Raw genomic sequence first — 121,896 nt, forward strand, 5'->3', positions numbered from 1 at the left:
AAGGTTCATTCCTTTTCTTAGATATCATGAATTGTGTCTCATTAAACATTGGTGTACAGGTATCTCTGCATTGAGTTAGAATCATTTTGTTATATACCCATGTGTGGTACAGCTAGATAGATCATAAGGCAGTTCTACTTTTATTTTTTGAAAGGATATTGAGAATGGCAATAGAGAAAGAAGAAATCACACTTAAAGGTAGTCCCTGACATTTCATGGAAATTTTGGAAGCTGAAGGACCTTGGTCTATATTTTATAAGTTCTGAAAGACCACAGATGTCAGCCTAACTACTATGCCCAATAGAACTATGTCATAAAGATGAAAGCAAAATCATTCATAATCTAAACAGATTTAAGGGATTTATATCCAAAAAAGCCAGCTTCACAGAGAATATTAGAAAGAATATTTAGGTCTAAAGAAAAGATTAAATATGACCAAGAGGACACAGAAATGTATAATACCAGAAAAACAAAAGGAGATCTAAAAACCACTACCACCACAACAAAGAAAATAGCAGGAACAAACAATATTCAATAATAACTCTCAATATTAATAATCTCAGCTCCCCCAATACAAAGATAAAGACTATCAGACTGGTTTGTAAAACAGAATTCATTTCATTGCTGCTTCCAAGATGCACACCTCACCATAAATAATAAACATTTCCTTAGAGTACAAGAATGGACAAAGGTGTTTCAAGATATGGTGGTTTAAATGAAAATAATGCTCATATGCTCATATATTTGGATGCTTAGTGTTTTAGTTAGGTTTCCATTGCTGTAAAGAGACACCATGACCAAGGCAACTCTTATAAAGGATAATATTTAGTTGGAGCTGGCTCATAAGTTCAGAGGTTCAGTCCATTATCATCAAGAAGAGAGCATGACAGCTTCCATGCAGGCATGGTATGGGAGAAGCTGAGAGTTCTCTATCTTGATCTGAAGGTAGACAAGAGAAAACTGGTATCCTCAGACAGCTAGAAGGAAGCTCTCTCCTACAATGGATGGAGACAGAGTATAGGAAGAGACCTGCAAGGCCCACCCAACAGTGACACACTTCCTCCAACAAGGCCACAACTCCTAACAGCACCACTCCCTGGGCACTAAGCATATTCAAAGCAACATACTTAGCCTCAAGTTGATGATTTGTTTAGGAAGGATTAATAGGTATGGCCTGCTTAGAGGAGGTGTGTTAGCAAGAGTGTGCTTTTAGATGTGAAAAACTTAACACCAATCCAGCAAAATTCTCTGTGCCTGATATCTGTGGGTCAGAAGGTAAGGCTTTCTCAGTTTCTTCTCCAGCATGCCTGCCTGCATGATACCATGCTTCCCGCCATGATAATCATGGACTAACCCTCTAAAACTGTAAGCAAGTCCACAATTAAATGCTTTCTTGTAGAAGAGTTGCTTTGGTCATGGTATTTGATCACAACATTAGTAACAGTAAGACACAAGGAAATGAGGAACAAGCAAACAAACAACCGTTGTAGCTATTCTAATATCTGACAAAATACACCAAACCAAAACTAGTCAAAAGAGACAGAGAAGGACACACTCCATTCATTAAAGGGAAAAATATATTGCAACTAACATTTACATACTAACACGAGGGTGGGGTGGGGGGTGGAGGGACACCTGTTTTCATAAAATAAACATTATTGGCTCTATGTCATAGATGGAACCATGATTGGGCATACCTTTAATCCCAGCACTTGGCAGGCAGAAGCAGGTGGATCTCTGTGAGTTCAAAGTCACACCAGTCTATATAGTGAGTTCTAGCTATCCAGGCACACAAAATTTGACCCTGTCTCAAACTAAACAAACATAAAATCATATATTTTCTCCCAATACAGTGAATGTGTGGCTTCAGTACTCAACTCGCACCAATAGACAAGTCATCCATTCAAAAACCAAAGAAATGTTAGAGTTAACTAACATAAACCGAATGGACATAATAGCTATCATAACAGGAACAAGACAAGGATGGTCACACTTTCCATTCCTGGTCAGTACAGTAACTATGTGAAGTCTTAACTAAAGCAATAAGATAAGCAGAGGGAAATAAAGGTAAAGCAAAAAGAAAAAGAAGTCTAATTATTTATATTTGCAGATGTATATTTCCATACATAAAAAGATTCTAAAGACACCACCAGAAAATTCCTACAACTGATAGTGTTGGCAAAGTTCCAGAATTAACACACAAAAAATTAACAACCTTTTCTCAGTAAACATCTTGAAAAAAAATTAAGAAAACAATCCCAATTCATAATAGCCTATAAAAAATAGATAATAAATAAATAAGACTTAATATACTAAAAATGTTAAGACATTGACAGAACAAATTGAAGTAGATACCAGGAGATGGAAAGACTGTAAATGTTCAAGAATTGATAGGATCAATATAACCATAGGGCTGGAGGGAGGGCTCAACAGTTAAGAGCACTGACTGCTCTTCTGAAGGTCCTGAGTTCAAATCCTAGCAACCACATGGTGGCTCACAAGCATCTGTAATGGGATCTGATGCCCTCTTCCGGGTACAGAAGTACTTACATATAATGAATAAAGACAGCTACAGTGTACTTACATATAATAAATAAAATAAATCTTAAAAAAATACATTGTAACAATAGTCATCTAACCAAAAGCAGATATAACACAATCCCTATCAAAATTGTAATTCTTCAAAAAATTTTTAAAAATTGATTTTATTTGGAAACTCAAACTATCTGTAACAGCCCAAACCATCCCAAACTATAAAAGAACTACTAGAGATATCACCAAACCCGATTTTAAGTAACACTACAGAGCTATAGTAATAAAATCAGCATACTATTGGCTTATAAACAGACTTATTGATCAGTGGAATAGAACAGATACAGGGCCACACACCTATAAGCACTTGAGGTTTTCTTTTTCTTTTTTATTTATTTATTGAAAAGGGGGAATAAAAACACTTTATGATAAAATTAAAGACTTACATGGAAAATATTTCAGATAAACACATTAAAATTGATAATTTTCATGGAAAATTAAAGAGTAAAGTGGTAGACATGTAAAACATTGCTAAATTAATTGAAATATGGAATAGAAACATTTTATGATAGAATTGAAGATTTACATGGAAAATATTTCTGATAAAATTGTAGAAAAATTTTAGGTGTTAAAAATTTTAAACATCTTAGAATTGAAGATTATCATGGAAAATTTTATATAGACATAATAATGGTAGGCATAAACGTATTCCCAAGTTGATTGAAAGTGGAATTATAAACATTCTCTCATAAACTTGAAGGTTTACATGGAAAATATTTCTGATAGAATTGAAGAAATACATAGAAAAACATGTTAAAATTAAAGGTTATCATGGAAATTATAGAGCTAAAATGATATGCATAAAGATAATTCTAAGTTGATTGAAGGTGGAATTATAAACATTTTCAGATAAAATTGAAGATTTACATGGAGAATATTTCTGGTAAAATTCAAGAAATATATAGACAAACAAGTTAAAATTGACTATTTCATGGAAATGTTTACATATAAAATGGTAGATATAAAAACTCTAAATTAATTGAAGGTGGAATTAGAAACTTTTGTGATAAAATCAAAGATTTACATTGAAAACACACCTATAAGCACTTGAGGTTTGTTTTTTTCAAAGAAGCCAAAATACAGCTAAGATGAAAAGATGGCATCTTCAATAAATAATTTGTCAAACTGGATGGTGACATGTGGAAGAATGAAAATAGATCCTTATCTATCACATTGCCCAAACTCAACTCCAAATGGATCAAGGACTTTAACAAAAGACCAAATACCCCAAATCTGACTGGAGAGGAAGTAAAGAATAGTCTTGAACTCATTGTTACAGGAAAGGATTTTCTGAAGAGGACATTGATACCACAGACACTAAGACCAACAATTAATAAATAGGACTTCATGAAGCTAAAAAGCTTATGTACAGCAAAGAATACCATCATTTGAGTAAAGAGGATTCTGACAGAATGGGGAGCAGAATTTTTCCAGCCATACATCTAACAGATGAATACATCTAGAATATACAAATAATAATAAAAAAACTCAAAAGAAAATGGGGCTAAATGGGGATTTATCAAAAAATGAAATACAAATAACTGAGAAACATTTTTTAAGATGCTCAGCATCTTTAGTCATAAGGGAAATGCAAATTAAAACCACTTTGAGATTTCATCGTACCTAGTCAGAACGGTCAAGATAACATTAAAAAAATGATAGAAGAAGATGCTGTGAGGTTACAAAAAGGGGATCAATTAACTTATTCACTGCTGGTGGGAGTGCAAATTGGTACAACCACTAGGGAAAGCTGTGCAGGAGTTTCTCAAAAGCATGGAAAAATAGATCTATCACATGTTCCAGCTATACCACTATTGGACATACATCCAAAGGACTCTATGTCCTACTACAGAGCTACCTGATCACCCATGTTCATTGCTACTGCATGCAAAATAGCCAGGAAATGGAAACACCCTAGATTTCCATCAGTTGGTGGATACATAATAAAAAACATGGTAAATTTATACACTGGAATATAACACAGCCAGTTGGAAAAATAAAATGATAAAATACACAGGCAAATGGATGAAACTTTTAAAACAGTCAGGCACATAAAGACGTTGCATGTTTTCTCTCATTTCTAGATGTTAGCTTTGAATCTTCAGATTCAGGTATTTCATTTGGAATGCCCACGCAAGTCAGCGATTTAGTATGAGCCCAACAGAAATGGTGCTTCCCAAGGGAGGGGAAATCAAAGACAGTTGTTTGAAAGGCTAAAGGGGAATAATAGAATAGAAGAAATTAAGTGCAGTGGGTATGAAAGAGTAGGGTGGAGGGTGCGAGTCAGGAGAAGGAAAACACTCTAAAAACTTCTTGACACAACTGTTGGAACTCTACTACAATAGAAGCTCCCTAATTCTGGGGTGAGTGTGCCTGAAATTTTGATGGAAATTGCATTAATATTTCAGATAGGTTTTGGCAAGACAATGATTTTTACAATATTAATCTTGTCAATTCTTAAGCATGGGAGGTCTTCCCATATTCTAGTATCTTTTCAATATCTTAAAGGGATTTTTTTTTTATTGTAGAGGATATTTACCTATTTGGTTATACTTATTCTCATAAATTAAAAACAAGCTATTATGGGTGAGTTTCTTTTTCTTTATTTCTCTCTCAGAAATTTCATTGACTGGCATACCAATCTAGTTTACTAAAAGGACTTATCGAACTCTGATCTGAACCAAGAGTTTTCTGCTGGGGTCTTTACGGTCTTTCAACCACAGGATCATGTTGCATGCAAACCTCTTTTCCTGTTTGTGTCCCTTTTGATCATTTCACATCTCTAGATAAAAGTTCATACACAATATTGAGAAACAGTGGTGAGAGGGTGGGTACTCTGGTCTCGTTCCTTATCTTGGGGGAAATTATTTCATTTACTCCATTTTATATTATGTTGCTTATGCTTTATTAAAAAGTATATATAGCCTTTATTATGTTGAGATATGCTTAAATTGAAACAACCTCATATATCTGAAAAGAAACCAACTGTGTCACACTACATGATCTTCTTGAGCTGTTCTTGAACATGGCTTGTAAGAATTTTATTGAGAATCTTTGCATGTATGGTCAATGTCTTAGGATTTGCTGCTGTGAACAGACACCATGACCAAGGCAACTCTTATAAGGACAACATTTAATTGGGGCTGGCTTACAGGTTCAGAGGTTCAGTCTATTATCACCAAGTGGGAGCATGGCAGGGTGCAGGCAGGCATGGTGCAAGAGGAGCTGAGAGTTCTAAGTCTACATCTGAAGGCTATTAGTAGAATACTGACTTCCAGGCAGCTAGGGTGAGGGTCTTAAAGTTCACACCCACAGTGACACACCTATTCCAACAAAGCTACACCTCCAGATAATGCCACTCCCTGAGCCAAGCATATTGAAGTCATGACACTCTACTCCCTGGCCCCCATAGACTTGTTCAAACACGTGAGTCTATGGGGACTATATCTAGCCATAGCATAATTTAAAAAGCAACTTTAGTCTAACTTCCAAAGTCCCCATAGCCTATAGTATCAACATCTATACATCAACAATGTTAAAAGTCCAAAGTTCAAAATCTCTTCTGAGATTCATCCAGTCACTTAACTGTAATCCCCAAAGCAAGGCAGGAAACCAGCTGAGAAAACTCCAAATTCTGCATCTCTAAGTCTGATGTCAAAGAGGTCTTCAGGTCTCCAACTCCAACTCCTTTGTTGACTGCAACAAAGTTCTTTCCACTCACTATTAGCAGCTTTCCTCAGCAGATATTCCACAATTCTAGCATTTTGAACATCTTGGGGTCTCCAAGGCAATTTCAATGTTACAGCTTCTTGTTCCAATGTCTGGGATCCACACATGATCTTCTGGGCTCCTCCAAAGGACTGTCATCACTTTTCCAGCTCTGCCTTCCATAGCACTCTAAGCTCAGGTTGATCCACTCCACTGCTGCTGCTGTTTTTGGTGATCATCCCATGGTACTGCCATCTCCAAAGTGCTGGGGTCTCCTGCTGCAACTAGGCTTCACCAATAGCCTCTCATAGACTACTCTTCATGGTGCTGAGCCTCAAATCCTTTGTGTGACTCCTTCAGTCCTAGGACATCAACTGAAACTGAGGATGTACCTTTACCAATGGCCTTCCATGGCCTTTCACATTGCCAAGCCTCAGCTGTTCTTCATGACTCCTTCATGCCTTCAAAAACCAGTACCACCTGGGTGACTCTTACATATTACCAAGTATTGCTGCAGCATGAGGTACAACCTTGGCTATCTTTGGAACCCAGCTTCTTTGAACTCCCAGAAAACACTTCCCAGAAGACTTTACCGCACTGATACCGGTCTTTCCTTAATCACCACTAATTTCTTAGATCCAGCTAACCAGAACCAATTGTCCCAGTAGTCTTCTATTATGGACTCTAAAATCAGAGCCATGTGGCCAAAAAGCTGTCAAGTTCTGCTGATTGCTGGGGCTGGAACATGACTCCCTTGTTCTATTATATTATCATCAGCTTTCTGTTTCCTAGTTCCTTCACTTGTCCTGGAGCATTCTCCATAGACTGACTCTGAGCTCAGAGATCTGCACGCCTGGTTCCTAAACACTGGGATGAAAGGTGTGATCCACCAAGCCTGGATTTTAGTTTTTCTTCATCTAGAACTTGTTCTGTTCTTGGCTGGGATGAATTCAGAAATCTCCTTGTCTTTGCCTCTTGGTATTAAAGGCTTGTTCTACCATGGCGGACCTAAATAAAACTGGGTGGGATCCTGCCCCAAGGTCACTCCTCCCTTAATTCAATTTAATATCCTTTAATACAGGATTCAGCTCCATTTCACTTCCTGGTGCCCCTTTAATATTCAAATCATATATTTTATATTTTTTCCCACACCCCCAAACCATATATTTTATATTTTCCTTTCCCAGCTTGCTATGCTTGTTTAAAATGCTCTTCATGTCCTAGGATTCCCCCCCCCCTTTAAAGATTTATTTTAGTAATGTGTATGTGTGTGGTGGTTATGTGCACATGAGTACATAATCTAGGTTCCTATAGGAGCCAGAAGTATCAGATCTGTGCCCTGCCCCCAATTAGGAAATAACCTTGGGCTTTCTGTAAGAGCAGTATGAGTTCTTAACTGCTGGGCCATCAATCCAGCTGCCTGTGCTCTTAATACAGAGCAATTGTATTACTTTTCCAATCTTAGTTCATGTGATGGATCTGATTATTTTATATATATGGCTTAACTTTGGTCAGTCACATATTTCTTTTGTTGTAAAAAGCTTTTTAGCTTCCAGAGATCCAACTTTTCAGGCATTGGTCTTATTTCCTATGCTATCAGAGTCCTATTCAGAAAATCTTTGCTTAACAAAAGCAATCTACAAATGTAATTCAATCTCATTCAAAATTCCAGGGTCAGTCTTTATAGACATAACAAACAATCCAAAAAGTGTATATGAAAGCCCAAAACTAAGGTTGGCCAAAATGATCCTGTACAAAAGAACACTGCAGCAGGTATCATCTCACCATACTTTAGTCCAAATTATACTACAGGGCTATAGGGCTATAATAAGAAAAACAGTAAGGAATACACACACACACACACACACACACACACACATACACACACACCAAGTACCACCACCACCAACAAAACAGACACACAGATCAACTACACAGAAGAGAGGACCCAGATATAAATAGATTGTACTGGCTAGTTTCGTGTGTCAACTTGACACAGGCTGGAGTTATCACAGAGAAAGGAATTTCAGTTGGGGAAGTGCCTCCATGAGATCCAGCTGTGGGGCATTTTCTCAATTAGTGATTAGGTGGGGAGGGCCCCTTGTGGGCAGTACCATCCCTGGGCTGGTATTCTTGGGTTCTATAAGACAGCAGGCTGAGCAAGCCAGGGGAAGCAATCCAGTAAGAAACATCCCTCCATGGCCTCTGCATCAGCTCCTGCTTCCTGACCTGCTTGAGTTCCAGTCCTGACTTCTTTAGTGATGAACTGCAACGTGGAAGTGTAAGCTCAATAAACCCTTCCCTCCCCAACTTGCTTCTTGGTCATGATGTTTGTGCAGGAATAGAAACCCTGACTAAGACATAGATACAACTAAGCCTAAGTTAGTGACGCATGCCTGTAATCTCAATACTGAGGTTAAGTGGGTAGGGAGCAGTGACAGGCATATCATATCTCTGTAAGTTCAAAGTTAGCATGATTTATATATGGAGTTTTAGGACATATAGAACTACCTAAAGAAATCAAAAATTCACACTGCACTAAAGTACCCTCAACACTTGGTGCTTCAAAAACTGGATATCACTGTGTAAATGAAACTAGACCCTTACTCTGCATGAAATTCTGAACACATCAAGGATCTATTGAGCTCTTCTGCTCATTCAGATAGAGCCTCACATAGCTCAGTCTCTGTATTCCCTAAGAGTCTGAAGTTGGTATTGCATTCCTGAGCCTGTCTCTTATATCCTGAATGCTGAGTAACCAGGGTATGTATCATGCCTCACCCCGTCTGCTTTATTTTTATAGGGATAAAAGTATACAAGAATACACCTGTTGCTAGGAATATTTAAAAGCTAGAATGTAGGCTTAGATTTTTTAAGAATCTACTTTGAATAAGGATTTCCAAATGCTTCAATCCTGCTTCTAGTCCACCATTAAAGGTAGGGGAGAAAAGATGGTAAATAGGACAAGGGAAGGTGGACTGGTTTAGAACTAGCTCCTTGGGGCAATTCCAATCTCCATAGCCATGATACCAACAGTCCAGTTCAGTAGTGTTGGGATACCAAACTGAATCAGCAGCAGTGACATGGCCTGGCAGAAACAGCCAGGCCTCCACCAAATTGGCATGAGTCAGCAAGAATGACCAGAACCACAGGAATGCCAGGAGAAGTTCTCTGTTGTGCCTCTCTCAACAAAGTAAAGATCAGGGAAGACTTGAGACCAATGAAGCTTTGCAAGGCTATCTACGCAAGCACCCCATCACTGTCCATTGAGTCCAACTTAAACTCTCTCCAGATTGTCACATGTCCTCCCACAGGGCTTGCCTCAGCAAAACACCACTTGAGTCTGCCTCAACCAGTTAATATGTCCATTAATTTTTGAAAATCATTAAGTGTTTGCAATTGGTCCCTATAGATCTGTACCTTTTGTGGTTGAAATTTTTGTTGATTGATTTTATAACCCAAAAAGCTAACTGAATCACCTCTTGTATGTTTTTTGTTGTTGTTGTTGTTGTTATTTTTTTGAGACAGCATTATTCTGTGTAGCCCTGGATGTCCTGGAACTCACTCTGTAGACCAGGTTGGCCTTGAACTCAGAAATCCGCCTGCCTCTGCCTCCCAAGTGCTAGGAATAAAGACGTGTGCCACCACGGTCAAGCTCCTCTTGTATTTTTTTCTGGAGCAATATATAACCCCCAGCATGGCAGAATTCTTTGTGTTACCTTAAACATATTCTTCAAAACATCTTTGTCAGAATCAGCCAACAGAATGACATCCATAAAATGATAAATGATAGATTGAAGTGATTGCTTATGAATTATTTCTAATGGTTGTTGCACAAAATATTGACATAAAGTTGGATTATTTAACATTCCCTATGGAAGTACTTTCCAGTGGTATCTCTTTAGTGGATGACTATTATTCAAAGTAGGTGTTGAGAAAACAAAACTTTTTCCTATCCTGCTCATGCCATGTAAGAGTATTGTGAAAAATGAAACAGTCTTTCAAGTCAATTGTTATTATAGATCATGATCTCGGTAATAAAGATGATAAACAAAGTCCAGTCTGTAAAGAACTCATTGGTTGAATTACTTTGTTAGCTGCTCTTAAATCCATTACCATCCTCCATTTTCCAGATTTCTTTTTTTACAACAAACACAGAGGAATCCCATGAGCTGATGACTCGGATATGTTGAGCCTCCAGCTTCTCTTCTACCAGTTGTTCAAGTGCCTGCAATTTTTCTTTTGTTATGGCTCCTGCTCTTGCCATGCAGTCTGTTTGGTAACCATTTTAGGGGCAAGGCTGTTGGTACATCAGCCCTTTGGAAAGTCAGTTCCTGTGATGTCCTGTTTTGGGACCAGGGGCAAAGCCTGTGAGTTTTCTCAGTCACCTGTATTAATACCTTCTCCAGGAGCATCTACCATATCACCCTTAAACTCCTCACTAGAGATTAGATACATCTGGGAAAATGTAAAAGTAATCTAATAACAGGTATTGAATTTTGATCACCCATTTCAAGTAATAGACCTACCAATCTACTGCAGTTAGAGGGGATCTTTCTCTGATCTTGCTATCTGCTTAAGAACGATAATGTTCAGTTCCTTAACAATTTCACAATATAACAATATATTTGATCATGTTTACCTCCAATTCTCCCTCCCTCTCCCTCAGAGAGGGAGCCCCAGCTTATACTCCTTATACCATCATCTTTAGAAAAGAAAAAAAAAAGAAAAAGAAAAGAAATTAAGAGAGCAATACACAAAATGAAGAAAGAGGGCCGGAGAAGAAGCTGTAGAGAGAGCAGAAACAGCGGCAGGCTTCAGAAAGGCAGGCTCAGTCTTACTAAAGAGGACAAAGCCTTTTCACTCATAGACTTGGGTTTAATTCATTTAGCTATAGAAGGGTAGAAGCTTTTTCTGATCTATGCATTAAAATTGGAGGTCATTTTTCATCCAAAAATAAATAAATAAATAAATAATAAATAAATAAATAAGAGTTTCCCAATAGCTACTGAGTCCAATCAGTGTTCCTGCACGAGTGTGAACAACATAGCAGTGGCTATGTCACTGACGAAAATGACTTCCCTCTCTCAGCGATCATTTGCCAGTAGCTTTCAATGAGGGGTGGGGACTTAGGGGCAAGTCCCCCATCCATGCTGGAATTATTGATTGGCTTGATTGCGCAGGTCTTATGCAGGACACCCTAACTGGAGCAGCCCATTTTGAATGAGAGTCTCCTACCACCAACTGCTCCAGCACAGCACTGAGTGGTTACTTTCCATTCTCATCTTGACATGCTTTCTTCACAAAAAGATAGAATGAAGGGGGCATATGGTAAAGTGAACTCTTTGATTTGGATTTTGGTTTGGTTTGGTTTTACAAAACATGGTTTCTCTGTATAGCCCTGGCTGTCCTGGAACTCACACTGTAGACCAGGTTGGCCTCAAACTCAGAAATCCACCTGCTTTTGCTTCCCAAGTGCTTGGATTAAAGGCGTGTGCCACCACTGCCCGGCCAAATAAACTCTTTGAAAGAGAGAAAAGGGCTGAGGAGATGGCTCAGTGGGCTGGAGAGCTAGCTCAGTGGTTAAGAGCATGGACTGTTCTTCCAAAGGTCCTGAGTTCAAATCCAAGCAACCACATGGTGGCTCACAACCATCCCTAACAAGATCTGACTCTCTCTTCTGGAGTATCTGAAGACAGCTATGGTGTACTTAAATATAATAAATAAATAATAAATAAATAAATAAATAAATAAATAAATTCTAAAAAGGAAAGTAAATTAGAAATATCAACACATTTAAAAAAAAGAGAGAAAAATAGTTTTTAAGTTATATATTCACGCTACTGCTCCCTCATCCTTCACACATGGAGACACTATATGTGAGACCAGGAAAGTGCTAACAGACCAAAGAGTATGAGTTAAGACATGTTCAAAATTTCCCAGATATCTACTAATTTAAATTCTCAGTAACCAAAATGCCTATGCCATAGGTTTTATTTAGGACATTTATAGGATCCAAGGCATTTTATTAATTTTTTCAATTGTTTACACAGGGACCCAGCTGGTCTTACGAACACAACTCTCACTGGTGGTTTTTGACACCTCTCTGCCACCATCTGCTGCCATCCTTTCCTGTCCACTCTTCCCTTCCCAGGGAAGACAATGATCAAGTCTGCTTACCGCATGCAAAGGAAATGAAGATTTCACATCCTCACTTCTTTTTCTCAGGGCATCTTCAGACACAGACAACTGTGCAGCTTTTGCGGGACATGGTTTTCTTAAAGGGATGGGGAGCACTGATTCAATTTAGCACACAACACAGATGTGTTTTGCCCTTGCTGGCCAGCATGGGAAAGGGAATGTAAGGGTCCTCAGGCTCCAGGAAAGTGAGGAGGAAAAGCACAATTATGCCCTGAAGATGGCTCACCAGGCCAGTAATTGGCCATTAGTCACAATGATGGAGGGCCAACAGTGAACTTACAGGACGTGTCCCAGAGTTAAGGACCTGGGTGACTTTGGAATTGATTTTCCATCATGTACTCAATAGGATGCTTCATATGACCCAGCAAACCGCACAGACATTACCAGGAGGCATGAGTGATGCCTTGCAGTAATCTCATTCCCAAAAAACAAAGAACACAATTGCATGATTCTACTGCCTACTATAAACCCAGAGAAAAGGATAAAGATGGAAACAAACAAAACAAACAAAAGTAACTCCTCATGTCAGTTACCACATCGTCTTTAGAAGCATTTGATTTCTCCTATTTCTTTTTTCTTTCTTTTCTTTTCTTTTTTCTTTTTGGTTTTTCGAGACAGGGTTTCTCTGTGTAGACCAGGCTGGCTTCAAACTCAGAAATCTGCCTGTCTCTGTCTCCCAAGTGCTGGGATTATAGGCATGTGCCACCACTACCCGGTGATTTCTCCTATTTCTAAACCTGGCTTTTATTTACTGGATCATTCTCTACTATACACACCTCCTTTAAAATTTGTTTTAAGTTTGGATCAAGTGGAAGAATTAACAGCAAATAGAAAATCACAATATTTTGCTATTTCATTTATACCGCAAGAGGAGGAAACCTAAACATTTCTAGTGCTTTTAATAGATACTTCCTGATTAAATCTCAAATATTAGACATATATTTCTTATTTGTTCACTAAGAGATTATGAATGCCATGCCAAAGGACAACAAAAATGCATAAGACAGAAAGTAAAGTTTATCATTCAAAACCACAAACATTGAGAAGTGAAATGTGGTTACAGACCAAGGTTCATGGACCTGCATTGACACAGCAAACCATGGTCTCCTACTGAGTAAAGGGATAAAGTCAGATCAGTCATGACTCCTGCCACAGTTAGTCAACTAACAAAAAACTAGAATGGCACATGGTGAACTAGATTCTCAAGAATAGGTGGTGGTGCAAAATGAATCATGGAGATGCCTTGCATGAATAACAAGGAGATGGGCTGTGCAGAGCTGGACTCCATAGTGCCATTAAAAACTGATGAAGACATTTAAGTTCAGGAAGCCATTGAAGGGACAATTCTTAACTTTGCATGGAAAAACAAAAATCCCAGGCCACCTAAAACACTCCTGAAAAATAAAAGAACTACTGGAGTTTGGGACATAAAACCATGTGAGTAAGTTTGGTAAGGTAGAGCAGGTTGAGACCTGGAGAAGACTCAGGGTGCACACACCCAAGGCTTAGGCAACTCCCAGCTTCCTGCCAGACTCCTGATTTGGAACATGTGCCATGCTTCTCACATGAAAGAAACATGTTGTATGGTCAAATAGGCTCAAAACAGAGCCCTCCATGCTAGAGGCCCTGAGGACTTAGCCAATAAGCTTTCCTTCCCCGACATTCCTCCTTGCACAAGATATTTAATCTCAAGCACATCCTGAAAAGATGGGTGTGACTTCACACATCCGTTTTCCACCTGCATGTAGAAGTATGCAACGGGATCCATATTTATCACCCTGCAAAGAATTAAACTCCAAGGGGATCAAAATTATCAGCATAAAACCAGATACACTAAACCTGATAGAAGGGAAAATTAGGAAATAGCCTTGAACTCATCAGCACAGGAGATGACTTTCTAAATAGAACATGATACCACAGGTACTGAGAAATTAATACCATGCAGTTTTTATTACTATTGCTCAGTAGTACTGCTTGAGGTCCAGGATGCTAATTACCTCAGAAGTTCTTTTATTGTTGAGAATAGTTTTCGCTATCCTTGGTTTTTTTGTTATTCCAGATGAATTTGAGAATTGCTCTTTCTAACCCTATGAAGAATTGAGTTGGAATTTTGATGGGGATTTCATTGAATCTGTATACACTTTTGGCAAGATGGCCATTTTTACTATATTAATCCTACCAATCCACGAGCATAGGAATTTCCATTTTCTGAGATCTTTGATTTCCTTCTTCAGAGACTTAAAGTTCTTGTCATACAGATCTTTCACTTGTTTGGTTAGAATCACACCAAGATATTGTTATATTATATTGTTTGTGACTGTTGTGAAGGGTGTCATTTCCATATTTTCTTTCTCAGCCTGTTTATCCTTTGAGTATATAGGAAGGCTACTGATTTGTTTGAGTTAATTTTATATCCAGACACTTACAATTCCCAGACATAACACAGCTCAAGAAGGAATACCAAAGTGTGGATGCTCTGGTCCTTCTTAGAAAGGGGAACAAAACACCCATGGGAGGAGATACAGAGACAAAGTGTGGAGCAAAGTCTGAGGAAAAGCCATCCAGAGACTGCCCCACCTGGGGATCTATCCCATATACAGTCACCAAACCCAGACACTATTGTGGATGCCAGCAAGCACTTGCTGACAGGAGCCTGATATAGTTGTCTCCTGAGAGGCTCTGCCAGTACCTGACAAATACAGAGGTGGATGCTCTCAGCCAACCATTGGACTGAGCACAAGGTCCCCAATGGAGGAGCTAGAGAAAGGACCCAGGGAGCTGAAGGGGTTTACAGCCCCATAGGAGGAACAACAATTTGAACCAACCAGTACCCTCAGAGCTCCCAGGGACTTAACCACCAACCAAAGAGTACACATGGAGGAACCCATGGCTTCAGGTGCACATGTAGCAGAGGATGGCCTTATTGGACATCAAAGGGAGGGAGGCCCTTGGTCCTGAGAAGGCTCGATGCCCCAGTATAGGGGAATGCCAGGACAGGGAAGTGGGAGTGGGTGGGTTGGTAAGCATGGGGAGGGGGAATGGGATAGGGTGTTTTCAGAGGGGAAACCAGGAAAGAGGATAGCATTTGAAATGTAAATGAAGAAAATATCTAATAAGAAAAGAAATTAATAAGTGGGGCCTCATGAAACTAAAAAGCTTCTGTGAGAAAAAAAGACACCTTCAATCACACAAAGTGGCAGCCTACAGAATAGGAAATGATTTCTACCAACTCCACGTCAGATAGAGGACTAATATTAAAAATATATAAATAACTCAAGAAGCTATATATATAAAGAAACCCATTAAAATGGGGTACAGGTTTAAACAGAGAATTATCAATAGAGGAATCTCAAATAGCTGAGAAACACTTCAAAAGTGTTCAACATCCTTAGCCATCAGGGAAATGCAAACCAAAAGTACTTTGAGATTCTATCTTAAAGATAGAATGTCAGAGTGACCAAGATAAAAAAAAAAAAAAAAAAAAAAAAAAGAAAAAAACCCACAGCTCATGCCGTCGAGCATGTGAACAAGGGAACGTCCTTCATTGCTGATGGGAGTGAAAATTTGTATTGCCACGATGGAAATCAACATGGCTTTCAGTGGTGACTTGAGGTTGTTTCTAATTGAATTGTTGGTCAAGAGGGTCCTTTGGAAATTCCCATAACACCTAGGCTGATTTTAAGACCAAAAAAAAAAAAAAACAAAAAAACAAAAAAACAAAAAAACAAAAAACGTTGCTCTCCTCAAACTGGCAGTTAGGCTCTACTCTGAGGACCACATCCACACAACTCATTGAACATGGAGAAGTTGAGCTTGTGCCTGCCTGGAGCCGTCACCCCTATGTTCTGGTCTCAATGGTGTGGGAAGGTATTATGTAGGCTACTGAAAGAGAAATTTGAATACCAACCCAGTCACAGAACCTTTTGACCTATGATCTGTCCTGCTTGCAAATATACAAGAGCAATGTAGCTCAGAATTTGTGGGAGTAGCCAACCAATGCTTGGTTTGATGTAAGGCCCAATCTATGAGAAGAAACCCACACCCAGACCTTGCTTGTGTAGCCAAAAACCAGAGACTAGATATATAACCCAAAGACCTAGGGAAACACCAAACACAGCTGGTCTAAAACAGTATTAATAAAATGATTCCTAATGATATTCTGTTATACTTATAGATCAGTGCCTTGTCCAGTTATCACCACAGAGGCTTCTGCTGACAGAAGATGGAAAGAGGCCAACAGTCAGACATTATACAGAAAGAAAGTCTGAATCAGAGGTTTCCCCCAAACCCCTTGCTCAGAGCTAAAACCCCACAGAAGAGAAGGCAGAAAGATCATAAGAGCAGAAAGATTGTATGAAGGAGGACATCAGGGAAACAACGCGCTCTGAATCAACCAAGCCAGAGGCATATGAGCTCGCAAAGACAGAAGTAGCAAGCAGGCAGTCTGTGTGGGTCTGCACCAGGTCCTCTGCATATGTAATAGAGCTATTAGCTTAGAATTGTTTTGAACCCCTGACTGTGAGAATTAGGTCTCTGTCCGTTGGCCTGCTCTCGTGGCTCTTTTTCCTCCTGTTGGGTTGCCATGTCCAACTCTGATATGAAAGGTTTTGCTTCATCTAATTCAATTTTTGTCATGTTTTTCTCTTAGAAGTTCTTTTCTAATGGGAGTAGCTCCAGAGAGGAGGAGAAGAGGGGAAGAATTAGGAAGGATAGAGGGAGGAGAAACTGTAATCATGACAGAGTATATGAGAAAAGAATCTATTTTCAATAATAATAATAATAATAATAATAATAATAATAAAAGCTGGGTTGAAAAGGCCACACCAATTTAAACAACAGAGGAAGTGCTTCCCTTCGCGAAGGCTCAACTCTAATTTCTATGTGACATTGCTTTGCTTTGTTATCTATTTGTCAATGACTGCCTTTCACTTTAGCTTACAGAAATTTTTATTCATTGTATATGTTACTTACTCCTTTAAAGACATAGGTTATACGTCACCCAAGTCATCAATGCATACGAAAAGGCGCGGATGTACTCTGACGAATGACCAAAGATCTAGAGAACTAACAGTCACATGTAACCATGGTGGGTGTTTCTCTATTTAAACATGCAAGAGAAGAAGTCATCTCCATCAATTTTTTTTTTTTTGGTACTAGTACTGGGGAGTTCGGGCTTTACACATTCTACCCCTGAGCTGTAACCTTAGTCCCATTTTCTCTCAGCCACCCCTCAAACCGTTGTGGCAACATAACTTCCAGACAACAGAAATCACATGTTGTGTCTGCAGCTGCAGCTCCTGGATTAACCCCACCATACTTCATTTTGCTATTTTATGCTAGTCAGCCAACACCAGTGGCTCCAATAGATCTTCTGAGTAAAACAAGATTTTTCTTTTTCTATCATTCACTTCATCTTCTCAAACCTTGGGACTCCTAAATACTCTTTGTTCCCCCTTTACTTATCAATGCCTACTGACACAGTACAGCAAGTGACATCAGAAGGCACAATGTAGGTGAAACATTATCAGGCTTGGGAAAGAGTGATATTCTATTTCTAGTCCTCACCTGTGAACAAACACATCCATGTTCATTCCCTCTGCGACTCAACTTGACATGCTGACAAACAATGATTCTATTACTTCTTCCTTCCATGTGTATATACCTCTGACTACCCCACCCCTGCCGTCTCTGCAGCACACCTCACCTGTGTCTTCAGCTTTATCAGCATCCTTCATAACCAGTGATGCGCAGGAACCAGACTGAGATGGAAGGCCTGAGAATAATGCCCAGCTCTGCTACATCAGGATGAAAACTTACCCCCCCCTTTTGTTTGTTTGTTTGTTTGATTTAGTTTGGTCTCTTGTTTTTGTTTTGTTACTGTTGTTATTTTTTTAAATTTGGATACAGATGAAGAATTCAAATAGATGACTTCCAAGAACCTCCCAATTCTTTAACTTTGTAGTATTTCTCCCAAATGGAAAAGTCTTTCAAGAGTTCATGTCCCATTCCTACATCTTATATTTGAGTTGTTATTACAATAATAGGTACACAGCAGGCAATTTAATAAATTAGGACTACTACTGCCTCCTGCACAAATATCTGTAATGTTACATTGTTTCCCATGTAGTGAAATGAAGACTGTATTATTCTCCATGATGCAGGGTAGCCGGGGACAGGTAACACTGAAAGAACATTCCTTATAGAAGGGTCTAATTAACAGGACAACACTATTTTTGGGGATCTGAGGATCATAAGACAGTCTTGTGTCAGAGGTCTGGGTCCTTAGAAAGTGGGAGAGCCTGAAGGAGATGGAGGAGGTTGGGACTGGATTTCTTTCTATGAATCTTCACATCATCAAGAACATTTCTAACAGAACTTTACATGGAAATAATTGAACTAAGGAAGATGTGAGCAACATAACTTGCTTGCTAAGACTGATGAATACAGGTGATGATAAGAAAACAATTTTTGGAAGTCTTTGTTATTCTGTAGAGCATCTGAAGGCACACCAACTGGCAAATAGAATTTGAATAAAATTCACCAAAACCTTCAAAAGCACAGGAGCACTTTTACTGGTAACATCTATTTCTCTGTTGGTAACTGGGACTCAGTAACATTCCTGATCTACTATATAAGATAAACATGATGAGCTATAAAGAGTTAATGTGTTAATGCTGAGATAAAAGTTTTTTTAAATATTTTCCATGTTTTTGTTTGTCACTAAGCCAACACCCAGTAAACTGGAAGTATTTCCTTTACAACAGATGGTGACATAGGTCTTGAGACAGCTTCTCTCTACATGAAGGTAATTTGCCTTAATGAGTTCAGTGGGGAAAGTGTTTGCCTTTATACCTACACAAAGTATTAACTATAGTAAAAGATAAAATTAAATATAAAAAGGTACCTTCAGATCTCTAATTTATAAAAATTCAACGCCTCAATAGCATCTAAATTAAATATGTCAATAAAAGAAAACTTTAAAAAATAGCATTATGTTGAGTCAGAGATAGAATGGGTTAAGGCAATTCAGCCCACCTCATAAAAGAGCAGTTTCGAACATACTTAGCTCATTCACTAAGATGGAACAACCCCTGTAGGAATAGCATAGTCTCTTAAGCAATGAGCTCTTGTCCCAGGAACCACTTTCCACAACATCTAAGCCTGTCATCTCAGAATGTGCTTGACTTACGAGTAACATCGTGAAGTGAGAGCCAACCTACCCACACGGTATAGGAAGTGGCAAGCCAGAAAGTTAAACAGAAATGAAGCTGCACTCAGGCTAGCTTTGAAGGGTACTTCTTGCCTCCAGATAAAAACTTTACTGGGTTTCCCACTGAATATAAACAAAGAATATTTTTGCTCTAGAAGATAAAGAAATATAGAAAAGATATGCTGATGTTCCTTCTTATAAGAACACAAAGTCCTACACAGAGGCTCTTATGACATCATGCAATGCCATCAACAAAAAGACTCTTTGGCCAAACAGTTCAGTTAGTGGAATTATAAGTTAACCCTTCAAGAACAAGTCCACAACACTTTCCTATTAAAGTCTAGTAGATATTTAAGTTCATTTTTTATCCATATGAGATTAGTTCCAGAATCTCAGTGACATTAAAATAGTCACACGCTCAAGTCCCTTATTTAATTGGATCTGTATACAGCCTATGCACACCTGTCCATATGCTTTATATCCCTGGAGTGCTTGAAACAGCTAATAGAGTGTCATTAGCAATAGGAACAGATGTGTCACACCCCCACCTTGTTACTGTTACACCATAGGGGGGGATCCAGCAGCTGCTACAGCTGGCCCAGTCACAGTCACCACATGTAGAGGAACAAGACAGAGGCACAGCAGCTGTCTGATGCTCCCGTACCACCTCAGGGGTATAGCCACTGAGGCTGGCACCATCTACAGCCAGCGGTACACAGGGTAGCCTTCTGTTCGTAACGCATGCCCAGTAGGTCATCCTTCCAAAGAAATTTTGCTGAAGAGTAAAATGGCCCAATGAAATAAATGGATAGAGTCTCACCAACAGGTATGGCATCAATAAAAATGTGTTCGTACATCAGATGGCCCAGAGAATGACCCCAAAGAAGTACCTTCACAGTATAGGAGCTTGAAAAGGCTGCAGCTGGATGTTAGTAAAGGAGAAAGGGTGTGGCATCAGCCCATATTACAGGCCCTAAAGATTCCAATTCTCAGTGGTAGCTATGCAGTCAACTGTAGGCACTGGGAGTGCCTCTTGCTATTGAGGTCCATTTACCAGGAGCCAACCAGAATAGCACAGGGGAGGAGAGGGTACAACAAAGCCAGCCCTATTGCAAGTCAAGGTTCCCATCCAATGACATAGGGAGCCCTCCCAGGGTTTTCAAACCTCCCTGTGCAGGGAGAAGTGATGTCAGGAAGCAAAAGTAAGGCAGAATTTGTGGGGCTACAAAATCACGATGCCATGAATTCTCCTCACCAAAGAAGTCTAGAGAGAGTGGCCACGAAAAGACAAGGAAAGTCAAGATGACACACAAAGGTCAGCAGCCACCTCCAGGCCAGTACCCACCATGGCAACCTCATTTTCACACACAGTTACCTAGGGAAACATGACCAGAAGTGGTGAAGAGAAATGCAGATCCATCAGGTCCATCAGCTGAGAAAGCCACCATCCCTAGGAGATGAGCAGGCCGGGTCCCGGTAAAGGAAGCCACAGACTCTATCATCATCCACCTTAGTGACTGAGCAAGGAGGTATAAATACACAGTTCCAGCAACAAGAAACGAACAATGAGCCAGGGAATTGGCTCAATGGGCTGCCAAGTCTGACAATTTCAATCCTCTGGACCTGTGAGGTGGAAAGAGAGAGCCATTAGCTGCTCTCGGGCCTCCACAAGCACCCAATGCCTTACTCCAATCTTTCAATCTCTCTCTCTCTCTCTCTCTCTCTCTCTCTCTCTCTCTCTCTCACACACACACACACACACACACACACACACACACACACATACACGTTGAAATCTGAATTTAGCATGGGTCTATACATGTTTTCAAGAATCCTTCCACACCTCTCATGGTTTCCCCTTATTACAACATGCATTTCTGAGCAACCTTCATCTTCATATTTTATTTGTATCTGGCTCATTGTATTTTATAATGAGCTTCAGTCAATAACTATAAAAGAATAGAGCATTAGGTATTTTTTTCTGCTTTCTGCAAAATTTCTTCATTCAAATTCAAGTTCCTATGTAATGTTCTATATGATTAGCAATATAGCATATATAAAGCAATTATGTATTCCTCACATTCATGCCATCTATAAACCACTCTTTTAATTAAAGTTTTTCATACTTTTGATTGCTTTTTTTTTCTGCACTCCAGTTTCTTGGGCTCTCTGCACCACTCAACACACTCAACTCTATGTTCCCTTTCCTTTTCTCTTTAAAAACAAACAAAACCCCAAAAAACACATAGAGATTATACTTTGCAGTCATTCAATTACCTTAATTTTTGCTGAGCCTTTTTGCCTTCTCAGTTGATTAGTTACAAACAATAGCCATCATTGTGGGATAAGTCGACCATGCTCCCAGACAGAAGAACTGGTAGGGATGAGTGAGCCCAAACCCCGTAAATCTCAGAACTGAGAATGGTGGGAGTAGGGCCATCCCCTTGCCAACTCTATTGGTTATAGAACACATAACCATGACACCTCAATGAGAGGACCATGCCAATCAGTCACAAGGGAAAATACCTGAAGTCCTTCCCCATGCAAATAGAGCATCACTAGCATCTCAAAGTGAACCAATGGGAAGGATCTACCCCTGGATCCCAGCCTAGTCCTCAATGTTTATAAGGTCCTTATCCACATGGAATAAAGAGTGTGAGTTAGTTCCCCAAGAATTGTCTGAGTGTCTGCTTTACTAACTGTAAACACTTGGGGAAGAGTTTTCTCTCCTGAAGCCTTCATCACTGGACCTCAGACCCACCTGGCTGGTCAGTCTTACCACTTCACTGGCACAGCCATGGTGACAGGTGAGACCTGGGACCCTGGCTACCTAGCTGTTTGGGATGCCCAAACCTCCTGGCTTCCCTTCTTTTAAAACTTGGTCTATTTCTGGCTGGACCAGAGACCCTCAGAACATATTCTTCCAGGTTCCTCAAAGAATGACAATCTTTTTAATTTTTTAATTTTTTGAAATGTATGCCTCACTATGTACACCTGATTCACCTTGAATTCATAGAGCTCCACCTGTTTCTGCCTCCAACTGCTGATACTAAAGGGGAGTGCCTCTATACCTGTCTCTATCTTGGCTTTTATTTAGTTGCATTTAGGATAGGCAAACATGAGAACTGAAAATTATGTGTTCAAGTAACTGGATACTATTTTAATATAGTTTATTTGCAATATTTAAAATATATCAACACTGAAATTATTTCTTCTTTATCTAACATCTAAATTGCATCTTAATTGGCTATATGTGTCTACTTTGGTTTGGCATCTCTGACTTTGTAAATATCGCGCCAAATAATGACCATGGTGATGCTACAGTAGCTCAGATTTTACTCAATTGCTTTATGGCATATCATTCTGTAAATTAAGTCAAACCAGAAATTATTGGAAAGGCAGTCCTAGAAATGTATCTGGCTTGCAGTATGAGCTCAATGGGTGTCAACTGAATAGTCCCATAAGCCCTCTTCCCTCCCCCTATTCCCCTATCTACCCTTTCCCACTTCCCTGTTCTGGTATTGCCCTACATTGCTGCACTGAGCTTTTCCAGAACCAGGGGCCACTCCTCCATTCTTCTTGAACATCATTTGATATGTGGATTATGTCTTGGGTATTCCAGGTTTCTAGGCTGATATCTGCTCATCACTGAGTGTATACCATGATTGATCTTTTGAGACTGGGTTACCTCACTTAGTATGATGTTCTCCAGCTTCATCCATTTGTCTAAGAATTTCATGAATTTATTGTTTCTAATGGCTGAGTAGTACTCCATTGTGTATATATACCACATTTTCTGTATCTATTCCTGCATTGAGGGACATCTGGGTTCTTTCCAGCTTCTGGCTATTATAAATAGGGCTGCTATGGACATAGTGGAGCACGTATCCTTATTACATTTGGGGAATCCTCTGGGTATATGCCCAGGAGTGGTATAGCAGGATCCTCCGGAAGTGATGTGCCAAGTTTTCTGAGGAACTGCCAGACTGATTTCCAGAGTGGTTGTATCAATTTGCATTTCCCTAATGACTAATGATGTTGAACATTTCTTAAGGTGCTTCTCAGCCCTCTGAAGTTCTTCAGGTGAAAATTCTTTGTTTAGCTCTATACCCCTGGGTAACTCAGTAAAATCTGTCTCAATGTATCAGTTGTAGAATCAGTCCATTTAAGTTCACATCTAGCCTCTACCTTTCTATTTTAATGACTTACAAAAGTCCTAATCAGGCAATGATTTTCAAATTGTATGCCAAGCATATCAGTATTCCCAGGTGTGTGGGTTATCTGTTACTGTTCTAGAGAGTTACCTGAAACACAATGACTTCGATGCCACGAAGGGATTACCTCCCATTTTCTCAGGAGTCTTGTGGGTCTCTGCCTGAGGTCTGCAGGCTCAGTCCAGTCCTGTGTGGGGCAGCTCTCTTCTTCAGATCCATTGTAGGTGGATGCACAGGCAAGTTCATCCAGGCCTCAGAGCTCTGTTGCTCAGAGGACTAAGGTCCGTTTCCCTGAGTCCTAAGGGAGTTGCTCTTTATACTTAAGGGTCAAGTGTATCTCTTGGTTTCTCAGCTTCTCCTCCATCTTCTAAAGCAACAAGAACAAAATAGGCCCTCCTCCTCCAACCAGTCACTCAGGTCTCTTCCCCCTCTCACCAGTCCAGCCTACCTCTCCTGTTTTGGAAGGCGTGGTGATTTCATTGGGCACACCTGCACAGTCAGGGCAAGCTCTTGATTCTACAGCCACCGGAAAAACAACTGAATGCCATGTGCAAAATAACATCATAGCATCACTTTAACTGGTGTTTAATTGTAGGTATTCTTTTTTGGATTTTGGTTTTTTGGAGACAGGGTTTCTTTGTATAGCCCTGGCTGTCCTGGAACTCATTTTGTAGACCAGGCTGGCCTCGAACTCAGAAATTTGCCTGTCTCTGCTTCCCAAAGTGCTGGGATTATAGGCGTGCACCACCACCGCCCAGCCAATTGTAGGTATTCTTGATAGGCTGGCTTTGGAATTCTCCATATATATTGATATAGCTATCGATTGTTACTAATTTTAATGTTAGCAGTGATGAGACTCAGATGGATTTTTAATTGGTACTAGTGAAAAAAATCTACTTATTTATATTTTAAAAATTATTTTTATTTTATATGTGTTTAGCTTGCATGTATGTCTCTGTACCACCTGTGTACCTGGTGACCACAAAGGATAGAAGAGGGTTTCAGATCATCTGGGACTAGAGGTATAGACAGTTTTGAGCTGCCTTAAGAGTCCTGGGAATCAGACCCTAGTCCTCTGGAAGAGCCAGTGCTCTTAACCATTTCTCCCATTCTCAATTTTGTTTCTTAAGCCAAAATTAAAGCTGAAATATGTACCTTCTGAAAAAGGAGTCTAAGGAGAAGTACTTAATCATGAACAATAACAAAAAGTATGCTTAAGAAGGCATGAACAGGGCTCAGGTGTTTAATACCCGTAACTGTTAAGTGCTGTCTGTGCAAGTCTGGGGACCTGAGTTCTGATTCCCAGTACCCAAAGAATAGCCAGGCACTTAGAGGGACAGAGGCAAGCAATCCCCAGCATTCAGATGCTAGCCAGGTTAGCTGATCCCTGCGTGAGCTTCACATTCAATAAGAGAACTGGTCTCCAAACATCCAATGAAAAAAAGATAGCCTTTTCAACAAATGGTGCTGGTTCAACTGGAGGTCAGCATGCAGAAAAATGCGAATTGATCCATCTTTGTCTCCTTGTACTAAGCTCAAATCCAAATAGATCAAGGACCTCCACATAAAGCCAGACACTCTGAAGCTAATAGAAAAGAAACTGGGGAAGACCCTTGAGGACATCGGTACAGGGAGAAAGTTTCTGAACAGAACACCAATAGCGTATGCTCTAAGAGCAAGAATTGACAAATGGGACCTCATAAAATTACAAAGTTTCTGTAAGGCAAAGGACACCATCAAGAGGACAAATCAGCAACCAACAAATTGGGAAAAGATCTTCACCAATCCTACATCAGATAGAGGGCTAATATCCAATATATATAAAGAACTCAAGAAGTTAGACTCCAGAAAACCAAACAACCCTATTAAAAATGGGGTACAGAGTTAAACAAAGAATTCTCACCTGAAGAACTTTGGATGGCGGGGAAGCATCTTAAAAAATGCTCAACTTCATTAGTCATTAGGGAAATGCAAATCAAAACAACCCTAAGATTTCATCTTACACCAGTCAGAATGGCTAAGATTAAAAATTTAGGAGACAGCAGGTATTGGAGAGGGTGTGGAGAAAGAGAAACACTCCTCCACTGCTGGTGGGGTTGCAAATTGGTACAACCACTCTGGAAATCAGTCTGATGGTTCCTCCAAAAACTGGGCACCTCACTTCCAGAAGATCCTGCTATACCACTCCTGGGCATATACCTAGAGGATTCCCCACCATGTAATAAGGATACATGTTCTACTATGTTCATAGCAGCCCTATTTATAATTGCCAGATGCTGAAAAGAACCCAGGTATCCCTCAACAGAAGAGTGGATGCAAAAAATGTGGTATATCTACACAATGGAGTACTATTCAGCCATTAGAAACAATGAATTCATGAAATTCTTAGACAAATGGATGGAGCTAGAGAACATCATACTAAGTGAGGTAACCCAGACTCAAAAGGTGAATCATGGTATGCACTCACTAATAAGTGGTTATTAACCTAGAAAACTGGAATACCCAAAACATAATCCACACATCAAATGAGGTACAAGAAGAAAGGAGGAGTGGCCCCTGGTTCTGGAAAGACTCAGTGAAACAGTATTCAGCAAAACCAGAACGGGGAAGTGGGAAGGGGTGGGTGGGAGGGCAGGGGAAGAGAAGGGGGCTTACGGGACTTTCGGGGAGTGGGGGGGCTAGAAAAGGGGAAATCATTTGAAATGTAAATAAATTCTATCGAATAAAAAAAATTTTAAAAAAATGAGGTGCCGAGCAATAGAGGGAGACACCTACTGTTCACCCGAGGCCATGCACATGAATATACACTCACAAGCAAGCACATCCAATTCACTGCACACACACATACACTAATAAATAAACTCATACACATGAAGTCAGGTGTAGTCTCACATGCCAAACTGCTATCACAGCTTTGAGATTGTAAAGCAAGAGGATCAAGCATTTGAGGCCAGGCTGAACTATGTAACAAGGCTCTATCTCAAATAAAACTAACACAAGAAGAGCACATGAGGAAGACCTCAGTGGAGCCAGGACTCTCATTCAGCTGGCTGAAAGCTCTGTAGATCTGCGCAGGGGCCTCTAGAGATGCCTATAGAATTCATCCTTGCCTCCTTGCTCTGTCCCTCATGGCTCCAATCATGTAGCTCCCAATCATGTAGCACCTGTGTGGAAGACATGATGGTTTGAATACGCTTGGCCCAGGGAGTGGCACTGTAAGGAGGCGTGGCCTTGTTGGAGGAAGAGTGTCACTGTGTGGGTGGGCTTTGAGGGCTCTATGCTCAAGCCCCACCCAGTGCTCTTCTTAGTTGCCTGCAGAAGAGAGTCCCCTCTTGGTTGCCTTTGGATCGAGATGGAGAACTCTCAACTCCTCCAGCAACATGTCTTCCTGGGCGCTGCCATGTCTCCCACCATGATGATAATTGACCAAATCTCTGAAACTATAAGCCAGCCCCAATTAAATGGTTTCTTTTATAAGAGTTGCCTTGGTCATGGTGTCTCTTCACAGCAATGGACACCCTAAGACAAAGACTGTGAGAAACTAAGACAAAGACAAAGAAAACTAAGGCGAAGTGGTGAATAAGGGACAAAAAGAGAGAACGGAGGCGGTGCCATGGAAACAAATCGGAGGTCATTTTTCCGCTAGCCTGATTGCAATTGCACATTCATAGGGTGCTACCTCAGGCCAACGGGATCACTTCCTGCCTGCCCATTTTAAGCCTGTTGAACTGCATAACTGTATTAAGTGCTTTAATGTTATGGCTACATAGATAATAAGGTGGCAGAACATGTTCTTGCAAATACAGTAGCAAAGCAGAAAGCAGCTGTTCTAACTCGCAGTATAATATACTTCGATAGTTCCATGAGATGACCCATCTTCACTCAGACTTGCCACTTGTTTGTAAACTTTGGGCAGAGCACTCACACTAGGTTATATATTTGAGATAGAAATCATAGTTTTTTTAAAAAAATCATATTTCATATATTTTGAAATTTTGATTACAACCTCAGCAGAGCATGACCATATGAGTGATTCTGTCACATCTCCCTCCATAGGATCTGGATTTTAGCTCCAACCCCAAATCTATCACAGTGCTGGTCATAGTGGTCCACACTTAAACTAGCAACCAAAATGTTTTATATCATTGAGGTTCCTAGACATTCATTTGAAGGGCTAGATAATTATTAAAACTGTATGTGGATAGGATAGCAGAGTGGGTGTCCATATTTAAAACTCCAGTGAGTTTTAAATATATCCCCATTGAAGCAATCTGGCCATTAAACCTGCTACTTAAGATTAATCTGAATAGTACAAATTGGTTTTCACTGCTAACCTTTTTCTCTCCCTGTGTGTTTCTGAAGCTAAAAGATGTGTTTCCATCTCGAGCCAGGGATACACATCAGAGGAAGATCAGCCTCAGCCCCAGCTTTGAGCCTCTTTCCCATCATTCACCCAAGAGGATCAGTGTCAATGTGAGGTGTCAGTTAGTTGAGACTCTCAGAGCTAAGGGTTATCAAAAATAATTTAGGCGATGGCAGTTAGCTCTCTGGAGAAGGAGCCTTGAGTCTCCTTCAGAAGCTACAGTTCAAGAGAAAAAAAAAGATGGGAAAACATGTTAAAGCCAGGACCCTTTGAGCAGAAATCTCCAGGTTTCATGGGGCACACAGGCTCAATTATCAGCTTTTTAGCTTAGTGGAAAGTCAAGGCCCTACCCTTAGCCCAAGTCCCTGCTGCTCCGGGCATTTTATTGACCATTAAATATAGAATTGTACTTCACTGGCCAAGCCAAACCTGATGTGTTATCTAAACAGAAAGAATATGATGAGAGCTAAAATAGCAGATGCTGGCACTTCTCTTTCCTTTACCTGAGCAGCTCAGGTCCCAAATGTCCTTCCTACCTACTTACAGCCCAGGACCCCTTCACAGAGGCTGCTTCAGCTCATTCCTTTACTTAGTGGTGTCTATGTCACACCTATGTCACATAGACAGCTTTGTACTGCAAACACTTCACAGAGCAGATGATGGTAAAGAGATGTAGGTGATTCACCAGCTGAGATACTTCGCCCAGGAGGCATAGCAACTGGTCTAAGCCAGAAGACTCAGTGAGCAAACTGCAAAGCTATTTGATAAGCTCAAGGCAAGTCTAGAAGTTTCTAACTCACTTGTCCAAGGAAGGCTGACTTTTTCCCTGGATTGAACTTCTCTGTGAAAAACTTTCAGCTTGTTTTGTACCAGTGATACTCCTCACATCAACCTGTGGATGAAGGGACTGAATGGTTAAAGTGAACCTCGCATGGTAGACCTGGGGTCTGTTCCCAGCAGGCCTGGGGCTTCCCAGATCTATACCTAGATTCTTCCTTCCTCCTTTGGAAGCAGCAGTTTAAAAAAGATGATAAAATATATCTTATAGCAACCTGCCCCAACATTTGGCACCTACAAAGTCCTGCTGGATTACATAGACACAATGCATGTTCAAATGACGTAACCCCTGTGAGGAGTGGATGAAAGTCTAATACATTTCTGGGCTACCTCAACTATACAGCATCCCATGGAAGGGATGAGGCCCCAGGAGTAGGCCGAGAGCATGTCTCATGCACCGAAAGTATGTTCGGACATTTTGACTGAGGGATTCCCATCTTGAATCTGTTTAATAATGAGTAAATGGAACGGCACAGACTGAATTTATGTAAAAATTTAAAGGGCTGGAGAGATTGGTTCAGTGGTCAAGAGTGCTTACTGTTCTTGCAGAAGGCCCTGGTTTGGTTCTCCTCTATGTGAACGTCCACATAGTAGCATACAACTGAATGTAACTCAATTTTCAAGGAGTCTAATGCTTTAGTCTGGTGACAGCGCTCCTGCTGCCACGGTACCAAGGATCAGGCACAGGCCTTGGGGATTGGCAGAAGACACAGACTCGGGTCATTCAGTAAGGAGAATGCCAAAGCTTTACTGAGGGACCAGCAATTTATACTTGAGGCTGGGTGAAAAACAACAGGAAAAACAATTATAGCCATAGGTCAGGCTCCTGGGAGTCCCTACCACACCACAAGGGAAAACAGAAATCAAGCTGAGCTGCAGGATGTTCCACTCTCAGGAAACCTGTGCAAACGGCTCAGGGGAGGGCGCTGAGCTAAGTTCTCTATGCCCAACAGTCTGGCTTCTGCAAGTTTGCATATGTATGGTGCACATAAACTCATATAGGCACACACAAGCACACAAGTACAGGCATCCGTGCTCACACACACATCATCAACATTCTGATCATCATAAAAATTATTGCACACTATTTCATCTTACTTAATATTCATCTTGCAAACATGGGAAATATTTTTTACAAACTTCATCCCTCCCACTCTCTAGTGAGAAAAGATAGAGGCCTAAAGAATAATAATAGTAATTATTATTATTATTAGTAGTAGTAGTAGTAGTAGTAATATTTATTATAATAAAGCAAACACCTTAATAGTACCACAGGAGGGGGAAGAAGAAATAAAGGAACATTTATTTATTCAGTAAAAATTGCATAGAAACCTCGAAAGGCTGTGCTGGGTTCAGGTAGGAACAGAAGAAGGAGGAGAAGGAGGAAGAGAAGGAGGAAAGAAAGCAAGACAGAGTGTGCCTGGACTGGTGGTGTCCATGGTAGTCTAGAGACTTCAGGCAAGGATGACAGTCTATGCACTGACTAGCAGAGAGGCAGAGGATTAGTATGCAGTAGGATCTAAATATACTCCGGCATTTCTGGAGCACAAAATCAAGCACTAGAACAGAAGGGGTCAACTGGGATGAGAGGACAGGCTGTGAGGGAATTTGCTTGCTGCACACAAAAGCCTGCAGATGGGGTTCATCCTTTGAAGTAATCATAGAAGGATATGATTGCAAAGCAATGATGGAGGGTGATGGTTAGTCTAATGGTCCATTTGACCAATTTAGAATCACCATGGAAACAGGTTTCGGGTGTGTTGATGGTACTGTTGACAGAAGTAGCTAACTGAAGAGAAAATGCCACCTTGGATATGGGTGATACTGTGATGTGGGAGGGTCACCAGACTAAATAAAAGGAGAAGACAAACTGAATATTTGCTTTGCTTTCTGAATGTGGATACGATGTGACTAGCTGTCTCACACCCCTGTCACTATTGAGAATTATAATCCTGTGAGGTAAGCTGAGCTGTTCCTTTTTTTTAAAGATTATATATTGTTGTATATAAGTACACTGTAGCTGTCTTCAGAGACACCAGAAGAGGAATCAGATATCATTACGGATGGGTGTGAGCTACCATGTGGTTGCTGGGAATTGAACTCAGGACCTCTGGAAGAGCAGTCAGTGCTCTTAACCACTGAGCCATCTCTCCAGGCCCAAGTTGTTCCTTCCTAACATTGCTTTAGTCAGGTTTCCCCACAGCACCAGTGTGTACAGTGAGTTAGCCCTGGACAGCGGTGAGCGGTGATACAGGACTATAAGAGCCAATGGGAATCTGCTACTGCAGTCCAGATTAAAATGATTGACAAAGAGGAGAGACAAGAGGGAGGCCATTGAAAAGTCTGATACAGCAGATCTTTGACCTTCACAGGGGATTTGCCCTAATAAATCCCCTACCTAAAGTAATGGCTATGTTTATATTAGTCCTTCTTTTCTCCCAAACACCTTCCAATAATTCTGCCCTGTTTCCATGTCCAGGCCATCAGGCAAGACCTTCCTTTCTCCTTGACCATTTTTAGCATTCTGTCACAGTGCTGAGGTTGGTGACAGGCTCACCTGAACCACTGTCAAGTCAAGTCTGACACTCTAGTCTTCGGTGTCTCCAGGTGATGCTCTTCCAGGCACATACAACCTGCAGCCTGTGCCCCCTGCCCCTGCCATAGCTATGGATGAAACCCAGTACAAAATTGTCAGCTTACTTAAATCATTATGAAATTGTTGTGGATTTCTCCTGGTAACTTAATTATTCCATTTTGAGCCTGAACTTTGCAGGTGATAACATCATATCACAATGTCAAAAAGTCATGCACAGCTATTTACTTCTGTGTCGTTAACATCAGGTACCACGTAGTGGTACCTTTACAGATCTACTTTTAATAAGAAGTAAGTTTTGCCAGGCAGTGGTGGTGCACACCTTTAATCCCAGTACTAGGGAGGCAGAGACAGGTGGAGTTCTGAGTTTGAGGCCAGCCTGGTCTACAGAGTGAGTTCCAAGACATCCAGGGCTATACAGAGAAACCCTGTCTCGGGAAAAAAAAAAGTAAAGTTTGTTTTTCTCATTGTAAAGACTAGGGCGCACAAGTCACTCTAAGCTTGAGTGTAGGAGCAGGAGGGCTAACACTGTAATTACCCTAAGCAGCAACCAAGAATGCTGTGTTTTGATTCGTGGCTTCAGGAAGTTCAGCACGTGATGGGCAGCCGCTTGAGTCTACACCAGTAGAGAGCACCACAGTGGTGGGAACCTGTGTCTGATGGTACTAGCCTCATGATGGGCAGCAAGCAGAAAGAAAGAGGAGCAGGAAGAGAATTCTACCACAGTGTGGAAGTTGGTGACAGGCTTACCCGAACCACTGGCAAATCACATATTCCAGTCTTTTTTGTTTGTTTGTTTGGTTGGTTGGTTTTTTTTTTCCCAAGACAGGGTTTCTCTGTGTAGCCCTGGCTGCTCTGGAACTCACTCTGTAGACCAGGCTGGCCTCGAACTCAAAAATCCACCTGCCTCTGCCTCCCAGGGTGCTGGATTACAGGCGTGTGCCACCACTGCCTGGCTCACATATTTCAGTCTTGTGTGTGTGTCCAGGTGATGCTCTTCCAGGCAGGTTGTACATGGATATAATAGACCAGATAATGACTGATTATAGCCCTGACAGCCAGCTTCCTCCAGCAAGGAACTACCTCCTAACGGTTTTAGTTTTTTTCTAAAAATATCACAAGGTGAGAAACAAGAAAGCATTTGATTCAAGAGTTTATGGAGGGACCATTCCGTGTGTCAATCATCATGCCACTGTATTAAATTGCATCCTGGAATATAATGAAATAATTTTTATAAAACAGTTCATAACAGTATATAGAAAGCATTCAAGAACTGTTAGTATTACAGAATAACGTAAAGCCATGCAGGCATCAAATGATTTCTCTTTATTTTAGTATCAGGGAAACAATATATCCTAGTGTGTGCCTAGAGGCCTGAACTCAAATCTACTGTAAAGTGAGAAGAAAGTGAATCCACACATACAAAGCATCTCATGTAAAGTTTATTAATAGTTTGGTACAAAGAAAACAACAAAATTCTACAGCTCATAGAATGTTTCATTGTATTTTAAAAATTAAATGATTAAAAAAGTTCAATTATCCTAGGAAAGCAAATGAATTATTTTGAGGATAATGCAATTAATATAGCCTGACTTTTTCATTGTCCTTTGCTTGAAATACATGCTAACAGTGGCTAAGCATGAAGTTATATGACTTCAAATGTGGAGATGCAAATGTAGATTTCTGGTGTTATTTTGTCTCTTCCTTGTCTTCCCCTCTTCATCTAACCTTTGAAAAGTTTACATGTCTATCAAAGGTCACTTAATGTCATGGGGATTCTTGCAAATTGAAGTTCTTACATCTGATATAAAAATAAAGGTTATCACCTATAAAGAACAAATATGAACAGGTCACCTTTCTGAAAGGGCCCCTCACATTCCTTCATCAACGCCATGCAGCAAACAGTTACTTTTTAAAGGGCCATATTTGAAACTTCTTTCAGGGAGAGATGTTTTAGGGAAAGGGATCCTTGAGTTATAGCTTAACATAAGTGATAGCTCTGAACTAAAGTCTTGCTCCTGAAAACTTGTCACCAGTAACATTGGTATCCTCAGAGTTTGTTAGAAACAGAACTCCAGTCCCCATCAAAGGCCAACTGAGTTTGAGCCTATATTCTAACAGATTACATGGGGACTTCTAAGCACATTAAAGTTTGAAGCTAATTAAATCTGTTACATATTTCTGCAAGCTTTCATTTATCACTTCCATTACTACTATATGGCTGTTAATTCAGCAATTTGAATGTATACTCTTCTTTTTTTTATGGTAGGGTCTCATATAGTCAATGCTGACCTTGAACTTGAAAAATAGACAAAGATGGCTTGTGGTGGTTTGAATAGGTTTGGCATGCATAGACTCAGACTCATGTGTTTGAATGCTCAGCCCACAGGATGAGGTATGGCCTTGTTGGAGGAAATGTGTCACTGTGGGGGAAGGCTTTGAAGTCTCCTATGCTCAGGCTCTGCCCAGTATGGAATTCAGTCTCCTCCTGGCTACCTGCAGATGAAGATGTAGAACTTTCAGCTCCTCCAGCACCATTACTGTTTGCATGCTGCCATGCTTCCCACCATGATGATAATGGATTGAACTGGTGAAATTGTAAGCCAGCCTCAACTAAATGTTTGCCTTTAGAAGAGTTGCCTTGGTCATGGTGTTTCTTCACAGTAATGAAACTTAACTAAGACAGATTTTTTTTTTAAATATTCTTCATGAATGTATTCTTCATTTACATTTCAAAATTATACCCCTTCCCAGTTTCCCCCTCCCCAAAACCCCCAAGCTCTCTGTCCTCCCACCCTCTGCCTCCAAGAATATGCTCCTCCACCCAACACCCCCCCCCCTCGATTTCCCCATGCTGGGGCATCTATTGAGCCTTCACAGGATCAAGGACCTCTCCAATTGATGCCCGACAAGGCATTCCTCTGCCACTCTTTTGGCTGGAACCATGTGTACCCCTTGGTTGATGGTTTAATCCCTGGGAGCCCTGGGGCATTTGGTTGGCCAACATCATCCTTTTTCCCATGGGGCTGCAAACATCCCAAACTCCTCCAGTCTGCTTTTAAACTCTTCCATTGGGAACCCCTCACTCAGTCCAATGGTTGACTGCTACTATCCTCCTCTGTATCTGTAAGGCTCTGGCAGGGCCCCTCTAAAAGGCAACCATAACAGGCTCCTTTCAGTACGTACTTCTTGTTATCCATAGTAGTTTTGGGGTTTGGTGACTGTTTATAGGATGAATCCCCAGGTAGAATAGTCTCTGGTGGTCTTTCCTTCAGTCTCTGCTCCACACTTTGTATCCATAGTTGTTTCTGTATTTTGTTCCCTTTCTCAGAGAAACCAAAGCACCTCCACTTTGGTCTTCCTTCCTCTTGAGCTTCTTATGGTCTGTGAATTGTAACTTGCTTATTTTGGGCTTCTAGGCTAATATCCACTTATCAGTGAGTGCATATCATGCGATTCATTCTTGAACACCCAAGTGGCAAGCATAGTGTAACTATTAAGACAGGTTTGACAGATATCATTTCAAAATTTAATTAATAAACCTGCCACTTTAGGGAAGTAACTGACAAAACTAGTTGAAGTTTGTAAAAACATTTTTTTTACCATGACATAGACAAATTCTCAATATCCATATAATATTTTGATATAAACAATAGTGATGTTAACAAGTGGATAATGAATCTTGTGTGGGCTTGTGGAAGCATTGTCTAACTTAGTTAATAAATATTCTTCAATATAAATAAATAAATAAGACTAAGATGAAGCATGAGTAAAAAGGCAAATTGATTATATGATAGATACATCAATAAATTTACTTTTCTCACCATCAAAAAAAAAAAAAGGACAGATGATAGTGTTAGTATAGTAGGGCATTGCTATGACAGACCTGACAAATTTGAAGGAGGATTATGGAAAGACTTTGGAACTTTGGGCTAGAAAACCACTGAGTATTGAGACCTCAGTGGGATATTCTGTAGGAGCTTGGAAGATCAGACTCTTGAGAACAGTGCAGAAGATGGAGGCCTGTCTTATGACATTTCATAGGGAAGATTAAAGACTCTATCAGGCCCATTGGTATTTTGGTTTAAGATTCTGTGATTCTAGTTTGCTGGGGATGAATAATCATCCATGCTTAACAAGATGCCAGAACTACTAAAGTGAAACTTTTATAATACTGGCATAATTGATGCTGGTTAGCTAAAGCTAAGAAATTAGTGGTGGTTAAGACCAGCATCACTGAGGTGAAGTCTACTGGGAAGTGTTTTCTGGGAGTTCAGAGAAGCTGTGTTCCAGAGGCAGCAAGAATTCTACCTTATGTTGACAGCCAGACTAGGCACTGTGTAAGTATCACCTAGATGGTACCAGTTTTGAAAGCATAAAGGGCTTACGGAGGGTAGCTGAGGCCTCCCACTCTGAGAGGCAAGGGGAGGCCATTGGTGAAAGTGCAGCCTCACCCTCAGTGGCTGTTGAAGTCCCAGGACTGAAGGGGTAATGTAGAGCAGTTGAGGCTTGGCTCCAGGAAGAGAGCCTATGAGAGGCTATTTGTGAAAGCGCAGCCCAGTCACAGCAGAAGACCTCAGCATTTTGAGATGCCATTCCATGGGTTGATCACCAAGAATAGCAGCAGCAGTGGAGTAGAGGCAACTGGAGCCTAGACGACAAGCTGTGTGCTATGAAGGGCAGAGCTGTTGAAGTGAAAAAAGTGGGCAGGCCCTTTGGAGGAACCCAGAAGATAGTGAATGGATCCCAGATATTGGACAATTAGAGTTTCATTTTGCTGTGATTTGATTGAGACTACGCCCTGATATTTTTCTTTCTTGAAGTAAGAAAGTATTTTATTAGAGCCCACAGTTAAGAGACTTTGAACTGTAAAAGACTAAATCTTGAAAGATATGGGATATGTTAAAGGGACTGAAATTTTAATGTGTTTGAATTAGTAAAGAGTGTGAGACTTTTAAAGTTATTTAGATCTTGGAAAAGCAAGGGTTGTGGCTTGATGGCGATGTGTTTGTGTGTGAGGTTGACCAGGGGTCAGTTATACTGGCTGGTTTTGTGTATCACTCGACACAAGCTAGAGTTATCACAGAGAACGGAACTTCAGTTGAAGAAATGTATCCATGAGATCCAGCTGTAAGGCATTTTCTCAATTAGTGATCAGTAGGGAAGGACCCATTGTGGGTGGTGCCATCCCTGGGCTGGTGGTCCTGGGTTCTATAAGAAAGCAATCTGAGCAAGCCAGGGAAAGCAAGTCAGTAAGCAGTACTCTCCATGGCCTCTGCATCAGTTCCTACTTCCAGGTTCCAACCCTGTTTGAGTTCCTGGCCTGATTTTCACCAATGATGGACTCTGATCTGGAAGTATAAGTCAAATAAACCCTTTCTTCCCCAACTTACTTTGTGGCCATGGTGTTTCATCACAGCAATAAAACCTTGAAGGGGTTTGCAACCCCATAGGAAGAACAACAATATCAACCAACCAGACCCCCCCGCCCCGAGCTCCCAGGGACTAAACCACCAACCAGAGTATGCATGGAGGGACCCATGGCTCCAGCTGCTTATGTAGCAGAGGATGGCCTTGTCTGGCATGAATGGGAGGAGAGGACCTTGGTCCTGTGAAGGCTTGATGCCCCAGTGTAGGGGGATGCCAGGGGTGGTGAGGTGGGAGTGCGTGGGTGGGGGATCACCCTCATAGAAGCAGGGGGAGGGGGTATGGGATAGGTGGTTTGTGGAGGGGAAACTTAGAAAGGGGATAACATTTGAAATATAAATAAATAAAATACCCGACTAAGACAATGACCTTGAATTTCTATTTTTTCTGCCTCTATCTCCCAAGTGTTAGAATTACAGGCATGCCCTATCATGGCCAAATGTATGGCATGCTGGGAATTAAGCACATGACTTCTCATATGCTGGACAAGCAAGCACTCTATAACATGAATTACATACCAAGCCATTTGGATGTATATCTTTTTTATTCTTATTATTAAGTTATTTATTTACTTTATGTCTGGATTGCAGCTTCCCTTCCCTCCTCTCCTCCCAGTCCCTCCCTCTGCCCTTCCCATCCACCCCACCTCCCTTTCTCCTCAGAAAGGGGATGCCTCCCATGGATATCAACTAGCTTTAACATACTAAGTTGCAGTAACACTAGGCACATCTTCTCCTATTGAGGCTAGACAAGGAGGCACTTAGAGAAAAGAGATCCAAAGGCAGGAAACAGAGTCAAAGACAACCCCTGCTCTGGCTGTTAAGAGTTCCATATGAAGACCCAACTCCACACCTGTTATGTATGTGCAGAGGGCCTAGGATCATCTTATGCATGCTCTCTGATTGATTGTGGTATTTGTCTCTATGAGCTCTCATGGGCCCAGGTTAGCTGATTCTGCAAGTTTTCTTGTGCTATCCATGACCCCTCTGGCTCCTTCAATCCTTCTAAGACCCTCTTCCACAGGATTCCCCAAGTTCCACTTAATCTTAGGCTGTTGGTCTCTGAGTCTGTTTCTGTCAGTTGCTGGGTAAAGTCTCTCTGATTAAGAAATGTTTCCCTTAGAGTCATGTGTTTAAATACTTAACCCCCAAGTAGAGGTATTATTTGGGAAAGCTATGGCATCTGTAGGAGGTTAGCCTTGTTGGAGGATGTTATTGGGAGTAGGTTTTAAGGTTTTATAGCCTGGCTCCACTCCCTGTTTGCTCTGTTTCCTGAGTACAGAGGAGATGTAATCAGCTAGCTTCCTGTTCCTGGCACTGTCTTGGTAGCAAGATTTACTCTATCCTTCTAGAACTATAACCCGAAATAAACCTGAAGGACCCAGCTTAACATTACAAATTACATTTTGCTTTCAGGCTCCATTTTATGATTAGTTTTCCCTCTAATCAATTCAGCTACTGAAAAAAAAAGAAAAGCAGCCAGCTTGTTTTTGGAGACATGTCATACTTCTAACAATCACATTTCCCCTGGGCAGATAGCCACTTCACTCCTAGCAATAACCAATCCGTACCTAATGTCTAAAATAGATTGATTAGGCTGAAATCATTACTAGCCAATAGAAATGTGCCAAGTCAATGTCAACCAGTCATTCAACTGCCAAGTTGGAAAGTCTGTCACCCTGCTACCTTGATAAATAGGCAAGGCTTGTACCAGCTCAGCATGGTCCACACCTTCCACGGTGCTGGACAGTTTGGAGGGTCTGAGCTAGTGCTTGAATAAAGACTCTTTGCTTTTGCATAAGAGTTGGACTACTGCTGGTCTCTAGTGTGGTCTGTAGGAACCTCATGATTTGGGCAAAACAAACCCTTCTTCAATTTGCCTTTTTAATGTCATTTTAGTATAGCAACAATAAGGAAGCTAAAACACTAACTAACCATTGAGAAAGGAAAAATACTGTAAGAGGTAGATGTCCTTTCTAGGTGGTACAGGAATGATACAAACCACAGGAGCAAAGATTTGCTGACAGGCAAAATTGACATGGTCCAATGGAATTAGTCATGAAGGCAAATGGAAAAGGAGTTATTACCAATAACCAGATTTCTGGCTCAGGTAGGAGAACATAGCTGGAACCCACTTATAAATGGACGATACATAGTTTGGGAAGTAAAAAACTTGAGTTTCATAGCTGGAGATGCTAATGCCTATATAGTTCACTGGTTACATGTCTAAAAGAGATCAGAATACCTGGACTGAGCTAAAGGGACGTGATGAAAAGAGATAATGAACTAATGCTGTGCAAGGGCCATCGAAGCCTCCTCCAGTATCTGCAGTAAGGCTGCTTCTTTCATGCCACTTCTTGCCAACCCTTTCCATGAGGGATCTGCTCATGCAAATGACAGACTGGCATGCCTCAGTGAGAGCTGATGTGTTTACCATGACTTCAGAGCAAGAATTGGTCTCATCAAGCCCAACTGGGCACGTTCATGAAGACAGTAGCAAGGTTGACTGGATCCAGGGAGGATGAATTTAGATCCTTGATGCTACTCTAAATCAGCTGAAGACTAGGCTTGCCCACCCCAGTTTTTCAGCTAAATAGCAGAGGTTGTCAGTCAACTTTCTGGAAGGCACGTGTTCCAATGCTTGGTTCATGGGGGAATGATACTATTATTAAATAATACTTATTTGAATAGGTTTGTCCTTGTTGGAGGAAGTATGTTATTATGGGGGTGGGCTTGGCCAGTCTTTTCTTAGCAGCCTTCAGATCAAGACATTGAATTCTCAGCTCCTTCTGCACCATGTCTGCCTGGATGCTGCCATGCTTCTGCCTTAATGATAATGGACTGAACCTCTGAACCTGTAAACTAGCCCCAATTAAATGTTGTCCTTTGTAAGAGTTGCCTTGGTCATAGTGTTCAGAGCAATAAAATCCTAACTAAGATAACTACCTTTCTTTTCATACTGGCCAAAGCAAGGGACATTGCCTTGTTTTTGCAATGACAACATCACTAGTGCTCTCACTGCTGAAGAAAATACTGATTTGAGACTAAAGTAGAAATTAGCTTCACAGAGCAAAGTATGAAAACCTATAAGTAAGAAGACAGGGATGTGTATGTTTGGCACTGTCCCCTAGCACTGGAATTCATTAAAAAAAATCCTTCAGATAGAGGAACAACAACATGAGCCAACTAGCACCCTCAGAGTTCCCAGGGACTAAACCATCAACCAAAGAATACACATGGAGGGACCCATCGCTCATATGTAGTAGAGGATGGTCTTGTCGTACATCAGTGAGAGTGGAGGCCCTTGGTCCTGTGATGGCTCAAAGCCCCAGTGTAGAGGAATGCCAGGACAGAGAACCAGGAGTGGGAATGGGTGGGTTGGTGAGCAGGGTGGGGGAGGGTATGGGATAGGAAGTTTTCAGAGGGGAAAAGAAGAAAGGGGATAACATTTGAAATGTAAATAAAGGAACTAATATTAAAAATGTTTGATTTTTGCTTTTGTAATTTTTGATTTTGAAATCTTTTAGCAAGTGAATAGATTTAAAATCCTGATACATTCATAAATTGAAATACCAAAAGGAACATTGTCTGGCATTGTTTTTTTATAGCAACTTTAGAACCAAGGCTTACTGAGCTAACTCTTCTGTAGACATTATCACCTCTAGATATATGCCACACCAACTGCAGCATAAAATCAAAGCTGTTCTAAAGCCCATTTCATCTTGTTCTTCTAATTAAATGGAAGTGTGTGAATTCTAAATACAGACCAATTTAAGCAGCAAGGAAATAACACTTCTTTGGTAGTGGCTTGGGTTTTTCCTAAGTTTGGGTATATGGAGACCCAACTCCTCACTGATGTCAGGCACTTTTCCTTGGGCAGGCAAGAGGTGCTAAGAATACAAATGATTCATCACTAAAACACAGATCTTCCATTCATACTTCCTAGCCTGAGACCAATAATCTCATCAAGACCAATAAAAAAGGAGAACAATTTTAATTTAAGAAATTGGTCAGTAACCATGTGTCTTTTACATAAACTCATGGAGAAGACTCAAATAATGTGTGTAGTCAATGTACCAGGGAGCTTTCCAAATTACCAAGTGGTTATTAATGCATGGTCACTAAATAAGCATAAATGTTATTAATGCATGGTCAGTAAATAAGCATAAATGAGGTTACAAGACCAGATCCTTCTGAGAAGGATGGGAGTCACAGAAACACCAGCTTCTGGAACACTTCTTTCATCTTTTAGTCACTTGGATCTGGAAGGAGATTTATATATATATATATATCACATGATTGCCAGTTCTGTGACTCTCTTTATCTGACAGGTGCAGAAAAATATTGATTTGAAGGATAAAATGGTTGAAGATATAATACCTTTTCCTTGTCATGTCATGGATTTTAGTTGTGAGCTATGTGCACAGTGTTCTAGAGTCTTTGCACATTTCAGGCAGGTGTTAGCCATGATTCTTTCTATACACCCTCTCATTGACTCTTATATCAGGTCGGTTCAGTTATGGGGACTACCATCACCCTTCCTTTATCCTACTTGCATCTTCACAATCTCCCCAGCCAGAGTAGAGTATCACATGATCAAAGTCTGACCCACTATCTTAGTGGTTTCTATTCCTGCACAAAACATCATGACCAAGAAGCAAGTTGGGGAGGAAAGGGTTTATTCAACTTACACTTCCACATTGCTGTTCATCACCAAAGGAAGTCAGGGCAGGAACTTACACAGTGCAGGAACCTGGAGGCAGGAGCTGATGCAGAGGTCATGGAGGGGCGCTGCTTACTGACTTGCTTCCCCTGGGTTGCTCAGCTTTCTTTCTTTTAGACTACCAGCCCAGGGATGGTACCACCCACAAGGGGCCCTCCCCCTTGATCAATTATTGAGAAAATGCCTTACAGCTGGATCTCATGAAGGCATTTCCTCGAGGGAGGCTTCTTTTCCTGTGATAACTCCAGCTTGTGTCAAGTTGACACACAAAACCAAAACACCCTCCAAATCCCAGTTAAGTAGATCAGTGATAGACACAGGTAGGCTATGACAATCAAATTTAAATTTGTTGGGATTTTTACTACGACTTACTAGTCGTAGGTAAAATGTTAGAGCCAACAAATATCCTAAGGGAGAAACCATGTGGGGTCTATTTGCAAGCTTCTGCAGAGAATAAAGTCATTTGGCATCCAAAGATAACTTGGCTGAGGTGCAGATTGCCTCAGAATTGCCATTTCTTTGTAGTTCCTGGACTCACTTGCTTCTGAGGCCCACCACGGTTTCTGTCCTTGTGGGTTGCTATGACATTCTATACCCTTACAGTGAGTTTTCCTTTCTTCTTAAACTACCTGGAACATCCTAAAGGAAACTACTTAATACCTTCAGTGCAATACAATGGTCTCCAAGAAAATGCTCTTAACCTCATTTTATTGACAAGAAAAGAGAGACTCTATACAGCATGTAAAAAGGCAAATTAAAATTCATGTTTATATGACTGATAGTTTGTGTTTCTCAACTACAAGAATGGCTTAGAGCCAACCTTTCAACATGTGCTGCAGTCTGCTAAAGCCACACTAAACAGTACACTGCAAACTTTGTGATTTTCAATCATTATTACTATCTTGTTAGAACTAAAATTTGAAACAATCTCTCACTGGCAACAGGCTTCTCATATTTTCAGTCTGAGACCCGGACCTTCCTGCTCCCTCTGGCTGAGTCGGCATCTTTTCAAAAACCCCAAGTCTAATGGCTTCTGCAGACCTTAGTCATTTCTAGCTTGTTAGACTCATCTCTTCCCAAGGACAAATTCTGAGCTTTCTCAACCGTTCTCTATGCATGACTTACTATCATCAGACCATCCGTATTGTTCGTCTCCGTGGACTGTTTCCCAGCAGAAACCGACACGGGCTTTTCTCTTCCCAATCATGCACAAGCCCAGAGTAACACATGGGACTCCCCAGTTGCTCAGCTGAGCAGTCAGTGGTTAGCCTTCCTTTACTGAGGAAGCAAGCTCACTAAAGGAAACCAGTTGCCATGTCTGCGCGCCCCTGGCCTTACATTGGGATGTGACACCTTACCCCTGTATTCCACCATGTAAATACTTAGCCCACGTGAATCTGGACCTGGGACACTCTGACTCCATGGTTACGTGCACAGCTTAGGTTAATATGCTTGTAATCCTGGTAGAGAACTACCCACATCAATTTTGGTAATTTGTTATATATTTATAGCAATGTATTATCGACAATAACTTGTAAAACAACAAGAACAAAACCAAAACCACCTCTGAATGCCTACCCTTTTGACAAGCCACCTGTTGTGTGTGCTCTTTTGTGTTGTGTGTACACATGCACACTCTTCTCCTGGATTACTTGTGACAGGAAGCACAGCTTTCCCTACTGCCAATTCTTTTCATTATAATCTGTGTGGCCAAGTGTAGGTTAGATGGTAACTTTTGGTGTCTCCAGTGACTTCTGAATCTGAGAATCATCAAGACATCCTGAGACAAGGTTGTGGGACTGTGTAAGGCAGTTTGTAGCCTGGTTGAGCAAGACTTACTCCGGAGACCCAGTAGAACATTCTACAAGGGACAGAACCTATGAGCCATGCTCCCAGACTCCTGACTCCTCAATTCCATAAACTTGTGGCCATCAGTCACATATGGCCACGCCCCATGCCCCTAGCATTCTGGCTGGACTCCACCCCTCAGTCACCTGGCTACAGCCAGATTTCCCCCAGCCCACTAGTAAAGGAGGCTTCTTGCCCCTCCATCTCTCTTGTCCCCCGCTTGCCTCTCTCTGTGTTCCCATGCTCTCCCCATTCCTTCCCCTCTTTCCACATGGTCATGGCCAGCTCCCATCCCTCTATCTTCTCTTTCTCACTTTACTTCTCTATCTCCTTTTCTCTTCCTACTTATAATAAAGCATTGAAACTATGAACTGTTTCTTTTTATCAAAACCCACTGCATAGGAGCATAGGTCGGGCCTCAGCATTTCCAGCCACCAGGAAAGGACCATGCTTCTCAGCCAAACTTCTTTTACAGGTCCCTGGGAGGCTCTCCAGAATAGTACCGCCTTCTGAGCAAGGACCCCCCTCCCCGCTAGCCAGCTTCTTTCTTTACAGGTACTCTGTCCCGCCCTTGCCAGCCAGTTCTCCCTATGCAGGCTCTGCCCGCCTCTTTTTCCTGGCTGCATGGACCCCCTGCAGCCCCCTGGCCCCTGTTTTTTTTTCTTCCCACAGCTGGTGCCCAACGTGGGAGTGACAGCTTTGGTCCCCGCCAGTGGAGGCCCTGCCTGGTGCAGATGCAAGAGTTCTGGCAGAGGGGGAGGGCAGGGACTGCCGCTGGAGAAGCCACTTCTGCCATCTCTGCGCTGCCAGCTGCTGACCCCATGCTGCTACTGTCTTGGTTACCCTTGTTGCTCTGGGCCCAAGTCCAGTCTGGTGCGCTTATGAAAGGCTGCCTAGCCAGGAAGGATTGCAGCGGAGCAGCTGGTGGTGTTTTGGGAGAGAGGACCTCTTCCCCAGGGTTACACCACTTATGACAGAAACTCCCAGACTATGGAGTAAATCTTGCACACCCTTTTTCTTAAAAACTATAGGATTCAGAATAGGGTTAATATACAGTTTGGGGATGCTCAAGGGTTTGGCAGCAGGGACTTCTCATTGGCTTGGACAGAGAGCTTGGAGAAACCTTATTTACATGTGGGGAAGGCTCAGTGCTGCTCCTAAGTGACTGACAGCCACATGCCTCTCCTTCTGGGGTTGTGGGGGCTACAACTGTGGCAGGGGCCAGGGGCCAGAGGGTGGTGACTAAACTCCTTCTGTCCCATGCAGGTGGAAGCTCTGCCCACAAGGTTGTAGGTGGAAGCCACCCTGGGCCAGGTCTCCAGGGTTCAAAGTCGCTGTTCTACCTCAAACCAGGCTGCCTGTGCATAGATCACCTCCCGACACAAGGTCAACAAGCATTGGCCACTTCCAAAACATAATCGGCTGCTATTTTACCTGTAGGGAATCCCACATGTATGCATCACTTTCTTGATAGAAATCAGAATAGAAAGATGAGGGGAGCCTTCTTCAGGAATAGCATCCAGAAGCAACAGAAAACTCAGCTGAGAATCACTGACATGCCTTTGCATACTGGGAACCATTCAAGGGACTTGCAGCACAAGTTGAAACCAGTGTTGTCTTTGGCTGCTCAGAGTTCTGTGCCTCCATCTTTCACAAAATAGGTCTCCAGAAGGATCTAAGTACTATTTTTTCTTGTCTCGAGACTCAGGAGAAATCTATGTCTTTCTGGCCCTGCACATCTTATAGTTCTCTCAGATGGTTGGTCTTTGGTGCTTCTGGACCCAGGCATCTATCACAATGCTAATTTAAGCCCAGAGAAATACAAATCTGGAGAACCAAAACCGTACAATTTATTCTTAAAACACTTGTACATACTTTTTGACACCAATGTCTGTTTTCTTATAAAATGCAAGTGCATTTTCTTATAAAATAAGTACAAATACATGGACCTTCAGATTAAGACAAGCAGAACACTTTGGATGGGTGTGGTGTGTGGCGGGGTGTGGGTAAGGGATAAGAGCACCTAGGATTTCTTACTGTGCTCCTCCTCATCCTCCTGCTTTAGCCTTTCTAAATCAAGTTCTCACACATTAAAAACAACAACAAAACCAAAAAACATGCAATGTTCTACATTATCTCTGACTTCTCCAGAGTCACAATGAATCCACTCACCTCTTTAGCATATTTTTCAATTCTAAAAAAAAAAAGAAAAAAAAAAAGCCCATTTCTGATGGACAGTCTTCTGGGCTTACTTCATTTCCCCGTGGAAAGTCCTTCCCGGAGCAGCATGAAGGACCCATTTGCATTATCTCATGACCACAATGGTTTGTTTCTCAGGTGTGCAGCTGAGATGCAGTGCCTACTGGCCATAGGATGTCACACTCAGCTGATTCCGGACCATTTCCTAAGCTCAGGACTAAGGGAATGTTTCGGTTGGTCGCCTTGCCACAAACAGATTAGACTCTTAAGAACCATAACTACCATAGATTTAATGTAGTCAACACCTTTATCCAACAGGTCCAGACTGAGTATGGGCAGAGGCGGCGACAAGTGTGGCAGCATTCACTAGGAGGAAAGACTAGTCAAGCTTTGATGAAGCATTACAGATTGCAGTATAATTAGTCTATTGAGGATGGACTAGACCTTTAGTCCCTCCCCCTCCAATAACTAAAGTCACCTGATCTCAGTCTAGGCAGCTCTCCCCTGGCACCTCCAGACTCCTGCTCGAGAGTCACTGACACCAGATTCTCTTTCTTCTCACAGCGCCTGCCTGTTCTCATCACAGTTGCCACTTCGTCCTCCACAGGACGGACATTCACATAGCCAAGCACCTTCAGGCCCCGTATGTGACTTCTTGGTATTTCTTGGGACTTTGTTTTTCTGTATGTTTCATTTCCCTTTGAATTATTCTTCTTGAGTTTCTCTTTTGTTTCCTTGGTACTGAGAGGGGTCAAACACTGGGCAGGGCTGTGGCCATGCAAGGGAAGCCCTTTACCACTGAGTCACACTCTGAGCCCCTAATTCTAGGTAATTAACAGGAAATAGAGACTAGCTAGGCTAACACTCAGGTTTTGAGTACATCAGTTCTTCAGAGTGCTAGAATCACAGACATTTGCCACCGAGTTCTACTGAGTTCAGACTTTTTTTCTTAAAAAGCAGGTATTTACCTGAGTGATTCTAGAATACTGTATCATACACACACACACACACACACACACACACACACACGTATATATTCCATAACTCAAGAGACCTACAAACACTCATGCTTTAGATGACATAACTCCTTATCAAATGACTCATCATTGCCCTATATTTTAGATGTAGCTTATTTTTACCTTGACTAGATGGTCTTTACTTGAAGAATATTCAGAGAAAAGAAAGAGGAATTTATCTCTCAAAAACATAGTAACTGATCTCCCTTCAAACACAAGCTTCTGCCGAACCACATCAATTCCACTGGTTATCCTCTTGCCTCCTGGTTTCTACCATTATTTAATTTCTTCCCTAGACTGTAGGCTGAACCTAGTGGCTTGTTGTTGCTGTTGTTGTTGTTGTTGTTGTTGTTTTGGTTTTTCAAGACAGGGTTTCTCTACATAGCCCTGGCTGTTCTAGAATTTGCTATGTTGACCAGGCTCTTTACCAGCTACCATCTGCCTGCGTCTGCTTTCCTGGCACTATTAATCAACAGAGCTGATATGAAATCACGTCTACAATATAAGGGTTGCAGTTGATCTTGCCGAGGGGGCTCTTTAACTGCCTTGGTTTCTGCACTTTGGTAAAACGAGATACCCATGGAGGGGCCAGTGTGTCAGGGAATGAGCAACAGAGATTCTCTTAATCACTTCCATTTCAGGCTGGAAGCAAAGGCCTTATCCGGTCAAACCTTGGCATAACCTAAACAATGGGACTCAAGCTCAACCTGGGTTTGAGAGGAGTGCTGTTCCTAGTGGTCACATTTTCTCTTAAGTTGTTACCCACCAATAGATGATAAAGTAACAAGATTTTAAATATAAAGTTAATGTAACTTCTACCAGGAAATTATTTTCCCTTTTAATGTGATTCAGGGTATTTGTGCTCATTCTCAAAGTGCTCTCAGTTTTGGACTTCTGGCGACCCATGCTAGGAAGGGCAAATAGACCAAGGCAAGCAAGTGACTGTTTTTCTTTTCTTCTTAAAATAAATGTGTGTGGGTGTTTTATCTACATGTATGTGTGTATATCTGTGAGCTACGTGTATACCTAGTGCTCACAGAGGTCAAAGAGGGCATCGAGTCCCCTGTGACTGGAATTACACAGAATTCTAAGTTGTCACATCGGTGTCCTCTTTCAGATTTCAGAAAGGCAACTACAAGAGGTAAGCGTAGTCGCACATGCATGCCATAGCAGCATTTAACTGGAGGCAGGAGGATTACCATAAATCAAATTCAAGGTCATACTCAGCCACTTAGTGAACTCAAGACTAGCCTGGGCTACATGATACCCTTCTCTAAAACTAAACAGAAAAGACAACTTACAATGCACAGCTCCTGGGCCTTTGCATACATGTGCATAGGCGTGGGCACCTGTGCATGTGGAAGCATGCCGGGGAGAATGCTTATGCATTCTAGAGACGATACTCATGTTATTTTGACGTTTGAGGGTAGGCACTGTTTTAAAAGGTGGAGGGGGGTAAGGATTGGAAAATGAGAAACCGTGGTTTGTGAGCCAGCAGCTCTAAAATCTTCCCAAGTAGAATTTTTAAGTATTTCTGCAAATGGAAGGAGGCTATCGGAGGAGTGACATTTGATAGTGTGGGAAAGGGAGGAAAAAGTGACTTTTCTGTGAGAAAAAACATTTGTGAAATAGAGTAGCTCAGACTAAGCAGCTCTGAGTGGGACAGATGCCCTTTAAAACTATTTTTATGAGAATCTATCAACTGAGCCATTTCAATTAGATCCACATGGATATGGCCCTCTCATTTCGTTTTACTGGGTATTATTCTTAGTGCTTGTGCCTTCGCTCTCTTTGGATTGCTCATGGTCGCCTGTCAGTGTGCTGCTCGTGTTACTTCTGGTCTGAAAAGCTCCTTTCAAGGTCAGGAGGTCACATTTTAAACATGGAAGCTATTACTGGTCATTATCCAAAAATTCATGAAGGAAGCCATTCTAGAAGAAGAATGTTGGCCTCTGAGTCCAGAGTCTATTTTTATCGTCAAGGATTGTGTGTTTATTTTTGTCTCCTATTGTACAAAAGGCAGCAGTGAGCACAGGGTCATCAGGCTTGGATGCTAGCTTTGCCCCCAGGAACATTAGAGGAGTCTTGTGTGAGAACTCTCAAAATGACTGCCGGACAGATTCCTCCAGAGAAAAACCCCAGGATGGGTCGCGGGAACCACTCACTGGGAAGGTAACACAATGTTTTAGGTTGCATTAAGAAGGTCCAAGGGATGTGAGCGGGGGTTGGGCTGCTTCTGCCTTGGCACTAGGCTGTTGTTGCTCAGAGATCATTCAGAAAGGATTTTAACCCAGGTTGTGAATGGTGAGTGGGATTTTAGTTGTGAGTAAGGCAACTTGAGAGGGGGGAAAGGAATGTAATATTTAGAACTATATCGTAAGATTAAATGAGCTTCCTGGCTCCGGGGATGGAATCCACGCACAATAAAAGGAAAAAAAGACAACTTGAAGCAACTGGCACGGGGCTGGCAAGAGGTCTCAGTGTGTAAAGATACTTACTACCAAACCCAGCTTCCAGCGTCTGGTTACCCATAGCCCACAGAGGCCTCTCACGTCCATACTGGCGTCACATTGTTTACACATACACAGACTAGACACACATAAGTAAGTAAACAAATAAATACATGGATGCAATCTAAAACCCCGATATTTGCTTAAACTTCCATTTTGGGGGTCAGGGGCCCTTAACATGAGTGGATTCTTCTATTTCAAAGCTCTAACATAGGCCTTTGGAATGACAGAAAAATTCCTGTCAATGGTTTGAACAGCAGCATCAGAAGACGTGCCAGGTACCAAGGACCCATAACTTTCAGTACTCTACTCGCCCTTTAAAATGATCACACTTTAAATGTGATCAGTAAAACAACAAAAGCATCCATCTTTCTCACGAGGCACCATATCAGTATAACTCAACAAATATGGATTGCTAGTGTATAAGACAAATGCTGTCAAAACTGTTAGTGTACAGCCTGTCTCGCTGATCTTATAGCTCAGTAGGACAGACAATTGGAACAGATCTTGAACAAGACAGACCAATCTATACTATACATGAAACAAAACAGCTTTTCCTAGGAGGCTTGGGCAAGGGGTTCTCAGAAGAGGGCACACTCTGGCTAGTTTCAGGATCAGGACCTGCTCAGGCAGCAACATGGACACACCACGGAAGTGCATTGGCTGGTCTCAGTGTCTCAGCCAGAGCTCCGCTCCACACCATCACTAGAAGCCATGGGAACCTTACACAGAAGCATCGAGGAACAGCTTTGCTCTACACAAATCAGTGTCATTCTGACAAGAAGGAACAGTCAGCTCAGTTGACCTGTTTGATTTTTCGTTTTTTAAAAATATTTATTCATTTATTATATGTAAATACACTGTAGCTGTCTTCTTTTTCGTTTTTTAAAAATATTTATTCATTTATTATATGTAAATACACTGTAGCTGTCTTCAGACACAACAGAAAAGGGTGACAGATCTTGTTACAGATGGTTGTGAGCCACCATGTGGCTGCTGGGATTTGAACTCAGGACCTTCAGAAAAGCAGTCAGTGTTCTTAACCGCTGAGCCATCTCTCCAGCCCTTGTTTGATTTTTTAAGACAGGGTTTCTCTGTGTAGCCCTGGCTATTTTGGAACATTCTGTAGACTAGGCTGGCCTTGAACTCAGACAGATCTGCCTGCCTCTTCCTCCTGAGTGCCAGAATTAAAGGCAAGCCCAGCTATTTTCTTCACTTTTAATGTAGTTTCTCATTAAAAGTTTTACAACATACTCTTGTTTGAATTTTAAGCTTTCAACAGGCAATGGGAAGGACTGAGTTCCACAGCAGGCCATCCATCCATCTGAGGCAATCTATCACACCCCACCAGTTGGCTCAGCGTGCGTAGTGAGACTTGGATCTGGTATTCAAATCTTAAAAGAAATGGAAGAAATTGAAAAGGACATCAAAGATCTAATAAAGAAGCAGGCAAAGAAAATACATAGATAGAATTGAATGTATTATGGATAGTGCTACTAAGGCAAATGGTGATTCTGACTGGGAGCTGCAGAGACCTCACTGCCAATCACCAATAGGTACCTGGCACAGGCACTGACAGGAAGATGGAGATGACAGAGGCTCAACACAACTGAACGACTGGATTCACTGTGTAATAAATAACATGGTGATGGAAGGCAAAGGGAGCATCACAAGGCGTGCCCTGACTTAGCTCACAGCCACAAATTCCTTTCTCAGAGTAAATCATTACAGTTAATGAGCACACTGGCTCCTGATAGTGACGTGTTCACGGTAAGGGGTTGGCGGTTCCATAGAGAAACAGCGCTAACAGCGCTAACAGCAGGAGAGCCACGCGGGTGGGAGAACTAAATGGGAAGCTGGGAAAATCCTGACAGTTACCATTGGAGCAACTTTGAGGAAGATGAATCTTGGATATTGAGCTTCTGATTTACTCCGTTCATGGGAACTAGCTTTCAGTATTACCTGACAGCCCACTGGGGGTCAATTTTAGTTTTCTAATCTGCTTGAGGCAGTTTTTAAAAATGATACAATCTGCCATTTCCCAATAGATTCCTACATATTAGTATAAAATTTATTCAATTTAATTGCCCCATTGGACTGGGCTGGGAAAAATTAAATTAGATACGCTGGAAGACAGTCTAAAATAATTACAAAGGCCAACTGAACAAAATGTAATTGTCACCGTAATAATGGCAGCTAGGTTTAGGGTAGCAGCTCAGCAGACATCCTTTGCAGGGCACAGAGAAACCCTGGGTTCACTCCCCAGCTCCACAAGCGTGACAATTTGATTCAACTTTATGTTTTATTTATAAAAATGATCACACACCATGAAGCAAACTTGTGTCACTGAAGTGTCACCTAGTTGGCATCTGGGTATTGCCGGCCGGCCAAAGGGGAAGCAGGCTCACCTAGACACACTTCTTCCAATACACAGCAGAAATTCTACTCCTGCTGTGGGAACAGGACTGAGGGTGGGAGGCAGGGATGAGAGGCAACAGAGTCACGTGACAAACCCCGGGCCCTCCCGAGCCCAGCACCAGGGTGCAGATCTGAGCCTATTGCCCAGCTCATAGGCTTGTACACAGTGTCTGAGCTAACCCTAAGCCCCTAAGCACTTGGCTAGACCTTGCTACACCATCCCCGTGCTCCAGGAAAGCCTGGCCTGATGAGGTAACTCAGAAGTGGGGGCAGTATCATCACCTGGGAGGGTCTCCGTGAAGACAGGGGAAGGGGTCACCACCGTGGCTTGGGCTCCTTTTGACTGTCTCATCCGTGCTCCGGGAGCCATCTTAGATCTGAAGTCATGTACCTCAGATCAGGCATCTTCAAGGAGTTGCAAGAGTCTGTGGTACCTCGCTCTCCACCCCACTTTTTCCTTCACAAAGTTGGCTTCCACATCCCCCACAACACACAAACTTTTTTTTTAAATATTACTTATTTATTTTTATTTATATGAGTACACTGAAGCTGTCTTCAGACACACACCTGAAGAATGCATCAGAACCCATTACAGATGGTTGTGAGCCACCATGTGGTTGCTGGGAATTGAACTCTGGAAGAGCAGTCGGTGCTCTTAACCACTGAGCCATCTCTCCAGCCCCAAACTTTTTAATTTAGCCCTTCCTTGAAACTTTGGCTTTTGTTTAATTGCAAGACTAAGTGTTCCATGTTCATTTTATATTATATATTCATATGTAATATGTAAAATATACAAATATATTTATCATATTATAGCAATATATTGCATAAATATGTATATATATGACCATATTTATATAAACATGAAACTGAATATTTATATAATATGTTTATATATAATTTGTATTATATAACATATAAATGTATATGATACATAAATAAAATATACTTATATATTTTATTAAACATATATTCTTTTTATTTTCACGTTTAAGTCAGTGCCTTGTTAGGGTTTCTATTACTGTGCTCAAAGACCACAACCAAAAGTAACTTAGGGAAAATAAGTTTCAGCTTACAACTCTAAGATCACACTTTATCAGTGAGGGAAATCAGGGCACGAACTCAAGGCAGGAGCTGAAGCAGAGGCCATAGAGAAGTAATGATTAATGTTTCATTCTCATGGCCTGTTCAGCTTGCTTTTCATACTACTCAGGATATCCAAGATAGCACAGCCCTAGGGAGCTGCCACCCCCTGCCTCACTCCCCCACACTAGCAAATGCACCACAGATTTGCCTATGGGCAATCCGATGGAAGTATTTTTTGAATTATTGTTCCTCTTCCTACATAATTATAGCTTGTACCAAGCTGACAAAAACCAACCAACCGACCACTAACCAACCAACCGACCACAAAACCCACACAAACCCCAACCAGGACCTCCAGCATAGCACTGAAAATATCTTCTTCCCTTGTGCTCTTTGCAGTCCCTCAAAGTTGTTCACTCTGTTCCAAAGACTTAGGAAAGTCTTGCATTCTTGCTGGGCTGGGGAGATGTGATTAAGTTGGTGCTTATCAGCAGGAGGACCCAAGTTCTGTCCCCAGCATCCAGCGTGCTTGTATGCAACTGTCATCTCAGAATTGAGGAGGCAGAGACAGGAGACTCCCTGGGGGCTCTGTGGCTGGGCAACCTCACCAAATCAGTGAGTTTCAGATCCTAGCAATAGATCTTGTCTCTAAAATGGTGCCTGGTGCCCGAGGAGGAATGATACCTGAAGTTGTCCTGTGACTTCCACATACAACCCCCTATGCATGCATAGAAAATGTTTACGTTGACTCTATCTTCATGCAGAGGGATGCTATGAACTCTGCCTTCATTGTAAGTGAGAAGCATCATGCATAAACAGGCTAGAAAACCCATGTGATGTATAGCTTGCGAGTCAATAGTTCTAATCCTGGCTCTGAAGATTATTAGTTGTGTGATATTCTGCAAGTTACAGAAAATCTTGGGACTTCAAATACCAAGTGAGCAAAAGTTACTTTATAAGGTGTATGTATCATGTTGCTTTTTGAAACACTCCCTGAGACACCAAAGGTGCTCAGTAAATGGAAAACAGTATTGTTAACAATATTTTGCCAACCACAAAAAACATACCAGTGATTGTAGTCATGAGACCACTAGAAAAGAAAAAGAGAAAAGGCTACAGCCAGGATTGTCAGGCAGGTAACAATCACGAGAGTGTGAGAAGTATATGTCTATAGTGGTGTGGGTAGCACCTCAGGACAGAGGATGAATGTCTGGTGAGAATGAGAATTTCGGTTTTATTCTTGGGAATACAAGAGCCATTGAATCTATTTTGAGAAAAACTAAGAAAATAATCGTGGAAATACAGAGGATGAGTTTGTAACAAAGCTAGGGACAGAATTATTAATGGTAAGGAAGCCTGAGCAGGAATCTGAGTTAGAGCTACATGGATGAGGCAGGGCCTGCAGAAGGAACCTGGGAGGGTGGGATAGGCCCAGTGAAATGGGGGCAGCATGGTGTGTAAAGGAGTGCAAAGGACACTTAGGAACACAGTGGTGTCCAGAGCATTTAAGGAGATGTCTGAGCAGAGCTCTTCCTCTGAGGATCTGAAATCTCCATGGAGATGAGAACTAAAGTCAAAGGGATGGAGTAAAAAGCTGGAAGGTGTAAGGGTCTCTGAAACAACCAATCAGAGGAAAGGGCCTCAAGGCATATAAGTCATGCAGACAGTGCTAAGAAAGGACAACTTCGTTAAAAAAGCCTTTGTCGATGATGGACTTGAAAAGCATTTAGAAGTTATGAAAACAATAGTAATTGGTAAAAATTCTATTGTTAAATTCCTGATTATAATTTAACCAATTAGACACAAAAGTGAAATCATTAGCTAAACAATGCCTTTAGATTCGAATATGAAATTAAGTGAAACCTTTTCTTTCTTTTATTAATAAATATATAAAAGAGACATTCAAAATTTAGTATTTATTTACAAGTTTATTTAAAAAGTTTTAACAGTGATGTCTGACAGGAAGTCATCGGATGGACATCCAGTTGCTTTACAAGAGCACTAAAAGAAATGGAGCCCAGGAAGTCCTCACAGGTTGAAGTCTCGGTGGTGCAGAAGCCCTGTGTCCCCATCAGTTGCGGAGGAAGTGCCACACTTCTTCTGTTTAAAGTATGGGGAGGTTGGGTAGAAGGATGACAAGGAGGGGAGGGAGGAAGAAAAGTCATGTTTAGTTTAGATCTGCAGGGACTATCCAGAAAGACTTTTGTAAAAGTCTCTATAATCCTTGCATGTCATTTCTCTAACTTAAGATTGGCTACTGCCTCCAGTTCTGCTATGTTTTCAGTGGACTCAGCTTCACATAAAACTCTATTAGAATTCTAGAACGTTTTCACAGTATTTTCTGGCCTCTTTTGAGGGCATTTTAGTCTCTAGTGAAGAGTACAGAAGTTAGCAACAACAGGAAAGGCTTAGATAAACCTTGCTATAACATTTGATTGTTCATTAATTACCCAGGAGGAGATGCGCTGCGCAGGAAGCCTGGCTGTCAGCGGACGAGGCCCACACCTGCTCTCCCATGCAACTGTGTCTTGGGACACCTTCCCCCTAAGCATCTTACAGAGAGACACAGACAACTGTTCTCATTTTTACTCTAAATTCACTAAGTTGAATATCCTAACATTTTACATTAAAAGGCCAAAAGCATTGTCATATTTTGAAAGACACATGGTATGTGTATATGGTTACATTCTGAAATGTCACTAAAGAATACTTTTACTTGCTTCTCAAAACAGCTTCAAATAAAGATAACCAAAGTCATGGGACTTAGTTTTAACACTATATTTTGGCCTTAAAACTTTCAGTTAAAATAAGTGACTTATTAAAATGCCTAGAGATAATAAAATAAATCTTTTGGATTCAAGTTTCTGGAGTCATCCTAAATTCACCAGAACTGGCTGGGATTTCTCATTACTTCACACAGAGCCATCAGTCCTGTGCACAAGCCTCAGTGCAGCACACTGCAGCAGCCATGAGGGGGCCAGTGGGCAGGTGCTTGCCAAGCCATTACACCAGCTAGCCTCAAAACAACAACCGTGCTCCGCATTTGTTGATGTCAGGACAATGTTATTTCATCTGAGCAACTTAATAACCATCTGAAATCTACTCTACTTAATTTACATAACTTTATACTTGATCTTAGCCAAAAGGCCAAGAAGCGATTAATTTACATAACTTTTAGGCTGGTTTTATTTATTAGTTTCTACTACTATAAACAAATCTATACATTTTGCTCTCAAGAACCATAACGAGGCTGCAGAGATGATTCACGGTGAGGGTACGTGCTGCCAAGCCTGATGACCTGGATTCTACCCCCAGAGTCTATGGTGGAAGGACAAAATCGAACTCCCAAAAGTGCACGCTCACTCTCAATCTCTCTCTTAAATTGACAAATCATGTCTAAAAGAGACATGCCATACCTTCTATATTGCTTTCTTTAGTCATCGAAGGTGTTGGAACCTAAAGGTAAGAATAGGAGAGAATTCATATATTTAATGTTTATATATGGGAAGTGAATATTTTTAATAAGAGTATAGAGTAAAATTGACTCTAACTTCAAAAAAAGTAAAGATTCCTTCTGCTTTACTGGAGTGCTCAATCTTTCTAAGAAACGAGCCCCCAAAAGTAGAGTCAAATTAGAGAATGCATGCTCAGAAATACTTTCTATCGGTAACCCAGACGGTTCACTGTGTCCTCTACCCTGTAGTTGAGTGTTTGAAGACATTTTCTTTCAAGCCACACTCAGACAACAGCACCCAGGAACCACCTCTAAGCAGCCTGTCCTGTCATGCTCACCCATGGTGGCATTACCAAAGCAAGGTTCTTGATCAGTTATAGGTAGATCCCTAGTACATTTCCCCAGGTCATCAGTGATTTGGTTAATTTCCCTTGAAATATACAGAGAAGGACAGAAGATTACCATTATTATTCAATATATCTTCCTGTCTCTCACACACAAAAAAAACCATGCTTAACTAGGCTAGTTTGGGAGTCAGCAGGTTAAAACAAGTTTAAGAATGTACAGACTGCAAACTCCTTATCTTTGACACTGTTGTATCTTTCTAAGCTATATATTATATGTCACAAAATTCTTTGGAAAATTCACTGGATAAGTTTCCTGTCTAAAATTAACATCTGTTTCTAACTGGCACTGCTAACCATTTCAGAGACAGAAATGGACGGTGCAAAAATATAAAACAATCAAGCGATTTTTGTTAGTCTAAAAAGAATTGCAAAAATAAGGAGCAAGCATGTTATCTCTTAAAATATGTATCACGGCATTACTTGAAAAATAATCTCAAGCACTCTAGACACAGAGGCAGGCAGATCTCTTGAGTTTGAGGACAGCCTGGTCTACAGAGTGAGTTCTAGGACAGGCAGGCCTACACAGAAAAAAACCTGAATTAAAGCAAACAAATAAAAACAAAACACTAAAAAAATAAATAAATCCTAAGAATGTTATTTCTCCGTTGTTAGGACAGATTTCCTAGAAACCCTGGTGACCTTAAAGGGATGGTAGGCCACAGCCCTCCATAGATTTGTGGCCATCAGTCACATATGGGCAATGCCCCAAGCCTCTCTACATATAGAGGACATGACTACAGGTCATGTAGCCTTAAGACAGATCTCCATTTTAATGGCTAAGGCCTGGAGGCTTAGCCAATAAACTCCACTTCCCAGACACTCCTCCTTGTAAAAGGTATTTAACCTCAGGCCCGCCCTGAGAAGTGGGGTATGGTTTTCCTCATCACCACTATCCTCCATGACAATAAATGCCTTAAAACCATGGACTCTCTTTTCATCAGGAACCACCATGGGGAGCAATGGAGCAGGCTTTCGCCTAAAGAGTCACCATCTAGTCTCCCACGGAAGGCCTCTCTGTGCTCCCAGCCTCTGCTGCCATCCAGCCAAGCCACCGGTCTGACACCCCAAGGACTCTCTTCCCTCGGGACCAGCTGGAGCTTCTCCCTTTCCCCTCAGACCCCGAGCCTCAGACTGAGCCAGCTCTGCAGCCCCCAGGACCTCAGGGGACCCTCTGAGCCAGCTCTGCAGTCCCCAGGACCTCAGGGGACCCTCTGAGCCAGCTCTGCAGTCCCCAGGACCTCAGGGGACCCTCTGAGCCAGCTCTGCAGTCCCCAGGACCTCAGGGAACCCTCTGAGCCAGCTCTGCAGTCCCCAGGACCTCAGGGGACCCTCTGAGCCAGCTCTGCAGCCCCCAGGACCTCAGGGGACCCTCTGAGCCTGCTCTGCAGCCCCCAGGACCTCAGGGGACCCTCTGAGCCAGCTCTGCAGCCCCTAGGACCTTAGGGGACCCTCCGAGACAGCTCTGCAGTCCCCAGGACCTCAGGGGACCCTCTGAGCCTGCTCTGCAGCCCCCAGGACCTCAGGGGACCCTCTGAGCCAGCTCTGCAGCCCCCAGGACCTCAGGGGACTCTCTGAGCCAGCTCTGCAGTCCCCAGGACCTCAGGGGACCCTCTGAGCCAGCTCTGCAGTCCCCAGGACCTCAGACTGCGTTTCCCCACCCCTCCCCAAGTGACCAAGTCCTGTGGTGGAACAGACATGGGAACGCTAACCCTACATTTCCTAATTGGTTTAATATATTTAAAACACACAAATTCCTATTTAAAAGAAGACAAACATTATGGGAATCCAGATAATGACACCCAGAGTTTTGTCACAGTTAATACCTTCTTTACATTTATAGAAGAAGATGATATTTAAATTTTAAAGTAATAATCATGGTTTAATAAAAAGCATCAGCTATTTAACTCTTCAGTGTTGGCAATTATTTTTTGATTTCTTTTAATTGAAAATTTTATTTTTCCTACCATATATTCTGATAACGTCTTCCCTGAACTACTCCAGCTCCTCCTTACCACCCAAATCCCTGTCTTCTTTCTGCTCTGATTCGGAACCATGACAAGGATGACGGTGTATAAGTTTATTTCCCTAATCTTAACAACGACACCTACTTTCAAACTTTTTGTGTCTGGTCTTATAAGCGTATATTATTTCTAGAAGGCCAGTTTCTGAATAGGGAGTTAGAAGCATCTTCAGTCTCAGTAAGAACTACCTAGCATTCTTTGAAGTAATTATAACCATCTATATTGCCAAGCTAATCACTGAGTATGAGGCCTTTCTTTTCCCATGGACTTGAAAACACCCGGCATCATCAGACTTTGAACTCTTGGCCACCTGATGACTATGCAACTGCACATCATCGTTATTAGCTTTGTGAGACTCCACCCACTCCCTCATGTGGCTGCCTAGGAACTAAGTATGTTGTTTGAGTCAGTCCTAAGCTCACAGGAATCCTCAGGGTCTCACAGGCTAAGACACAGGCATCCTTCTGTGGCTCTCCTGTTAACGCTCAGTCACTCACTCAGTCACCATCCACAACACCAGGCTCATGTGCACGCCCCTTTCCTGTGGAGCTACCCCAGACCGCTGCTCAGTGACTACAAGTCCCATCCTCTTCTTGCCATTGTATCCTTTTTCCTTCTTCCTGCTTATTTTTCACCATGGTACTTTTTGTCCACTGAAAGTCTACTTTCACATCTACATTTATTAATCTTCCCAACTAAAATGTGACTTTCAAAAAGGATACAAATTTTTGTATCTTTTTTTTTTTTTTTTTTTTTTTAGTGTGACTCTAGCACTGATTAATTATCACAGAGCAGGCTATAATTGAATAGCTGATGAATTAGTGGTGGGAAAATCCAAATTAGAAGCAGCCATAATTAACAAATAACATTTAGGAACATTTTAGTTGTTCATAAAGACCTAAATTTACTAGTTTCTACTTCATAATTAGTTAAAAGCCCTGAATTTATAAGGGGAATTTTTAAGCCTGTTAAATCTCTGTTAAATACACTTTATACCTAATTATCTAAATATTAATGTTCTTATCTAGTGTTCTCTAATTAAGAATTAATGTGCTGGTAAGGCCAGTTGCTGCCACGCAGCATTATCACTAAAGCGACACGCCCGAAGCCACCAATGAAGCAAAGCTTACGACTTAGGTGATCTGCGGGCCAATGACAAGGAGGTCTTTAGGTACTTCAGTCTCTTCAACCAAAATGCATCTGCTCTATGAAGATACCTCGTGGGACAACTGACTGGGACAGCAGAGCACAGAGAGGAAATGCATGCGGACAGCCGTGGACTGGGAACATGAAGGCAATTTGAACCCAGAATTTAAGAAGTAAACTAGAAGGTTTTAATAGCTTCAGATTTAAATTACCAGCCCTCTCCCAAAAAGCTAATTTCAATAGCATTATTTCATTTTATCCTTCCCAAAGGTCTTGACATGTTTTGTCACTACCTATTTCAGAACCTCATAAGCGATCTTATGATATGCACATAATTAAAAGACACCTTGGGTGCTGACTTCTTACCGATGATTCAACTAGTGATCTTGCTTCCTCTGTTGTGCAGTGGAAAGGGCTGTCACAGATCTGCACATTCACACTGCAGAAGAGAGAAGATGTCAGTGAACACAGCTGAAAATGACCAGCCTCAGACACTGCAGAGGTGATGATGCCAGCCAGCCAAGAGGGGCTGGAGCAATGGAGATCAGGACCGGGAAAGCCACTGTGCACGCAGCAAGTAGGGAATAATGCACTACCCTGCACTCCCTGCAGTCACAACAGGTTTACGGTGATGCAATATCAAGACAATTCCATGGTGTATACATAAACATCCCAACTACATTTAACCTTGATTAAGAATCAAATCTACCATACAGAGTGGGACAGTGTGGGGACATTCTCCTGTATGGAATGAACACTGGTATTGGAAAGATACTGAATTTCTGTCTCAGAGAGATTCAGAAGAATATGGAGAAGCAGAAAGTAGGGCATGAAAACTTCCCTAAGTTGGGCAGCTCCGGAAGGCAGAGGACCAGCCTTGACTTATTCTCCCATCAGCAAGGGCATGGAAACGCACGTCCTTCCTAGTTTGGGAAACTTGGAAGCATGCTACCACTGCTGAGGTCTCGCTCCTCAGGTGACAGCAGAGGCCACTCACTCTTACATATAGTAGGACCAATTTTTAAAAGTTTTGAAGAAAAGCTGGCGGGTTGAAATGGATGTAGATAACGCTATCAGAGAAGGGAGTTATGAACGAGCTGATTGTTTTAATCACAGGAAAAAGTGACTAGCAGTGATTGTCTCCTAAGAGATGAATGTCGGAGACACGGCACTCAAGCTCTCTCAGAAGGACCCAATAGCTACACGTGACCAAGCTTGTCTTCACCGTTGCTTTGAGAAACCTGTTCGGCATCCGTGGGGAGAAGCCTGTCCACTGTGTGCGCTGCGCAGACTCCATGCATCTGTAACCAGCAACGGGAGCTTCACCCTACTCAGCATCATAATGCACTGTAGAACTCAGCTTCATTTTTGCCACGAACAATACTTAGCTTACAAACTGTCTGTAGATTTTTGAATAACATTATTAACTTAGGTATTTATTGATGTGTGTATACTCTGCCCCGGCACGCACATGAAAATCAGAGGCCAGCCTCCAGAAGCCGTCTCTCCTTCAGCCAGACGAGGAATTGAACTCAGGTCGTCAGGCTAGTTGGCAAGTGCTTTTACGTGCTGAGCCATCTCGCTGCCCCAGATCTTTTTTTTTTTATTTGTTTCTTTTAGCTTTTTGAGGTAGTCCTTGCTATGTACCCCATGATGGACCAGGACTTACAATCCCCCTGCCTCATCCTCTTCCATTCCAGGACTGCAGGTATGCACATGGCACCTGGCTCTCTGGGGAAAGGCTTGAGGTGAAGTGCCACTGATTTTCAGTTATAACTTCTTCACATGTTTTTGTCTCCACGGCTCATGTCTGAATAGCTGGAAAACTGAGACAGACAGAGTCTGACGCCAGCTGTGTCTCTAATGAGAGTAAAACACAGAGCCATGAGTTTGCTACACAACTTGCAATCTCCAGGTCTTTCAGCTCTCAAACTGACAACGGCCTGTGGGAGAAGCTGACAGTCGTGAAGTGTCTGGACCAGGGCGCTGGCACCAACTGCAAAAAATGTGACTGAAAGTAGCACAAAAGTCTAGGTTTTGCTTTTAATTTTAAGGTAATGAATTTTTTTGTTCTAAATTTATAGAAGTCCTAGCATTGCAAAGCTAACTGAATACAGGTTTATAAATGTTGTACAGTGCATGCCCAATGTCAGGGACTGAGCCGAGGAGACAGCACTGCAGCCAAAAATCACCAATATCAAAAATGCTATACCAAACACAAATTACATCTAGAAATTAAAGAGACATGTTAAAAATAGATAATGGCACAAAATAATAAATGAAAAAAGAAATGATTATCTAAAAATAGCAGATACAAGAGAGAAAAGTTTCTTTGAAACTCTGGGACTTGAGCACTTACTAAACTTGAGCTTAGCAGAAACTGACAATAAATTAGCATTGCATCTGCAGTGGAGACACGTTCTTACCAACTGATGGCTCCCTTGTCACATTTCTTCATAACCATCTCTTTCCAACGTTCATGTGCAGAGTTGATAACTTCATGGGCGAAAGCCTGGTTTCAACCAAAAACAGACAGAGCTAGTCGTGACCTATTTCAACCAAAGCAGGGCTCTACCCACACAGAACCGTGACGCACATGAGCAATGAGTAGAGAGCTTCCTTAGTCACATCTAAGATGCAGGTATTTACTTACCTTCTCCAAACCTCAATTTCCTATTCAGAGGAATAACACAGATTCAGGGTGGGGTGGGGTACAATCTATATAAGGGTCAGACAAATGAAAGCCTGTGGGTCAAATATGGACGCCACCTGTCTCTGGCCCATGGGTGCTTTAGTGGAACAATGGCAGGATTGAGATGTTAGGAAGCCATACTCTGTGTGTAAAGTCTAAAACATTTACAATCTGACCGTCCAGACATAGTTTGTTCTTCTTGTATCTAAACCTCAGAGCTAATAAAGAATAAGTAAAATGATTCAGTGCTATGCTTAGCCTAGTCCACAACGTAGGAGGGAGAACACACACACATTTATCTCAGCACCGCATCACTGCACACAGTCTAACTGTGATGCTGGACAAACCACTGGCTAAAAGCACTGCCCCAGCGTTTTCTTGGAACAAATTCTAAAATAATCTAAAATATCTAAAATTGCATAATTGGTAATGAGCAAACATTTGGCTAGGTGTATATGCAGTAACATTACATAATAAAAATCTTTACTCAAAGCAGAAATTATTTTTACTTATTTTTTCAAAATTACTTTATGTGTATGTGTGTGCGCCTGAGACTGTTTATGGGCATCGCCTGTGTGCAGGAGCTCCGGAGGTCAGAAGAGGGTATCAGATGCCCTTGAAGATGAGTTACAGGCAGATGTAACCCACCATGTGGGGAGTCAAACCTGAGCCCTGTGCCAAAGCAGTGAGACCTCTGAACCAGTGAGCCATCTCTCCAGGCACGAGAAAATTATTTTGCTTATCTTTCCCCATTAAATGTTGTTTCTTTTCTTAAAGAAGAAGCCTTATTTATTAACTAATCCATACTAGCTTTATTCTTCTCAATTACAACTAATAATTATCATACTGAAATAATCTTGGGCCCTGACACTGAATCATAATAAGAAATTTAACATTAAATTTAATGTGAAATAAAAATTCCCTCAAGTCTATAGCTGAAAAGGAGAGAATGGTCTTATTCTCAATAAGGTGGCATTGGGGTTCTGTTCTAGATGGGGGATAGGAAATGAGAATTATTTCATGAATAATACAGGGAAGGATTCTTAGACAAAATTATTCATATAATTCTATTTGTAATAAGTTCTAGTACCTGGCTAATGAAATGGGCTGGCGAAATTTAGAACTAAAAAATTGGTGCCAGTTTTAAACCACGCAAAAGAGGCATAATTAAATGTTTTTGAGTTGGTCTCTGTATTTTAATGGCAATCATAAAAAGCAAGGCATGAAATGATTAGTGTCACAAGAATGATCTAGTAATGAATGATCCAGATACAGAAAAGAATCCATGTCTATTAAAGCTTCCAGAACACAGAAGACACCTGACTCTCTGTAAATTCATAACTTGCCAAGCTACGTTTGAGACCATAAAGAAATGTGTGTGTGTGTGTGTGTGTGTGAGAGAGAGAGAGAGTATGTGAGAGAGATAGAGAGACAGAAAGAGACAAAGAGAGACACAGAGACAGAGAGAGAGAGACTTGTAGTTTCAAATGAAGAAATGTAACATATATATATATATAGAGAGAGAAATATAGATAGAGAAAGGTAAGAAAATTTTTCAAAAATTTCAAACACTGCATTTTTAAGACAAGTCTAAAATACTTTTTATATTTTAAAACTCTGGACAAAACCCTTGTGACATTAAGGATCCTTTTAATGAGCCTTTTAAGAAAACTCTGAGTCCAGCAATCAATCTTACAGAGAAATCCTTGCTGTTCGTTTTAAGCTTTCATTATATGCGTTGTTTCACTTGTAGAACACACTTTCTGTGCCCACTTAGAAGCTGGTTAAGAGCATGCAATTTATATAGTGGTTAGTGACAGCTTTAAAAAACTATTCCGTATTTTAGACTTCTGCTCTTTGGCTGATTTTCTCCAGTTGTGTCTTATTAGATTAGAAATAGTCTTATGGAAGCTTTGTGGCATTCTAATGGAAAATTCCTCTACCAGTAAGACAATTCAAGTATTCTTTCTAATTGTTAAGCAACTTCATTCAGTCACGGTAAGATTTAGACAGGAGGAAACACTGGAGGGATTTACCTTAAGGGAAAGCAGCCTCCTCAAACCAGGAAACAAAGCATTTTTCTTCATAGACAATTTACAGAGTAAAAACTAACTCCAAAATTCCTTCTCTTTCTGGGACGAGTTACAAGTAGATTAGCCCTGTTGATTCACTTAAACATTCCTAAAAAATTGACTGCTAACACCCTTAAATACAGACATCAATAAAGTGCATCTTGTCTTCCCTCTGTCTATGGTATGAGCATTCGCATCAGATCACGAAGTGAAGCATGCACTATCAGGCATCAAGAGGTGTGCCCTCAACTACAGATCTTCATCTTTACCTTGTTTTTGAATTCTCCATTAAAAGCAAACTTGTTTTCTGGCTTTCCATCTGGTACCTTATAGAGCCTAAACCAATTGAGAGTGGCTTCCAGGTAGCCTGGTTTGAACTTCTTAACATCATCAATATCTGAGAGGGAAGAAACAAAGACATCGTGTTAAAGAACCATTGATGCTCAGCACTAGAGTTAGCCCTGGTCTGAGGAAGGCCGGAGCTGAGGGGCCTAGTCCTGATTACACCATAACCAGTTGCGCTGGCAGTAGTTAACAGGTCTCATATCACATGCAGACTTCAATTTCCCTATGTAAAATACTGTTCCTTAATTCTACAGACATCTATTGAGACCCTTCAGTCCTGGGGGTTGTGGGGGGAGGCTTTCTTTGGTTTGGTTTTGGGTTTTTTTTTAAGACAGGTATTCTCTGGGTAGCCCTGGCTGTCCTGGAATGTGATCTGTAGACCAGGCTAGCCTTGAACTCAGAGATCCACCTCCCTCTGCATCCCTAGTGTTAGGACGAAAGGTAAGTGCCACCATGCCAAGCTGGGATACAGGTTTCTCCATCTGGAAGTGCACAGGGCTACATGAGAGAGGAAGCAGGCAGACGCCAAATGGTAATAAAGTACCAGGAAGTAAAGGAGGTTGTCACGGACAGACATAGGATGGGAATATCAGGTGTGGGAGGGAAAGAACAAACCAGAGGGGTCCGGGGAGTGGTCAGGCAGGCAGAAGAGGCAGAAGGAACAGCATAAGAGAAGCAAGAGAGTAAGCCACAGGCCAGGACGGAGTGTTAAGACAGGGTGGGAGGGAGCAGACACCCCAAAGAAGAAAGGAACCACAGTGAGGAGCACAGACCGACCGTGACAAGGATCTGTCTCATCTGGTAAGTAACGGGAGAGGCTACACTAGTAAATCACAGTTTCAGGACTAGTGTTTCTCTGCAAGACTAGCCTAAAATGTACGGACACAGCTGAGAGCCGTACCCAGAAGGCAGTGTACTGACAGTGGATGAGAGGCCACATGAATTTTTATCCAGAGTTTAATGAACTCTTACTATGTACCACGCTGCTCAAGGCTGTGAGAGCTGACACGGGTAAGGGAGGGTGCAGAAGCTGTCCTGGCTAACGCTGCAGGAAGAAGCAGACAGCAAAGAAACAAACGTGACCAGCGGCAAAAGACCCCCCCCCCCCCGAAAGAAAATGAAGCCAAATAAGGAAGGCAGTGGTGAGCTGGGGACAGGAGGGGGGAGGTTGAACAAGGTAGGACCCGAAGGTACAAAATAATTATCCTAACTCAGTCATGGTTCCCAGGGTTTACTTTTAATGACACACATTGGAATATATTGGAAGTAAAATCTCTCACTGTATTGCGACTGATTAAACCCTTGTTCAATGAGGTCCACAGGGAAGCAGCCTTTCTAATATTCAATTTAAAAGTATAATAAATACTTGCCAAGATACTGTAACCAAAGGAGAAGTTTAGAACCATCCTGAAATGTACATAGCAAATAACAAACAGATGTAATAACCCTGAAAAATTAGACGACCATGACACACTGGCAGGGAGAGTCTAGAAACTACTTGGGGTCAAGTCTTGTCGAAGCCCCGCCCTGCTACGTGGCTCTGCTCATACAAACAAGCTTATTCCCTGTGGCTTGGTAGACAAGGAGGGGTTGAACACCTCCGGAGCTGGGGACTTCAAGTAAGCAAGATGGATCTGGGAGGGAGAGGCCAGAACGACAGAGAGCTTCAGTTGTCTGCCAGGACTCTTCTTATTTAAAATCTGAAATAATACTAAGGGCTACACTTGTAGACCAAAACATTTTGAAACAAAATGTTTTTGAACATGTTGGTTCCTCCCCAAATTCTGTTTATCTTCATATTTTTTTTTTTGCTTATCTGAGAGTTTTTTCCTAAGGGAGATTTTCCATTATCATTTTCTTATCCCCATATTCTCACAAAGCATCCCTGTAAACTGATTAAGTCCAGGGTTTTTCCAACTTAATGTTATATTATTCAGTAGCTGAAAAATATCTTAGTATACAAATATTGAACTAAAAATGTACTTTAATTTCCAAAATAATTTCTTATACTCCAATCTGATAGATGACTCTATCCTGGTACCTCATGAGATCCACTGTTTTTTTTTATTCCACTGTATGAAGCATTTGATTATTTTTACCCAACATGTCAATTTCAAAGAAAGAAGAAGCTAATTATCCAATACAGTCAAGGAAGCTCTTCGCTCAGAAGTTATGGAGGGGACCTTTAAGATCCCATAGATTAAAAATGTCAAACATTTAATAATGCCAAAAAACAAGTGCAAATCTCCAGTAGAGGCTAAACTTGTCAATTCTCAATTAATTACATCCCTGGGGGAAACAGCCGCATTTTCATAAACAACACAAAGCTCAGACAAAATCAGAAACAGGCACTTTCAATAGTTTTAAGACCGCAGTAGTAAATGTCCAACCAGAAATCCAGCTCAATGAACGACTTTCCTGAAGGCCTGAAACACCGTACTTAAAATCGATAAGCAGAGTCACAGAAGACATTTATATTAAATATAAGGAGACTGTCGCGAAGAGAGCCTGACAGGTTTGCTAAGATATGTGATGGGAGTAAACTATAAATCAGAACCATGATATGTTCAATTCTTAACCTGTTTTTCTTCTTGTTGCATAGTTACACTGTCCAGCCAAAGGTGTTAGAGACAAATGCAGTTGTGTTTATATGTTTTCTTCACCATGGTAGGATGTGCACAGTGTAGTCCTGTTTCCCCGTAGTGGTTTTAGGAGTTTGGCTCACAGGCCAATCCACTATGCCGAACCACTGCCACTGTCCATCTGCCGGCTGCTCTGGCCAAAACATTTTTATAATTTATGCTATCTTAAAGAAAAGTAGCTTTTATCACTATTGCTCTGTAGTAATGTTTGAGGTCTGGGATACTGATTCCCCTAGAAGTTCTTTTACTGTTGAGAATAGTTTTAGCTATCCTGGGTTTTTTGTTATTCCAGATGAATTTGAGAATTGCTCTAACTCTATGAAGAACAGAGTTGGGCTTTTTGATGGGGATTGTGTTGAATCTGTAGATTGCTTTTGGCAAGATGGCCATTTTTAATATATTAATCCTGCCAATCCACGAGCATGAAAGATTTTTCCATTTTCTAAGATCTTTTTTGATTTCCTTCTTCAGAGATCTGAAGTTCTTGTCGTATATATCTTTCACTTGTTTGGTTAGAATAACACCAAGATACTTTATATTGTTTGTGGCTATTCTGAAGGGTGTCATTTCCCTAATTTCATTCTCAGTCTGCTTATCCTTTGAGTGTAGGAAGACTACTGATTTGCTTGAGTTGATTTTGTAATCAGCCACTTTGCTGAAGTTATCAGCTGTAAGAGTTCTCTGCTAGAGTTTTTTGGGTCACTTAAGTATACTATCATATCATCTGCAAATAGTGATAGTTTGACTTCTTCCTTTCCAAATTGTATACCTTTGACCTCCTTATGTTGTCTAATTGCTCTAGCTAGGACTTTAAGAACTATATTGAAAAGATATATAGAGAAGGGGCAGCCTTGTCTAGTCCCTGATTTTAGTGGGATTTCTTCAAGTTTGGCAAGTGGATCAATGGAATAGGATTGAAGACCCAGAAATGAACCCACACACCTATGGTCACTTGATCTTAGACAAAGAAGCTGAAAACATCCAGTGGAAAAAAGATATCCTTTTCAACAAATGGTGTTGTTTCAATTGGAGGTCAGCATGCAGAAGAATTCGAATTGATCCATTCTTATCTCCTTGTACTAAGCTCAACTCCAAGTGGATCAAGGACCTGACACACTGAAACTAATAGAAATGAAACTGGGGAAGACCCTTGAGGACATGGGCACAGGGAAAAAGTTCCTGAACAGAACACCAATAGCTTATGCTCTAAGATCAAGAATTGGCAAATGGGACCTGATAAAATTACAAAGTTTCTGTAAGGCAAAGGACACTGTCAAAAGGAAAAAATGTCAACCAACAGATCGGGAAAGGATCTTCACCAACCCTAAATCCGACAGAAGACTAATATACAATATATACAAAGAATCACGAAGTTAGACTGCAGAGAACCAAATAACCCTTTTAAAAAATGGGGTACAGAGATAAAAAATTTTCACCTGAAGAACTTCGGATGGCTGAGAAGCACCTTAAGAAATGTTCAACATCATTAATCATTAGGGAAACGCAAATCAAAACAACTCTGAGATTTCACCTCACACCAGTCAGAATGTCAAAGGTTAAAAACTCAGGAGGCAGCAGGTGTTGGCAAGGATGTGGAGAAAGAGGAACACTCCTCCACTGCTGGTGGGATTGCAAGCTGGTACAACCACTCTGGAAATCAGTCTAGCGGTTCCTCAGAAAACTGGACATGACACTTCCAGAGGACCCTGCTATACCTCTCCTGGGCATATACCCAGAGGATTCCCTGGCATGCAATAAGGACACATGCTCCACTATGTTCATAGCAGCCTTATTTATAATAGCCAGAAGCTGGAAAGAACCCAGATGTCCCTCAATGGAGGAATGGATACAGAAAATGTGGTATATTTACACAATATAATACTACTCAGCAATTAAAAACAATGAATTCATGAAATTCTTAGGCAAATTGTTGGAACTGGAAAATATCATCCTAAGTGAGGTAACCCAATCAAAAAGAATACACATGGAATGCAATCACTGATAAGTGGATATTAGTTAGCCCAGAAGCTCTGAATTCTCAAGACACAATTAGCATATCAAATGCTACCCAAGAAGAGGGAATGAGAGGGCCCTGGTTCTGAAAAGTTGATCCAGCATTGTAGGTGAGTACCAGAATAGGGAAATGGAAGGGGGGTGATTGGGAAATGGGAGGGGGGGTGATTGGGAAATGGGGGGGTGATTGGGAAATGGAAGGGGGGTGATTGGGAAATGGGCGGAGGGAAGAGGACTTATGAGACCGATGGGAAGGGGGGATCCGGGAAAAGGGAAAGCATTTGGAATGTAAACAAAGAATATAGAAAATAAAAAAATAAATAAATAATTAAAAAAAAAGAAAAGTAGCAATTTTCTAGTTCCCATTTATTCCCACTCTTAGGATTTTATATGAATGTTTATAATGTGGACAATTATGCCACTTACTGCAAAGATGGACTGTTCCAACAATAAGCACAGGGAACCTGTACATCCCAGTTTCTCTGATGGACCAATCGAGCCCTTTTAATTGGACCACTTATCACCTTACTGAAGTAATTAACAAAGACTCTGCACTGTGTAAAATATCCTCACTATGGTGAGTGCTGAGTCTGGTGGAACCTTTTAGAAGGAGGCACTCAGAGCTCCCCTCAGCAGTTGGGTTTTATCTTTGCCAAGTGTTAGGCGTCTGTCTTCCTTCCTAAGGCATTCTGCAATGGTTACCTGTGGCTGTACTTAGGGATTTAACTAAGCATTTATGCAGGTGAATGTATTAATATAAAAGTGTCGGCTTCTGTGAAATTAAATTTGAGTGTTCTGAAAAAAATCCAATAAAACTGGTGACTATAAACATCTGTCATCAATTTAGGGCTGGTACTAAAAGAGAGAAAAACTAAACTTCTCCAGTGCATGCAGACTGCTGAGCTAGTGGTGTGGAAAAAGCAGAAATCACGTTCTTCACTGAACTCTTTTTTAAAAGATTATTTTTGTCCGTTCTTTTTCCATGCGTGACTGTTTGCCTATGTGTGCACCACACGCATGCCTGCTGCGTGAGGAGGCAAGCAGAGGCTCCCTGGAGCTGGGATTACAAATGCTGGTGAGCTGGGTGCTGGGAATAAAAGCATGGTCCCCTTGAAGAACAGCCAGTGCTCTAAACTCGGAGCCACTCTCCAGCCCCTTCAGAGGCGTCTTGCAGGAGCAACTATTCAGAGCTCTGCTATTTGTGTCCTTCAGGGGGAGAGACAGAAAGGAGACATGCTTTGCAGTCCAAGAGTGCTTTAAGACCTGAGGATGGGGAAGAACAAGTCCTGGGCTAGAGCTCAGTGAAGGCTGGGGCATGTGAGGGGAGGGGGACTCAATGAAGGCTGGGGCGTGCAAGGGGAGGGTGACAGCCGCACACTTGTCACACACAACTCTTAGGGTCACACTGAACACTTTGGCTTTTATGTTGAAATGGTTCAGGGCAGAGCACACGTGTAAGACATGGAGAAACAACTACCCTGCACAGAGTAAAAACTGAAGCAAGAGTCCCAGTAAGAGTCTTATAAAGCTGGGCGTGGCGGTGCAGGTGCAGGCCTTTAGTCCCAGCACCTGTGAGGCAGAGGATTTCTGTGAGCTTGATGCTGGCCTGGTCTACATAGTAGGCTCCTACACAGCTAGGACTATGTAGAGAGACCCTGTTTAAATAAAAAGGGGGAGAGCAAGTGTAGGAGGGGAAAAAGAGGAGAGATAGAGAAACAGAAAGACAGAGAGACAGAGAGAGAGAGTTATAAGAATGTCTGTATTCATTGAAGAAAGAAACTGAAGACGATAACAGAAAATGAAAAGATCACCTTCCATGCTCATGGATAGGTAGGATTTAATATTGTCAAAACAGCCATCCTACCAAAAGCAATCTACAGATTCAATGCAATCCCCACCAAAATTCCAACATTATTCTTCACAGAACTTGAAAGGACAAGTTTCATATGGTAACACACACACACACACACACACAGACACACACAACCTAGGATAGCTACATCAAAAATAATAAACTAAAAAAAAAAAAAACACTGGAAACATCACTATCCATGATCTCAAATTTCACTACAGAGTCATAGTAATAAAAACTAGCAAAAAAAAAAAAAAAAAAAAAAGGCCAGGCGGTGGTGGCACATGCCTTTAATCCCAGCACTTGGGAGGCAGAGGCAGGTAGATTTCTGAGTTTGAGGCCAGCCTGGTCTACAGAGTGAGTTCCAGGACAGCCAGGGCTACACAGAGAAACCCTGTCTCAAAAAAAAAAAAAAAAAAAAAAAAAAAAAAAAAAGAATCTTCCTAAGCGGTAAAAAGTGTGCTGCATTCCCAAGACACCTGTCTCACGATCCCACAGCTGGATCTGTGGTTCTGAAATATGTACAGGTGTGAAACCACCCCAGCAAATGTCATCAATGTATCAATGTGTGTAATTGATATATTGCTAATAATTATGGCAACAAACTTTCCTTTAGCAATGACCCTGAAGATTGCTGTTTGCTTACAGAGGAAGGCAGGTGAAAGGTCTAGTTAAGAAAGGAATGTAGAAACCTGGGGGGTGGGCAAGAATAAGAGGGCAACAGCTCTAGGGCTTTGGGGGGGTTATATGACTTTTCCAAGCAAATGGAAACATTTAGGACTTATACCTCCCCAAGATACTGTGTCATAGGAATAAGACTACAGTCATAAAACCTACAGGGGTCAAGGTTCAAATAAGAAGCAAGAGATTCCCAGTAATTAGTTCCTAATGATATACACCACACCCTCTCCCCACACACCCAAGCCTCTAAACCATTAATGAAATCAAAGGACAGACATCAAAAGAGCTACCTCTCTCTCTAGCAGACTTGTAATTATCACTGGTTCATTACTGCCTCAGGAAAAATGGTCTCCACTCCCCCAAAAGTTACAAAAAAATTTAAAAAACCCCCAAACTTGACTAACTTGATACATTATGAAGATCGTGGTCTAGAACCAGACAGGATTTGAAGGGCTCAAGTTATATTTTGTTGAGTTACTAACTATTCCCTCTCCTCGCAGCTTAAACAAAGGGGGTGGGGCGGGGAGGAGAACACATCTTGATTAAAGTTGTGTAATGATAAACAGGTTATTCTAGTAGCATCTGGCATTGTTCCTAGACACAAGGCAGTGTGCTGCATACACTAGAGCTCTAGGAATACAAGAGTCATGAGCTGTCTGTCCCTCCAGCTGGCTGTCCCCACTGAGCCCAAGAGAGCATGCACCACTGTCTTCTAACAGTCTGCCCCTGGCTATAGCAGTCAGCAGAGACATTCTGCCTTAGGACTGCAGTTAAATCCTCTCCCTCCACCCCTCCCTCCCCATACTCATCCATCCCTCCCTCCCTCCCTCCCTCCCTCCCTCCCTCCCTCCGTCCCTCCCTCCCCACCTCCATCCCTCTTCCTTTACTTTGCTTTCCAGTGACAATATTAAATTATACTCTGGGAAGAAAGAAGAAAATTAAGAACATGATAATTTGATTATTTTTTTAAATGGCAGGGACACTAGGCATGTTTACACATATGAAGTGAGATCATGTCCAAACTGACACACTTTCTACATGTTCATTCTTATCCTGGAAGACAATAAAAGAACATATGATGTCTAATTAATGTTTACATTTTCGTAACTGAACCTTCACATTCTACACATTTGAAACACTTAAAAACTCTGGTAACTAACTTTAGGACAGTTTGATGCTGACCTGTGAAAAGGTTCCAACCTCCTGATGTAAAAGACGTTCCTCATAGGTCAGCTCATGTGACTACTCATTCCAAATGTGCTAAAACCAATGTTATTGTTCTGCTTTTAAGCTGTGGTTCGTAAGCTTTCATTTGAAAGTCTAAAATCACTTGAGAAGCAAAAGTTTTTACAGGACAGAAGACAGCAGTTTTCATTTAGCTAAAGACAAAACTGGGAGCAACGGCTGCCAAGTTCGCAGATCCCCATCACGCACCCCACTAAGGTCCTCAGGCAGCTATGCACACCAGACAAGTGTGACAGGAGCCCCTGTACTCCAACCTGCTTAAAGGCTCCAGCTGGGTTCGTTCTTTCTTTTCTTTCTTAGATATTTTCTTATTTCTTAACCCAGAGCTATTATCTCTGACAGCCTCACCATCTTCAGTATGAGTAGGTGCCTGGGAGTCTTATTAACTCTTTTGGACCATTAGGGCACCATTATGAAGCATTAAGGACTGGAAACTAATTACAGCTGATAAAATGGTCTCAGTGCTTCCCAAGTGTTAATGAGCCACAAAGGGAGTGGGGGTAATTTTCTAACTGGGTATTTCATTTTAAACTTTATTTAGCTTTTAAAAGATTTCAGTGTCCAATACAGGTAGAGAATGTGAAACTTGGTAATGTTGGTTTTTGGAAGTGTTTTGAGCTCCCACTGTGTGGTCCCCGTTGTCCTGAACATGGGATTAATCAGTTCTCCAAAGAGGATGCAAGCCAGGCAAGTAAATATATGAAAGAACGTCCACTGCCCTTAGCCATCAGGGAGACAAATGCAGTTAAACTGCACTGATGGCTCAGTGGGTGACGCGTCACCACACAAGCATACGGACGTGAGTGCTGAGCCTCAGAACTGCCACGAAAGCCAGGCAATGCTTCTCTGTAATCCCAGACAGGCAGAACTCTGGGCATCGCTGGCCCGCCGGACCAGCCAATCCATAAGCTCCAGGTTCCAAGAGAGACCCTTTCTCAAAAAACTAACAAACAAACAAACAAACAAACAGGGGAGTGTGGTTAAAGAAGATACCTGATGTCAGACTCCGGCCTGCACAAGAATGAGTGCACCTGTGCACGCATGCACACACCCTCGCAAGTAAAGCAAACTTCATGTCACCTCATTTAGAATGCCAATCGTGAGGAAAACAAACAATGCATGCTCATGCGAGTGTCGGCTAGTTCAGCCACTGTGAAAATCATAAGAAGTCCCTCAAAAACCTACAAATAGAACTAACTACCAAATTACCAAGATATATTTCTTACCCTTCGTCTAAAACACCATACAGAGAAAGCAGGCCCACGAACGTATCAAGCACTAGAACAAAGAAGCAGAACCCCTTACTGTCATCATGGAAAAGAGAGGACTTAACAACCACTAATCATCATCAGACAATCGGGTGAGCATACCACAGGATGATGCCCAACTCCAGCAATCCAAGGACCTTGTGCTAAGACACCCTGGCTTGATGTAGCGAAGTAGCCCACCGAAACTGCAGCTAGTCCATATCCTCAAAGACAGTCTGTGCTCAGGTTCCTTTAAGTCACCAACTTGCCTGACCACCTGCAGTGACCGTGTCTCCATCCACTCTGCCTCTGCCTTGGTAGGTAGGGAAACCTATAGAATACTTTTAAAAGCTTCCTGATGATTAGTTTCAGTGTATCCAGTTTTATGTGGAGGTTCTTGATCCACTTGGACTTGAGCTTAGTACAAGGAGATAAGAATGGATCAATTTTCATTCTTTTGCATGCTGACCTCCAGTTGAACCACCACCATTTGTTGAAAAGGCTATCTTTTTTTTCCACTGCATGGTTGTAGCTCCCTTGTCAAAGATCCAGTGACCATAATTCTGTGGGTTCATTTCTGGGTCTTCATTTCTATTCCATTGATCTACCTGCCTGTCACTGTACCAATACCATGTAGTTTTTAACACTATTGCTCTGTAGTACTGCTTGAGGTCAGGGATACTGATTCCCCCAGAAGTTCTTTTACTGTTGAGAATAGTTTTAGTTATTCTGGGGTTTTTGTTATTCCAGATGAAATTGAGAATTGCCCTTTATAACTCTATGAAGAATTGAGTTGGGATTTTGATGGGGGGATTGCACTGAATCTGTAGATTGCTTTTGGCAAGATGACCATTTTTACTATATTAATCCTGCCAATCCAAGAGCATGGAAGATTTTTCCATCTTCTGAAGTCTTCTTCGATTTCTTTCTTCAAAGATTTGAAGTTCCTGTCATACAGATCTTTCACTTGTTTGGTTAGAGTAACACCAAGATACTTTATACTGTTTGTGGCTATTGTGAAAGGTGTCATTTCCCTAATTTCTTTCTCAGCCTGCTTATCCTGTGAGTATAGGAAGGCTACTGATTTGCTTGAGTTGATTTTATAACCAACCACTTTGCTGAAGTTGTTTATCAGCTGTGGGAGTTCTCTGGTAGAGTTTTTGGGGTCACTTAAGTATATTATCATATCGTCTACAAATAGTGATAGTTTGACTTCTTCCTTTCCAATTTGTATCCCTTTGACCTCCTTTTGTTGTCTAATTGCTCTGGTTAGAACTTCAAGTACTATATTGAATAAATATGGAGAAAGAGGCCAGCCTTGTCTAGTCCCTGATTTTAGTGGGATTGCTTCAAGTTTCTCTCCATTTAGTTTGATGCTGGCTACTGGTTTGCTGTATATTGCTTTTATCATGTTTAGGTATGGCCCTTGAATTCCTGTTCTTTCCAAGACCTTTAACATGAAAGGATACTGGATTTTATCAAATGCTTTTTCAGCATCTAAAGAAATGACCATGTGGTTTTTTTTTTCTTTGAGTTTGTTTATGTAGTGGATTGCATTGATGGATTTCCATATATTGAACCATCCCTGCATCCCTGGGATGAAGCCTATGTGATCATGGTGAATGATTGTTTTGATGTGTTCTTAGATTCAGTTGGCAAGAATTTTATTGAGTATTTTTGCATTGATATTCATAAGGGAAACTGTGCTTTTTTTTTTTTTTTTTGGTTGGGAGACTGTCAATGACCACTTCTATCTTTAGGGGTTATGGGACCATTTAGTGGTCTAACTGATCCTGGGGAAGACCCTTGAGGACATGGGCACAGGGGAAAATTTCTTCAACAGAACACCAATAGCTTATGCTCTAAGATCAAGAATTGATAAATGGGACCTCATAAAATTACAAAGTTTCTGTAAGGCAAAGGACATTGTCAAAAGGTCAAAATGGCAACCAATTGGGAAGAGATCTTTACCAATACTACATCCAACATATCCAAGATAAACAAAGAACTCAAGAAGGTAGACTCCAGAAAGCCAAATTAAAAATGGGGCACAGAGCTAAACAAAGAATTTTCACCTGAGGAATATCGAATAGCTGAGAAGCACCTAAAGAAATGTTCAACATCCTTAGACATCAGGGAAATGCAACTCAAAAAACCCCTGAAATTTCACCTCACACCAGTAAGAATGGCTAAGATCAAAAACTCAGGAGAAAACAGGTGCTGGCGAGGATGTGGAGAAAGAGGAACACTCTTCCACATCTTTTGTCAGTTGCCTTGGTTGTGGCAAGAAAAGTAAGAAGGGGACCAATGCCAGGAAACTTGGTAAGGCTGAGTGGGTTCAAAGACCTCAGCACCCAGACATCAGAGGACAGAAGACCTCTCCCTGCTCCCTACCAGATTCCTGGCCTGGAACATGTGACCACACTCCCCACATAGGAACATGACTGACAGTCACACAGATCAGAGTTCTCCATGGTAATGAGGTATCTAGATGGGCCCTGAGGGTTTACCCAATAAGCTTCCCTTCTCTGATATTCCTTCCTACAAAAGGTATTTAATCTCTGGTCCACCCTGAGGATGTGGTATGTGCCCATTTTTCACAATGAACAGTCAATAAGGATAAGGTGTTTCTCATCAAGAACTGCAGTAGAGAGCATGGAGAAAGCCTTGGTCTACAGAGCTAAGCCAGAGTTCTCCATCTGCCACCCCACCCTCATCTCCATCCCTGGGCTTGTCATCCTCAGCCCTACCCTCCAAGTCTCAGGAAATATCAAGGAAGAGGAAGTAGAATATAAAAGCTGGAACACGGGAGGAGTGGTGCAAAATGCCGACTTCTGAACATGACATGCATGAACTTATACAGCTGTGGTTGCCTTCCTAAGGCCTGCAAGGTTAAACCAGCCAGAACTTCAGCACGCATACGGAAGGAAGGAGCTCGTAGGGAGCTAGGGTGTGACTGGCAGTGAGTGAACAGCTGCTTGGGAAGGAGAAGCATTCATTCCTCCTTAAGGGCATGGCTGGTAGTCATTACCCATGAGTCCCCAGTGGCCCCACAGCAACGGTCCCATGCACAGCACTAATTAGACTTCATGAGCTATTCTCTAAAGCAAAACAAAAAATGCAGATATCAAGTTGGGAGAGTGACGTGTTGGGGGGAAGCTGATGGGAGTTGGAGGGGGAAATGGGTAGAGAGAAGATTTGACCATGTATACATGGAAGAAATTCTCTAAGAATAAAAAGAAGAAAGAAAACAAATCATCAGAAAGACAGGTGACACTGTTTAAATCACCACAGAACCACTTCCGCCTGTGTGATGGAAATTTCAACTGCATATGGGAGCTTCTATCTCAGGTCACTACTCTATATGTTTTAACGTCATGCTAAAAAGGAAAGTAATCAGACATGGGCAAGACTCTGAGAACCAACTGGAAAATGAATGGGTAGCTAACAATAAAAGTGAAAATAAATACATAATAATAATAATAAAAAGGAAGACTACAGCTTAGGAAATGTGGACCCAGCCCAGGGGGGACTGAGAGATGCCCATGGTGGCTGTACCGGAGCTCGGAGTTCTTGCATAGCTGATCACTTAAGGGTTTACACAGTAACATCGTAAATTCCACTCAGTTTTAGATTTTAAGACTTAACCAAGAGTCAAAGCAAGAACAAACTATATTTAAAGAATATAACTTAAGGACTGTATTTGTTGTTGTTGTTATCACAAAGCTTCCACAAGCATGCTGGGCGAGCATACTACACCTATAGACAAATTTATATTTTTGACACCACAGAACAGTAAGGCTGTGAGAGGCTGGGTTGGAAGTGATGGATGAGAAAGATGAAAAAAACTTCAAAACCCTACGTTCTACACTGGACAGTTTAGAATCATTGCTTGAAGTCGGTGAAGGAACATATCATATATATACTAACATCTGAGTTTAACAGCTGTCACCTTCATCAGAGATCTCAGTGCGGAGTGTGGGACCTCAGGACTAGGGCATGGTGACGTACTCTTGTAGAAGGAAGATAGTAGAGAAGGTAATCAGACCCATCTGTCACTCTCTCCTGCCCCTCCCAGCTACTGTATATAACTCTACCTTAACTGCACATACCCTTGTGGTCTCGAGAGGTGCTAGAGACTGCGGAAGGCTACCTGAAGAGGCACACCCTCCACATGCAAGTTATCATCTGCACAGGGATGACTTTGCTGGTGTGGCTGCTCTGATGTCATCTACACTCCTGTGAAGAGCCCTCACCCATGAGGGTTCTGAAGGAAGCCCATAAACTCACTGCTTCCCTGAGGTGGGCTTGGGTGGGATGCACTTAGGTTTGGTGCCGGTGCCCTGGAAGGAGGCAGTAGATGCTGGTTTACATTCCCCCTCCTCCACCCCGAGGCGAGAGTTCCTCCAACATAAATATAGCTTGAGATGTGATACTTAGAATTATTAGAATAATTTAGGAAGAGACATAAAATATTAAAATAAGAATCAGAAGAATCAGGAAATGTTTAGGAAGTCCCTGTCTTTCTAAGTACCAACTCAAGTCAAAGGAAATACACAGGTTAAGAACTATCCATAGCCTAGGTGGCGCATGCCTTTAATCCCAACACTTGGGAGGCAGAGGCAGGCAGATTTGGGCTCTCCTAGAAGGAAGACAGTAGAGAAGGCTGAGTTTGAGGCCAGCCTGGTCTACAGAGTAAGTTCCAGGATGACCAGGGCCACACAGAGAAACCCTGTCTGGGGGCGGGAGAGAACTAGCCATAAAGACACACTGCTTGCAGAACAAAAGGGCTATGCAGAAGAGCTTAGGAGAAAGTTGGGAGACAGGAGGGGGAAAGGGGATGGGAGGGGAGGGAAGAGGAAGGGAGGGGAAGAAAAAGGAGGGGAGGGGAGGGGAGGGTAAGACAGAAGGTAGCAACTTCTTTGTATCCCACACAAAGTACCATTTTTCTGTCTTCAACTTTTCTTTTTCCTTCCTTTTCCTAGGAATATGCACAACTCACATAAAAATATATTAAGCTAATCTCTGTGGACTATAGAAGGAGAGTTTTAAAACTCTGCCTAACCCCTAAATATATGAATCATCTCTCTTTTCAGTTCCAAGAATCCCAATGACACACTCATTTACTTCTGGGTTTTTTTGTTTTTTTTTTTTGGGGGGGGGGGAGGTCCAGACTTACCATGAAATTTTTCAGCCTCAGGATCATTCACATTGATAGCAATTATTTTCCAATCTGTTTCACTCTGATCGATAAGTGCCAAAGTCCCAAGGATCTTCACATGGACCACATCTCCACGCGAAAGAACCTTCACAGAGAAAAGGCCCGTCATTTGCAAGGCTTGGGAAGGTTTATCCATAACACCGCACTCGAACGACAGAAACATGTATAGTTCCAGCAAACATAAACTGCGTAGAAATGGTCAGAAAGCCTGCCTCTCCAGGAACGAGCATCTCAAAAGTTCTATTCTCACCCAAGAAAGAATTGCTAATTAAGCAAACAAAACAATCAAACAGTGTCCTTCTAGAAACCCAGACATTAAGCCACAAGCAGTGTAGAACCAGGACTGCAGAAGGAAGCCACCCAAGGAGGAGGCCCTGCAATTGTCTGGCTTTCTGCCCAACACATCTGGGGAGCACAGGCCATGGAGGGGGATGCCAGTAGGTGTTCTCGGGCCTCCACATCTGTTCCGTGGCATGGGTACACACCCATGAGTATGCACACATGTGTGCTGCACACACATACACAATAAATAAGTGATGAAAAAAATGTGATACAATTTAAAAAGAATGACAACAACCCCATCATGGGAAAGGTGAGGTAGCCACACTTTGTGGTCACAGTCTGGATCTTACTTCAGAAATACATACAGTGTAAAAGAGGCTGAAAGAATTGAATCAGTCCTCAAGAAAAGGTTACCTCACACCAGCCCCAACAAGTGTTGTATTCTCATACCTGAACACAGTGAAGGTTGTCTTAAGAAGACAACACGACAGTGGCATGATTGATCGTTAGTGCCACACAGAGACAAAACAGGCTCAAAAGATGCTGAGAAGTGAGGTTAGGATAAAATAAGTCAGAAGCTGAGCCAGGAGATGGTTCAGGAGCTCAGCACTTGCTATGTAAGCACGAGGACCTCAGTTCGATTCCCAGGACTCCGGTTGAAAGCTGGGTGTAGCGCTTGTGACCCCAGTGCTGGGAATCAGAAGCAAGGTGACCCCCGAGTCTCTGATCACCAGCTCAGCCAAATGGTCCATGAGAGCCAAAGGTCCATGGGAAACCACGCCTCAAAAACCTGAGCAGGAATGATACCAGGGGCTGACTTCCGATCTTCATAGCATGTAACATAAATGCTCATGCCCTCTCCCGTGTACATATGCATGTATACACACAGGTACATACATATACATATACTATACCAGCAGTTGACTCAGATGCTCATTGGCTTGAGAAAGGGATATCAGACCTTCAGGTTGCCAATGCCTGAGCTTCTTTTATAGCCTTTTAAATTTTTTTTAAAAAAATTATTTTATTTACATTACAGTTGTTGGCCCCCTCAGTCCTTACTCCCACAGTTCCTCATCCCATTCCTCCTCCCCTTTCCCTCTGATAGGGTGCTCCCTCTCCCTCCACAACAGACCTGCCTTTTCCCTAGGGCCTCAAGTCTTTTGAGGAGTAAGCTCATCTTCTCCCACTGAGGCCAGACCTCTGCTACATATGTGCCAGGGCCTCGGGCCAGGCTGTGTGTGCTCCTGGTTGGTGACTCAGTCTCTGGGAGCTCCCTGGGGTCTGGGTTAATTGAGGCTGCTGGTCTTCCTATGGGGTCACTTTCCCTTTTAGCTTCTTTAGTCCTTCTCCTAATCCAACCATAAGGATCCCCGATTTCAGTCTAATGGTTGTATATAAGCATCTGCTTTTGTCTCAGTTAGCTGCTGGTAGGGTCTCTCAGAGGACGGCCATGCCAGGCTGCTGTCTGTAAGCACACCATAGCATCAATAATAGTGTCAGGCCTTGGTGACCCGCTGTGAGCTGGATCCCAAGCTGGGCCGGTCACTGGACCTCCTTTCCTTCAGTCTCTTCTCCATTTTTGTCCCTACAGTTCTTTTAGACAGGAACAGTTCTGAGTCAGGAATTTGAGTGTGGGTTAGTAACATTGTCCCGCCACTTGAGGCCCTATCCATCTACAGGAAGTGGGCTCTTCAAGTTCCCTCTCCCCAGTGTTGGGCATTTTGGCTAAGGTCACCCACAATGAGTCCGGAGAGTGTCTTACCTCCTGGGTCCCTGGTACTTTCTAGAGGGTCCCCCTACCTCCCCCCACCCCAGACTGCTTATTTCCACTGCTTCTCTTGGCCCTCTAGGCTTCTCTCCTGACCCCCCCCCCCCATACATCTGATCCTGCTCCCCTTCCCCCTTCCTGTCTCACATCCAGGCCGCCTCCCCGCCTCCCCGCCTCCCCGCCTCCCCGCCTCCCCGCCTCCCCTGGTTATTTCCTTTCCCCTTCCAGGTGAGATTGCAGCCTCCCCACTTGGGCAGTTCTGCTATATTCCATTATTTTTAAAGGTTTAATTGGCTACTGAGCTCCTCTATAAGCTTACACTATGAACATATTTCAGGAGACAAATTTCCTTATAATTAAAAGTGGAGTTTTCTATTCCAAAAATAAGGTGTGCAAAATCAGGTCATTTGCAGGATTTCAAAGTGTTTGTTTAGAGAAAGAAAATGATGTTAAACCATAAAATCAAGTAATTTCATTCAACACATTTGCAAAATGGCTCTCAGGTCTTAACCTAAGTGTACATGAAGTGATTACCACACAGCAGATATGTATACGCCTGTATCAATGGGACTGAAACCTCATCTTTAGAGTGGAAACAATCACATTAGGGTCTCCTGTGGCTAGTCTATCATCTATTAAATTCTTGATCCTCAAAGTCCAAAAGGAAGTGTACAGATACTTATAAAAATGGGGGTGATATTTCTAACGTGGAGTATGCCTACTCTCAAACCTGACGCACTTCACAGGGCGACTTTGCAGCTGGCAGATAAGGGTAACATTTCAGGCTGGGTCATATAGTATTCACTGATGGTGATTCTCCATTCTAAAGAGGATGTGGACAGAGAGGACCTAGAGAACAGAACAGGCAGAAGGATCTAGGGCTTTCAGGAGAAGCAATTACAGTATCTAGAAGTACAAACCCTTGAAGACAAGGCTTCATTCAGAAGAGCATAGTACAAGAGACCAAAGGAACTGTAATATCATCATAAAACAAAACATCTTGAGTTTGAAGTTTCTGTGCAACTTTCAATGAAAAGCTGGCCGTGTTGTTGGGTAACTCAGAGATACACTGGTCAAGCTGCTTTCAACCAGAGGCAGTTTTGACTTCTAGGAGATACTGGCTGTCTGGAGACATGTTTGGCTTACTAGCCTCTCCGTGCAAGAGGTGATGGATGCTCCAGAGACACGCTGCTCTGACAAAGATTCAGCCACCTCAGACATCAGCCTCAATGCAGAGGCAGGCAGCAGAGAGGTTCTCGGGAATTTCCATTCTCAATGACTTTGTTTTCTTACTCACAAGACTTATCTTCCAACAACACAACAAAAAATGAGTTCATCAGACGCAATAGCCTCTGATCGCAGAATAACACCGAGAGGGAGGGAGCCTTATTTCAAACGAAGCATTGCTTGGCTGCAATTTGAACAGAGGGGGAAACACAAACCCCAAACTGTGCATTTCCTTCATGAGAAGACTGCACATGCAGTCAGCACAAACATGTTGCCTTGGTTTTTACTAGAGTGTGGCAGCTTCATAAGGATTTTACGGTTTGTTCCTAAGCACCCTTTGCAATGTTAAACTTTTCTGTTTGTGCCCCTCAGTCTATTATCAACTAACAAGCTCCTGTTTCTTTCTATCTCCCAGTAGCTAGGTATGTTCAAAGACTTCTCACCTCCATTTTTCTTCTAGCTCATTTAAGGACACTCCCTTGACTCCCTTGACCCTGCTTTTTCAAAGGTGACCATATTGACTTCTCATTTAGTTCTGCTGTGGCTCACGCTGACTAGGGGAATCAGTTGTTCTAGTTGCCAGAGGACATCGACTGTCCCAGCTGGGCTGCCACTCTATCCTTGCGGTGACAAGATGCAGCACATGCTGTGACCACTTCTGCTGGAGCAAATGCTATTCAGTTTGTAAACTAGACTGAGATTCTGAAGCAAGACCATAAGTTTGTTCCCTGGTTTCAGGTAAAACCAGCAAGTCTTTTCCAGCTCTTGTAGGGAAATTTCAAAAGGCAGGATCTTCTGACATAAATGTTGGGTTGAATTTGTTCTCCACAATCCTAAGAGATGACTTGAGCAAATTCTTCCACAGTCTTGTAGGTTTTAGTTTCACACCAGTAGAGTAGAGAACATTTCTTATGTCCCCGTGCTGGAGCTCATATATGTACTTTTCCAAAAGTCTTCTACAGAGAGTATTTTTGCCTCTGGGATCTACATGGATTTATTAGAATAGTTGTACTAAATGCAGGGTCTCAGGATCCTGGAATAATCAATTATAAGAGGGGTCTTTAAACCTATGCTCCATAGTGATTCTGTCCTAGAGGGGAAAAATTCCAACCAGGCCCAGTTAACAACAGAGAATAATGGGAAGTTACAGTGTGTCAAGCCATGCACAACAGTGTGAATAGGTTGTCTATTGTTGTGGACTGTCTTAGTTAGGTTTTTACTGCTGTGAACAGACACCATGACCAAGGAAGGAAGCTCTTGTAAGGACAATAATTCACTGGGGTTGGCTTATAGGTTCAGAGGTTCTGTCCATTATCTTCAAGGCAGGAGCATGGCAGCATCCAGGCAGGCATGGTGTTGGAACAGCTCAGAGTTCTACCTCTTGTTTCAAAGGCAAACAGGAGAAGACTGGCTTCCTGGGCAGCTAGGATGAGGGTCTTAAAGCCCACACCCACACCCACAGAGACACAGCTACTCCAACCAAGCCACACCTCCAAATACTGCCACTCCCTGGGTCAAGCATATACAAGCCGTCTCATGGACCAAGCAGAGTCTGGAATGGGTGAATTTTCTGGATAGGGTTTAAATAGTAGGCAGGCCTACAATATTGCAAGTTCTAGAATAACAATAATTAATATAGTCTTCAATAATTATACACTACACACCTACCATATTCTACACTTTATATGTAAAATGTAAAAAAAAAAAAAAGGCTTCAATAAAAATACACTTGGCAGGCAGAGACAGCCGGATCTCTGTGAGTTCGAGTACAGCCTTGTCCACATAGCTAGCTGTAGGACATCCAATGCTATACAAAGAAACTCTGTCTCGAAAAAAAACAAATAAACAAAACACATACACAAACACACACAAAAAACCCACATTGAGTTTTCTTAGTATCATTCTTGGCTTACAGAGAAGTGTGACTGTGTCATGTCAGTTTATGTCAAATGATGCTAACATGTGTTCCAGTTCCAGTCTCACTAATTACACGTTCAATGACATGTTGATATGGGTGAAAATAAGATGCCATTAATATTTTTACCAGTTTTAAGTTGACTGAATATTTTGTACTAAATAGGAATTGACTATGCCCCCAAGAGTTATAGCCCAAGAATAAGAAAAAAAATTAGAAACATAATCTTTCCGACAATTACATTTTACTTAACTTAGTGATCTCCACTTGTTATGAAATAGGAAATGGGCAGGAAACCAAAGAGTCCAGCATGGAATCTTGGCAGAGGAGGTATTCGTTACAATCATTGATCATTTCTCTGTTTTTGTAGCCTATTTACTATTATACACACCTCTTTATCCCTCTTAGAAGAACATATTTTTTAAAAAATAAATTCAAAAAACTGTACCTTAAATTTGAAAAAAAAAATCAATACTTCATGTTTTTTGTTGAATTCATGTGCCAGGCAAGAATAACAGTAACAGACACATGAATCCTGACAAGTCTCTGTATAAACATCAGAATTTTGAGGCAGAAAGGAGCTCTCACCGCACAAAAGGAGCAGGAATAAGAGGGGGAATGAGAAGGGAAGAGATCCCAGAATGCTGGAGAAAATGGAAAGAAAGTAGAAAATCAAGACACGAAAAAGCAACAAACAGCATGGACGTTTAAGAGATGACAAGAGGGAATCAGAATGATGGACATTGGAAACGACAAGAGAAGCAAGAATCCTAAGATGCCCTGAGGAAGGTTAAGTTCCCAAGTGATTTCAACTAAGTCAGAAGATGGTATTCCACTTGGCATTCTTTATTTTTTTCCTTCTATTTTTTTTATTGATATATTTTTTATTTACATTTCAAATGATTTCCCCTTTTCTTGGGCATTCTTTAAATTAAGCATATTCTCGGAGCCAGGCATTAAGCCCAGCCGTGACAGATGCAGTGGACACCCCTGACCTCAGAGCTTTACCACCTCAAAAAAGTGAAGATGCTGACATCTGCGTGACCGCGGAACTGCGCATGTGCCTAGCAAAGAGGCCATGGCGGCCCAGCGCTGCCCAGAGCAGGGAGTTTTCAGCTCAACAAAGATAAGAGGGCGTGGTGGGAAAACCCAACTCTCTCCAGAAAGAGAATGGCTGAAGGCCCGTTCAGATGGATTAGATCTGGTGGGCAGTGGGCAAACAAGTAGTAAGAAAGAACGCCAGGAGAGGCCCTACCAGAAGGCAGATGAGTTTGGCACAATAAAAACCCAACGAGGAATTGGCTTAGTAGAAAGAATACGTAAAATGAGACATTAATATCAAACTAGATGAAGCTATTGGTAGCGTGAAGGGAAAGAATTTGTTTTGAGAGCTCTTTGGGACACAAAATCAATATTGCATCATTAACTGGGTGAAGAGAAGCCAACCAGCCATCAGGATGATGCCGGTTTCTGGAGGAAGAGTGGAGCGGTGAAGGAAGGGGCCGTGTTGTCTGCAGGCAGTATCTCCCCTGCTTAGCCACTACGCCTTCTGTGGCTCACGTTGCCAGCTACCGCGACCCCCACCTTAAAAGCTACTGAGAGCTGTAAATTTAAAAAAGGAAAAAGCAAATACAATTTGGGATACAAGCTGGAGAGGCCCAGGAGACATCAGAGTATAGGCTTGAATGCAAGGATATGAGTTATCAATTTAAGAACAAAACCTGGGGCCCTTAGGAGGAGGACCGGCATTGACAAGGGCTCGCCCTCCTGCTCCTCCGGATGCGGGCAGAAGGAAAGACTGCAACAGAAACTGTCAGGAGGGAGCCAGAATACTCGGAGGGAAAGTAAACTTCTGTGATGTAATACAAGTTCCGTGCAAGACTGCCAAACCTCAATGGAGGAAGAGGACTGCGGGGTAGCGAGCGCTGAAGGAAACCCACAGCCCTACAGTGCTGTCGGGGACCCAGGGACGGTGGTGTGCTGGAAATGATGGCGGGAGGGAGGACAGACCAATTTCACAAGGGAGCGGCAGCTCAGAGAGCAGTAGGAGACGGAGGGGTACTGAAAGCTCTTACCTGGCTCTGTGCAGAGAGAGGAAAGGCTGATGGGAAGATGCCCAAGATGAAAGAGGAGTTGTTGATACTAAAGAGAAAGAAGAAGAAAACGCCCCTTACAGGCAGGAAGTGTGGAAATCTAGAACACATGTACGGGGTCGGAGGGACACACAACAGCTTATACAGGTCTGTGGGAACGGTGAGAGAAAGATGTCTACAAGAGCTTGACCTCAAAGAGGAGAGGTTCTCCTGGGACCACAAACCACAGAAAAACACTAAACAACAGCGCATGCGTAGAAACGGAGGCGGAGGACAGAGGAGTTGATGCGCTGGAGGAGTCCATAAGCTTGTTGTTTGTCGTGTGTGTGTGTGTCTGTGTGTGTGTCTGTGTGTGTGTGTCTGTGTATCTGTGCATGCACGTTTGTATGCACGTGTGAGTGCAAGCAAGCATGCGTGTGAGGTCAGAGGTTAATCTCCAGTGTCACTCCTTGGGGCTCCCCTTGCCTTCATTTGAGATAGGGTCTCTCAATTGCCCGGAACTTCACCAAGCAGGCCCAGCTGTTTGGCCAGCAAGGTCCAGGTATCTGCTTGTGTTTGCCTCCCTAGAACTGGCATTTCTGGTGTGCCTCAGTGTCCTTGGCTCCACCCCCAGGTTCTGAGGCCCGCACTTTCTAGGCAAGCACCCTACCATGAAGCCACACCCCAGCTCCAGCACTTGCTTTTCATCAGTACTCAAGTCTCTGTCTAGACAACAGCAAAGAATCTGAAGACAGGACTTGTCGAGCTTCCGATAAAGGGTCCGATGGCGATTACTTTAGGCCTTAAGGTCCTTACTACAGATGCAGCTGTGTCACGTACGGTATCAGAACCGGGCGGCAGCTGGATTTCACCGGCTGTGGTTTACCTGAGCCCAGACTTAGGAAAGGGCAGTAAAAAGATAGAGTCTGAGTAGCAGAGGAGTGAGCATGCTCAGACTTTGAAGATGCTGTCCGTGAGACCAACCTTTGAGCCTATTTCACAAACGTCGATGGGGTCGTTATCTCCACAGCAGTTTGTGCTCTTATCTGTTAGATGAGGATCTTCCCAGGTCTAAGGAACGAAACAAAGACAGAAGTGAGGCAGAGATGTGTGTTAATATTCACTGAAGTATAGCCCAGTCTGTCCACACGGCCCCGCAGCTCTACAGGGAGTCGCAATCCAAAGGAAAAATGATCGGAGGTCACTCGGGCTCTGGGCTAACAGGCCAGCACCCCCACCCCCACGCATCACAATAATTAAAAGAGATTTACAGCACTTCCTCCCTCTGTCTCTAACTTGTAATCACATCTGAAAGTGGGTGGCATTACCAAAAGATTCATCTTCTTAGCTTAGTCAGTAGCTAAATTTACATTCACAAATCTGGGAGTTCCAGTCTGCCTGCCCCTACTGCCTGTGCCCGGTCTGTCTGCCTGTGTCCAACTGTCTGATCTGTGGCTCCTGTCACTCACTGCCCATCTAACGTGGTCGCAGCCTCTGGTCTCGCTTTTCACATCTGAAATGAACTTCCTATTGGTTAAATGTCTCCTACTGCTAGAAACAGTGTCCTCTCCACAAACAAAGGATGACGCATTATTTACCACAGAAAAGAAAACCCATCTGTCTCATTTCCCTCCCTTAAAAGCCTCTCTACCTCTGTCGCTAAATTTCAAGATCCTGACAAAATCATGCAAATAAGTCAATTCTTCTAGTCTACTGGGAAGATGATGACCTGGTGGCTACAAAATATATGTTACAGTTTTGGAGATGAATAATGTCATGGGAATTTACCGTCAATTTAAAATCTCTCCTAGGCATTCTCTCTTCCTAGAAACTTCACAACTGCTCGACCCTGAATCAAACTACAGAAACTGACTCAAATGATTTGCCTTAAATTGACATTAGAAGGAATGAGAGGCTGTCATCTCGGGATTCAGTCACTGCTATCATCCCGGCGTTTACATTACCCAGATGCACTTTCTCTATTTTATGTAACTAAAGTATGTACTTATTTACAGGCAACCCTAGAAAAACTCAGTATTTTCCTTCCAGTCTATATTATTATATATCTACTTACCCATCTTTACCTAAAAATAACAACAGCAACAACAACAAAAACAAAATAATCAGGCCCAACAAGTATTCCCCAATACTATTACAACTAAAAAACTACAAGAATAGCCAGGCAGTGGTGGCATGCACCTTTAATCCCAGCACTTGGGAGGCAGAGGCAGGTGGATTTCTGAGTTCCGGCCAGCCTGGTCTACAGTGTGAGTTCCAGGACAGCCAGGGCTACACAGAGAAACCCTGTCTCGAAAAAGCCAAAAACCAAAAACCAAAACCAAACTCCCTGCCCCCCCCCAAAAAAAAACCTACAAGAATAACAACCAGTATAATTCTTAACCTTACATACTGACTACTGGTGACAGACACACACACACACTCAGCCCATTGTACAAATAAAGTGAAACTGTTTACAGTGGTGTAAGTAGCAGAGACAGCATTAGAATCCATCCTGTGACTCGGAACTTGTGATGCTGGGGTCTCAGTCCCTGCAGCAAACCCAGGCTCACGGTCACCTCTTTGACACGCCTTTCCTTCATTTCCCAGTGTCTTTGTGCACTCTCCTGAGCCCGCTGTTCTCTCCTTGTCCTGACACTGCTGCTTCTTTCCTACGCAGACTCCCAGTCATCCTCACCCACTCACAAGGCTGGATGCTGAGTATCCTGGGCCCACTCTGGGCCGGGAGGAGCAGGGAATAAGGCAGTCTCAGTAACCAAGAGGGCGCCGTTAATAAACGGTGCAAAAGTTGTCTCATAAATTGTGCAAAACTTGTCTCTATGTGCAAGGCAACCAACATGGGACCAAAGTGGAACTGACCATCTAGATCATAAAGCTAGAATGTCAGTGAGTGCTCTCTCTCTTTCCCGGGGCAGGAGTACCACTTGCATGGAGATGAACCAGAAGTCACGTTGCCCTAAAGGAAGGTAGCTACGCACGAGGACTTTTACTAATCATCTAGTCCTCGGTTTCCTCAACTACATAAGGAAAGACACAAGCAAGATAAGGAAGGCCTGGGGACATCCCGGGAAGGTCCGGGGACATCCCGGCCTCGTCCTGATGGTCAGCGTTCACTCGCAATCCCCGTGCTTACCACCAGTGAGCAGAAAGCTGATTTAGCCTACATAGAGCTACATTAATTCTGACATGCTCTCTCCGTATATTGTCCTTCTGCTTGTGAGCTGAGCCTGTAACAGCAGAGTCATCTCTACAGCCTGTGTCCCTTACAGCGAGATAAAACTGTCTTCTCATAATATGTATGCAATACGGCTTTGGAGATTTTTTTCCCCATTTTTTAAGATTTAGTTTTGTTTTATGTGTGTGGATGCTTGTTGGCATGTATATATGCAGACCACACATGTGCCTGGTGCCTGTGGAGGACAGAAAAGGGAGTTGGGTCCCCTAGAACTGCAGTGACAGATGACCGTGAGCCACCACGCAACTACTGGGACGTGAACCTGGGTAACATTGCTCCTATCCACTGGCCATCTCTCCAGCCCATTGGTGAATATTTCTGTTTGTTGATTAGCTGACTGAACTCACTCTTACTATCTCAACTCTCAATATTTTCTATCAATTTAGTTCCTAATGTGGAGGAATTAACAATGAAATCTTCTTAAACCATTTGGTACTGTTAATTTTAGGGCCATTTCTTCATGATTTTCTCTACCAGCAAAACCAAACCAAACCCAGAGCACAGAATGGCCCCTTCCCCACCCCTGCCTTTCATACTTTACATCTACAAACTTCCATCCTATTATAAAAAGATGTGTATTAAGTATCATCACTTTTATCTTGAAAATACTCTGTAATTTCAACTGACAAGGAAACTTGGAACAATGCAAAACTTTGAGAATGCCCTCTAGTGGAAGTTTAGGTGCATAACAGGGCAATAGGAAAAAAAAATCTCAGACAGGGGAAGGACTATCAAGAGGAACACATTCAAACTGTTCAATTAAATAAGAAAAAGGGTAAATGGGACAAAGGGGGATAAAGACACAAGTAATTTAAGGGAGAAAAATAAGTAGGAACAATTTATACATGTGCAAAATGTAATTGATCTGAGAACTACAAATTAAAACTGCATTCAAACATTTCAAAGAATTTACAGATTTGTTAAACCAAAATAATAGGATACAGGTCACCTGGAACCGGCATTATATAATGCTGGTAAGGGCGTAAATTGTTGCAATTTCTTGTATGAATCCTTTGAGAATATTTAGTAAAGCAGAATGGGTATATAAACCCCAACTTGATTCTTCAATGTCTATCTAGTAGATAATCTAAAAAATAAAAAAGTCTTGGCATGGAACCAAGAGAACATAACAAAAAGCCTCAAACAACCTCTCAAGAAATGAGAATAAATCTATGAACATGAAATCAGAAGACATACTGACATGGCCTAAAACCAATCCTAGTTTTGTGCAGGAACTGGAAATCATTACCTAACAATCTGTATTAGCCAATATGCTTGCAATCACCATGCTCTGGCCCTAAGGTCTCTGAAAAATCATTGAAAAAGAAAAGAAACATCAGCACATGGGTGGGGCTGGTTCTTAACAACAAATCAGGGACTGGGAGCTACATCTGCAGTCCCCAGCCTCCAACCCAACCCTGAACCTTACTTGCATAGAGTGTCCACTTTATTATCATCAGCCACATCAGCGGCAACAGCTGCACTGCAGAGCTGACTGACAGGCTTCGCCCCTCCCAGAACACATCCCATTACAATAGCTTTCTGGGTAAGACTCATGACCAGATGAACAAACAGGCCTACAGAGATTTAGTCTCTTGTCTCAGTCTCTCAATCCAACAAATCTAATATTTGTGGATAAGAAAGTTTAAATAATAAACATGTCAACACTGTACTCAGACTGAAGGCTTTAAAGTGAAACTAAGTCTTTAATATTCTCCAGACGAGTGTTTTAAGTATGTACTCAGCTAAGGGGAAAGCTGGAACTACCCTGCTAATCATGGGTAAACTTAAAGGTGTGTCCTGGGAGGAGAAGATGATGTTCACTCTGGGGAGGGGAGGGGGTGTCACAGACAGAGGAATGCATAGCATGGGAGGGAAGACAGCCGGAAGGCCTAAGAAAATGATGTCATATCGATGGGTCACAAGCTCAAGAAGACTTCTACTTAGTGTTCGGCTGCTTACACGTCCTTCCAAGCAGTTGGCTTGATAACTCTTCTCAGTGAGCTTCCTGCTTGGCCAAGACAAAATGTGGGCATCCAAATATATATATATAAAACCTATCTGCGTGTATCTATGGAACAAGCACATCCTCAGTGAGGGTGCTGACTTAGTCATTCTCCTAGATGTTCACTGCTATGCACAGTGTGACATTCCTGTAATCCTTGCACCTGGCCAGCCTCACGAGACAAGCACACACAAAATAATTGATCTTGCCACAATTCAGTGTGCCAAGAAGCAAAATGGCCCATGGAAACTAACTACCAACAAAACAACCCTGAGCTAACGACATCTTGTACTCTAAGTTCAAGAAACCGACAGTAAACAAAACCAATTACAGTCAGTTATAATTTGGTGGATATTTAGAAATTAGGGAGCAACACATGGGAACAGTCATGACAGTTCAAGAGGCGGGGTGAAAAGATTCACAGGAGACTTGAGAGGCATCACGAAGACCTGACCGAGAGCAAACATCCCAGCCAGTGACCTGTGTGCACACTGGAAAGGGGTATTCCAGAAATAAGGCACTGGGGGTGAAAATGGAAAAGGGAGTCAGCCAGAGGGTGGGCAGAGGAATGAGGAAGGGGTTGAGGTTGGAGGGGGAGAAAGGTGGAGGGTGCAGAGGAGAGATGAGACGGTATCCCAAAGGGACCAGTAGCTGGCTTTCATTCTAAAAGCTGTATGATCAATAATCATGCCAAAAACGATATTACCTAGGATTATGTCTTGCCATGAGGAGTCTCATGTAATTTCAATGTAATGTAATTAAGTCAATTTCAGGTGTAAAAAAAAAAAAGGTTCCATTTAGTGAATATTTTATGTGGGAGATAACATGAGATCTTTAGTGAAGCTGTGCATGGGTGTGGGCGCGTGCTGACATCAGTTCGGCTCTCTGGTTGGAAAGGGAAGCAAGGACAGGTGTCTCGCTTCTCTCCCTCGTGTCCAGCCTCCTCGTAGCTCACTGTGCACCAGCTCGGGCCCCTCACATGCACCGTGTCCCACTGCAGCGCCTCTCCTCAGTATGCCCACCCTCTGCCTTCCCTCCTTTTCTCTGAGGTCTTTATGCGGCCAAAGCCAGGCCAAGGGACGGCCTCGCTGTCTGACAGCAACACTCCTTACACAGCCCGTGGTCCAACTCCCTGCTTTACTTTTCTCTCACATTCTTTCTCCAAAATTAATGTTGTCTGTTTACATGTAGGAGTGTTTTGTCTACACATATGTATGTGTGGCTGGTGTCCCAGGAGACTGGAAGAGGGGCCTGGATCCCCTGAGACTTGGGAGTTACAGATGGTGGTGAGCCACCATGTGGTTGCTGGGAATTGAGTCTGAGTCCGTCGGAAGAGCAGCCAGAGCTCTTAACCACTGACCCATCTCTCTCTCCAGCCCCTTCTTTCATATTTTTAACATCTGCCATTTCACTCTGTCGACTGTCTGAATTTCTGTCTGGATTAAAAATTCCCAAAGAATTTGGTTACTCTGATTCCGGCTTTTCATCCACACTCAGAACAGGAACACTCTCTGGCAAATAGGAAGCACCAGTGAGTGCACACTGAATGAAGGGCACTGTAGAGGACTGGAGAGTCTGCAGGGAAGAGGCAGAGAAGAGGGGGCCTTCCAGTGAGCCTTGGAGAGAGTCACAGAGGGCAGGGGGCCAGGTAAGAGTTTCAGACTTTATCGTCTTATCAATAAGAAACCAGTGAAAGGTTCTTGCATGGGAAAACACCACCAGACCTTGCTGTTGTTACAGAGATGGTCTCTGTGTATAGTCGTGGCTGTCCTAGAACTCTATGTAGACCAGGCTGGCCGCAAACGTACAGAGATCCACTGCCTTTGCCTCCCAAGTGTTTGGATTAAAGGTGTGCGCCACCACGCCTGGCCAGATCTTTATTTTTGAGACATTATTTTGGATGTAGGATGGAGCATGAAAATTTAATCATAGAGAATGCACAGCACACAGAAAATTAAGAGACGGTGCCCGTTCAGCTTAGTTGAATCATGAAAGAACAATAGTACATCACAGACTCAAAGCAGGGAGGGTAAGAACACCCTGAGAGTTCAAACACACCCAGAGCAGTACCAAAAAAAAAAAAAAAAAAAAAAAAAAAAAAAAAAGAAGAGGAAGAAAAAAGAGGCACCTGTTCTTTAAATAGAAAACCACAGAAGATCTTCCTTTCATTTTCAATCATGACCTTGCACCCCCTTCTTTCTCACTAGTAGATCTGCTTTCTGTTCATTTGCTAATTTATTTTTTGGGGGGTGGGGTAGGGTTGAGACAAGGTCTTGCTATATATAACCTAGGCCAGCTTCACACTAACCCTCTTGCCTCAGCCTCCCACGTGCTGAGACTACAGGTGGGGCTGCCACGCCCAGTTCTGCTTTATTATTTTATGAGTAAAATAACAAAATCAGTAAGAGTAGCACTAGTCACGCTACATGGTAACTGCTGATTTAGTTGTTGATGGTTCTAATCAAACTGTAAATAACTGGAAAAGGAATAAATGATACAAAGTCAGAGGTTCTCAACCTGTGAACTGTGACTCCCCACAGGGGTCCTGTGTGCCAGATATTTACATTTCAACTCAAAATAGTAGCAAAGTTACAGTTATGAAGTAGCAATAACTTTGCGGTCACAGGAACTCCGCAACATAAGGAACTGTATTACAAGGTCGCAGCATTAGGAAGAAGCCACTCTACAGGGCACTAATTGTCCAGACAAAAGAATGGCTAGTGGTCACGAGTGCTGCCCGTCACACGCGTCTAATGAAACAGTCACGCGTCTCGGCACAGCCATGCGCAGTAGACGGTCACCTTCTCCACTTCACAGGTGAAGACAGACAAGAGCACAGAGCGTCGTGTTCCGGGTCACATTGCTGGTGTGACAGCCAGGCCCTCGAGCCCACACGCTCAGTCACCCTTCGCTCTGCTGAACCTCATGCCTAACTCTCATCCTCTCACATCCGTGATTCCCTGTCCATCATGGTTATTCGTTTATTCCCGAACTGCTCAACCCCATGCATCTCTGTTTTGGGGGTAATCAGTAGCTTCTCTGACCCTTCTCTCAGCCACGCAGTCTCTGCTCCCACAATTCCCTAAGCTGTCTTTAACCTCTCCCTGATAGGTCCAACAGAATCATCTATATAGAAACCCAAGAAGTTGAGGCGGGTGCCCTCAGGCTTGAACATACACTCTTATTTCTAGTCACCATTTCGAGAGTGCCAGTTTTACCCAAGCGTGCATCCATGTGGGTGGTCTGGCTGCATCAAAGGAGACCTGGCTCTTGAATGAACGATTTCCCTCTTTCTTTCCTTGTGAATGTTTATCCTCACCACATACCTGTTTTAATCAGCTGTCCTATTTCCTATAGGACAGGGATCCCCCACGTACATTTTCATGTAATTAAAAACTAATACATAAAAATACAAACACTAAATTTCCCCACAGCTGATGACAGAGTGGAGTTTATGATAAGAAAAAAAAAAAAAAAAAAGAAAAGAAAAATGCTTCTCTAGGTCTCTGTAACCCAGAGTTTGGAACAGACATTAGAGTTTTACTCACTAAATGATCATGGAGAGTTGCTACTCACAGAGTGAGGGACCTGGTGGTAAGCAGGAAGGCCAGGAATGGCAGCGTGGCTCTGTGTGGAGAATGAGGACTTGCGATAACCAGGCCTCCACGCCATGGCCTTCCAGTCAGAATTCTAGATTACAACAGAGAGCTCCGTCCAGAATTTACCTCAACTGCCTGTGAGATTTATTAAAAATAAAACCCATCTTGTCATAGAGAAATGTATACTTAAAGGTTAGATAAAGACTTGCTGAAAATTCTTCTCTGACATCAGCTAAGCCCACAAAGAGAGACGCCTTCAAATGTCAGCCGTCAATATTCTAAGTCTGGCCCCAAGTCGTGCCGATAAGTGTGGTTTGAAGTGAAGTTTACCGGGTCAAGGGAATGCCACATTCCAAAAATTAAATTCATAAATCTCTGAAACTGGTATGTTTTAGGAGCTAATTTAAATTCAGGGGGTTCCCAGGATTCACAAGGTGATTTCTTTAGAAGGCATAAAATTTTACCATGATAACAGGGATGTTACCTGAGGGAGAGCCCCGTAATTCCATATGTAGCCCTTGTGAGGGAAGATATTTGGCGTGTAGCGTAGCTTTCCGTTCTTTATATCTTGCTTAATGGGATTCAGTGGCTCCTCTGTGGCAATCTAGAGAGATCACAGGGGAAGGCACGGAGAGGGGTAAAATGATTAGCCCTGTATACAAAGAACAGATTTTAAACCTACCACAGCTCGAATACCCGCATCTCAACTTAATGTTCAAAGGTGTTTTAAAGTAAATTAAGTCAATTCTCATTACTAATTAACAAGTACCATGTAAGAAAATCTGTCTGGAAAGAAGATAGCTGATTACAGATTTAGGCTTAAATTATTTATACACTTGCATTGTTTCTAAGAAAAAAACAGTATAAACAGAAAGGCACGAGGGCAAAAGTTAATTGACAATTTTTTTTTGTGGTTGTTGCTGCTGCTGCTAATTTTGAGGCTTTTATCACCAAGTCTTATATTATAGTTAACTCAAAGGTATTTACCATGGTGAGGGTCTAGAGCAGTGGTTCTCCACCTGTGGGTCACGACACCCCAAAGACCATCAGAAAACACAGGTATTTATGACTCTTAACAGTAGCAAAATTAGTTGTGAAGTAGCAACAAAATAATTGTATGGTTGGGGGTGGGGTAGGGTGGGGTGGGGTGGGGTGGGGGGGTGAGCACATGAGGAACGGCTGCAGCGTTAGGCAGGTTGAGGACCACCGCTCTAGAGAGACAAGGTTAGGGGGACCAGCGTCAGACACCAGCACATGTAGCAGGTAGCTCTGCAAACAAACACCTGTGAGACCAGCTCTGGTGTGGTGGAGGCAGGAGGATTACGAGGGTTTGCTGACTCCCAGTACAGAAGTGATACAAGCTCTAGGTTCTGGGAGAGATACTGGCTTAGAGGAACCAGGGGAGAGCAATGGAGAAGCAAAGCAGCGCCCTCTTCTGGCCTTTGCAGCACCTGCAGACACCCAAGAATACTCACACAGACACACACAAACAGGACTGAAAGCTTTTTGGACAGACGCTATGGGCCAAGGATGCTTAGTATTGCCATTGATTGAGCAGGATGCTGGGAGTCCTGCCCAGAGCAGCCTGGCCAGAGAAATGAAAGGCATCCACACAGTTAAGGAAGGAGTAGAATCATCACTGTTTATAGATAATACAATCATGTATGCAGAAAGCTCTTAAGATTTTCACACACACACACACACACACACACCTCTAAAATTATGAAAGTATGTAGTAAAAAAAATGGATGTAGTAACCTTTCAGGATATAAAAATCAGCACACAAAATCCCACAGCATTTCTGTATACTACCAATGAACCATTCAGAGCAGAAATCCAGAGACTGTCCTATTTAGAGGCAAACAACAATAAATACATTAAATTGAAGAAGAGAAAGATTTGTTTCTTTTAAAAGCTATAAGTTGATGATGAAAAAAAAAATCAAAGGAGACACAAACAAACAAAAGACACCCGAGCTGGATTAGAAGTAGCATGAATCAGGGTCACCGTGATCCAAAGTGAAGTTCCAAAGTCGTTTGAAAAGAACAGATATGGGAAGAGCAAACCGTGGTGTTTCCATGGAAACACACACACACACACACACACACACACACACACACACAGAGAGAGAGAGAGAGAGAGAGAGAGAGAGAGAGAGAGAGAGAGAGAGAGATTAAAATACTAAGGCAATTTTGAGCAAAAAGAAAACCCATCCCATCATTGAATCCCAGCTATGCTACAGAACTACAGCCATAAAATCAGAAGAAATTTGCAAAAGTCAGCCTCTGCCACAGACAGGTGAGACGGACATATGTACACAGGTAAGATGGACATACGTACACAGGTGAGACGGACATACGTACACAGGTGAGACGGACCACGAGTGTTTTCAGCAGGTGCCAGCAACACGATGGGAAAAGCATGCTCCTCAAGAAACCACACTGGGAAAGCAACATAAGATGAGGGGAGAGCAGGGGAGAGCGCCCTCCACCCTGACTCTTACAGAAACCAAGTGGAAATGGAAGTGTAAGGCAGAGGCTGTTAAACTGCTATCAAAAATAGGAGAAAAGGGCAAACTGGTATAGACTGGTTTGGATTTGACCACAAAAACCAAGGCAATAAAAGCCAAAATAGACAATGGGGTTACATCAAACCTAATCTGCACAGCTAGGGTGCAATTGACAGAGTAAAGACAACATATACAATGGGAGAAAAGGTTTTCATCTGACACGGGATTAAAGTCTAAAACATGCAAGAAACTGGAGAGCTAAGGAGAAAAACAATCAGAAAGCTATAATTAAAAAATGAGCACTAGACTTCCAAATTTCTCAGAGGAAGATGCACAGATGATCGATAGGGATAAGAAAAAGGAAATGGTCAATATAGCTGTCAGGAATATACAGTCACAGTAATGAGGAAGCCAGCCAGATAGCTCAGATGGTAAAGACATTTGCTGTCAGCCTCGAGTACCAGACAGGTCCATCACTTGGGAGAGAAGAGAACTCACTCCCAAAGGTTGTCTACCTATTCTCTCTCTCACACCCACACGTATTCACATGCACACAAATACACACTCGAGCACACACACACACACACACACACACACACAGAGAGAGAGAGAGAGAGAGAGAGGGAGAGAAAGAGAGAGAGAGAGAGATGGTTACTATCAATAACAAAATGCCACAGTGAGGGTTCATCTCATTCTAATAAGAACAACTATTATCAAAAAGACTTCAGAACATAAGTCCTAGTAAAGGACGCATGGAGGAAAGGTGTTCACTGGTAAGGGGTAAGCCTGTCCCCTGTGAGGGCAGAAGCTGTGCACACTGACAGGGGGTATACACTAGCCAGCCATCGTGGAAAACAGCACAATGTTCTCTAGGAACCTGAGAACAAGGGACACACAAGTGACTCAGTTCTAAATACACAACAAAGGAAAGAACAAGTGACTCAGTTCTAAATACACAACAAAGGAAAGAACGGCCGTGGGCCACCAGGATGGAAACAAGGCCCAGCAACTGATGAATGGACAAAGGAAATGGACTCCATGGCTGCTCTCCTAGAGCGGGGGAGGCTAACAGAGGTTACCAAAGGTTTGAAAGCGCAGGAGGTGAGAAGGATGGGGCGGCTCCATCCGCGGGATGGAGGAGCAGAGGGCTCTGGGACCACCTGCACTGTGTGGACGTGACCGCAAAGAGGATGACCACTTCGGCTAAGATTACGGCTGTGTTTGTTTGAGACCTACTGTGCAAGGCACAGTGCTAAGAGAGCAAAAATGTAAGATGACCTCACCAGAGAAAAATGTTTCAGATGTATGCTGATTAGCTTGACTTCATTTTTCTGTTTTGTTCCTAAGTTACATTCATACTCCACAAATACATACTGCTCATTTACAGCAATTTAAAAAAAAATCAAGCTCAGATCTTTGTCAAGTGAGTTCTTTTTAAATGTCTTTCTATCAAACATATTCACATTAGCATCAGAAAAGGGCAAAAATAAATCTGATATAAACTAAACAATGGAGTAAATAACCAAAGTGCCACACTTGACGAATTCGCCCGAAACTGTGAAGGCGCATCCGGCGGAAGGGGTAGAGCCAGCAGGGCGGGCTCATGAGAGGGTTCCTTTTTCACTGAAAAGATTAAAATAAAGTTTTTAAGAAGTACAGATCCAAACAAAGAATTTTCACCTGAAGAAATTCGGATGGCCGAGAGGCACCTTAAGAAGTGCTCAACATCATTAGTCATTAGGGAAATGCAGATCAAATCAACCCTGAGATTTCACCTCACACCAGTCAGAATGGCTAAGGTCAAAAACTCAGGAGACAGCAGGTGTTGGCGAGGATGTAGAGAAAGAGGAACACTCCACCACTGCTGGTGGGGCTGCAAGATGGTACAACCACTGTGGAAATCAGTCTGGCTGTTCCTCAGAAAACTGGACATGACACTTCCGGAGGACCCTGCTATACCTCTCCTGGGCATATACCCAAAGGATTCCCTGGCATGCATTAAAGACACATGCTCCACTATGTTCATAGCAGCCTTATTTATAATAGCCAGAAGCTGGAAAGAACCCAGATGCCCCTCAAAGGAGGAATGGATACAGAAAATGTGGTATATTTACACAATGGAATACTACTCAGCAATTAGAAACAATGAATTCACAAAATTTTTAGGCAAATGGTTTGATCTGGAAAATATCATCCTAAGCAAGGTAACCCAATCACAAAAGAATACACATGGAATGCAATCTCTGATAAACGGATATTAATTAGCCCAGAAGCCTTGAATACCCAAGGCACAAATCACATAACAAAGGACACCCATGAAGAAGTATGGAGAGAGTCCTGATCCCGGAAAGGATCGATCTAGCATTGGAAGGGAATATAAGGACAGAGAAAAAGGAGGGAGGTGATTGGAGAAGGGATGGAGAGAAGAAGGTTTATGGGATATATGGGGAAGGGGGATCCAGGAAAGGGGAAATCATTTGGAATCTAAACAAAGAATATAGAAAATAAAAATATTAAAAAAGAAGAAGAAGAAGAAGAAGAAGAAGAAGAAGAAGAAGAAGAAGAAGAAGAAGAAGAAGACGACGACGACTTAACAAGGGCAAAGTAGGCATCTTAGATAACATCCGCAAACTCAGGAGAAAGCACTGTTCCCAGGCAACCTAAAACTCTAAAGAACTAAATCCTCAGAAACCAGAATCAGACAGTGCTTTGCTTGTGTCTATGAACTATTCTGAATAAAATGTGAGCGCGTCCACCACTTTGTCAAGGAAAGGGCAAAGAAAATTACATCGATGCGAGCCCAAAAACTCGGAAACACTCTCCAGAGTGATATTCAGGTTAAAACATTTTGTTTTTGAAATTAAGGTCTAAGCTCACAAGACTATTTCAAATTACCTCCTACACAGAGAAGTTTGTCATCCATTCCTTCAAATATACCAAATAGCTAGAAACGATGCTTTTATGTTTTTAAGTTAACATTTCAATTTTACATTAATAGAATATAAATGTACCTCCATCTTGGCATTTGTCCACCGAGGTATTTCCACAACCATATTAAACAAAGTCTGTAATTAAAAAAAGAAAAAAAAAAGAGCATTACCATTTTATATTCACCCTTTCTTATTTTCACTTGGCGTTGAGGGCCTGTGTGATAAGTGAAATCAGTTCGGCCTCTAATGAAAGAACGGTGCAAGCTTCCATCCCACACCCAGCATGGCCGGTTCCTGGCTTCCCCAGGCACTGTGAGTCTCTGTGTTGTGAGTCCCTTCTTGCAGTTAGAGAGGAGGAGGCTGCCCAGCTCATGGAGATACCACACTTCTGATTACCGCTGTATTGCACGAAAGGTCACCCACCACTTGGAAGCACTGTTCAGGGCATCGACAGTACTGGAAACCAGGACATGTGGTCTGTTCCAGTTGTTTGTTTTGAGACAAGAGTCTTACCATGTAACTCTGGCTCGCCTAGGAACTGCTATGCAGACCAGGATAGCCTTAGACTGACAGAGATCTGCCTGCCTCTGCCATCTGAGTACTAGGGTTAAAAGCATGCATCGCCACACCTGGCAGGAGATGAGTTTTGATATTTATTTTTCAGCTAACCTAGAATGACAGACCATGTCTGCTCCACTCATGGCAATGCGGTGAAAATATCACGGAATTTAAAGGAACACACGCAGAAAATCAAGGAGTCAAAAGTGTTGGGAATGATGGAAGGAATATTGCATCCATGGTATAATCATCATCCAAAATTAAAGTTATCGCTATAGGCTATTAGGAAGTTCACGAGGACTTGGACATGCCTTTCCAAAACAAAGTTAGTGGCTTCAGATTCCTTAGCATTCCAAAGGGCCGTGGCTTCTTTCTCTCACTTCTATACTTTGTAGAATGTTTAACTGAAAGGAGAGTAGGTCAGTGGGTGAGTAAGTTCTCACAGCTTGCCTCACAAAGAGAAAGTCTGAACATTTAAAGGCGGCTGCGATGAGGGCGAGGACCCTGTGTTTAATGGCAACAATGAATCAAGTCGCGGGAAGCAACAATTTAAAGTAGCATTAGCCAAAGCACCTCCCAGCCGCACGCCAGTCTGTAACTGTTAACCGAGCATTTAGAAGCAGCTGTAGTTACCGAAGGTAATGTGTATAGCTACTGAATCTAACAAAAACTTAGAGCTCTGCAGATATGTCCATCTACAAAGCGCCCCCATGCCAAAGGCTCTCCGGGACAGTGCAGAAGGGGAAGCAGAAAGGCTGTGAGCAGCAGAGGCTGGGGAGACTGCTGGGAGACAGTGTCTCTTAGTAACGTCAGAAGCTAATGCATGGAGTCTCGGCAACATGACTGCCCAAATGTGAGAAGAACAGGAGCTACACCAATGGGCATGCCAAAGTGGATTGTGGGGGAGGGGGGGTGCGGGGGGGGGTAGACGGGACACAAGGCCTCAACCCTACGCAGCAAACTTAGGCAACTGAAGAAAACAGGGACCAGGAGAGGTGGCCCTCCCACAGGGAAAAGCACATTAATTAGTTGTCCAGTGCCAAATGGTCAGCCCTAAAACTTGAAAATGTCACATACTAGTAACAGTGTATGGACTGAGCAGGTTATAATTACCTATATACATACACACATATATAAGTATATATATAATTATATACATATATAATATATATAATTATATACATTCTGGGACTTCTTAGAGAAACGGATGCTATTCATTGAAAGAATGCCACTTAGTACCTTTTTTTTTTTTAAATTAAAATTTTCTAGATAAGACAATGTCAGGTGAGAGCTCCAGCCCACCATCATTTGTCAGAAAATCCCAAATACATATTTCAAATCAGAAATATGGCAGGGAATCCTAATCCCTCCTTTAGTCCTTTGGCTTTTTCCCCTGGGGAGTGGGTGGGACATAATAGAAAGACATGAAAGAGAAACACTAATAACACACCACAAAGAGTCACTCAGCCCCACGTATGTGGGGGCAAAGCTGGAAGAGACTGCCCTTCTTTCTTCTCTGATGAACTTTCAGATCAATACCAACATCTGCTCTGCATTACAACAATTACATTTTAATTTGACACTCTGAACCTGGAATCTATTTTTCCCAACTGAAAAGGCTATTTCAGACCAACATGCCCCGCCTCCTGGAACTACAGTGCTTTGAGTAGCCTGCGTGTCACCTCCCATCTAGAGCATCTGGGACCGCGCTTGCTAAACCCCAGTCTAAGCAGGCCCTGTGGAGCAGAGACTCTCATCAGAGACGCCGAAGGGTCCAGACTCCACATTTCGAACGAGCACTGCAGGGTATCAGTGTGGATGTTCACAGGCGCTCTGACAACTGCCTCAGAACAGAACATGACCGGCAGGCAAATGGTACAGGAATTTGACAGCCTCTGCAGCTATGCTCCGAAGGGAACTCAAAGGCTGGGGACAGGAACTTCCGCTGTGGAGGCAAGGGTTAGCGTGGGCAAAGAGCCAATCAAATTGGTCCTAAGTAGTAACTAAAGAGGCACATGGTTAAAAGACACATTTGGAATCAATTTGTTTTAGCATGTAGCTGCTGTATCTGTTTTTCTACGTCCAAAGGACTGCTGTGCCTTAATTCTAAAGGAGACTCTCTATCTTTTCTAGCTCAATGTAAGAAAGAAATAAACTGAGGCAGGAAAGGACAGCTCAGTGGGTGAGAGCCCGCTTATATGCATGCTAGAAGAGGATAAAATAATGACTCTTACGCTATGAATATTTTAACACTATAAAAAAAGGTTAAATGGTGATTGTCCCCAGATGCCTTAAAGAGACATCTGGAGGAAATCATCAGAGTCCACACAAAAGTCTTGTAGGGGAAAAATTAGAAGCAGTTTAAGAATGCAAACATGTCAAGGCCATGAACAGACTGTAGAGACAGGAACTAGAGGAATGGCTCTGTGGCCAGGAGTGCAGCTGCTCAGACAGAGGCCAAGCTGGCTTCCCATCCCCTGGGCCAGGTGGCTCTCCGCCATCTGAGTGGGGTCTGGCGCCCTCTTCTGGCCTCTCTGAGTACCGACCTGCAATGCATGTGCACATACATGTACACACAAACATAGCATAGTCACAAGATGACTTTTTAAATGACTCAAACAACAAAAACCTTAAAGCATACCTTACATTCATCATTTCGTGCCTTTTTCCTGGGAATGCCAAGTTCCTGTAAGAGCAAGGATGATAATTACGATTGGAACATTTCAGGAGGGAATGCAGGAGGCACAGCGTGGGAATAAGACCACGCCCACTGCAAAGCCGTTTTATGAGCCACTGTCTAGAGGCCGCACTCAACAGAGAACCGGTCACGCCCAAGCAGCTCCTCACGCAGCATCGCCAGCCTCAGATGAACAGAGGAGCAAAGTGGTTTAAAAGTAAATGATCAGAAAGTCTAAAGCTCTTTCACGTAACTTCGCAAGTCGGCGTGGAGCAAGCAAAGGCTCAGTCAAGCGTTTAAGGAGAGACCGGGAGCTTCTGGCGACTGCGCCACAAACAGTCATTTCATTATTGAAATGAAACTCCCGGGAGCTTGACTAACAAGCTGTGAAAGCAAAGCGCTTGGCTGTACCTCCTGCCTGTGAATTCTACCAAGGTGTGATTACTGTGCCTCTGCTAAGTACTTTTAAATTAAGCCAGAGTACGCAGCGGGGCAGGAAGAAAGATTATGCCATTCACAAATGTTCACCGGGTCTAGGTAAAACTTACACACCAAAAGGACTACTAAGAAAGAACCAGAATAAACAGAAAGTTTCTGATTATCCCACGTCATGTTGCTCCGAAACACTATCCTTGTTCTGAAAACTCTACATACCAAAACACAAGGAGCAAAAATTGTAAGTAACCATGACTGGCTCAAAACCAGGGGAAGGTGCTTATAGAAATACTGTGTGTGGGGGTCCCTGTGCAGCTAGAAGGTACCGGCCTTTTGCCTTATAATGTATCCTGCCCTATCCTCGAAGTCCACAGGCAGGATGTTACACCCGCAGGCGTGTCTGCCTTTGTTCCACACCCACCCCTACCCACCTTTGTGAACAAGCTATGGGACCTTTTGACCAGTAAGCTAGTAACAGGAGCGGCCTTCAGAGCTCCAGTAACCCCGTGGTGTGGCCTGGGCCTGGGCCTAACTGTCCTGAGACTTCAGCCCCCAGCTCTCCCTGCAGCAGTGGCTCTGACACGCCTACCACACCCAACATCCTTCCAGCTGTGAAGTGATTTTAAAGAGAGAAGCTAAGGAAGCGCCAGGCTTTTCCAGCCTTATGTTTCCTCTGCAGAGCCTAAGGGGAAGGAACGCCAGAAAGGTCAGAAAGGCCAGTTCCAACAGTTTTAGGCTGTTACACAAACCAATGAAAGGCCCGCTGCCTTACGGCCCTTGGACATCTTAATGGCAACATGCATAAGTTTAAGAAAATAACACGTTCACACGGTGGCCAGCAGCACACAGAAGTCACCCGTAAATGCTGACTGTATTATGAGTCAAAATAAGCAGATTAACTTCCCAGATTACTACCCTTGAAACTTTTAATTCCTACTGAAGTCTAAACTTCATAGACCGCAAATACCCCCTTTCTTCTTGCCTCGCACAAATTTTTAATTTAGAATGGAGGCTTACTGCCCCGTTCTAGCTCCTTGGTTTCTTCTGCTGCTTGCCAATCACATCTTCTTCACTTTAAAGGCATTTCTACAAAAGCATGTTTTGGGTAACAGTGAAGGATTTTGATACTATCGAGTACAGGAAGTTTTGCATTGCCCCCCCCCCCCCGCCCCAAACAAGTGAAAACAATACCTCTTTGCAGTCCGCCTTCAGAGGAATATCATGGAAAGGCGAGATGTAGTGGCCAGCTGCGTGCTCTGCAAAGGAAAGAGCCCAGAGTTAGCACTGCGCACGCACTGCTCTTTATCACAGAAGGTCCGGGTCTGCCTTTGAGCTGGTGTGCTTTTTTGCAAAGCTAACTTCACACCTTAAAACTTTAATTCGGCTTTCAAAACTTGTTGCAGCCTGAGAGACACATATGCCGACTAACTCAGACTCAGCTGCTGAAACCATTTAATTCAATATTATGTCTGGCTTCAAACACCCACTGCACAAAATATCTAAAGTAGACTAGTGCTCCAAGGAGGAAAAATCTGACTATGGAAAGAGGCTCATTACTAAGTGAGTTAGTCTAAACTGACAGCCATTTCCATACGAGAACTAACTGTATAACCCACAAACCCACAATCTCCACCTACAATCCGTAGGAAGAAAGGTCCAGCCGGGGAAAGAGGCTGGTAAAAGCCCAACGTAAATGATTGATAAAATTAACTGCAAAACAGTTGACTAAGCAACAAATGAACAAGTCCTGAGTTCAGCTCAATAGAAGCAGAGGTGTATAACTTAACATACCTCTCACCATAATTTTACGCTCCCGTCCCCAGGCAGCACGGGATTAAGTTCTGAGGGAAAGTGTTCCTGTTGGCTCTTGTGCCTGTCTGCTTTGTTACACTGTGCTGGATTCCCTGCGCGGGAAAGGTAGCTAACACCTCCCTGGCATTCAGTAGTTATGGAATAAATGACTCATTAAGCTTTCATTTCCCCCTCCCTATGTTGGCACCAAGGTAACTCCTGCACAGCACGACATATGACATGTATGAGAAAAGCTGAGTGGAAAAGATAAATCCAAGGCTTTCCTCCCAGCCCCTGCTCCCACAATGACGACGCTGAGACTAATTATTATTAACAAATGCCGGGGCCATGAGCTCCGGCTTGTTCTCTGACGTGCTCTTAACTTACTCTTTCACTCTAACATGGGTTCACCTAGTGGCTGCTTTCTTCTCCTTGTCTTCTTCTCTTACATCAGTCTCCTCAGAGTCCTGGGACAAGTCTCCCCCTCCGTTCTATCCTGAGGTAAGTTACATGCTGGTTTACAGGATGGTCTCGGGATGAATCGCCCATGCCTCTATTCCTCAGAATTCTCTCTATCCCTGCTGGATGTCCCGCCTCCTATTTCCGCCGCAGCTCATTGGCCATAAGCGTTATTATTTGACAGGTGATGGTTATAAGAAGAGATCCTCTCTACAGCCGAGGAAGAGCACACAGGAATGAGAAGACTCAAATACAAATGTTTGAGTTTTTTTTATTATTTTTATGATACTGGGTGTCTTTCATGTGTGTGTGTACGGCATGCTTGTCTGCTGCCTGGTGTGTTGCATCCATGTGTGTGTGTACCACATGAATGTCTGCTGCTTGGTGTGTGGTGTCCATGTGTGTGTGTGTGTGTGTGTGTGTACCACATGAATGTCTGCTGCCTGGTGTGTGTGTCCATGTGTGTGTGTACCACATGAATGTCTGCTGCCTGGTGTGTGTGTCCATGTGTGTGTGTACCACATGAATGTCTGCTGCCTGGTGTGTGTGTCCATGTGTGTGTGTACCACATGAATGTCTGCTGCCTGGTGTGTGTGTCCATGTGTGTGTGTACCACAAGAATGTCTGCTGCCTAGTTTGTAGTGTCCCTGTGTGTGTGTACCACATGAATGTCTGCTGCCTGGTGTGTGGCATCCACGTGTGTGTGTACCACATGAATGTCTGGTGTCTGCGGATCTCAGAAGAGGGCATTGGATTCCCCAGCACTGGAGTCAGGAGTCATCTTGAAGTAAGCCTGGGCCCTCTGAAAGGGCAACTTTAACTGAAAAGAGTGCTTTTAACCAATAAGCTATCTCTCCACTCCCTGTGAATGTTTAATACTCACATTCTCATGTTTCTGATTTTTGTTTCCCTATATCCTAGTCTTCCTTAAAGTAATTCATTTGGTAATTATTTACAGAACACTTATGCTTTTCCAAACACCATTCTACATGCTAGGAATACAGATTCTAACTTCCTGTTCTTATGCACATATTCTAGTGGCAGACAAGGGCGATGAAGATGTTTAAACTACAGCATGAAGGGTAAGCACCACAAAGGAAAAAAGTCAACACATCAGGGCAGGTAAAGAGCGAAAATTAACAGTGAGTGTGGATGCCAGGAGCTGTGGCCCTCATGAGCTGTGGCCCTCGTGAGCTGTGGCCCCCGAGCTGTGGCCCTCGTGAGCTGTGGCCCATGGGAGCTGTGGCCCTCGTGAGCTGTGGCCCTCGTGAGCTGTGGCCCACGTGGGCAGCACATCACCAGCAGCCTGAAGGGAGCAATCAGGAGGGAGATGCTGAGGAGAGACAGCACCACAGATGCTGAGAAACACCAGCAGGACAGCCAGCCAGGCAGGAATGCAACAATCAAAGACCGAGAAATGGTCAGTGGTGAACTCGGGGACAAGTCTAGCATCTGGTCATCAGGAACCTTGTCTCCTGACATAGTCCTTCACATTTCTTCTGAGTAAAATAGAAAGAACTCCAGGTTTCAACAGAGTGTATGCATTTTAAAAGGGAAGATGTGTCTTCTGTCGAGCAAAGGGAGGGAATCTGGAGGCTGCTGCAGTTGATCAGCTGACGATGATGGTGACACAGATGAGGTGACATGATGGAAGTGGAGAGAGAAAATGTCACCTGACTACGTTTCAAAAGTTGAGCTGCGGCTGGAAGATGGTTCAGTGGTTAAGAGCACTGTCTCCTCTCCCAGAGGTCCTGAGTTTAATTCCCAGCACCCACATGGTGGCTCACAGCCAGCTGAAATGGGACCTGATGCCCTCTCCTGTCATGCAAGCATTCACGAAGACATGCATGCAAATAAAGCACTCATATACAATAAATAAATAAATAAATAAACCTTAAAGAAAACACTACAAAGTTGAGCTAGATATGTCCCCAAAGGATAGGATGCCAATGACCCAGATGTGGGACCCAGAGCTGGGGCAAGCAGCTTACAGGGAAGACATACCACTGCAGGTACACCAGGCTCCACAGAGCCCTAGAGACCACAGCTAAAAAATTGGATTCCATGACCGCCAACACTGAGGTGCAGAGTGGACCTCCCATGCTCCTCTGACTCTGGCTGCTGATGGCTGTGTACCCAGAATGCATCACGGAGCAGTTGTGACGGAGATGGACAGTTCACAGCACCAAAAATATTTCCCATGTGGTCGCTTTGCCAACTCCAAAGCAGAGAGACATTGCAGAGACATGGGCTGTGAACTGAATCCAGAGGCATTTCAAAGGTTAGAGTTCAGAAATGAGAGACTGCTCACACAAAGGCCAGTATGGAGGGAAAGACACCAGAGTAACCGATACAACTGACTAGAGCCGCATCCCACACTCACACTCTCTACCTCCATGTGTCCATGGTGCCCAAGGCTCTGCTTAGCTTCCTCCTAGCTCCACCCCCTTAGACACACCCACTTAAACTACGTCATCACAGCCATATTTCTTTAAAAGAAACTGACTTTTAAAATCTGTACGGTCTCGAGTTCTGATGACTCCCTCTTTGCTGTTTAAGGGTTGCCCTTTCTTCAGCTCACTGTGATTTTAATACGGTATTTATTAAAAAGTAGACGGGAAAATGAAGTCACCACGTCATTCACCGAGTCAGCATCCCTAGACAAAAACTCATGAATTCCCAACAGGCGCATCAACATACTTCAGGTACTCCAGCCCCGCCTAAAGTACTTTTCACTTTATCATTTTGTGAGTTTTCCATGGTTTCTTAGTCTCATGTTGCTGAGAATGTAGTCGCTGTATTTGCAACTGAGAAAGTCGACTAGACCGGGAAAGCCTATCTGATGTTACGCTTAGACCCCAGACAGCTACATTCACCAAACGCCACCATTCACAGCATTACTAAACCATCATACAGATTCTCACTGGACACTTGATAAGATCACCGACAAGACTAAGAAATGCAAACAATGAGCTTCAATAAAAATGTAGCCTGTTCTTCATATAAATCACAAGATTCCTATTTCACAGAACTTCATTTGGATTCTATAGGCTGACATCAAGTGAACATAGTCTTAAATGTTTACTTAAGTAGCTTTTACGTTCAGATGTATTGATTCAAGTCCCATGATTGGGGCCAATTTACAGGAACTTATTCACATGGAGTTTCACTAAGTTCAAACATGTAACCACCCACCCACGACTCAAATGATGTAATTAAGAAACACGTTGTAATTTCAGTCCTTACAAAAAAAAAGTTATTGAAGACCTGCATGACTCAGTCCTAGAATAAATATAAGAAACTAAATTATATACAATGCTGTTTCATACAGGGAACCACCTTCTGTCCCAGAGCAATAAGAGTCTAAACTAGGAGAAGCATGCCCCGCCCTCCACCCCATCTGTTAAGGAGAATGTAAAACCCACAGTAAGTTAATTTCAGGTCATCAGCAATGACAGAAGCTACCGAGGCATCAGTGGACAGGGCAGGTAGTGTTGTTCCTGAGACAGCAAGTTGTTATCATTATCCATTATCAGCATCATTATCATCCACAGTTAATGCAAGGTCAGAAGGCTGCATCTTCGAAAATCCTGAACACGGCAAGTTTCCAAATATTCAGTCTTACACTCGCTCTGTTACTTCCGCCCTCCATGTATAAGAATGTGTCCTCACCACCACGGCTCTGTAGTATAATTTGAAATCAAGTATGGTGATCCCTCCCACAGCATTCTTTCTGTTTAGTATTGCTTTGAGCATTCAGGGTCTTTTGTGTCTCCCTATAAACTTTTGGATTGCTTGTTCTATGTCCGCTGAAGAGTGGCATTGGGGTATTGATTGGTAGCATAGTTCTTTCCACTTTCTCTCTTCTGCTAATCCATGAGCATGCGATGTCTTTCCATCTTCTAGGAGCGCAATGTCTTTCTTTAGTGTCCTAAAATTTTCATTGCAGAGGTCTTTTGTTTCATTGATTAGGCTTATTTCCAGGTATGTGTGTGCGCGCATGCACACATGTGCAAGCATGTGTGTGTGTGTGTGTGTGCATGTGCGCCCCCATTTTAAAATGAAAGCAGTAAGGTGGAATACTGGGGTACAGGGGTCTGAGGATAGTAGGGTGTGGGAGGATGGGGTAATGTGTCCCCAGGCAGGACTACCCTAAAATATACATGAAAAAGCTATAGATAAACTCACGATTCCTCAACTTATTAAAGATTGGAGGTGGTCCAATACATGGAATATGGAAGAAGATGGGGAAAAGACAGGGGTTAAGGATTAAGTGGGGATGGAAGCAAAGAGATGTGGGAGAAGAGAGGTCATAAATAGGTTAACTGAAACTACGGGTGTGAGAAAGCCTTATGGGAAACCACTAGTTAGTGAGCTCATTTAAAAATCTAATTTAAAAAGGGGGAGTGAGTGAGGTACCTCACCTGAGTGGACAATGACACTTCCAGAAGACAGCTATAGATACACATCTCGGGGCAAGGCGAGGGACACCCTGCTACTGAGGTTTGCAGTCACGGACACCCAGAGGTCTTCAGACACACAGGCTATTGCTGGGACCCTTGTTTACCTACCAGAGCAACGTCATGTGACCCTACTGCTGAAGACACCACACGCACACCTTGGCTGCGGGGCAGAGGCTAATTAAGGGCACATTAACAGAGAAACACCCTTCCGGCCGGCTAGCTTTCCCACTGTGAGAACCTGCTCTGCAGGCTGCTGAGGGAGAGCACATCCCTGCCCCTCCCTAACACTGGGCCCACCATGCTCAACACCGGCACGCCATGGAGATGTGCCTACTGGCGCAACGGGGCCACTGCTGTGAATCCACAACCATGCACAGATGGCTACCTCTAGCTAGAGTTAATGAGACATTATGGACACACACACACACACACACACAGAGAGAGAGAGAGAGAGAGAGGGAGAGAGAGGATTTGGGAGAGTTGGAAAAGGGAAGTGGGGTTAGATGTGAGATTATATATAAGATTCTCAAAAATAAAGAAGGAATTAAAATGTCCAATTTCTTAAAATCAAAAGAGAAAAAGAAATGGAGTAATTTGGCATGTAGTGCACCCGAGACACAGAGCATCTCTACAGACACCTCCCGGTGTGCATGCCTCCCCGTGTGCACACTGCCTCGCTGGGCAGCCAGGGCAGCTCTCTGGTTACTGCTATCCCCATGCTAGAGATGCCATCTGAGGTCAGACAAGTCAGACCACAGGTAGTTATGTCAGGGAACTTGTCTGAGGTTATAAAGCCAGAGCTGAAGCTCAAAGGTGTTGCCTGCTGGCCTGCACCTGCTGCAACTGACGCCACAGCACCTGCTGCACCTGCCGCCACAGCACCTGCTGCACCTGCCACCACAGTATCCGCTGCACCTGCTACCACAGCACCTGCTGCACCTGATGCCACAGCACCTGCTGCACCTGCTGCACCTGCCACTACAGCACCTGCTGCACCTGCCACCACAGCACCCGCTGCACCTGCCGCCACAGCACCCGCTGCACCTGCCACCACAGCACCCGCTGCACCTGCTACCACAGCACCTGCTGCACCTGATGCCACAGCACCTGCTGCACCTGCTGCACCTGCCACTACAGCACCTGCTGCACCTGCCGCCACAGCACCCGCTGTACCTGCCACCACAGCACCCGCTGCACCTGCTGTACCTGCCACCACAGCACCCACTGCACCTGCCACCACAGTACCTGCTGCACCTGCCGCTACAGCACACGCTGCACCTCCTGTCACAGCACCCGCTGCACCTGCTGCAACTGACGCCACAGCACCCACTGCACCTGACACCACAGCACCTGCTGCACCCGCTGCACCTGACACCACAGCATCTGCTGCACCCACTGCACCTGCTGCCACAGCACCTGCTGCCACAGCACCCGCTGCACCTGCTGCAACTGACGCCACAGCACCCGCTGCACCTGCCGCTACAGCACCCACTGCACCTGCCACCACAGCACCTGCTGCACCTGCTGCACCTGCCGCCACAGCACCTGCTGCACCTGCTGCCACAGCACCCACTGCACCCGCTTCAACTGACGCCACAGCACCTGCTGCACCTGCTGCCACAGCACCTGCCGCCACAGCACAGCTGCTTCTAGAAGCTTCAGGAACCATGCAGTACTTCCCAGTTGAGCTCCACAAAAACCTCCAGAGCTGTGGGGACAGTGATTCTCGACCTTCCTAATGCTGTGACACTTTGATACAGTTCCTCATGTTGTGGTGACCCCCAACCATAAAACTATTTTCAGCGCTGCTTCAGAACTGTAATAATACTGTAACTATCTGATAGGCGGCATAGATTACAGCCATTGAATGAAAGGGCCATTCAGGGTCACAACCCACAGGCTGAGAATCTCTGCAGGAGGCCTTTAAGTGTTCTAAGAAGTAAGTCCCATGGTGCAAACCTTTGGGACATGCTGCCTTACATCTGTGCTTCTCAGAACTTTAATGTGTACATTACTATTCTCCAAGGTGGCAATAAAATGAGGTGCTCTAGTTAAGTCACAAACCTCTGAGTTTGAAAGCAAAATGAATGTCTCAAATGGACGCTCCTGTTCAAGCACACAAATCTTGGGTTACCGGGTCCAAGCCTCTCACCCCATGATTTATTTTATTTTATTTTATTTTATTTTATTTTATTTTATTTTATTTTATTTTATTTTATTTTATTTTTTATACATTCGTCTACTTTATTTTAGTGCCCATATTTAAACCTAAGATAAGTTTTGTATTTTTGTTGTTTTTTTAATTGAAAAGGGAAGTAAAAACACTTTATGATAAAATTAAAGATTTACATGGAAAATATTTCAGATAAACACATTAAAATTCTCAATTTTCATGGAAAATTAAAGAGTAATTAAAGAGTAAAGTGGTAGACACATAAAACATTGCTAAATTAATTGAAATATGGAATAGAAACATTTTATGATAGAATTGAAGATTTACATGGAAAATATTTCTGATGAAATTGTAGAAAAATATAGAAAAACATGTTAGAATTGAAGATTATCATAGAAAATTTTATATAGATATAATAATGGTAGGCATAAAGGTATTCCTAAGTTGATTGAAAGTGGAATTATAAATATTTTCTGATAAATTTGAAGATTTACATGGAAAATATTTCTGATAAAATTGAAGAAATATATAGAAAAACATGTTAAAATTAAAGATGATCATGGAAATTATACAGATAAAATGGTAGACATAAAGATAATTCTAAGTTGATTGAAGGTGGAATTATAAACATTTTCAGATAAAATTGAAGATTTACATGGAAAATATTTCTGGTAAAATTCAAGAAATATATAGACAAACAAGTTAAAATTGACTAGTTCATGGAAAATTTTACATATAAAATGGTAGATATAAAAACTCTTTCTAAATTAATTGAAGGTGGAATTAGAAACATTTGTGATAAAATCAAAGATTTACATTGAAAACATTTCTAATAAAATAGAGGAAATATATAGGAAGACATATTAAAATTGAAAATTATCATGAAAAATAATGCGGACAAAATGGCAGACATAAAAAACATTACTAAATTAATTAAAAGGGGAATTACAAACATTTTCTGATAAAATTGAAAATTTACGTGAGAAATATTTCTGTTAGTCTATGCCTTTTTATTGGGGAGCTGAGTCCATTGTTGTTAAGAGATATTAAGTAATAGTGATTGTTGCTTCCTGTTATTTTTGATGTTATTTTTATGTTTGTGTGGGTATCTTCTTTTGGGTTTGTTGGAATAAGATTACTTTCTTGCTTTTTTCTAGGCTGTAGTTTCCCTTCTTGTGTTGTCATTTTCCATCTATTATCCTTTGTAGGGCTGGATTTGTGGACAGATATTGTGTAAATTTGGTTTTATCATAGAATATCTTGGTTTCTCCATCTAAGATGGTGGAGAGTTTTGCTGGGCATTGTAGCCTAGGCTGGCATTTGTGTTCTCTTGGGGTCTGTATGAGGTCTGCCCAGGATCTTCTAGCTTTCATCGTCTCTGGTAAGAAGTCTGGTGTGATTCTGATAGGTCTGCCTTTACAAGTTACTTTCCCTTTTTCCTTTACTGCTTTTAATATTCTTTGTTTAGTGAATTTGGTGTTTTGATTATTATGTGCCGGGAGGACTTTCTGTTCTGGTCCAGTCTGTTTGGAGTTCTGAAGGCTTCTTGTATGTTCATGGCCATCTCTTTCTCTAGGTTAGAGAAGTTTTCTTCTTCAATTTTGTTGAAGATATTTACTGGGCCTTTAAGATGTAAATCCTTGCTCTTGTCTATACCTATAATCCTTAGGTCTGGCCTTCTCATTGTGTCCTGGAGTTCCTGGATGTTTTGGGTTACCAGCTTTATGCATTTTGCATTTTCTTTGACTGTTGAGTCAATGTTTTCTATGGTATCTTCAGCACCTGAGGTTCTCTCTATCTCTTGTATTCTGTTGTTGATGCTTGCATCTATGACTCCTGAATTCTTTCCAAGGTTTTCTATCTCCAGAGATGTTTCACTTTGTGATTTCTTTATTGTTTCTACTTCCAATTTTAGATCCTGGATGATTTTGTTCGGTTCTTTTACTTGATTATTTGTGTTTTCCTGTAATTATTTAAGGAATTTTTGTGTTTCTTCTTTAAGGGCTTCTGCCTGTTGACCCATGACCTCCTGTATTTCTTTAAGGGAGTTATTTAAGTCTTTCTTGAAGCACTCTATCAGCATCATGAGATACGATTTTAAATCCAACTCGTGTTTGTCCAGTGTGTTGGGGTATCCAGGACTTGCTGTGGTGGGAGAACTGGGTTCTGATGCTGCCATGTGGCCTTGGTTTCTGTTGGTAGGGTTCTTGTGCTTGCCTTTCATCATCTGGTTATCTCTGGTGCTAGTTGGTATTGTTGTCTCTGGCTGGAGTTTATTCCTCCTATGGGCCTATAAGCCTGTGCCCTTACTCCTCTGAGTTCAAAAGTGAAAGCACTGCTGGGAGATCACTCTCTCCTGGTGGGCTATGCACAGAAGGCTGTGGAGTCTCCCCGCTCCCTGGTGCCAATGTCAGCAGAAAGACTTCTGTACTAGCTGCTCCACTGATCTTATGCCCTGTGTGCTCCTAGCTGGTCCTCTCCAGAGAGAAGGTGGTGATCTCACCTCTGTGCTTATAAGTGAAAGCGCTGCTGGGAGATCTCTCTCTCCTGGTGGGCTGGGCACAGAAGGCTGTGGAGTCTCCTGGCTCCCTGGTGCAAACGGCAGCGGGAAGACTCTCACCCCATGATTTATAAAATGATATCCAGAAATGTAAAGGGAGAAGACAAAAGCTCAGCAAGTCACTAAGCAAGGCCACAGGGCAGAGGGGTGGGCAGTCCCTGAAGTGCTTTCCTGTTATCACGGAGTTTTGGAACTCTATAGTTCTACATATTCCAATTTCATCAACCAGTCATTCTTATTAATTGTGGAGGTTCAAAAATGTTCTGTCTGCAACTGTATCGATATCTCAGCACCTTGGGATTTGTTTGAAATACGGGCAATGTTTCCACTGCTGAACGATGACTTTCATCCCATAACTCTGGCTTTTCTTCTGTGGAAACAGAACACCCTGAATTGCTCATAGGCACTGCACCAAATGCATCCAGGTTGGGCCCATTTTTTATTATTTTATTTTTTGATATAACAATGAGTTACTGTAACCAGTAAAGGTAACCAGTCATTAGCACTTCCATCTCCTGTTATTCTTCAAACTCTCCATCAGTTATTGTGACCGTCTGGATAAGAAGCAACATACTCTTCACCTCCTCTTCCCCAGCTCACCCTCAAATACACTGCCTTTTCATCCACCCCCTTCAACAGTCCTGGGCCACCGGTGCCCTCTGGTGGTAGATACAGGAATTGTCTAACTACACTTCCCAGTAATTAAGCCATTTGAACCCTTCCCTGAGACAGCATCCAATTTTATCGGATTCTTGCGATTGCTTCAGTAAAAACATTTTGTCTATATTCCCCTTCTGTTCTGCCCTATTCACTCTACTGAATAAAAATAAATTTTACTTATGGCATCCTAGTTTCAGAATAATCTTACAAACATTTGATGCTAAAAACAACAAAACAACAAAAAGAATTACAGTGTAGTTCAGAGATGCTGCCACAACCTTGTCCAACACAGTGTACTTGATGCCTTGTAGGAATGCTAGTGCTACGAGGGACCTTGAGAGGATTACGACAAGGTCGGCTGCCTCCTCCTAAGACAGAACTGTCCCAGAAAGAAACAGTACCATCACCTGCCCAGCAGCACACAGCAGGAGAACCAAGATCAAGATCCAGGCCTCCCCAGCCCAAATCCAGAGCTTGGCCAACTGTGCAGAAGATTCCAGGCTCTCGGACAGTTTTTCTCTGTGTTTTTACATTCTTCACAATTGGTTATTTTATTTTGAGGGAAGGGCACAGGACTGTACTTTGCCCCCTGCCATGCTCAGGACACTTTTATAGACTGCGCCCTGACCTAGGTAGGTTGTATCTCATTATAACAGCAGTTTCAGGCTAAGCCCAGCCCTGGGAAACGCCATTCTACAAGCAGAATTTGACTCCCTTTAGGGTCCAAATGTGGAGGCAAGAGGGTTCTGACCTTGATGGACAATTAAACAACCAGCCTGATCTAATAACCTGCATTTGCTCTCCAGGACCCACATGTGTAGTGCAGAGTTGGCATGTTCATGCTTGCACACACACACACACACACACACACACACACGCGCGCGCGCGCGCGCACTACAACATCCTCACATGGTTGCCATAAAGAAAAGCATATTTACAGAAACCATGGGGAGCCCCACACTGGGAACCATGGAGTCTGTGTTTCCTCTTTGGGGTTTCTAGTCTCATTAATAAAAGGATCTAGAAACAGAGAGAAAAATTGTCAGAGGTTGCAAGCTGTGAATCTTCCCACTCCCTGGAAGAAGATTGGGAAGAGGCAGAGAGAAAGCCACAGTTGGCAAGCAGCCACGTGGTAAAAGGGAGAGGGATAGCTTCAGAATGTTTGGAAGAAAGAAAGGACTACATTTTCCGAGTAACTCAGAAAAGTGGGCAGGCTCAGCTGTGCTAAGAGACAGAAATTCTGTAAGTGGCTATGCTGAGCTAGGGATTCTGGGAAGGATAAGTACAGTATCCTTATTACATATTAAAGGCATAATTATTCCTCCCGCCTCCGCTTGGCATATCATGAGGTGTGTCAGCCTCCCTGACAGCCAGCCCTAGCAAGGTGATTGACAGGCCCACATGGATTAACTCTGATGGGAGTTGACATAATGTTCTAATCTTTGGAGGACACCAACATGTCTTATCTCCACCCAGGGCCCAAGATACATTCTTTTGGACAGGAGGAAATTGCTTTCCCTCATTGAGCCCCTACTGAGCTGTATAGCCATCTTCCATGGTCTCCAAGAATGGCATTGCCCCCTCAACAGTCTCTAATCACTTAGAAGATGGGCAAAGAATGGGGAATACAAATAACCCATTGGTTTTTTTTAACTATGAAAATCTAGAGATCCAGAATGGACTAATGTCTGGACTGAACTGTCAATCATGCCTTCATACGTAGCTTCCAGAGCTAAAGTCTGAAGAGACGAGTGGCCAGAACTCCCTTCCAGGTCAAAAACCAGGGACATTTCCAACTTTTAGCTAGGCAAAAACAAACAAACAAACAATAACAAAAAAATTAACCCAAATTACCTCCAGAGTCCTCTACCCTAAACTGCCTATCCTATTTCCACGTCCTGTCTTCATCACGGACACTTAACCCTGAAGGATTATGACTCCCACCCACCTGGTGTCTGATCATCCATCAGCTGTGTCAAAGGACCGGTAGACAGACAGACAGCTCCCACTGTCCCTGGGGCTGCAGAGGCAGTCTACTAGAATCCTTCCAGCCTACTCGGGAAGGCCCACTCCTGGCCTGGTTCTGCACATCAGCTTCCACACTCCCGACACTTCCTGTGGACAACCTGACTTAACCTTGAAGCTCAGCTCAACTCTGACACCTACCCCCTCCTCCCCTTCCCCTCATCTCCCTCCCCACCCCCGCCTTGACTATCTCTGTCCCCCAAAAATTACTCTAGACAGAACCTAAGGAGCAATCCTTCATACTTCCTGCCTCCACATGTGTGTGCATGTACCCGTGCGCAAAGACCCCGTGTTTGCCTGGGCCAGTAGTCAGGGGTAACGTGGGTCTCCACAACACCCATGCAGCTTCTCAATGTAATGTTATTCGATTAATTCTGACACTGTAGAACACATTCCTGACATATTACTGCACTCACTGAAACACCAGGACAGTTCCACCTAGTATACATACAGGGTTTTCTGCTTAGATTTTTGCCATTATATAATAGTATCTTTTCCGAAAACATGCCCAGTGGCTGTTACTTTGTACAAAGTTACATTGTAACTTCGGGAATACAACCCATTCAGAAATGTGCACACTTATTAAGGGCTTCTCTTCCTTCTGTTGTTTTATGGCGTTCTTGTTTTGAGGCCCGTTGCCTACCCAGACTCCCGTTGTGTACACATTGTCTTTTAAAAAGACGTAACCCATCATGCCTAAAGGAGAAACAAGACAGAGTTTCTTGTGAAGGAGAAAATAGAATCTAATGGAAGCATCACAACTACCACAGCTTGTCCTTAGAGGTGCCCCACGTGTTCAATCCCGGAGGCAGAGGGGGGTGTGCTATTGGGAGTTCGAGGCTGTCCAGGGTTACACAGTGAGACCCTGTCTCAAAATAAAACAAAAGCACAAGAGTTTAAGCTAGGTTTGCTCCTTTATCACAAAATAAGCCTTAACCTTAAGCTCCAGAAAAGTAACTGTAAAAATCAAAGTAAAGTTATTAATGATTTCAAGTTACACTCTAAGTCCAGTGACTACGTTGAACACACAGCAATTTCTGCACCCCTATTTGACAGGGTTAAAAAAAATTCTAATGCTTAGCAAGTTAAGACATTCACCTAGGATAGGGTCGCAGGACAAGATTCTAGGAACCGCCTAACAGGTGTGCACAATGCTTGACATAGCTACAGCTCCCCTACCGAGTATTAAGCCAATGAGGCACGAAAGCAACTCACCTACGGGGCTATTTTCGCGCTATTGTTAACAAGACCTACACAGTGAAAAGCCAGGAGCTTTTCTGTCTTTGGCGGCCAGCCCAGGCCAGGCAGCACCAGACACCTCCCTCTAGGTTTTGCTCAATGTGCAGGGCAAGAAGTGGTGCCACGTTCTCGCCAGAAGGCCAGCCAGTCTCCTGCTTGTGGATGGCATTCAAGGTGAAAACTTTTAGGTAAAAACTCAATTTACTGTTGCTGTTTTTTAGTTACCTTAAAACAAGCAAACGGTTCCGTGATGGCGTGGGCACATAGCCTATCCCAGTGCCTGGCTCACATTCCCCTCCCACTTCCTTCCCCTGTACGCCTGCGCTGACAGCAAGGTCGCAGGCAAAATCGGTTTCGGAGTGAAGCCCCGGTCCCCAAAGTTCTGCGTCCGTGCGGAGGGGGGCTTAGCAGCGCCCGGGAGGGCAGCGCGGGCGAGCGGCGGGCCACGGCGCGGAGGTCGGTGGGAGGAGCGCGGCGCGGCGCTACGCCACGGGCCGGCTGCGGTCGCTGCAGAGGGCGGTTGGCCCCGCGCCGCCCTGCGCGCCGAGACCCGTCCCCGCCGCCCCGGGCTTGGGCGCGGGCTGCGGACCCGGCCGGGCGGAGCACGGAACCGCGGCTCCTCCGCCGGCCGGCGCGGAGCTGGGCGAGCGACTTACTGAAGAACAGGCGGTAGTCCTGCGAGCGGGGATGGCCCAGCTCCTCCGTGCGGTACAGGGACATGACGCGGCGCGGAGGGCGGGCAGCGGCCCCCACGCGCCACCCTCGGCCGACGCTCAGCAGCGGCAGCAGCGCGCGCATGGCGGACCGTCTGCGAGGACCGGCGAGTCGGTGCTGGGCCCGGTGCGGCCGCTCGACGGCGCCCCCTGCCGCCCGGAGCCCGCACTGCCTCCCCGCTCGGCCTCCAGTGGCATCAAGTCCCACCCTCTTCTGGATTCCTGGGGCCACCTAAGTCCACTTTCTTCCAAAGCCCTCAGAGGCCTGAGACCTTCAAGACTAGGAGACAAGGACCTTAGTAGCCCCAGGAACTCACCACCACGCACCCACTCAAACACTGTCAGTGTCTGCGATCAGACTTTGATTACATTAATATAGCACTGGTTGCACGGCTCCAGAAACTTCTAAAAGACCAAACAGGGAGAAGACGAGAGTAGACACACACACACACACACACACACGGCTATAATGTCTAATGACCGAGCCTCCTTGTGAAGACATTTGACACAGTCTTATCCTAAATCTGTAATTCCCTCAAAAGCCGCTTCCTCCATAAGTGCCTTTAATATTTAACCCAAGTACGGGTAACTTCTAACT

General features: G+C 42.8%; 1 protein-coding gene across 1 annotated transcript; it reads right to left on the minus strand.

Moving 5' to 3' along the window:
- Positions 1 to 54,852: 54,852 nt before the first annotated feature.
- Ppa2 (inorganic pyrophosphatase 2) lies at positions 54,853 to 121,436 on the minus strand. The gene is made up of 12 exons (XM_052179210.1): positions 121,242 to 121,436; positions 106,407 to 106,471; positions 104,745 to 104,789; positions 101,627 to 101,680; positions 96,591 to 96,710; positions 88,234 to 88,320; positions 79,941 to 80,067; positions 65,006 to 65,133; positions 62,399 to 62,484; positions 60,339 to 60,411; positions 56,361 to 56,400; positions 54,853 to 55,044 (listed from the first exon to the last, which is right to left on the minus strand). Exons 1-12 carry the CDS (start codon positions 121,381 to 121,383, stop codon positions 55,016 to 55,018), a joined length of 996 nt encoding a protein of 331 aa, XP_052035170.1. The 5' UTR covers positions 121,384 to 121,436; the 3' UTR covers positions 54,853 to 55,015.
- Positions 121,437 to 121,896: the final 460 nt, after the last annotated feature.

Source organism: Apodemus sylvaticus, chromosome 4, assembly GCF_947179515.1.
Source record: "Apodemus sylvaticus chromosome 4, mApoSyl1.1, whole genome shotgun sequence".
Lineage (NCBI taxonomy): Eukaryota > Metazoa > Chordata > Mammalia > Rodentia > Muridae > Apodemus > Apodemus sylvaticus.

Excerpts from the sequence above, each read along its gene's own strand:
- Ppa2 (XM_052179210.1), bottom strand. The coding sequence starts at position 121,383 with ATGCGCGCGCTGCTGCCGCTGCTGAGCGTCGGCCGAGGGTGGCGCGTG. Across the intron at positions 88,321-96,590 it reads ATTACGGGGCTCTCCCTCAG|ACCTGGGAAGATCCTCATCT; the intron begins GTAACATCCCTG and ends TTCGTTCCTTAG. Across the intron at positions 80,068-88,233 it reads TTTGTGAAATAGGCTCAAAG|GTTCTTTCGCGTGGAGATGT; the intron begins GTTGGTCTCACG and ends TTCTCTGTGAAG.